At 42.8% G+C, this 120,269-nt stretch overlaps 1 protein-coding gene across 1 annotated transcript; it reads left to right on the top strand.

The window, feature by feature from the left end:
• Positions 1-9,884: 9,884 nt before the first annotated feature.
• Positions 9,885-115,470, top strand: LOC109875129 (probable G-protein coupled receptor 158). The gene is made up of 11 exons (XM_020467339.2): positions 9,885-11,367; positions 16,009-16,114; positions 55,927-56,029; positions 69,446-69,663; positions 75,917-75,985; positions 84,786-84,895; positions 86,138-86,376; positions 91,798-91,936; positions 107,927-108,032; positions 108,347-108,493; positions 111,867-115,470. Exons 1-11 carry the CDS (start codon positions 10,496-10,498, stop codon positions 113,682-113,684), a joined length of 3,927 nt encoding a protein of 1,308 aa, XP_020322928.1. The 5' UTR covers positions 9,885-10,495; the 3' UTR covers positions 113,685-115,470.
• The last annotated feature ends 4,799 nt before the right edge of the window (positions 115,471-120,269 follow it).

Genomic DNA, 120,269 nt, shown 5'->3' on the forward strand with positions numbered 1-120,269 from the left:
TCGGAACCACCGGAAAGACTAGAAAACAAAAACTAGGAGACAAAGGGCTGTGCGACAAAGGTTTAATCCTAGAAACATGGGAAGTGGGATGTATACAGAGCGTACGGGGCAACAGAAGATGAATAGCAGAGGGGCTAAGGACTTGAGGAATGGACCAACAAAACGAGGGGAACGTTTTTGAGACTCCACCCAGAGGGGCAGATAACGGGTGGACAGCCATACCCTTTGCCCGGGCCAATAGTGGGGAGCCAGGGTGGCGATCCGCCTGTCAACGATACCTGGAGGTGGTCTTAAGAAAAGTGGACCGGGCTCTCTTCCAGGTATGCCGACAGTGGCGGATGAACATCTGGGAAGAGGGTATGTTGACCTCTTCCTCTTGCTCAGGGAAGAGCTGGGTCTGGTAACCCAATGAACACTTGAAGGGCATCAGTCCAGTGGCAGGGAAGGGAGTTGTGGGCCTACTCCACCCACACAAGTTGTTGGCTCCAGGTGGTGGGGTTGGTAGAGATGAGGCAGCAAAGAGTAGTCTCCAGGTTCTGGCTCTGTCCGATTGGCTGATGGACTGGGGATGAAACCCGGAGGACAGGCTGGCCGATGGCCCAATGAAGTTGCAGAATGCCTTCCAGAACCTGGACGAGAACAGAGGATCCCAAACGGAGACCATGTCGACCGGAAGTCCATGGATCCGGAAGACGTGCTCCACCATAAGCTGGGCCATTTTCCTGGCTGAGGGTAACTTGGGAAGGGGAATGAAATGTGAGGCTTTGGAAAACCTATCCAACACAGTAAGGATGGTGGTGTTGCCATCTGACAGAGGGAAACCAGTAACAAAGTTCAGGGATATATGGGACCAGGGGCGATGAGGAACGGAGTGAAGGAGGCGAGCTGGAGCTTGCCCCAGGGTCTTGTTCTGTGTGCACACAGTTCAGGCGGCGATGAATGCGGAGACATCTGGAACCATGGTGGAACACCAAAAATGTTGGCGGATGAAATCTAGGGTCCAACGGGAGCCGGGATGACAGGTTAGTTTAGAGAAATGTGCCCATTCCAGGACCGAATCAGGACCAGGACCAAATCTGGGACGAACATCCGGTTAGTCTGGCACCACCCGGAATGCTGCGCCTTGCAGACCAGGCTCTCAATAACCCAGACTAGTGTAGCTGCTAGACAGGAGGTAGGGAGAATGGTCTCATGGTCAGATGATGTAGCAGCGGAACTATACAGGGGGAGAAGACGTCAGGCTTCACATTCTTGGACCCAGGGCGGTAGGCGATGGTAAAATTGAGTTGAGTGAATAACAGAGCCCAATGAGCCTGCCTTGAGTTGAAGCTTTTGGCGGTGTGGAGATACTCCAAATTCTTATGGTCACCCCTTCAAGCCAGTGTCTCCACTCCTCCAGCGCCAACTTGATTGCCAGAAGTTCCTTATTTCCCATGTCATAGTTTTTCTCAGCAGAATTGAGATGGGAGAGGAAAGCGCAGGGATACAGCTTTGGTCCTGGACAGAATGTTGGGACAGGACGGCCCCCACTCCAATGTCTGAGGTGTGAAATGGTGCTTTAGATTAAGAAACGCTCGGGCAGCAGCTGGGGAACACATGAACTGAACCTTGGGAGAAGTGAATGCAGAGAGGTGGGAGGCCAGGGTGCTGTAGCCCCGAATAAAGTGGCAGTAGAAATGTGCAAATGTCAGGAAAAGTTGCAGCTGCACTCTGGATGTGGGTTGGGGCCAAACCACCACCGCTCTCATCTTGTCAGGATCCATCTGAATGTTCCCTGCAGCGATGACGTGTCCAAGAAAGGAGATAGTGGAACGATGGAACTCACATTTTTCCGCTTTAACAAACAGATGGTTCTCCAGGAGGCGCTGGAAGACTTGTCGGACAAGGATTTCGTCGAGATAGACAAACACAAACCGGTTCAACATGTCACGGGGGACATCGTTGACCAGGGCCTGGAACACTGTGGGTGCGTTGGTCAGACCAAACGACATAACCAGGTACTCGTAGTGTCCGCTAGCCACGTTGAAGGCTGTCTTCCACTCATCTCCTTCCCGTATCTGAACCAGGTGGTAGGCGTTCCGAAGGACCAACTTCGAAAAGTAGTCGCCCCCTAGAGAAGCTTGAAAGCCGAGGAGTGGTAGCGGGTACTGATTTTTTACAGTGATGTCATTAAGGCCCTGGTAGTCGATACCTGGGCGCAGGATTTTGTCCTTCTCCCCAAAGAAAAATCCTACGCCAGCAGGGGAGGCAGAAGGACGCATGATTCCGGCAGCTAGAGAGTCCTCAATGTATACCTCCATGGTCTTGGTCTCCGGGCCAGTGAGGGAATAAAGCCACCCCTGAAGTGGTGTGGTCCTGCATTCCCGCAGGTGCCCATTGATCCTTATAGTCGATGCTATGAGGGAGTCGAGGTCCCTGGGTAACTCCCGGGCTTCGAGCTTGTCTTTGAATACCTCCGATAATCCATGAAGGAAGGTGACGAACAGGGACTCCGGATTCCAGGCACTTTCGGCAGCCAGCGTGTGAAAGTCTACCACGTAGTCTGCCACACTGTGGTAGTCTTGATGCAGAAGAAGTAGCCTCGGAGGCGCCTCTCTCCCGGACAAAAGGGAATCGAACATCTTCCTTACCTCTGCCAGAAAATCCTCCAGACTAAGGCAAACAGCGGATTTCTGATCCCACACCGCCGTATCCCAAGTGAACGCCCTTCCAGACATTAGCGTTTTAAGATACGCTATCTTTGATCGATCTGAAGGAAAGAAAGAGGGCTGCAAATCAAAGATGAGGGAGCACTGGGAGAGAAACGGCCGGCAGGTTCCAGAATCTCCAGCATAGCGTTCCAGAGGAGGAAACCGAGGTTCTCTGAGTGTCGTTACTGAGCACCCGGGAGGCTACCGTTGTGGCTTGCTCCAGTACTGAGCTGAACATATGGTCATGGCGTTCCAAGGTGCAGACACAGTAGGTGGATGGTTCAGTTCTCAGAATATTTATTATAACCAAGGGGCAGGCAAAAAGGGTAGGTCGAGGGCAGGCAGAGGTTCGTAGTTCAAGGCAGAGTCAAAAAGGGACAGAACGGCAGACAGGCTCAAGGTTAGGGCAGGCAGAAAGGTCGGAACCAGGAAGACTAGAAAACAAGAACTTGAGAACATGAGAAACACGATGGTAAGACTTGACAAAACAAGAGAAAACTGGCAACAGACAAACAGAAAACACAGGTATAAATACACAGGGGATAATGGAGAAAAATACTGGGGGGAGGGTGGAGACAAGCACAAGACAGGTGAAACAGATCAGGGTGTGGCACTAGTAGGTTGGAGGTAGTCCTCCGGAGGTTGTCATAATTACTGTGTAATTCTATGGAAGGGGGTGAGGACCCCGAGCCTCCTAGGTTTAGTATTGAAGACAATGTACTCAGAGGAGGACGGAAACTAGCTGTCCTCCGGCTGCACCATGGTGCTACCCTACAGAATGCTGTTGAGGCTACTGTAGACTTTGATTGAAACAGTGTGTTTTAATCAATTATTTGGTGACATTAATATATTTAGCATAGATATATAAAAATGTTAATGTTTCACTATTTTTATGAGGATGAGGATGAGGAGGAGCCTCCATTGCACAATAAGCACTTTACTCCTCATCCACTACAATAGGATAGAAAAAGCTTGTCTAAGCAACCCAATCGCTCACAATGTTTGAAAAGTATTTCTGTGTGGTATACATACACCGTTATGAGCGACTGGGTTGTAGTCAGACCTACACATTTCTGATTATTCCATGCAAAACAATTGCCCACATTTAGCTCTATCATCAAAGTTATACTGAAAGTAATTGTATGCTTTTCATGATCAGTAAACAGAAATTCATCATGTAATTTCAGATATGTAGGGTAGCCTCATGATACCTCTCAATATTGGCCACCATTAATAGAATATTTCAGTGATATAAAATAAAAGTAAACTATACCTGACATGTATGAGTGGTTTAGGTTAACTTCTTATCTTTTTTTGCTCTGCCTGTCAAACAGCAGAAGGGTGCATTTGCTGTGGTACTGTTAGCTGATAATGTTTACTTTGTAAGCTACCGGTAGAAACTTTGTACAGATGGATAAACATATGGTGAGTGGTAAGTAGACCTAATGTACTTTTTCTCCAACCAACGGAGGCCTACCTAGCGAAATTAGGTAACATGATCCCCTTTTCAACATTGTTTTTAATTATGATTGCTGCTGACAGACATGATTTAGGCTACATTGATTGATGGACCATGTCAAATTGGCTAGTTAGCTACAGTAATAACAGTTATCAATATGGCTAGTTAACAAGCAAACTTTCACGGGATAAACTAGATGACAATATCTAAATATTGTTTTATTTGCATGCCATCTATAGTGGTGATGACAGTAGTACGACTGACAACTTCACCAGGACGAGGAGTAGCCGATGTCAAGCTCTTTCCAAAAGCCTAACCTCTGATGAAGCAAGCTAAGTTATGTTGTTTGCTGAGCTAAATGTGTGCTGTTTTGCATGGAATAATTGGACATCTGTAGTTCTGACTATGCTCAGTAGGTGATGAAAACCAAATAGTTATAACATTTATTTAGGGCTGACCCCAATTTGTCGACTGGTCGATTGTTTGGTCTTTAGGCTGTTGGTCAACCGAGATCTCAGTGAACTTATCCATTGCGGAGGCCTACACTAAAAGCCAATTTATGCTTGATTCAAAAATGGGGTGTGAGGCTCCATACGTGATGCAATGGCGGAGCCTCCAGAGGCATGCAGAGGCCAAATCGAGCTCTGTACCGCATCGCCATTCGCCTCTCAAATTTTGTAACAATGCAGAGGGCTCTGTATAGCTCCGCATCTGAACTGCTCCTCAAAGCGCAAGAAGTATGAATGTCCTTATTTCTGCTGAGGCCATTCTTTCCCTGACTTCTGCTGAGGCCATATTACCTTGAATGCGGCACAGTCAATGAAGACGTTGGATTGACCATGCGCCCAGATGCACAATGCACTTCTCTCTAGAATGCACTCTCTACCACCAATTTGTGCACATTCATTGTGTGATTTGTTTGCATTTTATATTTAGTGTATATCAATTCCCCATTACATATATCATCAGTAGCACATGTACCGTTAATTCCTATAATTTCTAATCAACCATGTTTGTTACTTTGGTTACAGTAATTTATTTGAATGCATTCACTGTTATTATTCCTGTCTCCTTGTTCTCATTGTCAGAGTGGACACATTGTTTGCAGAGTGCACAACCTATTCTACACTTGTGAGAAACAGTTTAGGTTTGTTTAATTTCATTTACGAGTTTAGTCATTGTCTTTTGTTTGGAGCGCTCCTGTAAATGTTGAGTACGGATGCGCACACAATGAAGTAGGCCTATAGGCTACCTGGCCTGTGCACAAACGCATATAAATGTACCCATTTCGGGATTGGCTTAACGCAGGACCACTAATGACATGGAGCTTCTCAAAGTAATGGTTTCTTCACCTCAAACAGCAAGCAAACAAAGTCTGTTTTCACATCCATTGAGAATTACAATAGTTCCTCAGTGTATTTGAAAAATCTTTTCAGCTCTCTCCCTTTCAATAAACACTCAGAGTGAAAGGGAAAAATGTCATGCTCTGATCCAGTGGAAATGTCATAAAATAGGCTTCTTATCAGTGCTTGACTTGGAATGAAATAGGTTCTGGTACTCATTTTGGGTGCTGGTACTGTTTATATTTAGGTGCACGAGCCCCACAATACTTTTGAGCTAATACTCTATAAGAGGAACAGGAGCTCAAGCAGTAGAAAATCTGAGGTGCTGGCTGCCCAAGTCAAGCACTGATTATTATCCCTTGTGCAAATAGATGTTTCAAGTTCATTGCAGACAGGCAGGGGCGCAACTTTGGTTTTATTTTTTATCCAGTCTGATAAACACTCCAAACAGCCTACCTGACCGCTCAGAGGTCATCCACATGGTCCTAAACCACACCGTTCCCTCCTGTTGTATCCAATTCCAATGATAAAACTGGGAGGGGGACAAAAATGCAATTTCAAAATGTCCTCCCCGTCCCCAGTGAAAGTTGCACCCCTGCAGACAGGCCATGTGTAGCCAATGTGATTCATAGAATATTTATTTTTATCAGGATATTTTCTACCTGCAGGCTGCAATGGTAGCCTAGTGGTTAGAGCGTTGGGCCAGTAACCGAAAGGTTGATGAATTGAATCCCCAAGCTGACAAAGTAAAAATCGGTTGTTCTGCTCCTGAGAAACGCAGTTAACCCACTGTTCCCAGTGCGCTGAAGACTTGGATGTCGATTATGGCAGACTCCCGCACCTCTCTGATTCAGAGGGGTTGGGTTAAACGCGGAAGACACATTTCAGTTGAATGCAATCAGTTGTGCAACTGACTAGGTATCCCCCTTTCCCAATGTTTTTATTTGTTGGCTTTATGTAGGCTATTTTTACAAAGTTGGCAATGGAAATTACTTTTTAGGTTTTCATTTAGATTTGGATAGAATTTTGATTTACCACATGACAGTGATTTTGAGATGTTATTAAAAATAATATTAAACTGTTTCCCGAAAATGTGCATATGAACACCATAACTGGCACGCAGATCTGTAAAAATTGTAAGATTAATTGGCATTTCACATGAGAAAGGTTGCTGACTCCTAGTGTAGGCTATTACCAGCAACTTCAGGAGAGTAATGGCAGAATCTGCAAAAGCCAGCAGGAGGAGAATAGTTGGGTCAGGTTAAGGTTTTTTTCTTCTGGCTATCTAGATCTCTGGCACCCTCTTGAGGCATCAAACTGTAACCTTAAAGCATCAGACAAGATGCGCCAGCTCTAGGAAGTGCCTTGGGAAAGTATTCAGACCCCTTGACTTTTTCTGCATATTGTTAGGTTACAGCCTCATTCTAAAATTGATTCAAATGTTTTTCCCCTCATCAATCTACACACAATATCCCGTAATGACAAAGCAAAAACAGGTTTTTAGAAATGTTTGCTAATTTATTAAAAATAAAAACAGAAATAATACAAAAAGTATTCAGACCCTTTACTTAGTACTTTGTTGAAGCACCTTTGGCAGCGATTACAGCCTTGAGTCTTCTTGGGTATGATTCTACAAGCTTGACACCCCTGTATCTGAGGAGTTTCTCCCATTCTTCTCTGCAGGTTCTCTCAAGCTCTGTGAAGTTGGATGGGGAGCATTGCTGCACAGCTATTTTCAGGTCTCTTGAGAGGTGTTCGATCAGGTTTAAGTCCGGGCTCTGGCTGGGCCACTCAAGGACATTCAGAGACTTGTCCAGAAGCCAGTCCTGCGTTGTCTTGGCTGTGTGCTTAGGGTTGTTGTCCTGTTGGAAGGTGAACCTTCACCCCAGTCTGAGGTCCTGAGAGCTCTGGAGCAGGTTTTCATCAAGGATCTCTCTGTACTTTGATCCATTCATCTTTGCCTCAATCCTGAGTAGTTTCCCAGTCCCTGCTGCTGAAAAACATCCCCAAAGCATGATACTGCCACAACCATGCTTCACTGTAGGGATGGTGCCAGGTTTCTTCCAGACGTGAAGCTTGGCATTCAAGCCAAAGAGTTCAATCTTGGTTTTATGAGACCAGAGAATCTTGTTTCTCATGGTCTGAGAGTCTTTTGGTGCCTCTTGGCAAACTCCAAGTGGGCTGTCAGGTTCCTTTTACTGACGAGTGGCTTCCGTTTTGCCACTCTACCATAAAAGCCTGATTGGTGGAGTGCTGCAGAGATGGCTGTCCTTCTGGAAGGTTCTCCCTTCTCCACAGAGGAACTCTAGAGCTCTGTCATATTGACCATCGGGTTCTTGTTCACCTCCCTGACCAAAGCCCTCCTCCCCTGATTGCTCAGTTTGGCCAGGGGTCAACTCTAGGAAAGTCTTGGTGGTTCCAAACTGCTTCCATTTAAGACACAATCCTGTCTCAACTCTCTATGGACAATTGTCAACTGCGGGACTTTATATAGACAGGCCTTTCCATATCATGTTAAATCAATTGAATTTACCACATGTGGACTCCAATCAAGTTGTAGAAACATCTGAAGGATGATCAATGGAAACAGGATGCACCTGAGCTCAATTTCAAGTCTCATAGCAAATGGTCTGAATACTTACGTAAATAAGGTATTTCTGTTTTTAATATTTTATACATTTGCAAAAAAAAATGAATTTTTTTTTTGTCAATATGGGGTATCGTGTGTAGATTGCTGAGGATTCTTTAAAAAAGGCTGTTATGTAACAAAATGTGGAAAGAGTCCATTTGTCTGAATACTTTCTGAAGGCACTGTAGTTTATTTGATTAAAACACATAGGGTGTGTCTATATATGGAAAAGTACACGTTTAAAAATGTTGAGCAAAAGTTTGGTCGAAAGAACAGACGACTTTCAGTTAGCCAAGATAATATTTTTTGGGGGACAGCCCTACTTTAACAATCCCTTGAAAATGGCACGTCTTTGGTTTTAGCAGAGCTAGGGGTCTTCTTGCCTCCCAGCAGCTAAATCTAACGTATTATGACATTTGTTTGAAACATTCAATAAAATCTACTTCATGAAAAGGGGCATAGTATTTTCAATTAAAATGTTGAAAGTAGTTGATTTAATGATTGAAGACATGGATGTTTACAGGCAATCAGTTCCTACAGTGAGCACCAGAGAACTAACCTCTGGTGGGCCAGATGGATACCAGGACAACAACACAAGGTTTAATGATGACTTACACATAAAAAAAACATTGTAACAAAGTCTACTGTGTATAGTGTTAAATTTAACCCTGCCTCGTTCAAATTCTACTGCCTTAAATAAAACTTACAAAATGAATAATTGCAGAAGAGCACTGTAATCAGATGAGTAAATAATAGGTTTAATGACAGCAAATTAAAATACTTTTCTACATTGAAACCTGTCTGTCTGTGTTTTTATTTTATTTTATATCCACTGCTTAAAATTGTGTATGTGTGTGTGTGTGTATAGAGTGAAATAAATATTTGAATACATTGGTAACTAGTCTTTACGTGGCCGATATGAAATGGCTAGCTAGTTAGCGGTGGTGCGCGCTAATAGTGGTTCAGTCGGTGACATCACTCGGTCTGAAACCTAGAAGTAGTTGTTCCCCTTGCTCTGCAAGGGCCGTGGCTTTTGTGGCCGATGGATAACAATGCTTTGTGAGTGACTGTGGTTTATGTGTGCAGAGGGTCCCTGGTTCGAGCCCAGGTCGGGGCGAGGAGAGGGACGGAAGCATTTACATAATGCTCAATCCTGCTATAGTAGTTCACTAAACTACACAGTACAGTATGTTGTCCATTGAAGTTGTTGTCTCTGGCTCTTTTGATATCAGATCCAGAATGAATAATAACAAGGTTTGTGGTAGTTTGAAAGGGCTTGATCCACCTGAGGCCAGGAGTGTTTCGAATTCACATGACCGGAGAAGAAAAACACCAGCCTTGTAGTCACAGATGAAAAAGGAAGCTATCTATAATGATACTATTTTGTAATTGCCTACAAATAGGAGCCAGAGTTTTACCTGACTAGGTCATGAGATCAGGAAAATCCAGGCCCCAGAAAAGACACGTACAAATTTTGCCACACCACTTTTGAACACCACTTTTGAACACTTTTGTCATACACCTGACATGCATTTTAGTAATGATAAAATAAAGATATCACTGTGGGAGATGACTGGCCAGTTATCAAGGAAAATAGAAAAATAATAGGCTCTATTTCATCACCTACAAAATCCCAATTAAAACCCTGCACGTTTCACTTTACTTGTCATGCATAAATCGGTCAATGTCCTTTCCCATACTGACAGGCTACTTTCAGCACAGAACAGCTCCTGCAGCTCGCTCCACCCATTATTATACCACTTCACAAAGAGGATTGGCAGCAATAGCAGCCACACGCGTGTGTCTACGACACTTCAGGTGCCCTATGCGGTATTGGAAGGGATGGGACTATGAAAGCAATTTGCTCGAGCCTCCAGTATTTCCTCTGTTTTCACTCTAATTCTCCTGCCTGCTCTAGGAGGAGTGAAGTAGGCTAGGCGGCTTGTGTTTTACCTCGCCCATGGCTCTGTGTAAAAGCGACTACCAGAGCTCACCGCTGCAATAACATAGCTTTTATAATTAGCGGCTTGTAGTTGGGAAGGCATCACGTCCAACTAAAAATGTCTGGGCAGTAAGAAAATTGGTTGACTGAAAACATCTGCCTGACACTCGGTTGCAAAGCGTGAACGGCGGTTGGTGGAAGCAAGTGAAGTCGAGCATCTCTTTATCATGGACAATTAGCAAGTAGCCTAGAGGTTTTGGTAGAAGGCTATCTTTAAATGGCACCTTATGTTATAAAATAGGGAAGATACGAAGTAATAGCATAGTAGTTTAACATTAGTGTACACAATATAGTCGTTGCTCGTAAGGGGTCAGTTTTGGTTTTCAACAGAGCAAACGGATTCTTCACTGTGTCGGTAAAAGAAGTCAAAGTATGTGTTTTTTCCTTATTCAAATGCTTTTGCAAATGGGATTTGTTTTCGGATCCAATTATGGGTATGTAGAATGGTCGGATAACGACAAAGACGCAGAAATACGAGGAAAGAACCCTTCTATTTTCAGCACTCAAAATATCAACAAGGAATCGCTGCACCATCCAACGTATAACCCAGGATCCGCCACGGAGCGCACGGTGGTGGCGCACAAAATCGAGGAGGACCTGCCTAGAGTGGTGACAGCTTTCCTACACACTGGAGACTCTTCGGCTCTTGAACAAGTCAACTGTTCTCGGAGGTATGAGTTGAGTAGCCTCCGCGGTGGAACCAATGTGGCCTCTCATTATTCTCTCCATAGCGTGCTGGACACTATAGCGCACGCGACCAACTTCCTGAACATGATTTTACAAGCCAACAGGTCGCGAGAGTACAGCCTTCGGAGGGATATTCACTGGTACCACGCGCTGGTTCGGAGTATTCTAGAAGGGGACCCCAAAATTCACAAGGCAGTGGTTACATTCCATAATGATGCTCCAACACCGGGTCCTCACGTTTTCCTTCAAGCGACAAGAACTGACAGGGAAGTGGTCCTCCAGGACCTTTCCAACTCTGCTCACCACCGTCTCAAGAGCAGGAGACCGGATTCTGAGTGGTTTAACGAGTTCAGGGACCGAAAGAAAATGCACAGTCAGAGAAGGGCGTCAGGCAGAGACGCCACAGCCACTCAAAATAGCTACATTCTGGACAAAAGTCAAATCAAGTGGTCTGCGCCTTACCTGGAATGCGAGCATGGGAATTTCGTACCACACTGGTTACTCACCTTGTCTGCGGGGTTCTATGGGTTGAAGACAAATTCCGCACCCGAGTTCAGGTGAGGCTAAGGCTGTCACTCGTGACTGTTTGTTTGAAAGTAACATATTCGGTTAAAATGTGCCGCATCTATTGTTTATTGATTGAAGAAATGGTAGGTAGGACTAAATATAGTTGTTCTGGCCCTGAGTATCAGCATTGCTGAACTGACCGCGCGCTTCCCGCGCTTTGAAGCAGGTGCATGGAAAAGGGCCTTCATAAATCCTTTCAACACAAACAGTAGGATAAAGCTGCTTCCCCACAACAACGTTTTAAAGTTTAGCTAGAGCATCTTATTACGATAGTAACTTTCGACCTATCCTCTATTCTGATGCTTGTGAATAGTTTGCACAGAGCTAGCCATTATTGAAAACAGCGTTTGGTCCTGCTGTGGTAGTCGAATCTTCAGTAGTTTATAATTGAGAAAGCCAACCCAAACATAACCCATAATATTCCCTCCACTTTACAAAGAATAGGTCCAGTGAATATGAAATAAAACTTACTCAGTGAATAACTATGAAAAAATGATTAGTCCCATCCAGTGATATGCACAGCAAGAGGGCAATACATTAAATTGAGGATAGGATAGACATTGTGGGATGTTTGAGTAGCCTATAGTTGTCTTCCTGCTTGTCTGATGCTTGTGCAATCCAGAAATCAGCCCTAGTGGAAGGAACAGATGGCTTGATAGAATCTCAAAGACATTTAACATTATACTGTCTATGAACACTGCTGTCTGTCAAAAACAGCTCATGTTTTTTTTGTAATCACACTGGAAGACTACACTTCCTTTTTGTGTTTGCTGTAAAAACGTAAAACTGAAACAGTAGGCCTAATTAGTTTTACTTTGCTATCATAGCTTGCATGGTTCGAAAGACCTGGCTTTGTTGTATGTTTTTGTGCGATAGGTGTTTGAAAGTGTAGGTTAGTTAATTAGGAAACACAAAGTACTTCATATTTCAAGGCTCCAGTCCAAGTGTGTCCAAAAATAGATGTAGTCATGAATAAATTATAAAAGACATGCAGTACAATGGCAATCTGAAACCACTTTGAATTTCAAGTCCACTTTACTCCCACTTAAATTTCAGTGCTGCTGTGTCCACATAATAATTCCAGCATGGTAGTTTATCACTGAGCTTGATTTGTTTAGGCAGGACTACAGATCTTAATTTGAACCATTTCTCACAGCAGGAATCTTTCAGCAACAGGAAATGTGAATTATTATGTGTGTTATAACTAATATACATTTTTGTAGGGGCGATATATTTTTAGTTAGTCTGATATTTCTAAGTGGAAATTACAACATTTTTAGAAGTCTTTTTAAACCATGAATACACTACACGTTTGCATATCAAGTCGTGAAGGATAATTATCTGCGACAACAGAGTGATCAAATTAAGATAGTACATCTGTATGTAAGTTAGTCAGTTTTGTGCATTTCTTTAGCATAAATGCAAGATGATCTCAAAGCGGTTGCCTGAGCTGATCCCAAACAATTACCAAGCCCATATCATTAAGCCAGGGGCTCTGGTATGGAGTGCTGCAGGTACAGCAAAAGTTTAGCCTTGTCCTAATCAAGCCCCACAACTGACTCTACTAATTTACAACACCAACTAAGCATTAGTATCAGTGATTGGCAAAATTTCACCTACCTGGCCTCCCAGGGATTCCATGACCAGGGTTGCCCACACTTGCTCTAGGGTCTTGTTGAAACCTCTTCACAGATTAAAAAGGTTTTGATAGGTCTCTGCAATAGGGTAGGAACTGCCATGATGCTTGCTCACACCGATCCAGACAATTCAGATCTGGAAGGGGATAAACAAAGGCCTATGTGTTGAAAGGTATTATTTGGCATTGGACCATTGTTGATGTGTCTCCACTACAAATTTGATACATTAGCAGCCAGACAAAGACCCCTGCTGTTGCTGCTTAGCATAAAATCATAGCAATCAACTCGAGCTCAACCATAGAGGAGGCATTATCGACCTTGGAGCTGCTTTTAAAGACTTTTCGGATTTCAAGTCCAATGTACTTGATTTTTAAAGTTCAGTCCTCTCTTTTTATGGCGACGAACACAACGTGACAGCCATTTTATGAGGACATTGGTATTAAGCCATCGGCAAGATGACCTTTAATTAGCTGCGAAAGTAACTGCTTCTACTGGTTTTTAAAGAGCTGGTTACTGTTCAAAATTTCAGAATGTCCTGAGGGCACATTAAAACTCAATTGACATTCCCACAAATGGATGTGGCATAGTCGTCTAGTGATTACCAGCAGCAGCATGACTTTAAGAACAGGCCTGTGGATTTGGTTTTACAACTACAACCCCAACGTGTCGAGATCAAAGAGAATCCCACTGCACTGTCTCGTCTTTCTTCCTTTTTCTGAGAGTTTGTGGGCCAACTCTTTAGATGTACATCCAAAGCAATCTATTCACCCCAAGGATAAAAGAAACCAAGATGGATCATGTTTTTTTGTAAACCTAATCAAAATGTAAATGATGCCAGTGTGCTTTTTTGGAGGATATGCAGAATGAGAACATTGGCTTTGAGCTTGGGGTATTGGTCCATGTCCTCAGAGGCGTCTCCTCTCTTTCCTCCCAGCTGGATACAGGTTCATTTAGATCTCTTTAAAAAAAAAATCTATTTAGTAAGCCTATAACACATTGGTCGAAAGATGATTTAATATAATGGCTGTTTGGTAATGGTTTGTTTGGATTAGACTGTTAGGCTAATCGAATATGGTTAAGTACTACTTAATTCATTTTTTGGGGTATCTTTACTATTTATATTTGGACAATTTTGACTTTTACTCCACTACATTCCTATAGAAAATAATATACTTTCTACACCATCCAGTTTCCTTGACACCCAAAAATACTTGTATTTTGAATGCTTAGCAGGACAGGAAAATTGTCCAGTTCACGTACTTATCAAGAGAAAATCCATTGTCATCCCTACTGCAACTGATCTGGCAGACTCATTAAACACAAATGTTATGTTTGTAAATTATGTCTGAGTGTGGCCCTCCCTGGCTATCCATACATTTAAAAAACAAGAAAATCATGCCGCCTGGTTTGCTTAATATAAGGAATTTGAAATGAGTAACACTTTTACTTTTACATTGGATACTTAAAAAGTATATTTAAAACCAAATACTTTTAGACTTTTACTCAAGTATTATTTACTGGGTGACTTTCACTTTTATCTGGTCATTTTCTATTATGGTACAGTATCTGTTATTTTACTCAAGTATGAAAATTGGGTACTTTTTCCACCACTGGTTATGTATGGCTGTATGGTTTTGTTTCTAGCAGAGTGACTTAAAAAGAAAATCCCTCCTGCTTGGTGGTTACCCCATGAGTCCTCACATTCTCACACACATTTTTTCTCACCTTCCTTCTCTCCCTCACTCCCTCCCACATGCACACAGATTATTCCGCTTATCAACACTTCCTCTATCACAGTTACATGTTCTTTCTTTCCCGTCTTATTCTTGCGCCAGGGGAAAGATGGCATGAGCCTCAGCCTTTTTTCTTCATTGGTGTGTGTTCCAGTTCCCACCAGACAGATGGAGCTAATGGTTATCAGACTCCTCTTGAGAACAACCCCTGAGGCCTGGGCATTATAAGAGAGGGAGAAAGAGAGACAGACAGACTGGGTGAATTGGGAGATAATGTTTGATTTTGTAATAAAGAGTGGCAAGATTGCCAGACACAGAAATACAGAGATCAGGGAGATTAGTGGCAGACTGAAAAAAAAAAGTTAAGAAAGAGAGAGAAAAGGAAAGCGAAAGAGACTAACAGACAGAGACTGAATAAAGTGGGCCCAAATGGGCCCACCTCGGGCCCATTTGATAATCTTAAACTTAATGAAAGAGAACACCTGATGGCAGGCTGGGAGCTAGCCCCTCCCCGTCTATATAATCATATTTACTGTAGTCTAGAAGTCTAAACTGATCCTAGATCAGCACTCATACTGACTTTTTATGTATACGGCCTGAACAATAGCTAGCCTGATTTAACTATAGCTTACTCAATATGCATCCAGCAGTCCATCTATCCAGTTGTCCAAATGCAAACTGTGGATATGTGAAGGTGCTTTGGATGCACGCCAATGCAGTAGCCTAATTAACCATGTGCCAGTAGATAGAGAGCGTGTGTGCAATATTGTCTCCCAGAGGTAAACAACATCAAGCGCACCATCAGTCTATTGATTTACTGTAAGCCTAAAATATATTTATGTTTTGGTTACAGTAAACATGATGCTCAGAGCTGGAGTCGACATAATTCAATTGGGCTATTTAAGCTTGGCTACTTCTCTCATTAGGGAACATTTAAATAAAGATGTTTATTTTACATAACATATAAACCAGATACACAGGATACATTTTTGTTGTTGTTGCAGTTGATGTTAAATTGGACAAAATACTCTGGCATTCAATTTCCCTCAATAGTTCACCTGTAGACATTGAACCAAAGTAGAGACCCTGTTATAGATGAGGTCACAATGGATTGCAACATTTGCCTTTCTTTCTTTCGTCTTTCTTTCTTTCTTTCTTTCTTTCTTACACAAAAAGAGACGTCTGCGTGTAAGCTAACTGCTCTGTCTAACCTCTATCCACCTCCCCCTCTCTCTCTGTGTTTCTTTCTCTCCTCTTACAGGGGTGTGGTTCGGGTGGATGTCAACCTACAGGATGTGGACATTGACCAGTGCTCCAGCAGTGGCTGGTTTGCTGGAACTCACCGATGTAACGTGACCAGCATGGAAGTGAGTCTACTTCCATTCATCCATTCAACTTTCCATCCATTCTTTGCAAACAATGTACTGTATGTCACTCTGAATATAATTGGTAATGCATATAAAAATTCTGGGTACTTGTCAAGATAACAAATACACATCCTAATATCTCTACTGCTACTGGGGAAATCAATGAAGGCATGAGAACAAAAACAATTGTGCTCTCAGTATTGTTTCTCTTGGTGTGAAGTTTATGGTTGAAATGTTGCTTGTCTCCATGTAGACAGTAAATTCACTCTTGTCAGCAGCAGTGCATGTTTATTTTTTTGTAGGTTTATCTTTGTTGTTATGTAAAGAATAGCAAGATTAACAGAGCTCTGTAGCAATATTTGCATTGAATATGCAGGAAGGATGCTGCATATAAGCCTTTGCTTGTGGGCGTGTATTGTTCACTGCTTAATACAGTGTAAAACACTCTGGAAGTGAAATGAGGAGGTTTTTACTAGTGTTTTCATTACTGGCACCGGAGAGACATCATGTTTTATCACACTCAGAGTGCAGGCAATATCGACAGAACCATCCGTCTTCCAAGTTGTTGATGCTGTGTCTGTGAAGTAGGTGTGTGTGTGTGTGTGTGTGTGGTTTGGTTTGGTTTTACTATCCTTGTAGCGACCAGAAGTCCTCACAAGGATAGTTAAACAAGGAATATTTGGACGTGTGGACATTTCGACAGTCCCCACAAGGAAAATATCTTTTTTAGGCTTAGGGGTTAGGTTTAGGGCTAGGGTAAGAATTACAGTTACAGGGGGAAAATGGCGGCACACTGAGGGGACGCGTTGTGCATAGCGCTCTGAGAAATTCATATAGAATTTCTTTTTTCAACCACATTTATGCTGTTAACCTACTAAAAAAGCAAGTAGACATAACGCTATCACTTATACCAGCTCCAAAACAAGATTCCTCCTAAAAAGACAGACCTTCCTAAACCCTCAATTACCTCCCCGTCAAAGACAATGAGGCAGCGCCTGCCTGGTTCAAGATGGAGATGGATATCGTTCAAATAGAATATCTGCCCGACTCAACAAAATTGATTAAATCATGCATCAACTACACCAAGAACAACTGGCCACAAGTGAGCGGTTAACCCAGTTGGAAATCAGGCACTCTAACCATGAAATCACAATTTGTGGAGGAAACAGACAAGAAGCTAGTTGACTCCATCTTGAAGCTAGAGGAAAAGGTTGATGTCCTCCAAGGTTGATGTTCAGGTTGGAGTTTTAATGACTCCAACCTAAGTTTATGTTATCTTCTGACTTCAACTGTATATATAATGTCAATAAATGAAGAGATTAGGAGTAAAAGTCACTTTAGAGTATCGAGAATGAGGCACCCAAGGTCTCCGGTGTGGCCATTCTGGTGGGGTGTCTCATTTTCAAATATATATATATATATATAAATATATATAATATATATATATTATATAAATATATAAATATATATATATAAATAATATATATATATACACACACAGTTGAAGTCAGAAGATATACATATATATTATTCAACAGAGGTGATGGCAATACACAATTAAAAAATGTATAATTTAATTTATCTTGGGGTCACCATGCATAGCAGGGTTAGGTAAGTGGGAATGTGTTACCACTTTGCTGTAATAGCCTCGATAGGGTTTTACTCTCTCTGTTGGGGAGAGAGTAGAGAGGGGGTTGGGGAGGGGAATTGATACTAGCTCACACAGGTTGGAGAGATTTATGCTTATATACCAGTTATTGTACCTTTTCATTTGTTTTACATTTTTCTCTGCACTCAATATATTTACATCTCTCATTCTAATTTGCTTCAATCTAACCCCTAAACGTCTGCCTCTAACACTCATAATCTCATAATTTGGAATGTGAAGGGTATAAACAGACCTGTGAAATGTATCTTAAGCTACCTGAAGCAGCATAAGGTGCATGTAGCCCTTCTACAGCAGACTCATTAAACAGACGCTGAGCACAGCAAGATTAGAATAGAATGGGTTGATCAGGTGTTTGTGATCATACAAGGCTGTATTGATTCTGTGCCCTTGTGCATTGTGAATGTTTATGGGCCAAACTATGATGACCCTACATTTTATCAAGATCTATTTCTTAAATTAAATTGCCCATCGTCACAGATTATCATTGGAGGAGACTTAATTTGGTTTTGAACAATTATAGATCCTCTAAGGGGACTAACCTCATACAGGCAGCTAAGAATGTTGAAAAGGGAAATTAAAACATTTGGACTCATAGATATATGTAGACTTCTCAATCAGTCAGCCAAGGAATACTCATTTTACTCTTCTGGCCATAACTGCTATTCAAAAATTGACCTTTTCCTATTACCGGTGGGTAAGGCCTCTTGATTCCCATTTGTGAATATCTAGCCAGAATCCGTATCGGACCATTCACCGCTGGAGGTTAGGGTCATATCTCCTCAATGACACTAACTTTGTAACATTTATAAATGCACAAATGTATATATTTTTAAGTATTAATACTAATTCTGCATCCCCTGCAATTGTATGGGGGACCCTAAAAGCATATGTAAGGGGACAGATAATCTCATTTAGAGCCAGTGAGTGGAAGATATATACAGTCAAAGTAGAATTCTTGAAAAGAGATATTAAAGACCTTGAGAACAAACACAGCACAACATTTGAGGATGCAACTAAACAAAAACTGACCTCAAAACAGCTAGAATACAACACCTTAATGACGTGTAAAGCAGAACATGCGCTCACTAGACTTAAACAGAACTATTACGAACATGGAGATAAAGCAGGAAAGTTACTAGCCTGGCAAATAACAAGGAAAGAGGCTGAGAGCCATAGGTTCAATTACATTGCCTAGTAATGTTGTAGTCCAGAGTACTGATTATATTAACTTGGCATTCAAGAGCTTTTATGAGAACCTATACATGTCAGAGTTAGAGAGAGGGTGAATAGACACAGAGAGCATGGGCTCCTGAGTTCTTCTGCAAAAATATATAATTAGAGTTGGATAAATGTAGATAAACTATAATTTTTTTCCATGGACTTAAACAGGATACTAACCTCAACATCAAAACCTTCATTCCAATTAACAATTATATAAAACATATATAAGCTTAATATATATAAGGCTACCAAGCTGCTAGGAAAGAATCTGACTGAAAATAGCACTGAAGTGTGAAGTGAGAGGTGTAAAAACTCTTGAGCCTAACAATGGAAGGAGAGTTTCACAGCCCCTCCCCACCTAAATGCAGAGGCCTTTGAAGCTCCCTTCATCTGTGCAGAGAAGATATCGTCCTCAGAATCCCCAAAATACAACAGCCACTGGACAACTTTGTTTGGATGTGGTAAAGGACCATTCGCCGATACTGATATAGCTAGCTAACGACCTCCTTTTCCACGTGGAAAAGACAGAGACTTGCTAGCTACATTAGCTAGCTTGCTGGAGTTTTCAACAAGGAATCTGCCTCCTGAAAAAGCTTCTCCCAAGTGGGTGTGACACCTACTCCCGTTGCCTGCTGCACTGCTGCTTGGATTCAACCTGGCAATCTGTTCACTGTCTGCCCTGGCCTGTCTCCCCTGTCAGGTATACAGTGCCTTGCGAAAGTATTCGGCCCCCTTGAACTTTGCGACCTTTTGCCACATTTCAGGCTTCAAACATAAAGATATGTTTGAACACAATCAATTGAACACAATTGAACACAATCATGAAGTGGAACGACATTTATTGGATATTTCAAACTTTTTGAACAAATCAAAAACTAAAAAATTGGGCGTGCTAAATTATTCAGCCCCCTTAAGTTAATACTTTGTAGCGCCACCTTTTGCTGTGATTACAGCTGTAAGTCGCTTGGGGTATGTCTCTATCAGTTTTGCACATCGAGAGACTGACATTTTTTCCCATTCCTCCTTGCAAAACAGCTCGAGCTCAGTGAGGTTGGATGGAGAGCATTTGTGAACAGCAGTTTTCAGTTCTTTCCACAGATTCTCGATTGGATTCAGGTCTGGACTTTGACTTGGCCATTCTAACACCTGGATATGTTTATTTTTGAACCATTCCATTGTAGATTTTGCTTTATGTTTTGGATCATTGTCTTGTTGGAAGACAAATCTCCGTCCCAGTCTCAGGTCTTTTACAGACTCCATCAGGTTTTCTTCCAGAATGGTCCTTTATTTGGCTCCATCCATCTTCCCATCAATGTTAACCATCTTCCCTGTCCCTGCTGAAGAAAAGCAGGCCCAAACCATGATGCTGCCACCACCATGTTTGACAGTGGGGATGGTGTGTTCAGGGTGATGTGCTGTGTTGCTTTTACGCCAAACATAACGTTTTGCATTGTTGCCAAAAAGTTCAATTTTGGTTTCATCTGACCAGAGCACCTTCTTCCACATGTTTGGTGTGTCTCCCAGGTGGCTTGTGGCAAACTTTAAACAACACTTTTTATGGATATCTTTAAGAAATGGCTTTCTTCTTGCCACTCTTCCATAAAGGCCAGATTTGTGCAATATACGACTGATTGTTGTCCTATGGACAGAGTCTCCCACCTCAGCTGTAGATCTCTGCAGTTCATCCAGAGTGATCATGGGCCTCTTGGCTGCATCTCTGATCAGTCTTCTCCTTGTATGAGCTGAAAGTTTAGAGGGACGGCCAGGTCTTGGTAGATTTGCAGTGGTCTGATACTCCTTCCATTTCAATATTATCGCTTGCATAGTGCTCCTTGGGATGTTTAAAGCTTGGGAAATCTTTTTGTATCCAAATCCGGCTTTAAACTTCTTCACAACCGTATCTCGGACCTGCCTGGTGTGTTCCTTGTTCTTCATGATGCTCTCTGCGCTTTTAACGGACCTCTGAGACTATCACAGTGCAGGTGGATTTATACGGAGACTTGATTACACACAGGTGGATTGTATTTATCATCATTAGTCATTTAGGTCAACATTGGATCATTCAGAGATCCTCACTAAACTTCTGTAGAGAGTTTGCTGCACTGAAAGTAAAGGGGCTGAATCAACCAATTTTTCAGTTTTTGATTTGTTAAAAAAGTTTGAAATATCCAATAAATGTCGTTCCACTTCATGATTGTGTCCCATTTGTTGTTGATTCTTTACAAAAAAATACAGTTTTATATCTTTATGTTTGAAGCAAATGTGGCAAAAGGTCGCAAAGTTCAAGGGGGCCGAATACTTTCGCAAGGCACTGTATGTACCCCCGACACACTCCCCCTCTCTCCCGAGCTTTCCCTCACCTCCAGCACACATGCACTGTTGAGGCGAGTGATTCTGAATTTACAATGGCTAGCCCCAAGTTGCCATATTTGTTGCTTGTGCTTTATGCTATTTGCCTCATGACTCCTGTGTGCTTTGTTGACTATGACCTTGCTTGTTTACCCAACCGTGGGACAGTCTGTTTTTTCCCACACACGGGACTCTGACTCTCTTTTGGTTACAGACTCTTGGCCTTCCATTCTATTCTAACCACTTCTCACCAGCTTTGTATTCATGTTACCTGATGAAATTGTTGTACACACAGGTGTTGTTGCCATCTAATTGCACATTCAAATGTTATAAATAAACATTGCAGAGCTTCCCTGTCCTCTGCCGTGCCCTGCTTGTATTACTGTTGATTTTATCTGGAAATGTGCATGTACACCCTGGCCCATCTACTGTTGCTAGCCCCAATTCTGATTTGTGCTCTGATATCTGCTTCACTGATTTCTGCTCTTGTAAAAGCCTGGGTTTTCTGCACGATAACACTAGAAGCTTATTACCTAAAATGGATCCATTGAAAGAGTGGATTTACTGCTCCAATCCAGATGTGTTGGTCATTACTGGGATGTGGATAAGAAAGAGCGTTTTGAACACTGATGTTAATTAACCTTTCTGATTATAACCTTTTTCGGCTAGACAGATCTTCCAAAGGTGGTGGAGTGACAATCTTTACCAAGGAACACCTTCAGTGCTCGTTTGTCTCCACCAAGTCTGTCCCCTAACAATTTGATTTGTTGGTTTAACGCATTAAACTTTCAAATAACTCTTTGTGGACTGTTGCTGGCCGTTATCGGCCACCATTAGCTCCGGCCTTTACCCTAAATGCCCTAAGCTCTCTCCTGGCCCCTTACACTAAGTCTGAATTTGTCCAGCTAGGTGACATAAACTGGGACATGCTTAAACCACCTGACCAGGTCCTAAAACAATGGGACTCCCTAAATCTTTCTCCGATTATTACCAATCCCACAATGTATGACTCTAAACACCCAGAAAAGGTTACTCTCCTCGATGTAATCCTTACAAATAATCCTGATAGGTATTAGTCTGGTGTTTTCTGTAGTGACCTTAGTGATCACTATTTTACAGCCTGTGTTCAAAATGGCTGCTCAGTGAAATGACTTATCCTGACTAGTCATAGACGCTTGCTAAAAACTTTAATGAGCAACCCTTCCTTCTTGATCCTCTGTCGAAGATGCTTTGACCTTCTTTTTTAATATTTTCAGTGGTATCATTTACAAATACGTGCCCATAAAGAAAATGAGAATTCTAGGTTCAGCTCCTGGTTGACTGGGATCTGGCTGCAATTGTTGTTGACTTAGGCAAAGCTTTTGATACGGTAGACCATTCCATTCTTGTGGGCCGGCTAAGGAGTATTGGTTTCTCTGATGGGTCTTTGGCCTGGTTTGCTAACTACCTCTCAGAAAAGAGTGCAGTGTATAAAGTCAGAACATCTGCTGTCTCAGCCACTGCCTGGCACCAAAGGAGTACCCCAAGGCTCAATGTTAGGCCCCACATTTTTCTCAATTTACATCAACAACATAGTTCAAGCAGTTGGAGGCTCTCTCATCCATGTATATGCAGATGATAGTCTTATACTCAGCTGGCCCATCCCTGGATTTTGTGTTAAACACTCTACAACAAAGCTTTCTTAGTGTCCAACAAGCTTTATCTGCCCTTACCCCTTTTCTGAACACCTCCAAAACAAAGGTGATGTGTAAGAAGAATTCCCCTCTCCCCACTGGTGTGATTACTACCTCTGAGGCTTTAGAGCTTGATGCAGTCACCTCATACAAGTACTTGGGGATATGGTGAGATGACTTAATCGCTCCTCTTTCACCACAGCTGCCAAACTAACCCTGATTCAGATGACCATCCTACCCATGCTAGATTACAGAGAGGTAATTTATAGATCGGCAGGTAAGGGTGCTGTCGAGCGGCTAAATGTACCTTACCATTCGGCCATCAGAATTGCCATCAATGCTCCTTATAGGACACATCACTGCACTCTCTACACATCACTGCACTCTACTCTGTAAACTGGTCATCTCTGTATACACGTCGCAAGACCCACTGGTTGATGCTTATTTATAAAACCCTCTTAGGCCTCACTCCCCCCTATTCTGACATACCTACACTGCAGCCCTCATCCTCCACATACAAAACCCTTTCTGCCAGTCACATTCTGTTAAAGGTCCCCAAAGCACACACATCCCTGGGTCGCTCCTCTTTTCAGTTCGCTGCAGCTAGCGACTGGAACGAGCTGCAAAAAACACTCAAACTGGATCGTTTTATCTCCATCTCTTCATTCAAAGACTCAATCATGGACATTTACTGACAGTTGTGGCTGCTTCGCGTGAGTTTTATATATATATATTGTTTTTAATCCCAGCCCCCGTCCCCGCATAAGGCCTTTTGCCTTAACTGACTTGCCTAGTTAAATAAATAAATGTCTAAAGGAGTTTCGTTTTGTCAGAAATGATGCAGGGGTCTCTGCATAGAGAAAATGAGGAAAAGTCCTTGCCTAATGAGGACAGAGAACCTTGAAGAGGTAATTATATCTGATGAAATTCAGGAGGCCATTTTTTGCATTGCAGGGGAGAAACAACCTGGGCTGGATGGATTTTCCATTTAATTTTACAAGGCTTTTCTTCCCAAGTTAATTGACCCACTGTGTAATATGATCAAGCCCTCATTACTGTATTCCCTGCCCAGTGCAACTAAAATTCTTGTTAAACAAAATTCTTGTTAACCCATAGACTTGATGGGGTCTTACCAGGCCTGGTTAATGTAGATCAGACGGGCTTTGTACGAATCGTCACATAATATTAGGAGATTATTCGATATTATGTATTGTGTGGAGGGTATACAGGAGCCCGATGGCTGCCTTGGATGCAGAAAAATAATTTGATCTGGAGATTTCTTCTGGGCGTTTTAAAGTGTATGAATATAGTATCAGACTACAATATAACCGTCCTGTTCGCCAGATTCTGACTAACAACAATATTTCCTCTCAGTTTAAGCTTTCTTGTGGGATCAGGCAGAAATGCCCCCTTTCACCACTTATTTTTGCCCTGGCTATTGAACCCTTAACGGAAGCTATTAGGTAGCTATCCATGGTATTCGGGTAGGTGAACGGGAACACACTATTTCTCTCTACGCGGGCAACATCTACTTATCCAAACCAGAGCACTCATACCAAGCACTAGTAGAAACGTTAAATTAATTCAGTTCCTTTTCAGGCTACAAGATCAATCTGACGAAAAGCATAACCCATTTCCTGGAGGTCTCAGATAATTACTTATTTAGGACAGCAAATTCCCACAGAAATGACTAACACCTGTAAAGTAAATTATGTGCCGTTACTGAAAAAGGCTGGGGAAGATAGGTGGCATGATGTCACAAATGTTACTAATTGGACGTGTTAATTGTATCAAAATTAATATTTTGCCAAAAGGTGAATATCTGTTCCAAACTCTACACAAACTCAAAATACTTTTTCTGACAAATTACAGTTTTTCCTAATTGTTAGCACACGTTTGCTGAAACATCTCAGGTACTCAAAACTCTAAACAAACAGTTAGTCAATTTCCCCAAAGCCCACAGACATCTTGCAAAATGAAACACAGCAGTTAAAATCATGTACTCCCTGCTAAAAAGGAAATTCTGCATACAAGTGAGACACACACACACACACACACACATCAAATTAATCTACCCAAGTGAGAACCAAGATCACACTGTGACGTATTCAAAACACTACTATTAGAACCTATTTCAGTGTAAAGACTAATATTTTGTTGTTATACTGTGTATTGTTTGTGTGTACTCAAACAAGAAAGGAACACAAATGCAAAAATGTAAGTTTTATATTTCAACATGACTCAATTCATGTCAAACAGCATACTGCAAGCACACATACAGTAAAAATGCAATATAAATATTATAAATATATATAAATATATTTTGCATATGCTTTGGAACAAAAATAGGCCTATTTGTACTACTTTACTGTATGTTAGATCAATTGAACGGAATAGATAAAGTAACTGTCAAAACACAGTAAAATCTAAATCATAAGTCAAGACACAAATACTCCATTGCTAAAACAATATCAGTCATGCATGTTGTTTTTGTCCGGCCACAGATCTTTAGCAACATCACAGGCGATATTCTCCTTGGCCAGACAGCAGGAGAAATATCTTCTGGCATGACGCATCCACCCCTGGACTGGACTCAAAATGAAATGTCACCACAGGCCTTCTCAATTTCCTGGAGAAGGGCATTACGTTCATGGGGTTTGCGATCATACACCTTCCACCGACCGCCATGCTGAAAACAACTTTTCAAAGGGTTTGACAAATGGAGAATTGTAAACCTGGGATGGTGATAGAACCAGTTGCGGACCTGAGCAGCCCGATAGAAACTCACGTTGTCCCAAATTAGAACATACAGTACATTTGCTGCTCAGGATCACCTGGACCTCTCTGCACTGACTTAAAAAAACGGTCATGTAAGGTGTTCAGGACATTAAAGAGATGGGCAGTGTTGTATGGTCCAAGGGTGGCATGGAGGTGGAGGATCCTATTTTGGCTCATAGCTATGCATATGGTGACATTTCCCCTGCACTGGACAGGTACCTCAATTATGGTGCATCGTCTTCGCTAAATTGAATCCAGCCTCATCTATGAATATGAGGTACCTGGCCAACGCAGAGGGAACTCCATGATTATCTGACATTACAGTAAATACTGTAATTGCTGTATAGTAAAGTTCACTGGCAACATCAATGAGTCTGTAATGTTTAAAGAGTGTAATGCTACTTACTTGCACATATTCGTACCGTTTGTGCTTCACTCTTTGGGAATTCCTTTTAAATGGGACTGTAGATTTGCTTCGTCCGGAGATGGTGTTTGTTAAGGATGCGGGGCTAAAGCTCACTCTGATGTTATGGAAGATGGCAGGGTTTTTAATAATCTGCTGTTGGATTTCCCACAGTCTCAATGGCATGATTTTCGACTACCATTTTCACAATGGTAGCCTCCTGTTCATCTGTAAATAGACATGTTCTAACACCACGTGGTGGTCGTCTTTCAGTTGTACAAAAACAACATAGCATACAGTACAGTAAACACTATGGTAATATAGTATACAAGATAAACATGTTACAAAGTAATATAACTCCCAATTTCGTACAGTAAATGCATGAAACATTTACTTTGTTGCCCCTTACAGTATGTATTGGAATCTACAGTCTTTACTGTGCTTAATGTTGTACTACTGTTAAGTAGTAAAAGTAGTAGATAGATCCAATGTATGCAGTACATACCTATTCTCATTTTGGAATGGATGCTATACGGTGAAGCGGCTCAGATTGGTCTGTACTCTCTGCCCACCCACATGGTCCACCACAGCTGCCCGAATTTCATCAGAGATTACTCTCCTTGTTCATGGTCTTCCTCCACCTCCACCTCTACCTCTCAGCCAAGTTTGCTTCCATTGTTCTCCAAACACAGGAGTACTCACCTGTCCATACCAAAGGTCTGATTGCAAAGTGAACATTTATGCAAGTGTTTGTACATGTGAAGAGTGAAAGTGATCAATTGGTATTTGAGCTTAGCTTGTTGAACAGTGTTGCTTTTAATTTGCACACAATAGATTTGTGGTTGTGCCAAAGGTAGAGAATTGTGTGTTGTGTTTTGCCAAATGTTTCTTATAGAATTGCAATCTGAGTGTAAAGCAAAACGTGTGCCAGTATTATTGCAGATTTGGTGTATGGTTCTGCTAAATGAGTTACAGGTTTGGGTCATTGTGCCTCATGGACCAGTTTTAGTGTGTAAACAATTGGGAACCTGATTTTTAAATTCTTATGGAAAAAGGAAGCCCCCCAGAGTACTTTGTGCAGACCATATTAAAAGGGTGGTCTTTCTTTGCCCGATTTGAGGATTTATTACTGAGCGTCGCAAATGAAGGAAATATGGGTATTGTAGGACACCAGTTCTGATCCACTGGCTTGGAGGCAAATAGAATAAAACTCTCTTCATTCCATGTCACCAGGCAACCGTGCCTTATCACCACCCAAAGCATTTAGTAGCTCCATACATAATCCCTTTATAAAACATTACCTTATTGACAGAAGTTCGCAAGCTGACTGGAGGAAATAAATCAGTATATAAGCGAACTCCATTTCATGAAAATCCTATTTTACCAAAAGCCTTAAGAGATGGTATCACTCTCTTCTGGTTCAAGAAATATATAAGGTCATTTGGTCAATTATGTGAGGTTGGGGTGATGCTCTCTTTTCAAATATTGGCCTCAAGGTTCCAACTTCCCCAATCTCACTTTTCAAGTATTTACAGGTCAGACACTACATAGCTTTTCAACAGGGAAGAAGATCGCAACCTTTCACCTCAACTGCAGCTGACAAGCTGTGGCAGGATAGAATGGGGTGAAAGGCTTTATAGCATGCATATACTCTGGTCTACAGACCTTGATAGAAAATGAAGCCCTGAATGTATGTTCTAAATGGCAAGACGACCGTGGCCTCATTATTGAAGAAAAGACGTGGGAGACACTTTTCTTAGATGCCCAACAGTTAGTTGTCTTTTAGCACTAGGCATAGAATGATGCTGTTTAATTTGCTGCATAGGGTATACTTCACCCCAGAGAGGCTTCATAAGATTTACGCAAAATACTGAAAATACTGCCCTGTGTGAGACAGAGATGGGAACCCTCGTAAATATGTTTTTGGCATGTCCAGAACTTGATGTATATTGGGAGGTCATATCTCACGTGACCTCTTTTGAATATTTCAATAATTCCTTCCCTGGTAATTTTAGGAGATGAATCTCTATTGCCAACTAGAAGTCAAGCTAAATTAGTTAAATTAGCAATTATAGCTGCTAATAAATGTATTGCTCTTAATTAGAACACTAATTCCCGTGTGAAAGGATTACATACAATACACTGAAGAAACCTTATGTATTTATGGTGGTTTGGTGAGACTTCATAGACTTACTAGATTATGTAATTAGGGTTGACTTTGGATGTGGGGCTTTAAAACGGATCCTTTTTTATTGAATAATATATATTTTTTAAATATATCTTTAAGTTAGCTAGGTTGATTTGTGTTAAGTAATAAATTATGTATCTAAAACCTTATTCATGTGTAAATACGATCTGATGACTGTGTTTATATAAATCTATTTTGTTTATGCATTTTTTTTCACTGCAATTTTTTTATGTAGGACTATCTGTCGAGCTAGTACTGGGGGAATAGGGAAGGGAGGGATCTAGGGAAGGGATGGGAGGGAGGGAGCCCAACGTGCAGTTAGGATACTATGGACTCGGGGAGGGGGATATAGGAACTAGTTGTTCTTGTTGTATGTATATGGAACATTTTCAATAAACAGAATGTAAAGAAATAAGACAAAAATATAAGAATTAGGGTTACAAGTTAGGGTTAGGATTAGTTTTAGGGGTTATGGTGTTCTGGGGGTTAAGGTTAGTGTTAGAGTTAAGGTTACGTTAAGCGTTTAGGGAAAATAGGATTTTGAATCAGAATTAATTGTTTGATCCCCAACAAGGGTGTGTGTGTGTGATGTGTTGCAGCTCAATTCAATAGTGGGGTCGGGCTTGCTTTTCAGGCTTGCGTGGCATTGCCCTGGCTATATGATGCATTATAAATGCAGTGTAATGGATTGCAGCAAGAACACTGAATTATTGACCATGCTCTTTGTCTGTGTGCTCCCCCTCCTAGGCGTCTCCCCTCTTATGGGAGTTCCACTGAAGGAACATTCCAAGATTCCATGTATACCACCAACCTGTCAGGATGTGTTCTATTGTTCCACTTTAGAGTCTAACAGGGGGAGGGGTGTCTGTCTCATATCTAAGAGGTATAAGAAAGATCAGGAATTGTTGTTGTTTTATACACCTATTTTTACACCTATTTATTTTAGGCACTAAACTATAGTACTTCCATATATACTTCCATGTATTTTTTAAACTTGTACCGGGGTACCTTCAGACGAGTCTTGTGAGGCTTGTGTTCATCCTAGACAACAACCAAAACAACCTTTCCGTAGAGGGGTCATATTAGTGTGTAGCCCAAACTGTTTGGACGCTACAGACAGAAGATGGCAGATCTGCAGTATTGTTGGGGCCATAGAGGCTAAACCGTTCGGACGCTACAGACGTTTTTGTGAGAAGACAGATTTTCGGGATGTCTCATGGTATGAACAACACCGCAGTATCTCTGTCACCTTTCACTGCAGATGCGGAGGTGTAACATCGGTGGATGCGATGCATGTGTGCTCAGCCCCTCCTGTACTCCCTGTTACACATGACTGCGTGGCCAAGCACGGCTCCAACTCAGTCATCAAGTTTGCAGACGACACAACAGTAGTAGGCTTGATTACTAACAATGACGAGACAGCCTCCAGGGAGGAGGTGAGGGCTGTGGGAGTGTGGTACCTGGAAAGCAACCTCTCACTCAACGTCAACAAAACAAAGGAGATGATCGTGGACTTCAGGAAACAGCAGAGGGTGCACCCCCTATCTACATTGACGGGACCGCAGTGGAGAAGGTGGAAAGCTTCAAGTTCCTTGGCTTACACATCACTGACAAGCTGAAATGGACCACCCACACAGACAGTGTGGTGAAGAAGGCGCAACAGATGCTCTTAAACCTCAGTAGGCTGAAGAAATTTGTATTGTCACCTAAAACACTCACAAACTTTTACAGATGCACAATCGAAAGCATCCTGTCAGGCTGTATCACCATCTGGTACGGCAATTGGGTGATGCAGTCTGCCCAACTCATTACCGGGAGCAAACTACCCGCCCTCCAGCACACCTACAGCACCCAAGGTTACTGGAAGGCCAAAAAGATCATCAAGGCAATCAACCACCCGAGCCACTGCCTGTTCACCCAGCTATCATCCTTAAGGCGAGGTCAGTACATGTGCATCAAAGCTGGGACCGAGACTGCAAAACAGCTTCTATCTCTAGTAGAGGTCGACCGATTAAAAGGAATGGCCAATTTAATTAGGGCCGATTTCAAGTTTTCATAACAATCGGAAATTGGTATTTTTGGACACCGATTTTGCAGATTTTTTCTTTACACCTTTATTTAATACTTATTTAACTAGGCAAGTCAGTTAAGAACACATTCTTATTTTCAATGACGGCCTAGGGACGGTGGGTTAACTCCCTCGTTCAGGGGCAGAATGACAGATTTTCACCTTGTCAGCTCGGGAGACCCAATCTTGCAACCTTACAGTTAACTAGTCCTTGTGCACTCCACAAGGAGACTGACTGCCTGTTATGCGAATGCAGTAAGCCAAGGTAAGTTGCTAGCTAGCATTAAACTTATCTTATAAAAACAATCAACCATAATCACTAGTTAACTACACATGGTTGATGATATTACTAGATATTATCTAGCGTGTCATGCTCAGTCAGATATAATCTGACTGAGCATACAAGCATACACGTATCTAAGTATCTGAATGAGCGGTGGCAGGCAGAAGCAGGCGCGTAAACATTAATTCAAACAGCAGTTTTGTGCGTTTTGCCAGCAGCTCTTCGTTGTGCGTCAAGCATTGCGCAAGCCTATCAACTCCCGAGATGAGGCTCGTGTAACTGAAGTGAAATGGCTAGCTAGTTAGCGCGCGCTAATAGCATTTCAAACGTCACTCGCTCTGAGCCTGTGGTTGTTCCCCTTGCTCTGCATGGGTAAAGCTGCTTCGAGGGTGGCTGTTGTCGTTGTGTTCCTGGTACGAGCCCAGGGAGGAGCGAGGAGAGGGACAGAAGCTATACTGTTACACTGGCAATACTAAAGTGCCTATAAGAACATCCAATAGTCAAAGGTTAATGAAATACAAATGGTATAGAGGGAAATAGTCCTATAATTCCTATAATAACTACAACCTAAAACTTCTTACCTAGGAATATTGAAGACTCATGTTAAAAGGAACCACTAGCTTCCATATGTTCTCATGTTCTGAGCAAGGATCTTAAACTTTAGCTTTCTTACATGGCACTTTTACTTTCTTCTCCAACACTTTGTTTTTGCATTATTTAAACAAAATTGAACATGTTTCATTATTTATTTGAGGCTAAATTGATTTTATTGATGTATTATATGAAGTTAAAATAAGTGTTCATTCAGTATTGTTGTAATTGTCATTATTACAAACAAAAAAAATGTAATTGTCCGATTAATCGGTATCGGCTTTTTTGGTCCTCCAATAATCGGTATCGGCGCTGAAAAATCATAATCGGTCGACCTCTAATCTCTAGGCCATCAGACTGTTAAACAGCTATCACTAGCACGTTAGAGGCTGATGCCTATAGGCATAGACTATAAATCACTGGCCACTTTAAGGAATGGAACACTATTAATAACGTTTACATATCCGGCATTACTCCTCTCATTTATATAGTGTATTCTATACTATTCTACCGTATCTTAGTCACTTAATAATGTTTACGTATCTTGCATTTACTCATCTCCTATGTATATACTCTATTCTATACTATTCTACTGTATCTTAGTCTGTTCCGCTCTGACATCGCTTGTCCATATATGTATATAGTCTTATTTCATTCCTACCATAAGTAGAGATGATGAAGTCCTCCATCGGGGTCCTGAGAGACAGTAGGGCAGATTTGGTTAGGTTTATTTTATAACTTGAGATGTAGCTGAATTTGTCTATGATCTTCAAAGTGTTTGGGAGGGATTGAGATACATCGTCTAGATAAAGAAAGACATCGTCAGCTTATAATGAGCTGAGGTGATCTGTAGAATTGAGAGATATTGTCGAATTGCCTGGGCCAGGGGCTCTATAGACAAAAATAGCATAGGTGAGATGGGATCACCTTGTCTGCTACTTCCAATTATCCTGAACAGAACAGAATATCTAGAAGTTATTACTATGGCTGAGGGATTGGCATGTAGTATCTTAATCATATTAATGAAATTGGAGCCATGTCCCATATGTTCCAAAACCGATATAACCATTCTAGTCTATCAAAAGCTCTTTCTGTGTCGAGAGATAGAACTGGTATTTTATTAGAATCTCCATTAGCTGTTGCAAATGCAGCAGCTACTCTTCCTGGGATCCACACAAAATGTGAAACATGACTTAATACAGTATGTTAATAGACAAGAACAGCTCAAGGACAGAACCACATACATTTCTGATGAAGCATATAAGATATGTAAAAGACTGCAGAGGTTATCTGTGTTTAAGCATTTTTAAACAAACATGCTTTGGTCTAGATGTACTAATTTGCGTAAGTAAGTTTCGAGACGGGATGACAGAATTTAAAAAATAGTTTAATATCTGTGTTTATCAAGATAGAGGGCAATAGTGAGTGTACTGGCGGCCTTCCCTTTTTTAATAAAAGCGAAATTAGTACGGTATTTACATTCCTTCCAAATGTACCTTTGTGAATGTCTGTGTTAATCATTTCAAGTAACAGTATACCTAATTGGTTCCAAAATTTTAAATAGACCTCAGGATTTTGTATTCCTCAGTTGAGAGAAGAGGACTTCTTACATCTTTTAAAAAGGACTAAATCCAGCTTGGTGTGAATTTACAATCTGAGGTGTACAATTCTTTATAGAAACAGGAGAATCTTTGGTTGATGTGCTTCAATAAAGTACTGAGTAAAGGGTCTGAATACTTATGTAAATGTGATATTTCAGTCATTTATTTATTGCAAAAATGTCTAAAAACCTGTTTTTGCCTTGTCATTATTGGGTAATGTGTGTAGATAGATGAGGGGGAAAACAATTGAATCAATTTTAGAATATGACTGTAACGTAACAAAATGTGGAAAAAGTTAAGGGGTGTGAATACTTTCCGAATGCACTGTAAATGTATTACAAAGCATCAATAACTGTATTTCATGCTTTATAAATCACCAATGTCAATTGTGTCAAATATGATATAAACATGTGCTTAAAGCGGAAATTTCAGAGTGACAACTAATAGTACTCGATACAACTCAAACTTTCATTAAAACACACATGCAGGGTACTCAATTAAAGCTACACTCGTTGTGAATCTAGCCAACATGTCCGATTTTTAAAATGCTTTTCGGCAAAAGCATGAGAAGCTATTATCTGATAGCATGCAACCCCCGAAATACCCAAAGAGGACGTAAGCAGAATAATTAGCGTAGCCGGCGCTACACAAAACGCAGAAATAAAATATAAAACATTCATTACCTTTGACGAGCTTCTTTGTTGGCACTCCTGTATGTCCCATAAACATCACAATTGGGTCTTTTTTTCCGATTAAATCCGTCCATGTATGTCCATTTATGAAGCCCGTCTGATCAGGAAAAAACTGCTTTCCAAAACGCAACGTAATTTTTTTAAATTAAAAAAGTTGCCTAAAAAATTTGACAAAACACTTCAAACTACTTGTGTAATCCAACTTTAGGTATTAGTAAACGTTAATAATCCATCAAATTGATCAAGTCTTGAAATCATGGTCCATATTCTCCCTTTCATAACTTCCTCCGGTGTACCCGAAGACAGGAAGTGCCTATTCCTCATTTCACCAAGGATAAACTTCAACTCAATTGCCAGTACTGGCGACATCGTGTGGAAGCTATAGGCATTGTAAACTGGACGCTATCTATTTTCCCTTGCCATAGACAATACAGAGACTGGCGGAGGGATATTTTTTTTGTGAACAGTTTTCCTTGGGATTTTGCCTCCTACACACGTTCTGTTATAGTCTCAGACATGATTTAACCCGTTTTGGAAACTTCAGTGTGTTTTCTATCCACACATACTAATCATATGCATATACTATATTCCTGGCATGAGTAGCAGGACGTTGAAATTTTGTGCGATTTTTAACAAAAAGCTGCAAAAATTCGCCGCCTCTTTAACAGGTTTTAAGGGTGTAGTCTTTCTTCTTCTTCTTCTCTGTGAGGCCATTAGCTAGCTAGCTATGTCTTTGCTAATTAGCTAGCTGGAAGGTAGGACCGGTAGTTTTCTTCTCCCTTGAGGCCAGGGTGAATGTTTTCCAATAGATAGCACAGCCATAAAGTCAAGTGGCTACATCATAAATATTTATTTTATTTTATTTATTACATAAAGGCTAAGGGAGTTATCACAGCTAAAACAAATAAAGATTAAAGACAAGTTTAAACCATACATTTAAAACAATGTAAATATATAAAGTTTCAAAAAGTCCAGCAATGCAATAACATTGAACATTACACAGGGCTGTGAATAGCTTGTTCCTGAGGTGGTGGACGAATGGTTCTTGCCTCTCTGCCTGATGGAGGTATTTAATGTTGATTTCAACCTTTTTATAAGTAACAACAAAGAAAGTAAGCAGGTCTGTTAGGATATGCATTTGTCACACCATCTGGACAAGGGCATTTCTGTTCTGCACCAGAAATACTCTAAATGGGGAGATGGGGAAACTCCATTTTATTCTTACTATTATATTCCTCTCTAGTTTACAAATCTCATGACTTGACCTATGACACGTAGCTAGCTAGCTAACAATTGCTGTGAGGTCACTGAAATTATTTGCAATAACGATTGAGGTAGCTATGTAATCTAACTCAACACTTAAATGCTACAGACTAATTTAAATGTACAATAAATAAAGGTTAACTTACTCAGTTTTCTCTGTCCAGTGGCACCACAAGTCAGCATTTGATTTGCAAACTCCATCACCTGTGCGCTTACTGCACTACAGAAACACATGTATGTGGACTGAATTAAAGTGTAATTACACTTAGATTTTTCCCAGACCTCCAAAGTGGTCCCTTGGTGTAGTTTAAGCATTGCTGTGAACACAACAACAACAAAAGATTTATTGTTCTGTTAAAGTGTGGAAAAAATTACTCCCAGGTGGCACAGTGGTTAAGGGCGCTGCCACCAGAGACTCTGGGTTCGCGCCCAGGCTCTGTCGTAACCGGCTGCGACCGGAAGGTCCGTGGGGCGACGCCTAGTGTCGTCCGGGTTAGGGAGGGTTTGGCCGGTAGGAAAATCCTTGTCTCATCGCGCACCAGCGACTCCTGTGGCGGGCCGGGCACAGTGCGCACTAACCAAGGTTGTTAGGTGCACAGTGTTTCCTCCGACACATTGGTGCGGCTTGGTTGGGTTGTGTATCGGAGGACACATGACTTTCAACCTTCGTCTCTCCCGAGCCCGCACGGGAGTTGTAGCGATGAGACAAGATAGTAGCTACTAAATAATTGGATACCACGAAATTGGGGAGAAAAAGGGCTAAAATGTACATTTAAAAATGGGGGGAAACCTGGAAAAATAAGGAAAATCTGAAACCTGGAAATACAAAACGCCAAAGTTGAGAAAAAAATGGAATTAGGCCAAGTTTTTTAAAACTGATTTTAAAAGGCCCTAACAATGTTTTTTTTGATGCTGCAGCACAGCATTTTGGGGAAAGTTGAGGTCAGGTCCAATATTGCCTAGGCTGGGCCATCCTAGAAATGTTAAAGAGTAATATAAAATAATATATGCCATTTAGCAGACGATTTTATCCAAAGCAACTTACAGTTATGCGTGCATACATCAGAGTAAATTGGCACCCGCAAACCATTTCTCAAGCACAGACTTTCACTTTGTGGAGCACTGAAAAATACCCATAGCTATTCTGAATGCTCTGTGTCCTTCTCTTTGAAGTAAATTGATTAGTCACCATAGCGCTTCTCTCCAGTAGACTGGAATCCATGGTTACGGAGCTCAAGGTGATTGTAATCCCACAGCGAGTCAAGTCATAATCATGCCTGGCGATCTCTTATGAGCTCATTTGAAAGAGGGAAACAGTTATTACAGTAGGGATCAATATGGAACCGTATAAATCTGTCAGTTCTTGTAAGGGATTCTAAATCACATTAGTGTTTCACTTAGCATTGTTCAGGCGGGGCACCCTACGAAAGGGTTAGCTGTTGATTTTGGGGTTTTGTGCTCTAGCTGGAAAATAATTAAGGATGAACACGATCACGTAGGTGATATTAGTAAGCCTATGTCAAGGCCATAACCTGAGCTGGTTTAATTGTATCTGTTTTCGAAGCTCCCTGTCCTCTTCTCTTACTTGTTGTATTATCTTCTCTACTTTCCCCCATTCAGTATCTCAGTGCTTCTACCTATTCATGACTCATTGGCCCAATTCCCCCCTATTATCTCTATTATCCTCCTATCTCTATTATCTGGTTGCAAACTGCCTTTTTGGTTGAGAAGACATAATAGAACCAGATTACAGCCAATTGGTCTCTGTATAAACCAGGTAACGACATATTTGTCATGGCAAGATCAAGACATCATGGGAAAGACGTCATAAAAAACGTTAACAAAATTTCCCTTTACAGCCTGACAATGTTGCAACCAGTTTTGCCCAATGGGATATTATTATCAGACCAACATGTTTGTTGAATAGCTATAGAAATCGTATGCAGGGCTCATCAAGTACCCAAAGACTACAAAGACCTCCTCAGGCGCTACCCAAGATACCTCCCTTAAAAGAGCAATTTGCTGCTCTATCCTGACGCAGGGGAGCTGTCATGGACCGACAAATAACCAAAATAATCCCTACACACAGCGTGCAACTTTTTGGCAACTATTTGATGTGATTATCTGGTTGCAACAGAGAGCTGTTGGTTATTCTGGTTGTATGAGGCCTTCTCAACCAGACAACCAGTTTACAACCAGAAAACGATGTCATTACATGGAGCTGCTGTTGCCCTTTTCTCATTTGCCCCGAAACAGGGAGCATGCATAGGAAGTGCCTGTGTTAAGAAAACAAACACAAGCGCTCATGCATTATGGATCCTCTGTTGTAGGGAAGTATGTTACAAAAGGACTGTAAGCATATGTAATTAATGGGAGTTAAGAATGTTTTGAGTCTGTATTAGGTGTGTGTGTGTTTTCCCTGCAAATCCTCTGAAACCTGGCGATGGAGATAAACAGCTTCAAAGTGGTCGTTTTGCTTATGAGCATGAGCTGCTGTGACAGCTAAGGAGGGTAGTCTGCCTTCGACTCTCCTCCATTCCTCCCTTCCTCTATTCATCTGCAGTTTCTTCTCTCTCTCTCTCTCCATCTTCATGGAGGCACTTACAGTTTTTCTCAATTGCTAAAACACTAAAAACCCATTGGCTGAACAAAGTTCTCAGTTGCCTGGATACATTTAGCTAATTATGCAGTCTGTTTTTAATACCTTTAAACCATTTCACATGGTGAAACACAATTTGCAGATCTCACTTAGACTTTTCAGCAAAACTCTAAACACATTCTCATTCTCAAAACACATTCTGCACTCTAATGCACATGTCATTCGTACTGGTAAACACAAGTGGCAACAATCAAATACAAATAGAGAACACATGTCATTGCTTGAACACAACCACTCAAAATTGATTTAACCTGTTTCAAATGATGCGACACAATCAATATAAGCCAGTTCAGAGAGCAAACAGGTTGTTGAAGGTGGGAAGGAGAAAGTCTGAGAATGGATAGAAGAAACAATGTGAGAGGATGAGGACGAGTGCGTATGCGAGATGGGCGACGAGGAGGAAGAGGGGGAGGAGGGCAAGAAAGAGGAAGAGGAGGAGGAAGAAGAAGAGGAAGACAAAGAGTGGAAATATCTGATGAAATTCGAGCAACAGTTATAGACCATGTTCTTGTCCATGGACTACCAATGAGGGAAGCAGGACTTAGAGTGCCACCCAATTTGAGACGATTTTCTGTGTCCACCATAGTAAGGACATTCAGAGAAGAGAACAGGTACAGTATACTACTGTATTTTTGTAATTGCAAATTTACTGTAACACACTATATGCAGCTGTTTCAATAGACATTTTTTAAGTTAATCACTGTATGTATTGTACTGCATGAATATGTTTTGTAACTGCACAACTACTTTTTGTAGAATTGCAAGGCTGCCACATGCAGGTGGAAGGACAGCTATATTCACTCGGGAGCAAGAGGCCGTTATTTTTGGCATGGTCCTTCAAGATAATGCAATACGACTCAGAGAAATCCAGGAACGAGTGATACAAAACATTATTTCCACAATTGATCGTGTCCTCCATCGTAACAGGATGCGAATGAAACAAGTATACAGAGTACCTTTTGAGCGCAACTCACCAAGGGTGAAAGAACTGCGAGCTCAGTATGTGCAAGTAAGTGTACATTCAGAAACATTTACTGTAATCCAGATTGTCTACAGTACTATGTGAATGACATTACTCTTCAGTACATACAATGTATGTGAATCAGAAGCCTAATTGTACTCTACAATTATAGCACTGTCTCTGTACGACTTACAAAATCCTACATACAGTATATTTTATTTCTACACAGACAATATTTGACTTGGAGTCCTTGGACAGACCCCATGAGTTCATCTTTGTCGTTGAAGCAGGCTTCAATCTAACAAAGAGGAGAAGGAGAGGCCCAAACATGATTGGACAGCGGACCATTGTTGAAGTCCCTGGTCAACGAGGTGGCAATGTTACAATCTGTGCTGCTATCAGCAACCATGGTGTTCGACATCACCATGTTACACTCGGCCATATAACACCCAGCACCTTCTAAGATTTATTGCCAATCTAAGAGAGATTTTATTTGAGCAGCAGGGTCAAGAGCTAAATGAGAATCCCATTCCCACCTATGTGATAGTGTGGGACAATGTCAGTTTCCAACGAGCTGCTCAGGTAAGGGAATGGTTTAACATCAATGGGCAGTTTAGGAACTTGTACCTCCCTCCATACTCGCCTTTCCAGAATCCGATTGAGGAGTTTTTCTCCTCTTGGAGATGGAAAGTGTATGATAGACAACCCTACACCAGAATAAATCTGCTGCAAGCCATGGATTTAGCCTGTGGTGATATAGGTGATGAATCATGTCAGGGCTGGACATGGCACACAAGAGGCTTCTTCCCCCGTTGCCTCAGGAGGGACAATATTGCTTGTGATGTCAACGAAGTGCTCTGGCCTGACCCAGCCCAAAGACAAGAAGAAGCACATTGATCACATCCTTTGATTTTTGTCCCTTTTGGGACAAATTGGGCTGTTATTGTATACTGTAGTACAGTGCATTGTAGGCTGTATACTGTACAATGGACAAATTGTATGGCCCTGAACATTGTGCATTCCATTTATTACAGTTTTTTCCAATTGCTAACACAATAAAATGACATGCACAGCACAATTATTTAAACTGACACACAGAGAGCAAAACCTATTCTCAAGTCTCCAAAAGTCTAAACACATTCTCTGCTTTACACACATTTTGCAATTCAAAATGGCACTTTTTAAATGTACTGCACACGGTTCTATGCATAAGACACAACAATCTGACAAAAAGTCACATGTTTGCCATTTCAAAACACTGCCATTCAAAATGACACTACATGAGCTAATTGGCCAATACATGTGCCACCTGGCCAAACACCTCAATGGTTAATTGTTACCACTTCAATCAGGAAGTAAGCACTATGAAAAGACCACAGGTGAGCACCTTTTGTTTTACAACAACAATGGAAGCTGTTGCAGAGAGAGGAAGAGGGAGGGTGAGAATGAGAGGGGGGGGGGGATAGTGAGAGGTATGGGTAGAGCTGGTAGAGGAGTTCATAGCCAAAGAAGACAACATCTTTCAAATGAAATCAGAGCAACCTTAGTTGAGCATGTCATCAACCATGGGCTGACAATGCGAGAGGCTGGACAGAGAGTGCAGCCCAACTTGAGCCGTTTTACTGTCGCCTCTGTCATCCGGACATTTAGACTGGAGTACAGGTATGTAACTAAAATGTATTTCACACTATTTAGTACACCCCATGTCATAGTGTATCAGTTGGGTGACACCTGTTTACTTCATGAATGGCTGATCAAATCAAATCAAATCAAATTTTATTTGTCACATACACATGGTTAGCAGATGTTAATGCGAGTGTAGCGAAATGCTTGTGCTTCTAGTTCCGACAATGCAGTAATAACGAACAAGTAATCTAACTAACAATTCCAAAAAACTACTGTCTTATACACAGTGTAAGGGGATAAAGAATATGTACATAAGGATATATGAATGAGTGATGGTACAGAGCAGCATAGGCAAGATACAGTAGGTGATATCGAGTACAGTATATACACATGAGATGAGTATGTAAACCAAGTGGCATAGTTAAAGTGGCTAGTGATACATGTATTACATAGGATGCAGTCGATGATATAGAGTACAGTATCTACGTATGCATATGAGATGAATAATGTAGGGTAAGTAACATATAAGGTAGCATTGTTTAAAGTGGCTAGTGATATATTTACATCATTTCCCATCAATTCCCATTATTAAAGTGGCTGGAGTAGAGTCAGTGTCATTGACAGTGTGTTGGCAGTAGCCACTCAATGTTAGTGGTGGCTGTTTAACAGTCTGATGGCCTTGAGATAGAAGCTGTTTTTCAGTCTCTCGGTCCCAGCTTTGATGCACCTGTACTGACCTCGCCTTCTGGATGACAGCGGGGTGAACAGGCAGTGGCTCGGGTGGTTGATGTCCTTGATGATCTTTATGGCCTTCCTGTAGCATCGGGTGGTGTAGGTGTCCTGGAGGGCAGGTAGTTTGCCCCCGGTGATGCGTTGTGCAGACCTCACTACCCTCTGGAGAGCCTTACAGTTGAGGGCGGTGCAGTTGCCATACCAGGCGGTGATACAGCCCGCCAGGATGCTCTCGATTGTGCATCTGTAGAAGTTTGTGAGTGCTTTTGGTGACAAGCCAAATTTCTTCAGCCTCCTGAGGTTGAAGAGGCGCTGCTGCGCCTTCCTCACGATGCTGTCTGTGTGAGTGGACCAATTCAGTTTGTCTGTGATGTGTATGCCGAGGAACTTAAAACTTGCTACCCTCTCCACTACTGTTCCATCGATGTGGATGGGGGGGTGTTCCCTCTGCTGTTTCCTGAAGTCCACAATCATCTCCTTAGTTTTGTTGACGTTGAGTGTGAGGTTATTTTCCTGACACCACACTCCGAGGGCCCTCACCTCCTCCCTGTAGGCCGTCTCGTCGTTGTTGGTAATCAAGCCTACCACTGTTGTGTCGTCCGCAAACTTGATGATTGAGTTGGAGGCGTGCGTGGCCACGCAGTCGTGGGTGAACAGGGAGTACAGGAGAGGGCTCAGAACGCACCCTTGTGGGGCCCCAGTGTTGAGGATCAGCGGGGAGGAGATGTTGTTGCCTACCCTCACCACCTGGGGGCGGCCCGTCAGGAAGTCCAGTACCCAGTTGCACAGGGCGGGGTCGAGACCCAGGGTCTCGAGCTTGATGACGAGCTTGGAGGGTACTATGGTGTTGAATGCCAAGCTGTAGTCGACGAACAGCATTCTCACATAGGTATTCCTCTTGTCCAGATGGGTTAGGGCAGTGTGCAGTGTGGTTGAGATTGCATCGTCTGTGGACCTATTTGGGCGGTAAGCAAATTGGAGTGGGTCTATCGTGTCAGGTAGGGTGGAGGTGATATGGTCCTTGACTAGTCTCTCGAAGCACTTCATGATGACGGATGTGAGTGCTACGGGGCGGTAGTCGTTTAGCTCAGTTACCTTAGCTTTCTTGGGAACAGGAACAATGGTGGCCCTCTTGAAGCATGTGGGAACGGCAGACTGGTATAGGGATTGATTGAATATGTCCGTAAACACACCGGCCAGCTGGTCTGCGCATGCTCTGAGGGCGCGGCTGGGGATGCCGTCTGGGCCTGCAGCCTTGCGAGGGTTAACACGTTTAAATGTCTTACTCACTTCGGCTGCAGTGAAGGAGAGACCGCATGTTTTCGTTGCAGGCCGTGTCAGTGGCACTGTATTGTCCTCAAAGCGGGCAAAAAAGTTATTTAGTCTGCCTGGGAGCAAGACATCCTGGTCCGTGACTGGGCTGGGTTTCTTCCTGTGATTGACTGTAGACCCTGCCACATGCCTCTTGTGTCTGAGCCGTTGAATTGAGATTCTACTTTGTCTCTGTACTGGCGCTTAGCTTGTTTGATAGCCTTGCGGAGGGAATAGCTGCACTGTTTGTATTCAGTCATGTTACCAGACACCTTGCCCTGATTAAAAGCAGTGGTTCGCGCCTTCAGTTTCACACGAATGCTGCCATCAATCCACGGTTTCTGGTTAGGGAATGTTTTAATCGTTGCTATGGGAACGACATCTTCAACGCACGTTCTAATGAACTCGCACACCGAATCAGCGTATTCGTCAATGTTGTTGTCTGACGCAATACGAAACATCTCCCAGTCCACGTGATGGAAGCAGTCTTGGAGTGTGGAGTCAGCTTGGTCAGACCAGCGTTGGACAGACCTCAGCGTGGGAGCTTCTTGTTTTAGTTTCTGTCTGTAGGCAGGGATCAACAAAATGGAGTCGTGGTCAGCTTTTCCGAAAGTGGGGCGGGGCAGGGCCTTATATGCGTCGCGGAAGTTAGAGTAACAATGATCCAGGGTCTTTCCACCCCTGGTTGCGCAATCGATATGCTGATAAAATTTAGGGAGTCTTGTTTTCAGATTAGCCTTGTTAAAATCCCCAGCTACAATGAATGCAGCCTCCGGATAAATCCTTTCCAGTTTGCAGAGAGTTAAATAAAGTTCGTTCAGAGCCATCGATGTGTCTGCTTGGGGGGGGATATATACGGCTGTGATTATAATCGAAGAGAATTCTCTTGGTAGATAATGCGGTCTACATTTGATTGTGAGGAATTCTAAATCAGGTGAACAGAAGGATTTGAGTTCCTGTATGTTTCTTTCATCACACCATGTCACGTTGGTCATAAGGCATACGCCCCCGCCCCTCTTCTTACCAGAAAGATGTTTGTTTCTGTCGGCGCGATGCGTGGAGAAACCCGCTGGCTGCACCGCTTCGGATAGCGTCTCTCCAGTTAGCCATGTTTCCGTGAAGCAGAGAACGTTACAGTCTCTGATGTCCCTCTGGAATGCTACCCTTGCTCGGATTTCATCAACCTTGTTGTCAAGAGACTGGACATTGGCAAGAAGAATGCTAGGGAGTGGTGCACGGTGTGCCCGTCTCCGGAGTCTGACCAGAAGACCACTTCGTTTCCCTCTTTTTCTGAGTCGTTTTTTTGGGGTCGCTGCATGTAATCCGCTCCGTTGCACTGGTTGTAAGGCAGAACACAGGATCCGCATCGCGAAAAACATATTCTTGGTTGTACTGATGGTGAGTTGACGCTGATCTTATATTCAGTAGTTCTTCTTGGCTGTATGTAATGAAACCTAAGATGACCTGGGGTACTAGTGTAAGAAATAACACGTAAAAAAAACAAAAAACTGCATAGTTTCCTAGGAACGCGAAGCGAGGCGGCCATCTCTGTCGGCGCCGGAATACACTAACTGCGCAAATTTCCTGTAGAATTTACTCTACTGTGGGGGGAAATATCTTTAGGCTGCATTGTCCAAGCCCTTTTGTTTTTTTGTTTTTCTAAATGACTGAGAGACGCATCCATGGTAGAGGAAGGGGCCAAATGTTCACCGGGGTACAGGAAGCTAACATTGTAAACTTGGTTTTGGAAAATAATGAAATCAGATTACGAGAAATTCAAAGCCACATCATCCAAGACAACACCATATTCAACCACATTCAACGAGTCAGTTTGTCCACATTGGCCTCGCATTCTCACGCGAAACCAAATCAGAATGAAACAACTTTATAAGGTGCTGTTTGAGAGAAACTCTCAAAGAAACAAAGAGTTCAGACGAGCATATGTGGATGTAAGTACAATATTGACTGCAGTACACTACACGCAACATTGTTTCCCAGTGTACTGGATAACACCATATTGACTGCTTTTGTTCTTTGTTTTCAGGGAGTACTGGAAATGGATGCTCATGCAATCCCACATGAGTTCATCTTTATAGAGATGAAGCTGGGTTCAACCTAGCAAAGACCAGAAGAAGGGGGAGAAATGTCATTGGCCACAGAGCCATTATAGATGTTCTTGGCCAATGTGGTGGGAGCATCACAATGTGCGCTGCCATCTCCAATACGCATATGGTGTCCTCCACCGTCATGCCAACCTTGGACCATACAACACAGCCCATATCACATTTCTGGAGAGACTCCACAACATGCTCATACCACCAGAGCGTATGAATGATGCAGATCATCAAAGAACCTGGTACGTTGTAGTATGGGACAACATGAGCTTTCATCGTGCAGCCCCAGTCCAAAACTGGTTTGCTGACCACCCACCATTTCTCGTGCAATACCTCCCACCATACTCACCATTTCTGAACCACATAGAAGAGTTGTTTTCGGCATGGCGGTGGAAGGTATACGACCGGCAGCCCTTTGTGCTCATGCCTCTTGTGCAGACTATGGAAGAGGCATGTGATGAGATTGATTGTGGGTCCGATTCAGGGATGGATAACGCACTTCTTCCCTCGATGTCTGGCAAGGGAAGATATTGCCTGTGATGTGGACGAGGCGTTGTGGCCAGACCCAGCTGTGCGGCAAGATGCTGCCTCTTTTTTTTCTATATATTTTTTCAGCAATTTTCAGTTTACTGTTTGTGAGCATATTTTTGTTCAGTCCAATGTAAATATATCTGCTGTGCATATGTTGCACTGACTTGTTTGGTGATTTTTTTTTTTTAATAAACTGTTTCAAAAGCATGTGTGTGTATCTGCAAATATTTCTGTGCATCTGAAGATTTTCTACAATTTGAACTATTTTAGTATTATGGCAAAGCATACTAAAGATGAGAGTGCTTTTCATTATGCCCAACAGTGTGTAAATCTGGTAATAGCAATTGGGAAAAACTAACAGTACTGACTGCTCAATAGATTTTGACTGGTTGCAGGTTCATATCGACAAAGAACAAGAATTACAGTATCACAGAGACAAAGGACAAGTTTGTGAGATGCAGGGTACAGTACTGTAAAAATAGGGGTACAAGGGACATGGAACATGTTTTCATTCATCAAAAGACAATGATGGAAAAATATGAATATTTTTGGGGATTAAAAATGTACTTCTCCCTGAGAATTGAATGTTTTGAACAATGTGTTTTCTATTTTTCGGTGTATTGTTTACTGACTGCTTGAGAGTGTATATCATTTTGATCACTTTGTTTATAATTTTAGAGCAGTGTTTGATTTTGAACACAGGTAAAACTGTTTTGAGGCGAATGTTTCATTTTGCGAGAGGAGTCAGAGGATATGTAAATAGTGCTTGAAGATGAGGTTTTGTGTTTAATGTTTTCAGGAAATTGTGTTTTAGCTATTGAGAAAAACTGTAACACTTCAGAGAAGCCCAGAGACGGAATTATCAAGTCATTTCCTTACCCGTTAATACCCCATTCTCTTTGTTTCTCTCTCCCTTCATTTTGCATCATCATGGTGACACTTTTTGTCTTGAAAGTCTAATATCTTGAAAACTTGAATGCTGACATGAAAAATGTTTTCGGACTGTATCAACAGTGGACTAATGATTTTTTTTAAATAATCATGGTTTGCTTTGCAGTCTCAACCTTGTCTCAGCGCAACAACAGGAGAATACGCAACTTAAATATTTATGTTTCTACCTAGCTGCCTCCTTCACTTCCCTTATCATCCCTCGCTCAGGATGAGAGGAGAGTAGTGGATATTGACAAAAAATATTGTGGCAAAGAAATAAACAAAACCTTTCTCGTTGTGACGTGCGTGCCTGCAATGTACCATCACTAAAATACTCATGTTTTGTCATGTCATTGAAATGAGAACTGCTTCGGTTCCACCACAATCAAAAGAAGTGCATCACTGACCCTGTCTGTTTTTTGTTTGTTGTACTTTTCACTTTGGTGACTCATCATCTTGACTTCTTTCAAATTAAAATGTCAGATTCTACGAGTCATCCTATTATCTGCTGGAGAATAAAATAAGAATCGGCTGCCTTGCTGTGAATATTCACAAACCATAGGCTCAATGTTGCATTATTCTATCAAAGTTGTCATAAGAATTACTTCAAATCTTTCTGTCAAAATCATCTTAATGCACAATGTTATCACTCAGAATTCAAGTTGAGGTCATTTTCGATTACATAAAGCACAAAGGCTGTACTCTATACTGTTGGGGCCTTTCAGTCTGAGAACCGCACGGGTTGTGTTTTATTTATCACCACAGCAGAATGGTCCAGTGAATGCAGTTCTAAAGCTGAACAGTCTCTGGATGTGTGTGCTGGCTCCGACAGAGTAGCATAGTTCCAGGCAGGCACGCACATCCATCCCCATTTTATCTCCAACAGATAAAAAAAAACTGGCAAGCGGAGGAAAAAGCAAAGATACAAAAATAGAGTTCTGTCAGAGTCCCCTCGTATCTCATCTTTCCAGAGGGAGTTTCAAACAAAAAAAGTTGGCTGCTTTGGTATGGCAAACCTTTATTTGGGAATTAGGGAATTAGTATTTTTCCCTATTAAAGTAAACCAACAAAAAGGCCTCCATAGCCTATTCTGGCTGAAGCCACTGAAGTCTCAAGCTGCCTGTTCATCAACCGTAATGAAGATGGTACATTCACAGATGCTCATTATGAAATGCCAAATTGCATTTCCGGTTGACTGTGACAGAATTTAACAGCTCGATGATAGGAAGCCCCAGCTATAGCCGTGGCTATAAGAACCCTTATGAAACACATGGAGCTACCCTAACAGACTTGGAGAGTGAATTGAGTGAATTAACATTGCCTCATCAAAGCTTCATAGCTTTGTTGTTTATTAATTCCACTCATCCTCATACCACACATTCTCAGATGTCTTGAACACACCTTAAGGGATGTGACAAGATGGCTGCTGACAGGATGGAATGTCTCAATTAGCGAATAAGGCAAGGCTGAGCAGCGGGAATTAATAGGCTCAAGACTTAAGTTTCAAATGACTTTCGGATATTGGACCTAGGCTACTTGCTTACATGCTGGCTACACCGGGCACGCGCATGCATCTGCGTGCGCCATCACTTGCATGTTGATTTTGTCCATCCACACCAGATGCGATCAGGACACGCATGTTGAAATATCAAAATGAACTCTGAACCACTTATATTAATTTAGGGACAGGTCGAAACGCATGAAACATTCATGGCCATTTAGCTAGCTTGTCCTGGGATATAAACATTGGGTTGTTATTTTACCTGAAATGCACAAGGTCCTCTACTCCGACAATTAATCCACAGATAAAAGAGTAAACCTAGTTAGTTTCTAGTAATCTCTCCTCCTTCAACCAACTGGACTGGAGTGTGGACCTCAGCTCATCTTTCAATCACCCACGTGGGTATATGCTCCTAAAAACCAATAAGGAGATGGGAGAGGCAGGACTTTCAGCACATCAAGTGTCAAAAATAGAACCATGTTTTATTTTAGCGTCTGGCTACGCAGATGCTAGTTGACGCGCCCAAGCAGTTTGGGTGTAATTATGGAATAACATGTATGTGTACATTTATTTTGCGACGCTCACGCACGTAATGTAATGCGAGCATTGTGGTCAGCATGTTAGAAGCTAAAAACTAGTAAAAACTAAAGGGAGCATAAATGACTTTGTGTCACTGATGTTTTACGGTGTTAAACAGAATGAAACTGGGGGATTAAGAACTGTTTTCTGGCAGGACTGGGATAATGGTGTTATAATTGGTCCTTTGACATTTAGCCGGTGTACACCTCTGACAATGGGCTTTTGGGTGATGATAAATTGGCAGAGAAATGCGTGCAACTCCCAGTTACTTACCCTGCGATGAGAAGCCACTATTGATCTGCATGAGTGTTACCACTGTGCAGGCTGAAGAACGATCTGTTGCCAGCAGGAACAACTAAACAAATTTTAGAGTGTATAAAATACTTGATATTTTACCTACAAACGTCCAAGCTTATTACAGTTTAATTGATGGAAAAACATTTTTTACAACAGCAGTCTTCACTCACATTTCATTATAGCCTATTTTGTCAATTCACTTTGCAATTGGAAATTTTTACTTCCGGCAAATTGCATTCAGTTCTTCTACAATCCTATTATGCCATATTGTAAAAGCAAACGTATTCTCAATTACCTACTTGGATGAATAGGTAGTGAGTAAGAATAAAAAATACCTGATGCCTGAATTTTTGGGGAAGGTCTGTCATTGTTGAGCCTTAGATACATATTGCCTCTCTTCACTTTCCTATTCTTTGGCTGTACTCCCCTGACAACAGACATGCTGGCAGGATAAGAGGGATTCAGCCTCACGGAAACATAATTTACTCCTAATCTAATGTCTGCAGCTCTGCGGCTGCCACAGCAATATTAAAGAGGCTGTCAACAGAACACCAGCTTATCCTAATTGTCTTGGGCCTCCTGGACCTGACTGTGTGGGGCTCAGTGACCACCCACTAGTGCCCATGGTGGATAACAGAGGCTCGTCTGTCTTATAAAACACAAATGTCAACGTCTGTTTTCCTCTCTGTGTCCGCTTTATAACCTCTTCCATTGCCATTCTATTATGAAGTCATTTGCATGTGATGGGAAAGGACTATTTTCCAGATGTACAGTTCTCTCAGTGTTTGAGGAGTTTATCATTGCATGTATAGCTAAAACATCACCAAATGAGACCCTTAATTAGCCATTTTATTAAGCACAGGTTATGAGGAAGAATGGCTATGTACTCCCTTCAGGGAGTTTTCAGTTCACCACCTTCTTATCACCACATTATTGATGGGATTCTCCTCAGGCTAGAGAAAAGTCTGCTCCCAGAAAACCAACATCGAGTCCTATTTACCACACACTGTAGTGGTTTGCAGTAGGTGATCATCTAATAGTGGCTAAGTTCTTCCTGTCTCATACATCGATAGAGAGTTTCCAGACAGTCTAGAGACCAAGGCCTTTCTTCTCAGACATATTTCAGTGTGAGGCTGCAGTCTGCAGAACACCTGGGGAAAGAGTGATTGCTTTCACGGTTTAATGATCTCAGGGATATTTTCAGATTTTGGAGGAACAGCGTGTTCTCTCTCTCCTAGCGTCCTGTTTACTGCTTTCTTGCTCAAAGTTGCATTCAGAGAAGACTAACATTGGACAGAGAGACTAGCGATTCTTTCTCAGGAAGCCCACAAAACACACAAAACAATCTATTTGATCTCAAAAAACAAAAAACCTTTCAGAGAAACTCCCTCTGCGAGGTGGGGATTTTATTTTCATTATCTTGGAGCTTTACCTCCAAAAAATGTCTTACTTGGTCCTTTTCATCTCGCTTTGGGGTAACTAAAGCCACCACGAGGTTGTCCATTTCAAACTGTCATTTTAGTCTTGTACTGAACCTCAGGTTATGTGCATCACTACCACATAATGTTTTTGTCCAATTAGGATTCAATACAACGATAATGTGGAGGTATGGTTCCGATGCATTCTGAGGGCATGTCCCAGCCAACTGATACATGATCTCTTGACGAAAGATACGAATATTGAATCCTCCACTCTAAAATGTTCTAAACCTATACCTCAGCGCTTCCCAAACTCGGTCCTCGAGACCCCAAGCGGTGCACGTTTTGGTTTTCGCCCTAACACTACAGTACACAGCTGATTCAAATTACCAAAGCTTGATGATTAGTTGATTATTTGAATCAGCTGTGTAATGCTAGGGGAAAAAAACACATGTGGGTGTCTGAGTTTGGAAACCCTGCTATAGCTGAAGCTGAAATGATTGCAACATGCGACTTTCACCCTATTAATGTCTATTGTTACATGCTGCAACTCTGACTCACTTCTCACCCTGCCTTCCCTCCCCCAGGGAGTGTTTGCACAATCTATTTCAGTGCAATGATACTCATTTTTGAAGACACAAGCTCAAATACATAGTACAAATATTATGAAAATACAAAATAGTGGGGCAATAGGTCTTGAAATTACTGAAATGCTTTCTAAATATATTAACAATCAAATTATAAATGACTTTGTACTTAGTGGAAGTAAAATATTGGCACTATTTTAAAACTGTCAACAGAGGTACCATTCAAATGTGTGCAGACTCATTATAACTTCAACTTTAAGCACACAGTGATTTCGTCTATCTCTGTCCAAGATAAAGTGGTCTTCTTTCAATTCTATGAAATGTAGTATTTTTTCATGTTGAGACCTCTAAATCCGGTTGAGTATATCACAGCGAGATGAATGGCTGGACTCGCTACACTGTCATCGTTCATTTGCTGTCTCGCAAGCTGGGCTCACTCACTTAGAGGAAGAGAATCTATTTGTGCTAGGATAGGCTAGAAAATGTGACGCGTCACTTCCTATGCAAATATGGGGTCTGAAACCTGACACTTCAAATCAGCTCCTTAGAGAGTGGAAACGGAGAGTAGACAGATGGGTCTTTTTGGCATTATAAGGCATGGGAATGTACACCAAAATGTTAGTCGGAACCGGTCCAGAACTGCTCAAAGTCCCCGATATGGGGGACTTTAATGTGCATGTCTGAAATGTAGACTTTCTTGCTGCACTTTGTAAGACCTTGCCCATTAACGAGCCACCACCAGTCTATTAAAGACCAGGGTTAAATATAAGAAAGTGGCTAAGAGGATGAGGGGCATAATGCAGATTCCGAAATCTATTTAGAGCCAAAGTTAGATAGTTTTGGAGTAAAGGTCAGAGTAAGTACCTGGCTACACATTATTCAAAGGGAAATTCCAAATGGCGTAACACAAAAGGGAATCCCCCTCTAATTTGCATATTGTCTGATTAGAGCATTTGGTTGACAGCACGCCACAGGAATATAGACTCAAGTTCTTTAAAGTCATTGTAAGATCCTAGTCTGATTCCAACCATTTTGACAACGAGGTGCATACACCAAGATTAATGTTAACTTTTCTGTTCTCCCTTGAAGTATTCTCATGGTTGAATTAAGATTGAATGGTTTTCGCTTTTCTTGACTGTTTCACAATAGCGTCTGCTAGCCCTGTCACATGTACGTGGTAATATGTGAAATAACATGTTACCAAAATAGCATGGGCACAATCACATATTATCACACTCTCCATTTACAAGATGAAGGTGATATAATAAACTGTGACATATCTAAAGACTAATTTGCACATTTTCGCAACTCCAGAAGAACAATGAGAGACCTGGCACCATTTAATTCCAGCCTAGAGCCAAGTCAGTATAAAAGACTTCCCTGATTAGTGATGTATGGAGAGGTACTGTTATTCAATGTTAAAGGAAAACTGTACTCAAAAACTATATGTTGGTATTTTTTTAATTCGTCCACTGTCAGCAGTCAAGTTTTCAAGAAAGAAAAGTGTCACTTGGCACATCATCATGATGATGCAAAAAAACTTGACTGCTGACAGACAAAACATTTTGGGGCGGTATCAACAGTGGACTAATGAAAAAAATACCTAAATATCGTTTTTGAGTAGTTTTTTTCATTATGAGCCTTGAGCCACACTTTCAAACTCCCATGTCAATCTACTGTATCACACACATGGCACAACCAAGAACCACATCAACCCTTGTCACATGTGTATTGTTTAAATACACTGCAGGTGGCTAAAGAGATTAATTTGTGCTCTAGATGCACCCTGAACATGAGACACAGTGACAGATGTCATGTCACCGAGCACATATCAACACAAGCTGTTATTTCAAGTTGATATAAATGCAAGTTGATTATAAATTATTCCATTGACTTCGATAATCCCACACAATAAGCATACTTCCATGCGCTCCATGGCCCTTGGTGGGTGTTATCTTAATGAGTTTCTCCTTCAGAGCTAACGTAAGCACAAAATAAATCCATAATAAAGCTTTATTTACACACACTCCCCTGCTGGGCGGAAGATGATATTAACATGCTTGCCCGCTCTCTGCAGATGTTGGAAGTTCGTGCAGTCTGACTCTCGGAACCCCTTGGGAGACCAGTTCTTTGCCGCCTGCTCCAATAGTAGTAGCAGCTTGCCCATTAACTCGTTTCGCTTAGTTTTCAATACACCTGAAAGATGATCAATAAATTCAGGACCAGTTATTCAAATCAGTGCCCTTTTCAAATCAACCGTTCCTCATTTTCAGGATCCCATTTCTGACACCAATATGCAACGAATACAGTTGTAAACTATTATCCCAGTAAATGTACAGTATTTTTCAGATAATGTAACAACGGCGTGTTCAGGGAGTGGCCCAGGCCTTGCAAAATAAATATCAGCCCCTGCAGAGAAGCATGAGATTGAACTTCACTCAACTTTCTGGAGTTTTCCCCATTAGTTGACAGTCTCAACGTATCCCTTTACTGTGGCAATTGTGATCGAATCAATACAATATTAGCCACTTTCAATGCAACATACCGAAACAAATCAAACTATGCAAGACTTGGTATGCTAAACTATACTTGTTATGCAAGAGATTTTATTGTAGGCAGAACGCATCGGAGTAGATTCTATTGCGCTAACAGGCACGACTCAGGCCTGTACTCGACACAGACCGGTGAGCAATAACCAATCAGAGCTGCATTAGGCCTATATGCAAATAGGCCATTGCCATATATGGATCTGGACTGTTGGACTGTTTTTACAGCATGAGCGGTCGTGAGTAGATGCGCTTGTTTTGAGATGAAAGCGAGAGCTACATGTAGCGACGTGTGCACATTTGTATATTTGTTCATATCCTTTGCTAGTTAGTGAGTTATTAGCCTAGTTAGAGATAATTTGTAGTCAGCAATGAGGGACTGGTTGCTTCTTATAAGTCCATAAAACGTGTATTTCACAGCTAAAGAGCTTTTTTTTGTTTTTTCTTAAAGCGGCAGTGTTGCATTTTGAGACAGGCTTGATTAAGCTAAGTAGCCAATAGGCAGAGGGTGGCATAATTTGTCTGATTCCATGTAATAATGGTGTGGGAATAATTATGCATTTTATTTTGTAAACATTTTTAGTCACCTCCTTGTCTGAAGGACAAGCAGATAAACAGGTTAATGTCAAACCCTGCACGTATTTTTCAACTCTCATGCAATGTAGGCCTACAGTACATTGAACACCACACATTGACTGCTACTGTAGGCTGAACAATAGAACAGCTATTTCCATGTTAAAATGTTATGGGAGGCATTTTCCATTGTTTTTGATGGTCCTACATTGTGGTCAAATAGCCACAGTAGCCTACTTGACCACTGTTAAAACTAATTTAAAGATGTTATAGCGCCAGTGTTCACAGTAAACGCGTGCCAGAAGTTTCAAAAAGCTTAAACAAATTTGACAGAATATTGGTCATGACCCCACCCTGAAATCTGATTGGCCACCACAGTTGCCTCCCCCCAGAAAGAACATGTCATATTATTTTGGCCAGACAAGATCAGATACATGGGCCACATATACTTAAGACAGAGGGGAGCTGTTTTGCTTGGATGCTTTCTCCAGTGAGATTTATGAGTCTTGCTATCAGTGTGCATCTTGGTCAAAATTATCAATATATTCAGCAACGACCTATCAGATCTCAGACTTCCTGGAGGGGCCTCGCTCGGACTCTTTCTTTGGTTAAATAGATTTAGCCTCTTCCGAATTCAAGTAAAATTATGAAACACGGATAGACACGAATGAGAAATAATTGTATACGTTGGGTTATTTTTGTATTGTTCAAATTTTTGGGGAAGCCTGGTTTCCCTTGGCATCGATCAATACACACCACTTTGTTGGCTGAATGTCATTACACATGGTGTTTATAATGTCGGTTTCCATTCAAATGACGGGTACACATTGCACTGTTCGGATGTAGATTCATTTTGGAGTAGACGAACGTGCGTAGGTAACCTATTTTTAAGTGATTTGTTTGACAATCAAATGAAAACATCATGACTGGTTGTGTTCATGACACATTAAAAGGTAATTCATTTTTACAGTTAAATGAAGTCTTAACTATAAAGCCCATAAATTAGGAGGTCCCCTTAAAACATTTTAGACCCCCCGAATTTCACAGGATAATTCTCACTCTGGGTGGCACTGTGAAATGTTATGTGCCCCAACATGACCACCCCATTCAAAATGTTCTGGACACGCCACTGGAATGTAAGAAACAAAGTGTTGATCAACTTGCCAAGGGATATCTCACACTGCTTCCTCAAAACATTGGTGATAAAACATTCATTATATTTTCCCCTAAACACAGTAGAGCTTAACAGCAAGGTTTTATCTGTTTGTTTTTGCCAGGCTTTCACACTTCAAATCAGACATTACAAAACCTTCTCCTCCCAGTAGAATATGATTAGTGGTGAAGGGAGCTAGTTCTCTAGGCTCAAAGACAATTGATCTAAACCACGACAGTTTATGCTTCAAAGTAACAAGTAGGTTTGACTGCCCTTCCTTCAAGGCATACCCCAGTTTCTCTACATCACCACTGAAATACAATGTCTCAAACCCTACGTAATGGCATCACACACACACAGTATAATCCACTATTCATGAGCATTCATATCATTGCAAATCTATTTCGGACAGAGCTCAAAACTGCGCATTTCTAAGGAAAGTGTTTCCTCCCAGTCGATCCAGATGGTCCATGAGCTCATAGCCAGCCATCACTCAATCTCCAAGCTGGAATTATGCAGCAAATGTAAATTCTGCAAACAGGTTTTAATTCTTAATTTAGATATTAATTAGATTCCTGCAACTTGGCAAGGGTGTGTTATTTCCCCTGACGCTGTTCTCAGGATCATTATTGGTCCCGTTTGCTCGGGTTCTGCTCGTCAGAAGAAAATACGCTTAATTTAATAACAGGGTTGAGACGAGTTCATTTAGACAAATCGCTCCCAGTGTCTGAATAATGATGTTATGTGCAATGCAGAAATCAAGAGCTAAAATTTGCATGGGAAAATGGCATCCTGTAATATGGTTTACATGGTTTTTGGTAGTGGGCCCCCTCTGATGATAAATAAATCTGACTGAATGTGACTTGAACAATTTTCGATTAAAAACATTCTGCCAGTTGTCTTTATGGAAAGTTGATTGAACTGTATGGAATTCTACGTCAGTGTTATGGGACAATGTTGTAGAGGCATTTCGTCAGGATGCTTTAAGTTTGACCTAATACCCGGTCTTGTGTTGTCATGATTAATGTCTACATCTGCTGTAGTGTTTGTCTGTGATTATATGATTACACAATGTAAACATTAACGTATAGCTGAGGAAGGTAAACTAGGTTCTGAATTCCAAGGCTGTTAGTAAAGGCCTGTCAGTGAGTTTAATTTGAATTGAGTTGAGATTTGAATAGGAAATGAGAGTGCCTTTTCAAAGAGCACAGACCAGAATAGGAAAAAAAAGTAAGAGCTAGGGACTGTTCTGTTGTATAGACATTTTCCAACATTATATAACCAACCCAAATATTTCAGTTTTTGACGGAATTTGCGGTAACAACGCCACAGGGTATTTCATATCATTTTAGCAATACACGAAACATGTTTTTTTGTGAGTTTCAAGAAACACAAACAGAAGGCTGAGTCACATTCTCTTCATTCTTTCCTCCATCCTGTTTACCTGGCATTCATATAAACACTCTTTCATTATTTCTCTCTTGCTCTCTTTTTCTCTCTTTTATCTCTCCCTAGTGCACTCCCATTGTCGGCCATGGATTCGTGCTGGACAAGTACAAGTGCCAATGCAGGAGAGGCTTCTACCACCCAAGCAGAGTGGCACTCAACGGTTTCACAAGTAGGTTTACGGTTTCACTACCCAGCAACATGTGGCATCTGTTCCCTCCTCTCTGATTTCAATCACCTTATTTTAGCTATTGCAGCAGATGTGTGTGACGGAACAACATGGAAATCAAGGAGCACCTGTGCATTCGTTTTCATTGATATTGGTTTGGCATCTGTCACGCCCTGGTCTTAGTATTTTGTGTTTATATATTTATTTGGTCAGGCCAGGATGTGACATGGGGTTATTTTGTGTTGTGTTGTGGTATTGGGGGTTTTAGTAGGTATTGGGATTGTGGCTGAGTAGGGGTGTCTAGCATAGTCTATGGCTGCCTGAGGTTCTCAATCAGAGTCAGGTGATTCTCGTTGTCTCTGATTGGGAACCATATTTAGGTAGCCTGGGTTTCACTGTGTGTTTGTGGGTGATTGTTCCTGTCTCAGTGTGTTTGTATTCACCAGACAGGCTGTATAGGTTTTCACATTTTCCGTTTGTTGGTTTTGTATTGTTCGTATTCGTTTTCATTAAACATGTATCGAACTAACCACGCTGCATTTTGGTCCGACTCTCCTTCAACGGAAGAAAGCCGTAACAGAATCACCCACCACACACGGACCAAGCGGCGTGGTGACAGGCAGCGACAGCAGAAACAGCGAAAGGAGGAATGGACATGGGAAGACGTTTTGGATGGCAAAGGTTGTTACACTTGGAAGGAGATACTGGCTGGAAGAGATCGCCTCCCATGGGAACAGGTGGAGGCACTTAGGAGAGCAGAGGCAGCCGGAGAGAGGAGCCAACGATACGAGGGAACACGGTTGGCAAGGAAACCCGAAAGTCAGCCCCAGAAATTTCTTGGGGGGGGGGGGGGGCTCAGGGAGAGTGCGGCAGAGTCAGGGTTCAAACCTGAGCCAACTCCTCCTGTTTATCGTGAGGAGCAGCGATCACAGGACTTCTGGACGTGGGAGGACATATTGGACGGAAAAGGACCCTGGGCACAGCCTGGTGAATATCGACGCCCCAAAGAAGAACTGGAGGCGGCGAAAGCGGTGAGGCGCTGGTATGAAGAGGCAGCACGGCGACGCGGATGGAAGCCCGAGAGTCCGCCCCAAAAATTTATTGGGGGGGGGCTCAGGGAGAGTGTGGCAGAGTCAGGGTTCAGACCTGAGCCAACTCCCCCTGTTTATCGTGAGGAGCCAAGGAGGAGACCAGAACCAGAGCCGGTGTTGGAGGTGAGTGAAGCAGAGACTGTGAAGGAGTTAATGGGGAAAGTGGAGGAGAGAGTTATGAGGGAGTTGCTAGTTTGGTGCTTTAGGTATGATATTCGTCCGACGGAGCGTGTCGGGGATTTGATGGCACCTGGGTCAGTGCTCCATACTCGTCCTGAGGTGCGTGTTAGTCGGCTGCTGAAGAGTGTGCCAGCCTCACGCACTAGGCCTCCTGTGTACCTACCTAGCCTTGCACGTCCTGTGCCAGTCCTGCTCTCAGGCTCTCCAGTACACCTTCACGGTCCGGTCCATCCTGTGCCACCTTCACACACCAGTTCTCCGGTGGCAGCTCCCCGCACCAGGCTTCCTGTGCATGTCCTCTACCCAGTGCCAGCACCACGCACCAGGCCTTCAGTGCGCCTCGCTTGTTCAGCGCAGCCAGAGCCTTCCTCCTCTCCAGCGCTGCCGGAGTCTCCCGCCTGTTCAGCGCAGCCAGAGCCTTCCTCCTCTACAGCGCTGCCGGAGTCTCCCGCCTGTTTAGCGCTGCCAGAGCCTTCCTTCTCTCCAGCGCTGCCGGAGTCTCCTGCCTGTTCAACGCAGCCAGAGCTGCCAATCTGCATGGAGCAGCCAGAGCTTCCAGTCTGCATGGGGCAGCCAGAGCTGCCAGTCTGCATGGGGCAGCCAGAGCTGCCAGTCTGCATGGGGCAGCCAGAGCTGCCAGTCTGCATGGAGCAGCCAGAGCTGCCAGTCTGCATGGAGCAGCCAGAGCTGCCAGTCTGCATGGAGCAGCCAGAGCTGCCAGTCTGCATGGAGCAGCCAGAGCTGCCAGTCTGCATGGAGCAGCCAGAGCTGCCAGTCTGCATGGAGCAGCCAGAGCTGCTAATCTGCATGGAGCAGCCAGAGCTGCCAGTCTGCATGGAGCAGCCTGAGCTGTCAGTCTGCATGGAGCAGCCAGAGCTGTCAGTCTGCATGGAGCAGCCAGAGCTGTCAGTCTGCATGGAGCAGCCAGAGATGTCAGTCTGCATGGAGCAGCCAGAGATGTCAGTCTGCATGGAGCAGCCAGAGATGTCAGTCTGCATGGAGCAACCAGAGAGGTCAGTCAACCAGTCAACCAGACTCTTCCAGATCTGCCAGTCAACCAGACTCTTCCAGATCTGCCAGTCAACCAGACTCTTCCAGATCTGCCAGTCAACCAGACTCTTCCAGATCTGCCAGTCAACCAGACTCTTCCAGATCTGCCAGCCAACCAGACTCTTCCAGATCCGCCAGCCGACCAGACTCTTCCAGATCCGCCAGCCGACCAGACTCTTCCAGATCCGCCAGCCAACCAGACTCTTCCAGATCCGCCAGCCAACCAGACTCTTCCAGATCCGCCCGCCAGCCAGGATCTGCCGGAGCAAACTACCTGCCTGAGCTTCCTCTCAGTGCTGAGCTTTCCCTCAGTGCTGGGCTTTCCCTCAGTGCTGGGCTTCCCCTCAGTCCCGAGCTGCCCCTCAGTCCCGAGCTGCCCCTCAGTCCCGAGCTGCCCCTCAGTCCCGAGCTGCCCCTCAGTCCCGAGCTGCCCCTCAGTCCCGAGCTTCCCCTCAGTCCCGAGCTTCTACCTCAGTCCCGAGCTGTCCCTCAATCCAGTGGGGTCCTTGGTGAGGGTTATTAGGCCTAGGTCGGCGGCGAGGGTCGCCAATCAAAGGACGCATTACAGGGGGACTAAGACTTGGTTGGAGTGGGGTCCACGTCCCGAGCCGGAGCCGCTACCGTGGACAGACGCCCACCCGGACCCTCCCCTATGGGTTTTAGTGTGCGACCGGGAGTCCGCACCTTGGGGGGGGTTCTGTCACGCCCTGGTCTTAGTATTTTGTGTGTATATATTTATTTGGTCAGGCCAGGGTGTGACATGGGGTTATTTTGTGTTGTGGTATTGGGGGTTTTAGTAGGTATTGGGATTGTGGCTGAGTAGGGGTGTCTAGCATAGTCTATGGCTGCCTGAGGTTCTCAATCAGAGTCAGGTGATTCTCGTTGTCTCTGATTGGGAACCATATTTAGGTAGCCTGGGTTTCACTGGGTGATTGTTCCTGTCTCAGTGTGTTTGTATTCACCAGACAGGCTGTATAGGTTTTCACATTTTCCGTTTGTTGTTTTTGTATTGTTCGTATTCGTTTTCATGAAACATGTATCGAACTAACCACGCTGCATTTTGGTCCGACTCTCCTTCAACGGAAGAAAGCTGTAACAGCATCATGATTATTTTTTTCATGTAGGTTTGTTTTGTTGTTGATATTGTTCAAATCAAATTCAAATCAAATTGATTTATATAGCCCTTACATCAGCTGATATCTCAAAGGGCTGTACAGAAACCCAGCCTAAAACCCCAAACAGCAAGCAATGCAGGTGTAGAAGCACAGTGGCTAGGAAAAACTCCCTAGAAAGGCCAAAACCTAGGAAGAAACCTAGAGAGGAACCAGGCTATGAGGGGTGGCCAGTCCTCTTCTGGCTGTGCCGGTTGGAGATTATAACAGAACATGGCCAAAATACTTATTTTCCACCATAATTTGCTAATAAATTAATAAAAAATCCTACAATGTGATTTTCTGGATTTATTTTCTCATTTTGTCTGTCATAGTTAAAGTGTACCTATGATGAAAATTACAGGCCTCTCATCTTTTTAAGTGGGAGAACTTGCACAATTGGTGGCTGACTAAATACTTTTTTGCCCCACTGTATATGGCCCAGGAGGCCTGTAAACAGTAGCTATAAAAAGTGATTGAGTCGGCTGCATAGATTTCATGACTAGAAGCTCAAAAGACGAAAACATCGAGGTTTTTTTGTAAATTCAAATTTGCTATCGTAAATGTTAGCAACTCCTCCGCCTTGGCGGGATGCGCGGGGGGATAGGGTCACTAGTGTAACCAGGAGGTGAGGCCTCATTTAACATAGTACATTCATCAGGCTTAAGCCATGTTTCAGTCAGGCCAATCACATTAAGATTATGATCAGTGATTAGTTAATTGACTATAACTGACTTGGAATTGAGGGATCTAACATTAAGTAGCCCTATTTTGAGATGTGAGGTATCACAATCTCTTTCAATAATGGCAGGAATAGAGGAGGTCTTTATTCTAGTGAGATTGCTAAGGTGAACACCACTATGTTTAGTTTTGCCCAACCAAGGTCGAGGTACAGACACGTCTCAATGGGGATAGCTGAGCTTACTACACTGACTGTGCTAGTGGCAGACTCCACTAAGCTGGCAGACTGGCTAACAGCCTGCTGCCTGGCCTGCACCCTATTTCATTGTGGAGCTAAGGGAGTTAGAGCCCTGTCTATGTTTGTTAGTAAGATGAGAGCACCCCTCCAGCTAGGATGGAGTCCATCACTCCTCAACAGGCCAGGCTTGGTCCTGTTTGTGGGTGAGTCCCAGAAAGAGGGCCAATTATCTACAAATTCTAACTTTTGGGACGGGCAGAAAACAGTTTTCAACCAGCGATTGAGTTGTGAGACTCTGCTGTAGAGCTCATCACTCTCCCTAACGGGGAGGGGGCCAGAGACAATTACTCGATGCCAACACATCTTTCTCGCTGATTTACACGCTGAAGCTATGTTGCGCTTGGTGACCTCTGACTGTTTCATCCTAACATCGTTGGTGCCCACGTGGATAACAATATCCCAATACTCTCTACACTCGCCAGTTTTAGCTTTAGCCAGCACCATCTTCAGATTAGCCTTAACGTCGGTAACCCTGCCCCTGGGAAACAGTGTATGATCGCTGGATGATTCGTTTTAAGTCTAATACTACGGGTAATGGAGTCGCCAATGACTAGGGTTTTCAATTTGTCAGAGCTAATGGTGGGAGCCTTCGGCGTCTCAGACCCCGTAACAGGAGGAGTAGAGACCAGAGAAGGCTCGGCCTCAGACTCCGACTCACTGCTTAATGGGGAGAACCGGTTGAAGTTTTCTGTCGGCTGAATGAGTGACACCGGTTGAGCATTCCTACAGCATTTCCCTCCAGAAGCCATGGGAAAGTTATCCGGCTGCAGGGACCGTACGAGGGGATTTATACTACTATCTGAACTTACTGGTGGCACAGACGCTGTTTCATCCTTTCCTACACTGAAATTACCCTTGCCTAACGATTGCGTCTGAAGCTGGGCTTGCAGATCGTTCTCCTGTATATTATGAGTACAGTGACTGCAATTAGAAGGCATCATGTTAATGTTACTACTTAGCTTCGGCTGTTGGAGGTCTTGACGAACCATGTTCAGATAAAGTGTCCGGAGTGAAAAAGTTGAATGAAAAAAAGTTGAGTGAGGGAAAAACAAAAAATATTAATGGTAATTAAAAAGTTAAAACTGTAATGTTGTCAGGTAGCAAAGTAAGGTTAGCAACAAAACACACAGCAGCACGTAAACAAGTCTGCAAGTTGTGACCGGAAATGACACCACCTCACGCCACCAACTCTGTCATTGTTCATTTGCAGTTTGTAGGATACTAGTCTGCTATGTTGGTTGGAGGGATGAAAGAATGGATGGAATGGTGATGGATGGAACGATGGTAGAATTATTTTATTTTTGATTCTTCTGTACAAATACCTTGGATGACTTTGCAAGCACAGACTTAGGTTAGCACCAGGGCATATGGAGTAAAGTATTAGTATGTATACAGTCCTTTTCATAAAATTTCTTAGACAGCACCCCTGAGGATGTGACAGCCTTATTGGAATGCAATGGGAGACTTGAAAGTAGCATCGCGGGGTAAAAGTTATCTTCAAAAGCCCACAAACACGTCATTAAAAAAATATTTCAAATGCATCTCTCCGGCTTAGTTTGGATTGTAGAAGATATACTCATTTCCACTTCCACTGAATTGACCTGCCACTGTTATTCTTCACAACCCGATTTCATGTATTGTTGTTTCCCAGAAACTATCAAGACAATAAAGAAATAAAGCATTAAGTAAAAACTGGCGGGGAGAAGGTCTCATCTTCCAAGGCATGGCAAACCCCATGAATTTAGATGCTGACAAAAAGTGAAGAGATTTCCTTTAATATTTCTTTGATTAGTCAATGATTTTTCTTAATTTTACTCATATGAGTTCATATAAGAGGGTGTCTATGCATAAATATGATCAGCAACTCTCAGACAGAACTCTAAGATTCCAAAAGGGTTCTTTGGCTGTCCCTCTAGGTTTCTACCTGGAACCAAAAGTGTTCTACTTTCTACCCGTGGAAGGCTACCCGAAACGTTTGACCCAAGTTAAACAAGGCAATGCTACCAAATACTATTTGAGTGTATTGTATGTAGAGTGTATTCACTTCTGCCCCACTGGGAATGTGATGAAAGAAATCAAATCTGAAATAAATCATTCTCTCTACTATTATTCTGACATTTCACATTCTTAAAATAAAGTGGTGATCCTAACTAACCAAAGACAGGGAATTTTATTAGGATTACATTTCAGGAATTGTGAAAAACTGAGTTTAAATGTATTTGGCTAAGGTGTATGTAAACTTCCGACTACAACTGTATATGCTGATGACACTGTTGTTGTAAGTGAGCCTGAACAATGATTTGGGTTGTGTACCTATTCAAAGTAGCCTACCACCAATTTGGCTATATCAATCTTTTGTTAAATTGCACCTCACCTGGAAGTTGTGAAGCTTAAAGGGGCACTTAATAGCTTTTTTAACCTTTAACCTTTACATATGGGAAAATAGCAAACTGTCAACAAACAAAAAAATATCCCAAGAAAACTACCCCCTTTTATATTTCATCAGGGGTAGTTTTCAGACAGAAGTTTCCAGAACATCTATCAAATCAAATCAAACTGTATTTGTCACATGCACATAGACCTTACCGTGAAATGCTTACCTACAAGCCCTTAACCAACAATGCAGTTCTAGAAGAGTTAAGAAAATATTTACCAAATAAACTCAAGTTTACATTTTTTTTTAAATAACACATTAAAATAACAATAACAAAGCTATGTACAGGGGGTAACGGTACCGAGTCAATGTGCAGGGAAACAGGTTAATCGAGGTAATATGTACATGTAGGTAGGGGTGAAGTGGCTATGCATAGATAATAAACAGCGAGTAGCAGCAGTGTACAAAACAAATGGGGTGGTCAATGTAAATAGTCCGGTGTCCATTTGATTCATTGTTCAGCGCTCTTATGGCTTGGGGGTATAAGCTGTTAAGGAACCTTTGGGTCCTAGACTTGGCGCTCCAGTACCGCTTGCCGTGCAGTAGCAGAGAAAACAGTCTATGTATAACTTGTGTGACTGAAGTGTCTGAAAATTTTTTGGGCTTTCCTCTGACACCGCTTATTATATAGGTCCTGGATGGCAGGAAGCTTGGCCCCAGGGATGTACTGGGCCGTACTCACTACCCTTTGTAGCGCCTTACTATGCCGAGCAGGTGCCATACAAGTGATACAACAGGTCAGGATGCTCTCGATGGTGCAGCTGGATAACCTTTTGAGGATCTGGGGACCCATGCAAATCTTTTCAGTCTCCTGAGGGGGAAAAGGTGTTGCCATGCCCTCTTCACGACTGTCTTGGTGTGTTTGGAGCTTGATAGCTCGTTGGTGATGTGAACACCAAGGAACTTGATACTCTCGACCCACTCCACTACAGCCCCGTCGATGTTAATGCCTGTTTGGCCTACCTTTTCCTGTAGTCCACGATCATGTATCGACACACAAAATCAAATCAAATTATATTTGTCACATACACATGGTTAGCAGATGTTAATGCGAGTGTAGCGAAATGCTTGTGCTTCTAGTTCCGACAATGCAGTAATAACCAACGAGTAATCTAACCTAACAATTCCAAAACTACTACCTTATACACAGAAGTGTAAAGGGATAAACAATATGTTCATAAAGATATATGAATGAGTGATGGTACAGAACTGCATAGGCAAGATGCAGTAGATGGTATCGAGTACAGTATATACATATGAGATGAGTAATGTAGGATATGTAAACAAAGTAACATAGTTTAAAGTGGCTAGTGATACATGTATTACATAAAGATGCAGTAGATGATATAGAGTACAGTATATACATATACATATGAGATGAATAATGTAGGGTATGTAAACATTATATTAAGTAGCATTGTTTAAAGTGGCTAGTGATATATTTTTACATCAATTTCCATCCATTTCCATTATTAAAGTGGCTGGAGTTGAGTCAGTGTGTTGGCAGCAGCCACTCAATTTTAGTGGTGGCTGTTTAACAGTCTGATGGCCTTGAGATAGAAGCTGTTTTTCAGTCTCTCGGTCCCTACTTTGATGCACCTGTACTGACCTCGCCTTCTGGATGATAGCGGGGTGAACAGGCAGTGGCTCGGGTGGTTGTGTCCTTGATGATCTTTATGGCCGTCCTGTGACATCGGGTGGTGTAGGTGTCCTGGAGGACAGGTAGTTTGCCCCCGGTGATGCGTTGTGCAGACCTCACTACCCTCTGGAGAGCCTTACGGTTGTAGGCGGAGCTGTTGCCCTACTAGGCGGTGATACACCCCGACAGGATGCTCTCGATTGTGCATCTGTAGAAATTTGTGAGTGCTTTTGGTGACAAGCCAAATTTCTTCAGCCTCCTGAGGTTGAGGAGACGCTGCTGCGCCTTCTTCACGACGCTGTCTGTGTGGATGGACCAATTCAGTTTGTCCGTGATGTGTACGCTGAGGAACTTAAAACTTACTACCCTCTCCACTAATGTTCCATCGATGTTGATAGGGGGGTGCTCCCTCTGCTGTTTCCTGAAGTCCACAATCATCTCCTTTGTTTTGTTGACGTTGAGTGTGAGGTTATTTTCCTGACACCACACTCCTAGGGCCCTCACCTCCTCCCTGTAGGCCGTCTCGTCGTTGTTGGTAATCAAGCCTACCACTGTAGTGTCGTCCGCAAACTTGATGATTGAGTTGGAGGCGTGCATGGCCACGCAGTCGTGGGTGAACAGGGAGTACAGGAGAGGGCTCAGAACGCACCCATGAGGGGCCCCAGTGTTGAGGATCAACGGGGTGGAGATGTTGTTACCTACCCTCACCACCTGGGGGCGGCCTGTCAGGAAGTCCAGGACCCAGTTGCACAGGGCGGGGTGGAGACCCAGGGTCTCGAGCTTGATGACGAGTTTGGAGGGTACTATGGTGTTAGATGCTGAGCTGTAGTCGATGAACAGCATTCTCACATAGGTATTCCTCTTGTCCAGATGGGTTATGGCAGTGTGCAGTGTGGTTGCGATTGCGTCGTCTGTGGACCTATTTGGGCGGTAAGCAAATTGGAGTGGGTCTAGGGTGTCAGGTAGGGTGGAGGTGATATGGTCCTTGACTAGTCTCTCAAAGCACTTCATGATGACGGAAGTGAGTTCTACGGTGCGGTAGTCGTTTAGCTCAGTTACCTTAGCTTTCTTGGGAACAGGGACAATGGTGGCCCTCTTGAAGCATGTGGGAACAGCAGACTGGGATAAGGATTGATTGAATATGTCCATAAACATACCAGCCAGCTGGTCTGCGCATGCTCTGAGGACGCAGGCTGTGGATGCCGTCTGGTCAGCAGTGTTAAGCAAGCATTAACACATGAGAGATTGTGCGTTGCCAGGGAATTACCGCGCAAAGCACTGTCTGGAGTGTGTTAATGCACTTATAAAACGTATCCCAACATTTTATTTGAGAGAATTTCCTCTGAAAAGTAACATTTTTCTCTAAAAAAGATAGCATTTTGTTGTTGCGAGAGTGTGGTTAACCTAGCATATCCCCCACCACTGCTCTAACTGTTGCCATGTCACTACGCCACATAGAGCAAGTCACCCCATTATGCCGATGATTACAGAACAACACTATTATTGGCCTCAGTCAGCCTTAGTAGTAATGCCATAACTGCAACATACCCACTTGACTAGCCAGCTATATAGCACTAGCAGGGAAAATGTGCTGCCTCTTTCTCTCTGTTGGTTGTTATGGAAGCTGGCTAATGTTCTTGTCACTTCACTTGCTAGGTAACGTTAGATAGCAACCTAACGTTACAGCAGAGTCATAAAGAGACTCGACAGCTGGAATGAGAACAAACTCTATCTGGCTAGCTAATAATGCAATGACTGCTATACAGTTGAAGTCTGAAGTTTACATACACTTATGTTGGAGTCATTAAAGCTTGTTTTTCAACCACTCCACAAATTCATTGTTAACAAACTATAGTTTTGGCAAGTCGGTTAGGACATCTACTTTGTGCATGACACAAGTCATTTTTCCAACAACGCAGCCGTCATACGTCTCAGGAAGGAGATGCGTTCTGTCTCCTAGAGATGAACGTACTTTGGTGCGAAAAGTGAATGTAAATCCCAGAACAACAGCAAAGGACTTTGTGAAGATGCTGGAGGAAACCGTTACAAAAGTATCTATATCCACAGTAAAGTGAGTCCTATATCAACATAACCTGAAAGGCCGCTCAGCAAGGAAGAAGCCACTGATCCAGAACTGCCATAAAAAAGCCAGACTACGGTTTGCAACTGCACATGGGGACAAAGATCGTACTTTTTGGAGAAATGTCCTCTGGGTTATAACATTGTTATGTTTGGAGGAGAAAGGGGGAGGCTTGCAAGCCGAAGAACACCATCCCAACCGTGAAGCACGGCGGTGGCAGCATCATGTTGTGGTGGTGCTTTGCTGTAGGAGGGACTGGTGCTCTTCACAAAATAGATGGAGTCATGAGGAGGAAAATGATGTGGATATATTGAAGCAATATCTCAAGACATCAGTCAGGAAGTTAAAGATTGGTCGCCAATGCGTCTTCCAAATGGACAATGACCCCAACCATACTTCCAAAGTTGTGGCAAAATGGCTTAAGGACAACAAAGCCAAAGTATTGGAGTGGCCTTCACAAAGCCCTGACATCAATTCTATAGAAAATTTGTGGGCAGAACTGAAAAAGCATGTGTGAGTAAGGAGACCTACAAACCTGACTCAGTTACACCAGCTCTGTCAGGAGGAATGGGCCAAAATTCACCCAACTTATTGTGGGAAGCTTGTGGAGCTTCAACTGGCTACATGGCTAGCTAGCCACAGTAGCAGGGCAAATTGTCTGCAATTTGTGTAGTGCTTCTTTGGGCTGATCATACAATCATGATTAGTTGGCTCACTTAGCTAGCAAGCATGCTGGATCAACTGCTAGGCAGCAGCCTATTGCTATGAAGTTCCAAAAAACTAAACTAACAACATCTTAACAAACCAAAATTAGATATATTCTAAATGCAGGACCAATGAAGAAACTAGGCTAGCTAGCATGAATTTGTTTATGCAGGATCTTATGATGAGGGAAATGCATACTAGGTCCTCATTTACAAAATGTGATGCAGTCATGACATGTGCTATCAACTACTCCTACGTTCAAGTACTCCTACGTGTCTTGTTTTACCACTTGTTTTCAGCTACATTTCAGTCAGTTTTCCTCATAAATTTGGTGGTTAGTGGATAATGTATCTATGATGAACACATTTTTCTGAAAATGAACTAGTCATCAGCCATCAGCTCATGAGTCTAGCTAGAAAGCTAGCTATTGTCATCTCGAACTAGCACTTCACATAGGCTAACTGAGCTGTTTTATTAGAAAACAGTTGAGATTACTCAAATCCTGTAGCTAGCTAGCAAGTCCACCTCGGTGACAATGTTGTTGGGTGTGGAAATGTTAGATTACTCTTAATTTTAATATAACCTTCATTGAAGTTTGTGATTACTACTGGTTATGGATATGAGGCAAGAGAAATTGTCCCCCATGTTTTTTCTTTTGGACAGGGCTCGGAGTTTGGCGTATTGATATTTTGAAAACTGGCACTCATTCAGTGAGTCATTAGTCTACTTCAAACAGTTTGGAAAACAGGGCATTGTCAATGGCTTGGAACCCCATTTCACCCAATAAGATTGCAGGTTTTTCCAAACCTGTTTTATAGCGAGCTTTAAAGATGATAACAGTATGACTGATGAGGCTCTATTGTTGTCTCTGTTAGCAATTAGGCCCTTTTTAGTGAGGGATTATTTCAGCTGAATTCTCTATCAGTTCTTTGTCTCGTTTAGTTTATTATTGTCGATCCAAAGTGTGCATATCTTTAGTTGGGGACTACATTGTCATCTCAGCCTGCGCTTCGTAACTGTGTTCTTAACAGACAGTATGCCTTGGGGGATGTATTGTGTGTGTGTGTGTGTATTTGTTTGTTTGTTTGCAAATACGCTGCAGCACTTTACTTCACTAAATCGAAGCACTGTTTTACTGTGACTGGGTGTTTTGTGGGTTGTCCACTCCACATGATTGGGTGTTGTCTAAGACAGGGAACAGACCGTTTTTAGCTTGTCACGGTTTGATGGCCTGGGTTGTGGTCAGTAGGATGAAACGGTGCGGTATTACATCAACCTCCAATAAGAACACAGTTTTTTGTAACACTTAACTTAATGCCTTGCATGTAGGCTATAATGCATTATTATGCCGTTATACTGCATTGTAAGACTTGTCATGCATACAGTATTTTAAGCTTTATTATAAGAATTTACATACATGCTTATAACAAGTTATAACTAATTGTACCTGCAGGGTAGGCTTTAAGTAAAGTGTTACCCAACAGGTTTTTCTTCAGTGTCCCCCACTCAACACAACCCTGGTCTTTCTTCACACATGAATCAGAACAACAAATTGCGAGAAGATACACAACCCACTGCCCCTGTTCTCTTTAGTGATATAACCATAACCAGAGAACCTATAGAGGGCCACAGCAGTTATGACTCAGTGATGCTCTTACCCATTGAAACACCAACAGAAGGTTATAAATGGTCTTGAAGAGAGAGCATGATTACAAAACCCACTCTTTGATTAGTTTTCCACTGAAGTTGACTTCCTTTTGCTAAGGCTATCTCTTCAGCACTACACACACACACACACACACACACACTGTTGTTCTAAATGTTTTGACTTGAATGTTTCACTGTAGATCCGATTGTAGGCTTGTTATTGCCAGCTGTTTTCCATCTGTAGTACTTTTGTACTCATTGGCAGTGTACTCATTGTTTATTTCGATCCCAAACAGCTACTCTTCCTGGGGTCAGTACAAATTATACACAGAAAGAACGACATTGAGAACACACTTTTTTTTTACGTAACTCAAATACACAATGTTATTGCCTCCACAATGCTTCCACAACACATCATCCTCTACTGTATCTCCTCGATGTTCTGTCTATCTGTCCTTTCCAGGGAAAGAGAGCAATGGTCACGCTCACAGCGAGGACCCCTCAGAGGTGTCCAGTAAGTGCCTGCCGTGCCGTGAGGGCTGCCCCTACTGCCGGGGCGACACACCCTGCCTGGCTCAGGAAGACGGGGCCCTCCGGCTTTCTGTAGCCTCCTTCCAGGGCCTTTGCATGCTGCTGGACTTAGTGGCCATGGTGCTGGTCTACCACTTCCGCAGGAACAAGGTAAGGAGGGTTCATTGGGAGGAAGCATGGGTTAGGGGTCAAGCAGGGGAACTCCATCCAGAAAACTGGTATTATGTATTAAGACTGGTATTATGTTTTTCACCAAAGGTATTACTGGTATAGGTTGGTGTTTCTATTTCATACACTTGTGATTTCTGGTATAACTTTATTTAAATGTTTTATTATTTGTTATAAGCATGTATGAGCCCTTATAATGTATTTCTATGCTACAACGTACTGAAAATGGCTTTTATTGAATTAGTTAAGATCATTATTAGATGATTTCAAGACATTTTAAGTTAAAGGATACATACAATTTGTAGTAGCATCCACCTGGGGGATGCATGTTAGCCATTTTGTGCCAGAATGTTCATCACACGAAATCCTGTTGGATTTCAGTAAACTGTTACTGGATTGCCATTTTTGAATGGTAAGAAAGAGAGACCAAAATATCTACTGATTCCTACCCTCCAGGACCTGCATTGATGAACACAGCTGTTTGGAGGTTGTTACCCAAATGGCACCCTTTTCCATATATAGTGTACTACTTTTGACCAAGGCCCATATGGCTGTGGTCAAAAGTAGTGCACAATGTAGGCAATTAGGAAGCAACTCAAGTGTTGTGCCAGAACTCCTAATTTACCGTTTGTTTGACTACCAAATGACTACCAGAGTCGTGTCGTCAGAAAACTTGATGATGGAGTTGGAGTCGTGCGTGGCCACACAGTCGTTGGTAAACAGGGAGTACAGGAGGGGGCTAAGCACACACCCCTGGGGGGCCCCTGTGTTGAGGGTCAGTGTGGCGGATGTCAAATCAAATCCAATTTTATTTGTCACATGCTCAGAATACAAAAAGTGTTGTTCACCTTGCAGTGAAATGCTTACTTACAAGCCCTGAACAAATAATGCAGTTTTAAGAAAAATACCTAAATAAAAGTAACAAATAATTGAAGAGCAGCAATAAAATAACAATAGCGAGGCTATATACAGAGGGTACCGGTACAGAGCCAGTGTGCGGCGGCACCAGTTAGTCAAGGTAATTTAGGTAAAATGTACATGTAGGTAGAGTTATTAAGTGGGCTATGCATAGATAATAACAGAGAGTAGCAGCAGCATAAAGAGAGGGGGGGCAATGCAAGTAGTCTGGGTAGCCATTTGATTATCTGTTCAGGAGTCTTATGGCTTGGGGGTAGAAGCTGTTTAGAAGCCTCTTGGACCTAGACTTGGCGATCCGGTACAGCTTGCCGTGCGGTGGCAGAGAGAACATGCTATGACTAGGGTGGCTGAAGTCTTTGACAATTTTTAGGGCCTTCCTCTGACACCGCCTGGTATAGAGGTCCTGGATGGCAGGAAGCTTGGCGCCAGTGATGTACTGGGGTGTACGCACTACCCTCTGTAATCCCTTGTGGTTGGAGGCCGAGCAGTGGCCATACCAGGCAGTGATGCAACCCGTCAGGATGCTCTCGATGGTGCAGCTGTAGAACCTTTTGAGGATCTGGGGACCCATGCCATATCTTTTCAGTCTCCTGAGGGGGAATAGGTTTTGTCGTGCCGTATTCACTACTGTCTTGGTGTGCTTGGACCATGTTAGTTTATTGGTGATGTGGACACCAAGGAACTTGAAGCTCTCAACCTGCTCCACTACAGCCCCCTCGATGAGAATGGGGGCGTGCTTGGTCCTCCTTTTACTGTAGTCCACAATCATCTCGTTTGTATTGATCACGTTGAGGGAGAGGTTGTTGTCCTGGCACCACACGGCCAGGTCTCTGACCTCCTCCCTATAGGCTGTCTCGTCGTTGTCAGTGATCAAGCCTACCACTGTTGTCATCTGCAAACTTAATGATGGTGTTGGAGTCATGCCTGACCGTGCAGTCATGAGTGAACAGGGAGTACAGGACGGCACTGAGCATGCACCTCTGAGGGGCCCCCATGTTGAGGATCAGCGTGGCATATGTGTTGTTACTTACCCTTACCACCTGGGGGCTGCCCGTCAGGAAGTCCAGGATCCAGTTGCAGAGGGAGGTGTTTAGTCCCAGGGCCTATGGTGTTGAACGCTGAGCTGTAGTCAATGAATAGCATTCTCACATACATGTTCCTTTTGTCCAGGTGTGAAAGGGCAGTGTGGAGTGCAATAGAGATTGCGTCATCTGTGGATTTGTTGGGGCGGTATGCCCAACAACCTCTCCCTCAACGTGATCAATACAAACGAGATGATTGTGGACTACAGTAAAAGGAGGACCAAGCACGCCCCCATTCTCATCGACGGGGCTGTAGTGGAGCAGTGGGTCTAAGGATGTCTGGGATAATGGTGTTGATGTGAGCCATGACCAGCCTTTCAAAGCACTTCATGGCTACAGACGTAAATGTTACGGGTCGGTAGTCATTTAGTCAGGTTACCTTAGTGTTCTTGGGCACAGGGACTATGGTGGTCTGCTTGAAACATGTTGGTTTACAGACTCAGACAGGGAGAGGTTGAAAATGTCAGTGAAGACACTTGCCAGTTGGTCAGCGTATGCTCGGAGTACACATCCTGGTAATCCATCTGGCCCTGCGGCCTTGTGAATGTTAACCTGCTTAAAGGTCTTACTCACATCGGCTGCGGAGAGTGTGATCACACAGTCGTCCAGAACAGGTGATGCTCTCATTCATGTTTCAGTGGCACTTGCCTATAAGCGAGTATAGAAGTCATTTAGCTCATGTCACTGGGAAGCTCTCGGCTTTGCTTCCCTTTGTAGTCTGTAATTGTTTGCAAGCCCTGCCACATTAGACGAGCATTGGAGCCAGTGTAGTACGATTCGATCTTAGTCCTGTATTGACGTTTTGCCTGTTTGATGGTTCTTCGGAGGGCATAGCGGGATTTCTTATAAGCTTCCGGGTCAGAGTCCTGCTCCTTGAAAGTGGCAACTCTACCCTTAGCTCAGTGCGGATGTTACCTGTATTTCATGGCTTCTGGTTGGGGTAAGTACGTACAGTCACTGTGGGGACGACGTCATCGATGCACTTATTGATGAAGCCATTGACTGATGTGGTGTACTCCTCAATGCCATCAGAAGAATCCCGGAACATATTCCAGTCTGTGCTAGAAAAACAGTCCTGTAGCTTTGCATCTGTTTCGTCTGACCACTTTTTTATTGACCGAGTCAGTGGTGCTTCCTGCTTTAATTTTTGCTTGTCAGCAGGAATCAGGAGGATAGAATTATGGTCAAATTTACCAAATGGTGGGTGAGGGAGAGCTTTGTGTGCGTCTCTGTGTGTGGAGTAAAGGTGGTCTAGATTTTTTTTCTCCTCTTGCTGCACATTTAACATGCTGGTAGAAATTGGGTTAAACGGATTCAAGTTTCCCTGCATTAAAGTCCCCGGCCACTAGGAGTGCCGCCTCTGATTGAGCGTTTTCCTGTTTGCTTATGGCCGTATACAGCTCATTGAGTGCGGTCTTAGTGCCAGCATCGGTTTGTGGTGATAGATAGCTACGAAGAATATAGATGAAAACTCTCTAGGTAGATAGTGTGGTCTACAGCTTATCATGAGATACTCTATTTCAGGTGAGCCAAACCTCGTGACTTCCTTAGATATTGTGCACCTGCTGTTGTTTAACAAATATACATAGACTGCCACACCTTGTCTTACCAGAGGCTGCTGTTCTATCCTGCCGATACAGTGTATAACCCACCAGCGGTATGTTATTCATGTCGTCGTTCAGCCACGACTCGGTGAAACATAAGATATTACAGTTTTCAATGTCCCGCTGGTCGGATATATGTGCTTTGTCCACTTTATTATCCAGTGATTGTATGTTGGCCAATAGTACTAATTGCAAAGGCAGATTAGCCACTCGTCTCACCGGATGCTCACAAGGCACCCTGATCTCCTTCCGCGATACCTCTGTCACTTTCTCCTGCGAAACACATGGATGAGGGCCTGTTCGGGTGTCTGGAGTAAATCCCTCTCGTCCGACTCATTAAAGAAAAATGATTCGTCGTCCAGTTTAAGGTGAGTAATCGCTGTTCTGATGTCCAGAAGCTGTTTTTGGTCATAAGAGACTGTAGCAGCAACATTATATGTACAACATAAGTTACAAACAATGCGAAAAAGTTGGTGTAGAGCCCATAAAACGGCAGTCATCCCTTCCGGCGCCATCTTCAAACTAGTGTTGTTACCTACTCTCACCACCTGGGGTCAGCCCGTCATTAAGTCCAGGATCCAGTTACAGAGGGAGGTGTTCAGTCCCAGGGTCCTAAGCATGGTGACGAGCATGGAGGGCACTATGGTGTTGAACGCTGAGCTGTAGTTGATGAACAGCATTCTTACATAGGTATTCCTCTCTTCCAGGTAGGAGAGGGCAATGTGGAGTACAGTGGAGATTGCATCATCTGTAGATCTGTTGGGGCGGTCAAATTGGATTGTGTCTAGGGTGTCTGGGATGATGGAGTTGTGTGCCATGACCAGCCTTTCAAAGCCCTTCATGATTACAGATGTGAGTGCTACAGGGTGGTAGTCATTGTGACAGCCTTAGAGTTCTTGGGAACATTTGACGGTCTTCTGTTGTAGTAATGGATTCCATTGACATAGTGCTTTTCATCTGGTCTCAAAGCACTTTACCTTATCTGGAGTAACTCATTATTCCATCCAACACCAATTTGTAGTAACATCCACCCGGGTGATGCATGGTAGCCATTTTGTGCCAGAATGTTCATCACACGGAATCCATTTCCACTGTGGAGAGGTGATGAGTGATTGGGCCAATTTGAAACTGGGGAGGGCCCAGGGTGAGTATAGCCAGAACTCTGAGGTTAACAGCCATAATCAAGCATTAAGTGTCATGGGATTTTTAGCGACCACAGAGTCAAGAACTCTATTTCATGTCTCATCCTAAGGGCACCTTTTGCAGTACGTATTCCACAGCAGTGATGGTTATTGACACACTATAGGACAGGGTTAAACAAACCTGTATATGATATTCCAATATGGTTGTCTCTTAGAGAGTCCACACATGCCAGGCCGTTTGTTTTGTAGATCCAGCTATATGCCACGATTCGAAGCTTGGGTTGTTCCATATAAGAATCTTTCAGAAATGCAGTTCAGATGAGATGTCCCTTGAGGTGTGTGAATTTACATATTTACATAAAATACATTGCCTTCTAGGATATAATGAGTAATTAAATTAAGCCCAGAGTTGTCCCGTGGCCCTCGCTCATTTTCACTAACATGATTGGTAGCAGAGCAGTTCAACAAAGGGACTATCTTGATCATTCATATCCATTGTGTTGTGCCATTGAGTCAAATTCTTTATTTATTTTCAGCCGAGTAGATTCAGAATGAGTGAATGGATGACAATTTCTCTCATATAATATGATTGTGTAGATCATCCTAGTAACTCTACTCTCGACTTACATTTGGCTCATTCATCCCCCTCCTCTCCCCTGTAACTATTCCCCAGGTCGTTGCTGTAAATGAGAACGTGTTCTCAGTCAACTTACCTGGTAAAATAATGTTAAAATAAAATAAATAAAAATGGATATTACACTGCATGGCCAAATGTATGTGGACACCTGCTTGTCAAACATCTCTTTCAAAAAATTATGGGCATTAGTATGGAGTTAGTCCCCCCCCTGCTGCTTTAACAGCCTCCACTCTTCTGGGAAAGCTTTCCTCTAGATGTTGGAACATTGCTACAGGGACTTGTTTCCATTGAGCCACACAAGAATTAGATAGGTTGGGCACTGATGTTGGGCGATTAGGCATGGCTCACACTCATCCGTTCCAATTCATCCCAAAGGTGTTAGATGGGGTTGAGCTCAAGGCTCTGTGCAGACCAGGAAAGTTCTTCCACACCGATCTCGACAAACCACTTCTGTATGGACCTCGCTTTGTGCATGGGGGCATTGTCTCTGTTTGTGGCAACTCTGTTGCAAGTACAGGATCGTCTAGAATGTCTACGTGCTTCAGCACTCAGCGGTACCGTTCTCTGAGCTTGTGTGGCCTACCACTTCCTGGTTGAGCAGTTGTTCCTCCTAGACTTTTCCAATTCACAATAACAGCACTTATAGTTGACCGGGGCAGATTTAGCAAGGCAGAAATTTGACGAACTGACTTGTTGGAAAGGTGGCATCCTATGACAGTTCCACGTTGAAAGTCACTTAGCTCTTCAGTACGGGACATTCTACTGCCAATGTTTGTCTATGGAGATTACATGGCTGAGTGCTCTCTAGTGTTCTCTACTGTTGAGTCTCTCTCTCTCGCTCTTTTTTTGTAGAGGATCCGAGCATCTGGTCTTATCCTCCTGGAAGCCATCTTGTTTGGAGCCTTGCTTCTCTACTCTACCGTAAGTCTCCAGTTTAGACGTGTGTTTGTTTGTAACTTTGTGTGTGCGTGTGTGTGCATTTGTGTGTCTCTGACCGTCTGCATGCCTGTCCATTGTCCACAGTCCCTCTGAATTGATATATCACAGCTATATTTTAAAATGACACAAAAAAACAAGCCACAGACATCCTGGATGACAACACAGCTGGTGTGTGTGAGTAATGCTTTAAAGTGTGTCAAACAGTCCAACCTGGAGTTTTAACAGACGTGGAGCTTACAGCCAACGTTGCATGGCGTTTTTATGGAGCTACAGGGATTTCAAATTCACTCACTTCAAATACCTTCAATGGCTGCCAACAGCAAAACACAGCTGTCTAGAGAACACATTTGGAAAATTATAAAAGAAAAAGGGAAAACAAAGCCAGAGAAGTAAACCACACAGGAGGGACTATTAAAAGTTTGTTGACAAGGATGAGGTTCGGTTTTGTTGGCTAAAGTAAGCTTTAGAGATTGGGCTTTTCCTCTCAGGCTAGAGTTGTAGCAATGTCTCTGTAGCAATGTAGTATTTACATAACTTAGTAACAACGTAACTTAGTAATAACGTAACCTAGGAATAATGCAACTTAGTAATAACTCAACTTTATTATAACGTGATGTAGTAACAACGTAACGTAGGAACAATGTAACATAGTGACAACATGGTAACAACGTTATATTTTAACAATGTTACGTAGTAACCACGTTATGCACGGGGAGACCTCACCTCACCATGTTTTTTTTTTACTGAACATAATTTTTGGTGCATTCCACACAAATGGGGAGATAAACCTAAGCTTATCAACAATACTACTATGGTTTGGTTGTCATCATTATCATTGTGATATACTTTTAAACCAGGGGTGCACCACTCCAGTCCTCAAGTTTCTGCACCTCAGGCTATTCCTGGACCAAAGTGGAGTGACTCCATCCCCCCAAAATATACTTTCCCCTTTTCATCTCTTCTGCCACAGGACCCAGGAACTCCTCATTCCAATGTGCTCATGCAACCCTGGTTATCTCTCTCTATTCTTTCTCTCACTCTCTCTCACCCCCTCTCTCTCTCTTCCACAGTGATGTTCTCTCCTCCTGCTGCTGCAGTTGCCACAGCCGCAGCTTAGTGCAGCTGCTCTGCCGTGGCGCTCAATTTTTAAAGAGTCCGTCAAGTTCTAGCGCAACTTGTATTAAAAATACATCTGCTGGTTAATTTATTGGGAGGAGTTGGGGGTATGGAGAGGGGAAAGAAGAGGAAGCCACCTTAGCAGGTTGATGCTGGAAACAAACATGTAGCTCCCTTCTCTTTCGCTCGTTTGAGTGTCCCATATACTCTGCTGGGTATTGCGTGTGTGTGCTATTGCACGTGTGTGCTTGCGTATATTTGGCCCAGTTGTACGTCTTGTTTGGGACGTGATGTATTTTGACTTGTCATGGAGGAATGTGGGACTTGCTGTTCTACATGGACAGGGCTTGGTTACTACAGAAGCCTGGATACAACTAATACTAGCCGGAGGTTATCAGTACAGTGAGTTTATGAAGAACATGATCAAATGCAGTTAATGAGTATGTAACTGGTGGCTATGTTTGGGAGGGGTATACAATATGAATCCCATTGTGAGTGTTGTTGTGATGTTGCTGTTGGGCGTGCTGTATGTGTATGTGTGTGTGTTACATTTCGCTCCTCAATCAAACTCATAACATTCCCGTTTCTAGCCTCAGATTCTACTGTACATTAGGAAAATAGAAGTAACTTTGAAGGAAACCAACTTGGCAATACATGTATGATATACAGGAGTCTGTCTCCTGTGTACCAACCAGTTAATGTGTCTCAGTGACTGCAGTCATTTACTTTACCAATAGCGTCACCACTCTAAGCCCTCCACATATGGATGTGGCTTTATATACACTTTTCATGACTCGCATGCAAATGGAAAGCTTTGGAACTTTAAAAGCCAGCTTACAGCCAGGGATACATGTCGGCTGACTGCAGCAATTCCTTGATGCCCTCGATCACATTTACAGTCATGATGTATGATGAGCGAGAGCCCGTGCTGAAAAGATATTGATAGTATTTCTTCTTAATGTATAGGATATAAATGCATCTTGGACAATTAGGGTATACTCACTTACTTGCTTTTTTATTCCTGGAGGTGTCACGTTCTGACCTTTATTTCCTTTGTTTTGTATTTATTTAGTATGGTCAGGGCGTGAGTTGGGTGGGCAGTCTATGTTTGTTTTTCTATCATTTGGGTATGTTTCGGCCTAGTATGGTTCTCAATCAGAGGCAGGTGTCATTAGTTGTCTCTGATTGAGAATCATACTTAGGTAGCCTGGGTTTCACTGTGTGTTTGTGGGTGATTCTGTAATGGTTTTCTTCATCTGAAGAAGAGGTGGACCAAAGCGCAGCGTGGTGGTTATTCATATTCTTTTAATTTATAAAGAAACTACACATGAGATAACTAACAAAAACAACAAATGTGAGAAAACCTAAAACAGTCCCATCTGGTGCAAAACACAAAGACAGGAACAATCACCCACAAACACACAGTGAAACCCAGGCTACCTAGGTATGATTCTCAATCAGAGACAACTAATGACACCTGCCTCTGATTGAGAACCATACTAGGCCGAAACATAGAAATACCCAAATGATAGAAAAACAAACATAGACTGCCCACCCAACTCACGCCCTGACCATACTAAATAAATACAAAACAAAGGAAATAAAGGTCAGAACGTGACAGGAGGAACATAAACTTTAAATAGATCTCCAGTACTGCCAGTCTTGTGTTGCTTTCATTGCTTCTGGCTATGACAAGTGGATGCAATTAGGGTGTACTAGTAGTAATTGTGGATCTTTCCTACATTACGCACATGTATTTAAATCCATAGAGTGTAGGTGTACCTGTTTCGCTATCATGCGTGCGTCAATCAAAACTTTGTACAAATGTTCTGTTGACAGTGCTTGATATAGGCAAAACATTGGGTAAAGGATTAATAATGCAGGCAACTTGTTGACATAAGCATCTATGAAGTGCCTAGATGTACTGCTTATGAATGGCCTATGGATGGTTAATAATGTGTTATGAAGTCCTTATGCAGGTACCCTTCAAGAAAAGTGCAGCTAAAGCTTGTCATATCATCATGAAGGTGTCCTTATGTATTGCTTATGAATGTGGTATGTATGTGTTATGAATGTCTTATGAAGTCCTTACCTAGGTACCTTTCAGGTAAAGTTTTACCAACATTTTCTTCCAGTGAATTCTGCAGCTAAATGAGGCCTCCTCTCATATCATGGAAGTGTGATATGTGCTTTGCGGGTTGTGTGTGGCACTGTGCCATTGTTTCATCCCATATCCACGAGAACATTTCCCCTGTTTGCGAGTTAAGCAAGCTGGTTGCCGATGTTCTGCCATCTCGCCGCAGGGGACAGGTGATGTCGCTCTGCTTAATTATAGAGGATACCTGCCATCTCTCAAACAGCCACACTGCATACCTCGAATTGTGGAATATACCATAGAGACGAGATAAAACTGTATCTCTGGGAGCTATAGTTTATAGCTGTGGAAATGTGAAGGTTGTACTAAACCTGGATTAGAAATGATATTTGTTGCCTCTCAAATGCTTTGAGTGTTTTGATTTAGCCGAACTGGAGGGCCAGATGGGACTATTCCATTGGTTCCAATGTGTCAACCCCCTTGGGTTGTGCCATGGCGGAGATCTTTGTGGGCTATACTCGGCCCTGTCTCAGGATGGTAAGTTGGTGGTTGAAGATATCCCTCTAGTGGTGTGGGGGCTGTGCTTTGGCAAAGTGGGTGGGGTTATATCCTTCCTGTTTGGCCCTGTCCGGGGGTGTCCTCGGATAGGTCCACAGTGTCTCCTGACCCCTCCTGTCTCAGCCTCCAGTATTTATGCTGCAGTAGTTTATGTGTCGGGGGGCTAGGGTCAGTTTGTTATATCTGGAGTACTTCTCCTGTCCTATTCGGTGTCCTGTGTGAATCTAAGTGTGCGTTCTCTAATTCTCTACTTCTCTCTTTCTTTCTCTCTCTCGGAGGTCCTGAGCCCTAGGACCATGCCCCAGGACTACCTGACATGATGACTCCTTGCTGTCCCCAGTCCACCTGGCCGTGCTGCTGCTCCAGTTTCAACTGTTCTGCCTTATTATTATACGACCATGCTGGTCATTTATGAACATTTGAACATCTTGGCCATGTTCTGTTATAATCTCCACCCGGCACAGCCAGAAGAGGACTGGCCACCCACATAGCCCGGTTCCTCTCTAGGTTTCTTCCTAGGTTTTGGCCTTTCTAGGGAGTTTATCTAGCCACCGTGCTTCTACAACTGCATTGCTTGCTGTTTGGGGTTTTAGGCTGGGTTTCTGTACAGCACTTTGAGATATCAGCTGATGTACGAAGGGCTATATAAATACATTTGATTTGATTTGATGTTCAATCGAGCGCACCTTTAGAATTTTAATTTAAAAAATAATACTATTTGAACGCAGGTCTGATTTGTAGAGTACATACAATATGTAAACAAGGAAGGAAATGGGATTGGGGTGGCTATCACACTTATTTGCAGGGATAGGTTGTGAGTATCGTGGAAGCGTCTTAAACCTGGTGCTTGTGGAGCTGGGACAACAGCTCAACTTGAAATTCTCAAATATGTAGACTAGCTCGTGAGAAGGACGTTACTAAATTGGCTGACATACTGGTTGTGTGGTTGACATAATAGTTACAGTTGAAGTCAGAAGTTTACGTACACCTTAGCCAAATACATTTAAACTCAGTTTTTCACAATTCCTGACATTTAATCCTAGTAAAAATTCCCTGTTTTAGGTCAGTTAGTATCACCACTTTATTTTAAGAATGTGAAATGTCAGAATAATAGTAGAGAGAATGATTTATTTCAGCTTTTATTTCTTTCATCACATTCCCAGTGGGTCACAAGTTTACATACACTCAATTAGTATTTGGTAGCATTGCCTTTAAATTGTTTAACTTGGGTCAAATGTTTCGGGTAGCCTTCCACAAGCTTCCCACAATAAGTTGGGTGAATTTTGGCCCGTTACTCCTGACAGAGCTGGTGTAACTGATTCAGGTTTGTAGGCCTCCTTGCTCGCACACGCTTTTTCAGTTCTGCCCACAAATTTTCTATAGGATTAAGATCAGGGGTTTGTGATGGCCACTCCAATACCTTGACTTTGTTATCCTTAAGCCATTTTGGCACAACTTTGGAAGTATGTTTGGGGTCATTGTCCATTTGGAAGACCCATTTGCGACCAAGCTTTAACTTCCTGACTAATATCTTGAGATGTTGCTTCAATACATCCAAATAATTTTCCCGCCTCATGATGCCATCTATTTTGTGAAGTGCACCAGTATCTCCTGCAGCAAAGCACCCCAACAACATGATGCTGCCACCCCCGTGCTTCACGGTTGGGATGGTGTTCTTCGACTTGCAAGCCAAACAGTTCGATTTTTGTTTCATCAGACCAGAGGACATTTCTCCAAAACGTACAATCTTTGTCCCCATGTGCAGTTGCAAACCGTAGTCTGGCTTTTTTATGGCGCTTTTGGCGCAGTGGCTTCTTCCTTGCTGAAATCCCTTTCAGATGATCTCGATATAGGACTTGTTTTACTGTGGATATAGATCCCTTTGTACCCGTTTCCTCCAGCATCTTCACAAGGTCAATTGCTGTTGTTCTGGGATTGATTTGTACTTTTCGCACCAAAGTGCGTTCATCTCTATGAGACAGAACACGTCTCCTTCCTGAGCGGTATGTCAGCTGCGTGGTCCCTTGGTGTTTATACTTGAATACTATTGTTTGTACAGATGAACGTGGTAACTTCAGGCATTTGGAAATTGCTCCCAAGGATGAACCAGACTTGTGGAGGTCTACAATTTTTTTTCTGAGGTCTTGGATGATTTCTTTTGAATTTTCCCATGATGTTAAGCAAAGAGGCACTGAGTTTGAAGGTAGGCCTTGAAATACATCCACAGGTGCACCTCCAATTGACTCAAATTATGCCATGACATAATTTTATGGAATTTTCCAAGATGTTTAAAGGCACAGTCAACTTAGTCTATGTAAACTTCTGACCTGCTGGAATTGTGATAAGGTGAATTATAAGTGAAATAATCTGTCTGTAAACAATTGTTGGAAAAATTACTTGTGTCATGCACATAGTAGATGTCTTAACCGACTTGCCAAAACTATAGTTTGTTAACAAGAAATGTGTGGAGTGGTTGAAAAACGAGTTTTAATGACTCCAACCTAAGTGTATGTAAACTTCCAACTTCAACTGTATATTGTGTATTCAGTATAGGTTTTATAACTCAACTCCATTTTAGTTGCTTGAGATGTGACATTTGCGATTCTGCATCTGCTGGAATATATAATGAAATAAGTGAGTTACCATACAGAAACCTCACAAACAAGCATTGCCCTTTGTTCAGTTGACAATGCATGACCTCGTGCCTCCATCCCCAATCCTTGCCTCTTTCAATAATCAGCTAGAATGAACTTCACAAGGAGCTAACGGCAGGACAATATTTTCCGAGCAGATGCCTGTGACTCACCTTTTAGACGACATCCAGAAAATGAGACAACAATGTGAAGGTTGAGAGGCAGACAGTCTGGCCCCGCGGTCAGACATGTATCCGATGTTCTCCTGCTACTGGGTTTGACTATTAACAAAAGGTGAAGTTGTGTCAGCAATGCAGAAAGAGAAATGTAGTGGCTCGATGTGTAGCCTATGTTAATGTGGATCTTCATCCCTTTAGGTAATAATGCTGTACTTAGATCAGATATGTTCCCAATGTTTTCCGGCATCTGTGTGTTTGACTATGAACAAAAGCTGAAGTTGTCAGCAATGCAGAAAGAGAAATGGGAGTGCCTGATTCCTCATTGATGTGTAGTCGTTTTACCTGCCTAGGGACTAAAGTTGAAAAATAGCTGGCTGGCACAAAATCTGTCATCTTTACAAAAAAGCTGAATAATGTGCATTTCTCTGTCAAATTAACCTACAGTTATAAATTAAATTTGAGTTGTGGCCTGGGGTGGTCCAGCATGTCTATGCCGCTGCTACAGTTGAAGTCAGAAGTTTACGTACACCTTAGCCAAATACATTTAAACTCAGTTTTCACAATTCCTGACATTTAATCATGGTAAAAAATTCCCTGTCTTAGGTCAGTTAGGATCACCAGTTTATTTTAAGAATGTGAAATGTCAGAATAATAGTAGAGAGAATGATTTATTTCAACTTTTATTTCTTTCATCACATTTCCAGTGGTTCAGAAGTTTACATACACTCAATTAGTATTTGGTAGCATTGCCGCTAAACGTTTCGGGTAACCTTCCACAAGCTTTCCACAATAAGTTTGGTGTATTTTGGCCCATTCCTCCTGAAAGAGCTGGTGTAACTGGTTCAGGCTTGTAGGCCTCCTTGCTCGCACACGCTTTTTCAGGTCTGCCCACAGATTTTCTATAGGATTGAGATCAGGGTTTTGTGATGGCCACTCCAATACCTTGACTTTGTTATCCTTAAGCCATTTTGCCACAACTTTGGAAGTATGCTTGGGGTCATTGTCCATTTGGAAGACCCATTTACGACCAAGCTTTAACTTCCTGACTGATGTCTTGAGATGTTGCTTCAATATATCCACATACATTTTCTTTCCTCATGATGCCATCTATTTTGTGAAGTGCACCAGTCCCTCCTGCAGCAAAGCACCCCCACAACATGATGCTTACCCCCCCGTACTTCACGGTTGGGATGGTTTTCTTCGGCTTGCAAGGCTCCCCCTTTTCCTCCAAACATGACGATGGTTATTATGGCCAAACAGGTATATTTTTGTTCCATCAAACCAGAGGGTATTTCTCCAAAAAGTACCATCTTTGTCCCCATGTGCAGTTGCAAACCGTAGTCTGGCTTTTTTTATGGCGGTTCTGGAGCAGTGGCTTCTTCCTTGCTGAGCGGTCTTTCAGGTTATGTTGATATAGCACTCGTTTTACTGTGGATATACTTTTTTTTATACTTTTGTACCGGTTTCCTCCAGCATCTTCACAAGGTCCTTTACTGTTGTTCTGGGATTGATTTGCACTTTTTGCACCAAAGTACGTTAATCTCTATGAGACAGAACACGTCTCCTTCCTGAGCGGTATGACTGTTGCGTGGTCCCATGGTGTTTATACTTGCATACTATTGTTTGTACAGATGAACGGGGTACCTTCAGGCGTTTGGAAATTGCTCTCAAGGAGGTACAGACTTGTGGAGGTCTTGACTGATTTCCTATTGACTCAAATGATGTCAATTAGCCTATCAGAAGCTTCTAAAGCCATGACATCTTCTGGAATATTCCAAGCTTTTTAAAGGCACAGTCAATTTAGTGTATGTAAACTTCTGACCTGCTGGAATTATGATACAGTGATTTATAAGTGAAATAATCGGTCTGTTAACAATTGTTGGAAAAATTACTTGTGTCATGCACAAAGTAGATGTCCTAACCGACTTGCCAAATCTATAGTTTGCTAACAAAACATTTGTGGAGTGGTTGAAACACCAGTTTTAATGACTCCAACCTAAGTGTATGTAAACTTCCGACTTCAACTGTATGTACCACTGTAGGTATGGGTTTGAATCCAATCCACTCTAGCACACTCTCCTTGCTTTTTCACTACACTTTTTCACTAGGGAAAATACTAAAGGAGTGGGACTGCCCCACTCTTTTTTTTTTACATAAATTAAAATATAGTCAAAGTAATGTGCATCTCCACTTGTCTTTAGGTGATGATACTGTACTTCAACCCCAGCATGTTCCGCTGTATCCTCCTGAGATGGGTGCGTCTCCTGGGCTTTGCCACAGCCTACGGAACAGTGATCCTGAAGCTTTATAGGTATGTTGTAATTCATTCTATTTTTGGAGTTTGCCAAACGAACCTAAATCACAGGGGTGTATTCATAAGTACACACAACAACAATATGTTTTGCACCGTAGAAAACGTTTTGCAACTGCATAATCAGGTAGGTCCCTCTCCGTTACGACCTATCCTAGTGAATACACCCCAGATGTATCACGCAGAGAAACCAATGACATATGGCCAAATTGGATAACTTCTGCAGTATTCAGCCCAGAACATTGAGTCCTTTCTCCCCCCAATTTTCCCAATGATGCTCCTTGATGAGTTTGCCCTGTGGAGCGCTCTCTCATATCCAGGTTCTTCTCAGAATTGGTCCTGGTTTGCAGTCGTTCTATTTTGCTTCTTAGTAGTCGAAGCGAGAGGACTTAGAGGCAAAGGTAGCACTTTACATTCTCAATCACACAGAACTACTTACCGTAGCATAGAGTTTTCTCCACTCTCCTCTTCTGGAAATGAGTTGGCCCTCATGTTGGCCTTTTTACATTTCACTGAGACAGTAGAGAAACAACTCAATCTGACCATGTGTGTGTAAGAAATAGGTGTGTGTGTGTGTGTGTGTGTGTGTGTGTGTGTGTTTGGCGGGAGGGGGTACACCCTCACTTCAGTCAGTATAGTTTTGAGAGCAGTGCAGAAAAGAGAGGCCAAAGGGCAGCCTGCTACTTCACCTGACAAAATTACCAATTAAATTCCTCCTGGTGTAGAAAGCTTGAACCATGACCTCAGTGTCAGTACCCTCTAGGGGAATCCCACACACAGATCTGAGACAGGATCAATCATGGTTGTTCCCTCAGAGAACCCAAAGGTCAAAATATCTCCTCATTATATATCTATGCTAATCTAGCCCACACGTCTCAGTGAGATACTAGTGCTTGCAAGGGCTTGCAGCAGTACAGGTAGTATAGAGCAAGTAATAACCAAAACGATAGAAAGTGCAGTGGTAGAAAGAGTCATGTTTGGATGGTAGTGGTGGTAGTACAGTAGTTGCAGTTAAAGTAGTGTTAGTTGTGTCAAGTTCCATAATTTGTAAAATACATAATGATAAAGCAATAATGAAAAGGATATCTTTACCTGTTTATAACAGAGACCTGTTGGTTATAATCTATATGTTATATGTTTTTCTCAATGAGAATCATAAAACCAGAAAATGATGCCATTAGATGCCAAATTTTGCCTGTTGGGATTTGGGAACAACAAAAACCTCTCTCTTCCCTCCTCCAGGGTGCTGAAGGTGTTCCTGTCCCGTACAGCCCAAAGGACCCCATACATGACCAGCTGGCGGGTGCTGCGTCTGCTGGGGGTAATCTTGCTAGTGGTGCTGTGGTTCCTGGTGGCCTGGACCTCGGCCGTGTGTCAGACACCTGACCTGACATTGGCTCTTATCAACATGGGCCTCACCCCCAATGGGCTGCAGTTCAGCATGTGCCTGCTCGACCGCTGGGACTACATGATGGCAGTCGGTGAGTCGTGACGGAAGTGTGGACCCCTAGTCAATACCCAGTGGGTAAATTACATAATTAAAGCTAAAAACTGGCATTGTGGGGCGGCATCATTAAAGCTAAATTATGTCATTGTGGGGCGGCAGGGTAGCCTAGTGGTTAGAGCGTTGGACTAGTAACCGGAAGGTTGCAAGTTCAAACCCCCGAGCTGACATGGTACAAATCTGTCGTTCTGCCCCTGAACAGGCAGTTACGCCAATTGTCGTTTATTATCTTGGTTTTATAACAGTACCCAGTACCCTGCCCTGTACATTAGTCACTGTTACTAGACGGCTACCACCCCGTACTCTACCCTTCACCTTCCCCCCAGTCTCAGTGCTTTGGAGCAAGTTGTTATCAAGGATCTTTCTGTGCTTTGCTCCGTTCATCTTTGCCTCGATCCTGACTAGTCTTCCAGTCCCTGAAAACATCCCCACAGCATGATGCTGCCACCACCATGCTTCACCATAGGGATGGTGCCAGGTATCCTCCAGACGTGATGCTTCTCATTCAGGCCCAATAGTTCAATCTTGGTTTCATCAGACCAGAGAATCTTGTTTTTCATGGTCTGAGAGTCTTTAGGTTCCTTTTGGCAAACTCCACAAGTGGGTTGTCATGTGCCTTTTACTGAGGAGTGGCTTCCGTCTGGCCATTCTACCATAAAGGCCTGATTGGTGGAGAGCTGCAGTGATGATTGACCTTCTGGAAGGTTCTCCCATCTCCACAGAGGAACTCTAGAGCTCTGTCAGAGTGACCATCGGGTTCTTGGTCACCTCCCTGACCAAGGCCCTTCTCCCATGAATGCTCAGTTTGGCCAGGTGACCAGCTCTAGGAAGAGTCTTGGTGGTTCCAAACTTCTTCCATTTAAGAATGGAAGACTTTGCAACTGAACAATATTATAAATGCAACATATAAAGTGTTGGTCCCATGTTTCATGAGCTGAAATATAAAATCTACAAAATGTTCAATTACGCACAAAAAGCTAATTTCTCTCAAATTTTGCTTTGTTTATACAGTGCCTTGCGAAGGTATTCGGCCCCCTTGAACTTTGCAACCTTTTGCCACATTTCAGGCTTCAAACATAAAGATATAAAACTGTATTTTTTTGTGAAGAATCAACAACAAGTGGGACACAATCATGAAGTGGAACGACATTTATTGGATATTTCAAACTTTTTTAACAAATCAAAAACTGAAAAATTGGGCGTGCAAAATTATTCAGCCCCCTTAAGTTAATACTTTGTAGCGCCACCTTTTGCTGCGATTACAGCTGTAAGTCGCTTGGGGTATGTCTCTATCAGTTTTGCACATCGAGAGACTGAAATGTTTTCCCATTCCTCCTTGCAAAACAGCTCGAGCTCAGTGAGGTTGGATGGAGAGCATTTGTGAACAGCAGTTTTCAGTTCTTTCCACAGATTCTCGATTGGATTCAGGTCTGGACTTTGACTTGGCCATTCTAACACCTGGATATGTTTATTTTTGAACCATTCCATTGTAGATTTTGCTTTATGTTTTGGATCATTGTCTTGTTGGAAGACAAATCTCCGTCCCAGTCTCAGGTCTTTTGCAGACTCCATCAGGTTTTCTTCCAGAATGGTCCTGTATTTGGCTCCATCCATCTTCCCATCAATTTTAACCATCTTCCCTGTCCCTGCTGAAGAAAAGCAGGCCCAAACCATGATGCTGCCACCACCATGTTTGACAGTGGGGATGGTGTGTTCAGGGTGATGAGCTGTGTTGCTTTTACGCCAAACATAACGTTTTGCATTGTTGCCAAAAAGTTCAATTTTGGTTTCATCTGACCAGAGCACCTTCTTCCACATGTTTGGTGTGTCTCCCAGGTGGCTTGTGGCAAACTTTAAACAACACTTTTTATGGATATCTTTAAGAAATGGCTTTCTTCTTGCAACTCTTCCATAAAGGCCAGATTTGTGCAATATACGACTGATTGTTGTCCTATGGACAGAGTCTCCCACCTCAGCTGTAGATCTCTGCAGTTCATCCAGAGTGATCATGGGCCTCTGGCTGCATCTCTGATCAGTCTTCTCCTTGTATGAGCTGAAAGTTTAGAGGGACGGCCAGGTCTTGGTAGATTTGCAGTGGTCTGATACTCCTTCCATTTCAATATTATCGCTTGCACAGTGCTCCTTGGGATGTTTAAAGCTTGGGAAATCTTTTTGTATCCAAATCCGGCTTTAAACTTCTTCATAACAGTATCTCGGACCTGCCTGGTGTGTTCCTTGTTCTTCATGATGCTCTCTGCGCTTTTAACGGACCTCTGAGACTATCACAGTGCAGGTGCATTTATACGGAGACTTGATTACACACAGGTGGATTGTATTTATCATCATTAGTCATTTAGGTCAACATTGGATCATTCAGAGATCCTCACTGAACTTCTGGAGAGAGTTTGCTGCACTGAAAGTAAAGGGGCTGAATAATTTTGCACGCCCAATTTTTCAGGTTTTGATTTGTTAAAAAAGTTTGAAATATCCAGTTTTAAAAAATACAGTTTTATATCTTTATGTTTGAAGCCTGAAATGTGGCAAAAGGTCGCAAAGTTCAAGGGGGCCGAATACTTTCGCAAGGCACTGTATCTCTTTTATTGAGCATTTCTCCTTTAACAAGATAATCCATCCACCTGACAGGTGTGGCATGTCAATAATCTGATTAACAGCATGATAATAAAACAGGTGCACCTTGTGCTGGGAACAATTAAAAAGCCATTTTAAAATGTGCAGTTTTGTCACACAACAAAATGCCACAGATGTCTCAAGTGTGCTGACTGCAGGAATGTTCACCAGAGCTGTTGGCAGAGAATTAAATGTTAATTTCTCTATCATAAACTACCTCTAACATCGTTGTAGAGAATTTGGCAGTACGTCCAACCGGCCTCACAACCGCAGACCATGTATAACCACGCCAGCCCAGGACCTCCACATCGGACTTCTTCACCTGTGGGATTGGCTGAGGGGGGGTGGGGTGTTTGCTGAGGAGTATTTCTGTCCGTAATAAAGCCCTTTTCTGGGGAAAAACTCATTCTTATTGGCTGGGCCTGACTCCCCAGTGGGTGGACCTGGCTGCCAAGTTGGCGGGCCTATGGTTGCACCCCTGCACAGTCATGTGAAATTCATAGATTAGGGCCTAATTAGGGCCTGACTGATTTCCTTATACGAACTATAACACTATAAAATCTTCGAAATTGTTGCATGTTGCCTTTATATTTTTGTTCAGCATACATTTATATTCCGGACTCTGGTATTGCTCTTCTAATATTTCTTTATTTAAAAAAAAATATACACCCCCCCCAAAAATGTTTTTTTAACATCTTCAAAGTATGTGTACCTGACCAGTAAAATTGTATTTTATTTGATACTAGGCCCTACTCCTATTATCATCGCCACTGGGGCTGTTGTGGTTTGTTTCATCATTCCCAAAACCCAAACTGTAGGTGGTAACACAAATGGACTCCTCCAGTCTCCGAATAACAAGAGAAGAATTGGAGAATTGCCAAGCCCCTTCTAGAGGGGAATGTGACAGGCAGCTGAGACACCGGACCTATCATCCAAACCTTTTTAAAGAGGATGGATCCCTGAGAAGCGATGTGCTCTGCTCTGTCAGAGGTCTCTGTTGAGAGAGATATGGACAGCGATGCAGAGAGTGTTTTCACCAACGGGTTTGAGATAAGGCGTAAGAACATTGTGCAGCTTCGCAGGGGAGGCAGAGACAGCTAGATTGCCTGTAAATAGAAATGGTGAAGAGGAGAGATCGGTCTGCGGTCGGGGGTAGTGGGTCAGCCGCCCCGCTGATTGTTCTGACAGCTTCTGGAAACGCGTGGGCGATATCCACCCTTCTAAGGTGCTGTACAGGAAATTAATTTTAAAAAGAGAACATACAATTATTATTTGTATTGTTTTGTGGTTCTACAATAATGATAACAATTATTTATCAGTTAATGAAAAAAAAGTATTGATCTAATAAGAAATTGCTTATTCCTCCCACCAGCATTTACAAACAGCTCACCATGCATACTGATGACATATTAAATAGCTTATAATTAGTCATCATGATTCACAAAATATTAATAATAATACACTCTAATCACTATTTACAGATGACAATCCGCAATCCGACATGATCCCTGTTGTCTTTGGTGTTAATTATTGAATGAATGTAAATTAGGGCTGTTTTTATGGGCAGACAATAGAGAGCAATTCTGAGAATGTAGAACAAAGGAAAGATGAGAGACTCGGACTGCTTTACAGTTCTGATAACAGTTATTGGAAATGGAATAGAAATTAGCATCACCGTTATGGGCTCCCGAATAACAGTGAATCAGTCTTGAAACAGTTCTGAAAAGTGGGTCGTATTCATTTGGGCATGCAACGGAAAATGTTTTAAGCAGTTTTGAGCAGTTCTGAGAATAGTTCTAAAAACATAGAATAAAGGAGAGACGAGAGACTGTCTTACAGTTCTGAGACCAGTTCAGAGAACTTAGGATAATGCCAGTTCTAAGTACAGTTCTTAGAATGTAAAATAAACCAAGATGAGAGACTCAGACTTCCTTTCTGTTTGCTAACTACCTGCGACCTTTGGTCAATAGAGAGGATCTCTATCCAGCAGGAGATCTGTCAATGAGGCAGTGGGCTGGCAGTCAAACAGTGGGAAATCACTGTTGGCAGAAAGGGGAACTCTCAAGGGCACAGCAAAATTAGTAACTGTCAGTGGCTAGTGACTACATGATGTGCAGCCATCAACACTTGACAGGCTGAGGTCCTTGAATTTTGCCAATTCTTTCCTGCTGAATTGTGGCCTTTTCAAAACGGATGGGACATGAGGATAGGGCTGTGACGATTATGGAATTTTGGATAACGATTGATTGTCATGCAAATGGCCACGGTTATGGACATAATTGTCATTTTTGTATAACTTTTTTTCAGCTTGTAATGTATCATAATGCATATTTGAACATTTGTTAAGACATACCTAATGAATACACCACAGCTTTGATGACACCCCTGTCTCAAAAACAAGTGGGTTTCTCCTTGTGACTGTGCCATTTTGCAAAATGAAAAACTGCTATTGAGTAAACTATATCTACTTGAGTATAAAGTTGAATCCCTCCATCTCCTAAAATGTATGTATTATGACAATTCTTCTTTTTTTTTTACAGAATCATATGATAATTGTGCCAGCCCTACATGTGGAGACCCTTGAATTGTATTGCTAAATAACAAGTTACATGTATGCCATTTTGTGCAAACCAAAGCAAACAATGGTTGTCGGAAATAATGCAGATCTTACAGAATATAATTTTACATTTCCAGTCATTGTATGGTGTGTATCTCTGCTATTTGTGTGTTAGAGTTAAGGACAATGTATTGTTGACCTCTCCTTATCTAGCTGAGTTCCTGTTTCTTCTGTGGGGAGTGTACCTCTGCTATGCTGTCCGGACCGTACCGTCAGCCTTCCATGAACCACGCTACATGACTGTTGCCATATACAATGAACTCCTCATATCGGCAATATTCCACACCATTAAGTAAGTAATAAGAGAGAGAAAGAGAGAGAGTCCATACTGTGTATGCCCTTACAAATGTGTTACCCTATAGTTTATAATCATAATCAAGAAGCGATATAGGCCTCTAAGCAGGAGAATAACAGGAGCAGAACATCCCCAGTTAAAAGGCAGAATAGAGCGCTCCCTCCCATCAAGCAAATGAATAGTCAGCAGGACAGCTTGGATAAGCCACTTGAACAGAGGTGAATAAAATATGCCTGCACCAGGCAGACAGTGCATAAATCTGCCAAGGTTTAAAATAAACTCCTTATGCCCTGTAACTGTTCCTCTACTTGAATCTGCTGTTGGAGCTGACACTGGTTGGTGGCACTGGCTTGATGAGCCACCTCATCATTTGACCACCAGGAGAACTACAAGTGTGTGTGGGGAAGGGGGGTGGGGGGGAAAGAGGGTTGTGTGTGTGTGTGAGAGAGGAGGGGTCGTGTGTGTGCTGCTCACGAACAGCTGGGTCCAATTAATACCTTTTACAAATCCCAATGAAAGAGATTGGCGTACGTACAGAATGAGCATAAACAAGTCTATTGTCATGCGGAACAAACCAGCAAGGTTATGGCATACCCATCAATTTAACCCCGGGGTTGTATCTGAATAGGTTTCATAATATGTTTGCATGCCTCACCCAATAACAAACCAGCTGTGATATAATATGCCTACATTGAATATTACAACAGTGACGGTAGGGGGGGGGTGCAGGGGGAAATCGATTACTGTAAATCTGTCCCCTAAATGTAAAATTCTAAACAGCACCCTCATGAATGTCTCAGATGAACCGAACCCCAAAAAGAAACTCATCGCATAATCTCTGAGGGATCGGAGAGAGCAGCCAGGTTCCTGGAGCCCAGAGATAAGGGCTGGCAGACTAAGGGAGGAGAGGAGGAGAGGAGGAAGGGATGGGGGGAGGAGAGGAGGAGGGGATGGAGAGAGGAGAGGAGAGGAGAGGAGGGATGGAGGAGAGGAGGAGGGGATGGAGGGAGGAGAGGAGAGGAGGAGGGGATGGAGGAGGGATGGAGGGAGTCGTGATGTTGCTTTTCAACCAATGCCAAAAACACCCTTTGGGATGACTAAGACTACTGAACTCTATTTCTTGAACTGCATTGTTGGTTAAGGGCTTGTAAGTAAGCATTTCACGTTAAGGGCTACACCTGTTGTATTCGGCGCACATGACAAATACGATTTGATTCGACTAACATGATTAATGAGGTTGAATCTTATTATCGGAGGAGCAGTTGATAGAGGGATGGAGGGACGGAAGGACAGAGACTTTTGTGGCACCTTGACCGCCGTCCCTCAGCGCCATGATCCCCGTTGAATTAGTCAAGGATATGAAAGAGCCCAAATTCTTGTAATTTCACTTGCCTCATTTAAAGTTTGACGCTTAGCCCTTATCCTAACCTTAAACTTAATCCTTACCTTAGCCCTGACTCTAACCTTAATCCACAGAATCGTCTAGAATGTAATTTTATGCTGTAGCGTTAAGATTTCCCTTCAATGGAACTAAGGGGCCTAGCCCGAACCATGAAGACAGCCGCAGACCATTATTCCTTTTCCACCAAACTTTACAGTTGGCACTATGCATTGGGGCAGTTAGCGTTCTCCTGGCATCCACCAAACCCAGATTTGTCCATCGGACTGCCAGATGGTGAAGTGTGATTCGTCACTCCAGAGAATGCTTTTCCAATGCTCCAGAGTCCAATGGCGGCAAGCTTTACACCAGTCCAGCTGATGCTTGGCATTGCGCATTATGTACTTAGGCTTGTGTATGGCTGCTCGGCCATGGAAACGCATTTCATAAAGCTCCCGATGAACAGTTGTTGTGCTGAAGTTGCTTCCAGAGGCAGTTTATAACTCGGTAGTGAGTGTTGCAACCGAGGACAGACGCGCTTCAGCACTCAGCAGTCCCGTTCTGTGAGCTTGTGTGGCTTACCACTCCGCAGCTGAGCAGTTGTTGCTCCTAGACGTTTCCACTTCAGAATAACAGCACTTACAGTTGACCGAGGCAGTTCTAGCAGGGCAGAAATTTGATGAACTGAAAGGTGGCATCCTATGACGGTGCCACGTTGAAAGTCACTGAGCTCTTCAGTATGGGTCATTCTAATGCCCATGTTTGTCTATGAAGATTGCATGGCTGTGTGCTCGATTTTATACACTTGTCAGCAACTGGTGTGGCTGAAATAACCGAATCCACTAATTTGAAGGGGTGTCCAGATACTTTGGTATATATAGTGTATATGCAGAGTACGATAGAATGGAATATGGGATAAAACAACAAGGACTGTACCTAATAATGACCTAATAACCATGTATTCCATAGTAACACCAGCTTAATGACTAGCATGGCAATAGCACAGTAAGAATAATGGCATGGACTGTATATTATACAAATAGTAGGCTATTGCACAGCAGCACACAAGAGCAAGAACTGTATTTAAATGTATAGTATAGGAAATAGGAAGTAGTAAACAATATCAGTAGTAACATAATAATAACAGGAATGAGAACTACATAGAATACTGCTACTGTAGCACATACTACAAGGATAACAACAACGTCAACAGTGATAACTTTGTTTACGCATCCCATGCCCACATGTCCACCCACGTTCTGAGACTGGTAAAACACAGTACAGGCCTGGCTAATACTTATACACTTGAGGGAGCATGCAACAGACCCGATTTTGCTGGGCTGGCTAGGAGCATCTGACCAATCAATCACAGGATGCATGATCAGTGCATGGGCAGAGTGTGGGGTGCATTGGGACCAGTGATGCCAATTTAGCAAGTTTGTTGCTAGATTTAGCAACTTTTCAGACTACCCTGGCAACTTTTTTTTCAAACAGCACCTAGCATCAAACTTAGTTACTTTTAAAAATGTGTTTTGAACTTTTAGTAACTTTTGAAAGTGACTCAAATGCTAAAATGCACGCATTTTCCCTCTAAATTACACAAAAATGATTCTCTGTCACACACTCAGTCACAACACAGGTGCCTGGCTGCAAACGTGCATTGTGATTGTTGTCAGCAGCAGGCGCTCAGCAGCAATTTCAATAAATTGCAAATCATTGATGGCTGACTGTAGCAGCAGTAGTACGGGTTTGACGAGCCAAACCCAATTAATATAGTTGGTCACGAATGTTTGATCTTGCACAGAACTTACAACATCAATCAACATGTCTCAATCAAAATTGTACAGCCAGAAGTATAGAAAAGAGTGGGAGTCTGTACCTGAACAAATGTCAAAATATATTTTTTGCCGAGATGGCCAGTTCATTTGAGTAACGTTATTGTGTATTCTACGTAATGACGCAGTTTTACGTTATCGCGCAATGACATCACAATGTCATTTAGCAACTTTTAGCAACTTTTAGCAACAAATCAACTTGCCTCTAGCAACTTACCCTGAAAATTAGTTGGCAACACTGATTGGGACAGTCTGATTGGCTGAAGCCACAAGCTGGAGGTAATCAATATCTTGTGTGAGGCTAGACTATGCAGTGCCAGCCAGACATATACAACACACACGCTGTAAATTAGTCCCACAGTGCCCTCGGCAGGGGGATTCTGTAACACTTTTCTCTTTTCAATTTTTTTGTTCAGGACTAGGCTTAATCTGTGTCTGGGAATGCCACTCTGCTAGAGCAGGGTCCAGATTCTACTACTTGTCAGAGGTGCTGCAGATAAAGTTGAGCTCCTGGGTCTCAGGCAGACTAACCCACTGGTGACATCCATCTCTTTTTACTGCCCCGGTTCTCACCGCTCCGGTTCTCCCACAGTCCTCCATGGCATTCCCGTTTCCTGGAGCCCAGTTGTGGTAGCTGGTGGGCTCTTCACTGACCCTGAACCACTGCAGCTAGAGTGCAGAGCCCAGTGAGCATGTAGTTAAGTTCCTTGCTCAAGGGAATATTGACATTAGGTGGCACCTGAAATATACAGTACCAGTCAAAAGACACACCTACTCATTCAAGGGTTTTTATTTATTTGTACTATTTTCTACTTTGTAGAATAATAATGAAGACATCAAAACTATGAAATAACACGTATGGAATCATATAGTAACCAAAAAGTGTGAAACAAATCCAAATATATTTTATATTTGAGATTCTTCAAAGTAGCCACCCTTTGCCTTTGTAATGAATGTCGTTGGGAGAAGGAGAAGAGGACCAAGGTGCAGCATGGTAAGTATTCATAATACGGTTAATAAATACGAACACTTGAACAAAAACAACAAACGAACTGTTCTGCAAGGTGCAATACACAAAACAGAAGACAACTACCCACAAACACAGGTGGGAACAGGCTACCTAAGTATGGTTCTCAATCAGAGACAACGATTGACAGCTGCCTCTGATTGGGAACCATACAAGGCCAAACACATAGAAATACAACAAAACAGAACAACAAACAGAACGAAACAACAACAGAACGAAAAAGAACGAACAGAACGAAAAATATAGAATGACCACCCCATCTCACACCCTGACCAAACCAAAATAGAGACATAACATAGGAACTAAGGTCAGGATGTGACAGCCTTGATGAAAGCTTTGCACACTCTTGGCATTCTCTCAACCAGCTTCATAATGTAGTCACCTGGAATGCATTTCAATTAACAGGTGTGCCTCATTAAAAGTTCATTTGTGGAATTTCTTTCCTTCTTAATGCAATGGAACCAATCAGTTGTGTTGTGACAAGGTAGGGTTGGTATACAGAAGACAGCCCTATTTGGTAAAAGTCCATATTATGGCAAGAACAGCTCAAATAAGATAAGATAAATGACAGTCCATCATTACTTTAACACATGAAGGTCAGTCCATCCAGAACATTTTAAGAACCTAGAAAGTTTCTTCAAATGCAGTCGCAAAAACCATCAACCGCTATGATGAAATTGGCTCTCCTGAGGACCGTCACAGGAAAGGAAGACCCAGAGTTACCTCTGCTGCTGAGGAAAAGTTAAATTAGAGTTACCAGCCTCAGAAATTTCAGCCCAAATAAATGCTTCACAGAGTTCAAGTAACAGACACTTCTCAACATCAACTATTCAGAGGCGACTGCGTGAATCAAGCCCTCATGGTCACATTTCTGCAAAGAAACAACTATTAAATGGACACAGATAATAGGAAGAGACTTGCTTGGGCCAAGAAACACGAGCTATGGACATTAGACCGGTAGAAATCTATCGTTTGGTCTGATGAGTCCAAATTTGAGATTTTTGGTTCCAACCGCCGTGTCTTTGTGAGACACAGAGTAGGCGAATGGACGATATCTGCATGTGTGGTTCCCACCGTGAAGCATGGAGGAGGAGGTGTGATGGTGCTTTGCTGGTGACACTGTCAGTGATTTATTAAGAATTCAAGGCACACTTAATCAGCATGGCTACCACAGCATTCAGCAGTGAAACCCCACCCCTCTGGTTTGTGCTTAATGGGACTACCATTTGTCTTTCAACAGGACAATGACCCAAAACACACCTCCAGGCTGTGTAAGGGCTATTTGACCAAGAAGAATGGAGTGCTGCATCAGATGACCTGGCCTCCACAATCACCCGACCTCAACCCAATTGTGATGGTTTAGGATGAGTTGGACCACAGAGTGAAGGAAAAGCAGCCAACAGGTGCTGAGCATATGTGGGAACTCCTTCAAGAGTTGGGAGAATGCCAAGAATGTGCAAAGCTGTCATCAAGGCAAAGGGTGGCTACTTTGAATAATCTCAAATATATTTTGATTTGTTTCACACTTTTTTGGTTGTATTATTTCATCGTTTTAATGTCTTCACTATTAATCTACAATGTAGAAAATAGTAAAAATAAAGGAAAACCCTTGAATGAGCAGGTGTGTCCAAACTTTTGACTGATACTGTAGGTGCCAGCAACCCTCTAGTTGCCAGCTCACTCCCTCCTGATTTTTCACCCTGTCAGTACTTTGATTTTGAACCGGCCACAAGGCTATAACATATACTACTATATCAACAGAGATTTGTAGAATATTTTTTTTTTTTTTTTTTCACCTTTATTTAACCAGGTAGGCTAGTTGAGAACAAGTTCTCATTTGCAACTGCGACCTGGCCAAGATAAAGCATAGCAGTGTGAGCATACAACAAAGAGTTACACATGGAGTAAACAATTAACAAGTCAATAACACAGTAGAAAACAAAGGGGGGGTCTATATACAATGTGTGCAAAAGGCATGAGGAGGTAGGCAAATAATTACAATTTTGCAGATTAACACTGGAGTGATGAATGATCAGATGGTCATGTACAGGTAGAGATATTGGTGTGCAAAAGAGCAGAAAAGTAAATAAATAAAAACAGTATGGGGATGAGGTAGGTGAAAAGGGTGGGCTATTTACCAATAGACTATGTACAGCTGCAGCGATCGGTTAGCTGCTCAGATAGCTGATGTTTGAAGTTGGTGAGGGAGATAAAAGTCTCCAACTTCAGCAATTTTTGCAATTCGTTCCAGTCACAGGCAGCAGAGTACTGGAACGAAAGGCGGCCAAATGAGGTGTTGGCTTTAGGGATGATCAGTGAGATACACCTGCTGGAGCGCGTGCTACGGATGGGTGTTGCCATCGTGACCAGTGAGCTGAGATAAGGCGGAGCTTTACCTAGCATGGACTTGTAGATGACCTGGAGCCAGTGGGTCTGGCGACGAATATGTAGCGAGGGCCAGCCGACTAGAGCATACAAGTCGCAGTGGTGGGTGGTATAAGGTGCTTTAGTGACAAAACGGATGGCACTGTGATAGACTGCATCCAGTTTGCTGAGTAAAGTGTTGGAAGCCATTTTGTAGAAGACATCGCCGAAGTCGAGGATCGGTAGGATAGTCAGTTTTACTAGGGTAAGCTTGGCGGCGTGAGTGAAGAAGGTTTTGTTGCGGAATAGAAAGCCGACTCTCGATTTGATTTTCGATTGGAGATGTTTGATATGAGTCTGGAAGGAGAGTTTGCAGTCTAGCCAGACACCTAGGTACTTATAGACGTCCACATATTCTAGGTCGGAACCATCCAGGGTGGTGATGCTAGTCGGGCATGCGGGTGCAGGCAGCGACCGGTTGAAAAGCATGCATTTGGTTTTACTAGCGTTTAAGAGCAGTTGGAGGCCACGGAAGGAGTGTTGTATGGCATTGAAGCTTGTTTGGAGGTTAGATAGCACAGTGTCCAAAGACGGGCCGAAAGTATATAGAATGGTGTCGTCTGCGTAGAGGTGGATCAGGGAATCGCCCGCAGCAAGAGCAACATCATTGATATACACAGAGAAAAGAGTCGGCCCGAGAATTGAACCCTGTGGCACCCCCATAGAGACTGCCAGAGGACCGGACAGCATGCCCTCCGATTTGACGCACTGAACTCTGTCTGCAAAGTAATTGGTGAACCAGGCAAGGCAGTCATCCGAAAAACCGAGGCTACTGAGTCTGCCGATAAGAATATGGTGATTGACAGAGTCGAAAGCCTTGGCAAGGTCGATGAAGACGGCTGCACAGTACTGTCTTTTATCGATGGCGGTTATGATATCGTTTAGTACCTTGAGTGTGGCTGAGGTGCACCCATGACCGGCTCGGAAACCAGATTGCACAGCGGAGAAGGTACGGTGGGATTCGAGATGGTCAGTGACCTGTTTGTTGACTTGGCTTTCGAAGACCTTAGATAGGCAGGGCAGGATGGATATAGGTCTGTAACAGTTTGGGTCCAGGGTGTCTCCCCCTTTGAAGAGGGGGATGACTGCGGCAGCTTTCCAATCCTTGGGGATCTCAGACGAGATGAAAGAGAGGTTGAACAGGCTGGTAATAGGGGTTGCGACAATGGTGGCAGATAGTTTCAGAAATAGAGGGTCCAGATTGTCAAGCCCAGCTGATTTGTACGGGTCCAGGTTTTGCAGCTCTTTCAGAACATCTGCTATCTGGATTTGGGTAAAGGAGAACCTGGAGAGGCTTGGGCGAGGAGCTGCGGGGGGGGCGGAGCTGTTGGCCGAGGTTGAAGTAGCCAGGCGGAAGGCATGGCCAGCCATTGAGAAATGCTTATTGAAGTTTTCGATAATCATGGATTTATCAGTGGTGACCGTGTTACCTAGCCTCAGTGCAGTGGGCAGCTGGGAGGAGGTGCTCTTGTTCTCCATGGACTTCACAGTGTCCCAGAACTTTTTGGAGTTGGAGCTACAGGATGCAAACTTCTGCCTGAAGAAGCTGGCCTTAGCTTTCCTGACTGACTGCGTGTATTGGTTCCGGACTTCCCTGAACAGTTGCATATCACGGGGACTATTCGATGCTATTGCAGTCCGCCACAGGATGTTTTTGTGCTGGTCGAGGGCAGTCAGGTCTGGGGTGAACCAAGGGCTGTATCTGTTCTTAGTTCTGCATTTTTTGAACGAAGCATGCTTATCTAAAATGGTGAGGAAGTTACTTTTAAAGAATGACCAGGCATCCTCAACTGACGGGATGAGGTCAATGTCCTTCCAGGATACCAGGGCCAGGTCGATTAGAAAGGCCTGCTCACAGAAGTGTTTTAGGGAGCGTTTGACAGTGATGAGGGGTGGTCGTTTGACTGCGGCTCCGTAGCGGATACAGGCAATGAGGCAGTGATCGCTGAGATCCTGGTTGAAGACAGCGGAGGTGTATTTGGAGGGCCAGTTGGTCAGGATGACGTCTATGAGGGTGCCCTTGTTTACAGAGTTAGGGTTGTACCTGGTGGGTTCCTTGATGATTTGTGTGAGATTGAGGGCATCTAGCTTAGATTGTAGGACTGGCGGGGTGTTAAGCATATCCCAGTTTAGGTCACCTAACAGAACAAACTCTGAAGCTAGATGGGGGGCGATCAATTCACAAATGGTGTCCAGGGCACAGCTGGGAGCTGAGGGCGGTCGGTAGCAGGCGGCAACCGTGCGAGACTTATTTCTGGAGAGAGTAATTTTCAAAATTAGTAGTTCGAACTGTTTGGGTATGGACCTGGAAAGTATGACATTACTTTGCAGGCTAACTCCTCCCCCTTTGGCAGTTCTATCTTGACGGAAGATGTTATAGTTGGGTATGGAAATCTCTGAATTTTTGGTGGCCTTCCTGAGCCAGGATTCAGACACAGCAAGGACATCAGGGTTAGCAGAGTGTGCTAAAGCAGTGAGTAAGACAAACTTAGGGAGGAGGCTTCTGATGTTGACATGCATGAAACCAAGGCTTTTTCGATCACAGAAGTCAACAAATGAGGGTGCCTGGGGACATGCAGGGCCTGGGTTTACCTCCACATCACCCGCGGAACAGAGAAGGAGTAGTATGAGGGTGCGGCTAAAGGCTATCAAAACTGGTCGCCTAGAGCGTTGGGGACAGAGAATAAGAGGAGCAGGTTTCTGGGCATGGTAGAATATATTCAGGGCATAATGCGCAGACAGGGGTATGGTGGGGTGCGGGTACAGCGGAGGTAAGCCCAGGCACTGGGTGATGATGAGAGAGGTTGTATCTCTTGACATGCTGGTAGTAATGGGTGAGGTCACCGCATGTGTGGGAGGTGGGACAAAGGAGTTTGAAGGGGTATGAAGAGTGGAACTAGGGGCTCCATTGTGAACTAAAACAATGATAACTAACCTGAACAACAGTATACAAGGCATATTGACATTTGAGAGAGACATACAGCGAGGCATACAGTAATCACAGGTGTTGAATTGGGAAAGCTAGCTAAAACAGTAGGTGAGACAACAGCTAATCAGCTAGCACAACAACAGCAGGTAAAATGGCGTAGACTAGGCAACGGGGCCAACAGATAAAACAAACAAGCAGAATGGAGTACCGTGATTAATGGACAGCCCAGCGTGCATCAGCTATGTAGCCAAGAGATCAGTGTCCAGGGGGCAGCGGTGGATGGGGCAGGGAAGCTGGACTGGCGAGTGTTATCCAGGTAAAAAAAAACTAACAATGACTAAATAGCTTGTAGCTAGTTAGCTGGTTAGCTTCTGGAGGTTCTTGAGTGTGTTCTAAATTTTTTTTTAAATAATAGCGATTCCGTATCACATTGGGTGAGGCAGGCTTCCGGAAGGTATAAACAAATTAAAAGTCAAAAGAGATAGAAAGTAAATATGGGTCCGGTGAGCGTTTGGGACGCGGCGATTCAGGCGGTTAGCAGGCCTGTGCTAACAAGCTAACAGTTTGTAGGCCCGGGCTAGACAAGGTAGCAGTTAGCGGAACGGAGCTGGACAAGCTAGCAGTTAGCAGGCCGAATTAGCAAGCAGGGAGATAGCGAGGGCTAGAGAGTTAGCCTTTGGGGGACGTCGCGATGGGGTGAGTCTGTTTATTCCTCTTCATGCGGTGACATCGATAGACCGGTCGTGGGCCCGGGTATTGTAGCTCAGGAGTATGCTACGGTGGTAGCGCAGGCCGGGCTAACTTCAAGCTAAGTGGGTGGAAACGCTAGCCAGGGGTAATCATCCGGGGTTGCGGTTTAGCTAGATAGCTAGTTGTGAAGATCCAGCTGAAAAATCCAGCTGAAAAATGTTCCGTTTGCGGTGGGAATCCGGGGATGAATCCGGGGATGAAAAATAAATAGGTCCGTTATGCTCTGGTTAGAGTCGCGTTGTTCGAACTGGCGAGAGCTTTCCGAACTACAGGTTAGCTGATGACCGGTTAGCTGAAGACCGCTAGCATAGCTGGTGGTTAGCTGGCTAGCTTCAGTTGAGGGGTTCCGAAGTAAATATAAATACTTTAGGAAAAATAGCTACATTGGGTGAGGCGGGTAGCAGGAGAGTATTTGGAAGCTTAGGTTTAGCAAAATGTTTTTAAAGGGATAGCTATGTAAAAAACGAAAAATATGTAAAAAACGAAAAATAAACGAAATATACAGGGACACGACACGACAGGACGACTTACTGCTACGCCATCTTGGAACACGTAATGATGGATTGTGTGATTGAGATTGGTTACCGTTGTAGCAGATAAACCAAATATGTAGACCTTAGCATCAGTGATCTTTCCAACAAATACTTTTTCTCATAAACACACATTCCTCCTTCCCTATTTGAAATATCCTTCACTGTAAGTGTTATCTGACCACAATCAATTTCTTAACACTGTGCCTTTCTCCAGCCTGCTTCAGTATAGCCACTGTCCACAGTTTTAGTCAGTCTGTCCATGTCCTCCGTGTTGTCTATGGTGGCCAAGGAAATGCACTTGTCTCTGCAGTAACGCTGTGCTTTAGCTTGTTTTCGTTCAGAAAGTGATACTCTTCATGAAGGGAAAGGGAAAACTTGTTGTTAGGAGTTAACGGTCTTGCTCAAGGGCAGAACGGCAGATTTTCCCACTTTTCCGGCTCAGGGATTCAAACCAACAACCAAAAGTTACTGACCCAACGTTCTTAACCGCTAGGCTAAGCATACATCTGAGCCAGGGGTTCCATAGTGCTCAAACAGAGAATCCAACAGCCTTGTGCACTGTCTATCAGATCTGAAAAAACACATCAAATGTCAAGAAATGTTTAATGCAAAGGGTAAGTTGAAGAAGAGTGGTAAAGAAAAGAGAAGGTAGCTCTTTACACTGGAAGGTGTGGGTCTCTCCTGCTGAGGTGTGGAAGATGACAGCACCTCTGGGGTTGTTGCCATTGTTCCAGTGAGTTACCGATGAGGATCTTGTCGTCGTCGTCGAGCTTCTCAGGATTGTGGTATCCTCTGTTGGTGAGAAAAACAGCAGTCACTCTGTACACATCCAGCAGGTCATCTCTCCACCAGAGGTTGGTGTCCTTCTTAGTGAAGCTGCATATCCAGGAATATACTGGGTTTCCATTTCCGATTATTGGCATAAGAAGCTTCATATTCACCAAACTGTGATGACTGAGTGGCCACTCGTTTCAATGCCACGTTTACTATTGGGGTACTTCCTAATAACACAACTCCCATTAAAGAGCAGAGAGACTCCACTGCATAGGTAGTGGTGGAGCAAAGTTTTGAGTTTGCGTGCATCCTGGTACTTTTGTTTCCCCACACTGTTTTTTTTGCTCCATGCAAATCATGCAAATTTTTGTTTTTCCTGGTATTTGGTATTAATTAGGACCCCATTAGCTGCTGCTTTTGCAAAAAATCTTATAAGATTCCAATAAATAAAAAATCATGTTAGAATCCTATCAGATTTTGGAACCTATCCAATAGGGTTTGTTTTATTATTTTAGATTCTAATACAATTTTTTTATTGAAATGCTGAAGGATTTTTTTGACTAGGGTAAAAATTTGTTCTTTATTAGGAGATTGTATATATTATTTATTTATTTTTTAGGGACAGATGTAAGTTCAGATAGGGAGACAGATATAGAGAAGGGTACAGAAAGTGGTTTAGGGAAGACAGTCGGCCGAGCTGGGGCTCGAACCCCCGTCGAGGAGGGGGCATGGAAACACGTTGTTTCCATGTGGTTGATACCACTCCATTGACTCCATTCCAGCCATCATTATGAGCCGCCCTCCCCTCAGCAGCCTTCACTGCACCCTTGTCACTTGAGATGATGACCCTATAGTGGGAAACCACTGGCAATGTCCCCTCTAACCAGTACCTATCTTATATAAACAAAAGTTTGTGGACACCCCTTCAAATGAGTGGATTTCGATATTTTAGCCACACCCGTTGCTGGCAGGTGTATAAATTGAGCACATCGCCATGCAATCTTCATAGACAAACATTGGCAGTAGAATGGCCTTACCGAAGAGCTCAGTGACTTTCAACGTGGCACCGTCATAGGATGCCACCTTTCCAGCCGCGAAGTGGTTGTCATGTTCGTTGAATGGAGGAGACCAATATGAATGCGTGATATGAATACATGTTACTTTTAATAAAGACGGACACTAAACAAACAATACAAAATAACAAAACAACCGTGAAGCTATAATATAAAATGTGCAGACACAGGCAACTAGACATAGACAATAACCCACAAATTCCCCAAAGAATATGGCTGCCTAAATATGGTTCCCAGTCAGAGACAACGATAAACAGCTGCCTCTGATTGAGAACCAATCCAGGCAACCATAGACATACAAAACACCTAGATAGTAAACAACCCCATAAACATACAAAACCCCTAGACAGTACAAAAACACATATATCACCCATGTCACACCCTGACCTAACCAAAATAATAAAGAAAACAAAGAATACTAAGGTCAGGACATGACAGTGGTAGAAAACAAGCAGAACCGGACCGCCGAGTTCTGAAGTGCATCAGCACAAGAACGTCAGCACAATAACTATTTGTCGGGAGCTTCATGAAATGGGTTTCCATGGTCGAGCAGCAGCACACAAGCCTAAGATCACCATGCCTTGCCTGGTTCACCAATTACTTTGCAGACAGAGTTCAGTGCGTCAAATCGGAGGGCATGCTGTCTGGTCCTCTGGCAGTCTCTATGGGGGTGCCACAGGGTTCAATTCTCGGGCTGACTCTTTTCTCTGTGTATATCAATGATGTTGCTCTTGCTGCGGGCGATTCCCTGATCCACCTCTACGCAGACGACACCATTCTATATACTTTCGGCCCGTCATTGGACACTGTGCTATCTAACCTCCAAACAAGCTTCAATGCCATACAGCACTCCTTCCGTGGCCTCCAACTGCTCTTAAACGCTAGTAAAACCAAATGCATGCTTTTCAACCGGTCGCTGCCTGCACCCGCATGCCCGACTAGCATCACCACCCTGGATGGTTCCGACCTAGAATATGTGGACGTCTATAAGTACCTAGGTGTCTGGCTAGACTGCAAACTCTCCTTCCAGACTCATATCAAACATCTCCAATCGAAAATCAAATCAAGAGTCGGCTTTCTATTCCGCAACAAAGCCTCCTTCACTCACGCCGCCAAGCTTACCCTAGTAAAACTGACTATCCTACCGATCCTCGACTTCGGCGATGTCATCTACAAAATGGCTTCCAACACTCTACTCAGCAAACTGGATGCAGTTTATCACAGTGCCATCCGTTTTGTCACTAAAGCACCTTATACCACCCACTACTGCGACTTGTATGCTCTAGTCGGCTGGCCCTCGCTACATATTCGTCGCCAGACCCACTGGCTCCAGGTCATCTACAAGTCCATGCTAGGTAAAGCTCCGCCTTATCTCAGCTCACTGGTCACGATGGCAACACCCATCCGTAGCACGCGCTCCAGCAGGTGTATCTCACTGATCATCCCTAAAGCCAACACCTCATTTGGCCGCCTTTCGTTCCAGTACTCTGCTGCCTGTGACTGGAACGAATTGCAAAAATCGCTGAAGTTGGAGACTTTTATCTCCCTCACCAACTTCAAACATCAGCTATCTGAGCAGCTAACCGATCGCTGCAGCTGTACATAGTCTATTGGTAAATAGCCCACCCTTTTTCACCTACCTCATCCCCATACTGTTTTTATTTATTTACTTTTCTGCTCTTTTGCACACCAATATCTCTACCTGTACATGACCATCTGACCATCTGATTCATCACTCCAGTGTTAATCTGCAAAATTGTAATTATTTGCCTACCTCCTCATGCCTTTTGCACACATTGTATATAGACTCCCCCTTTGTTTTCTACTGTGTTATTGACTTGTTAATTGTTTACTCCATGTGTAACTCTTTGTTGTCTGCTCACACTGCTATGCTTTATCTTGGCCAGGTCGCAGTTGCAAATGAGAACTTGTTCTCAACTAGCCTACCTGGTTAAATAAAGGTGAAATAAAAAAAAATATTAAAAAAAATGCGCAATGCCAAGCGACGGCTGGAGTGGTGTAAGCCTGCCACCATTGGACTCTGGAGCAGTGGAAACGCGTTTTCTGGAATGATGAATTATGCTTCACTATCTGGCAGTTCGATGGACAGATCTGGGTTTGGCAGATGCCAGGAGAATGCTACCTGCCCCAATGCATAGAGCCAACTGTAAAGTTTGGTGGATGATAAATAATGGTTTTCATGGATATGGCTAGGCCCGTTAGTTCCAGTGAAGGGTAATCTTAATGCTACAGCATACAATGACATTCTAGACGATTCTGTGCTTCCAACTTTGTGGCAACAGTTTGGGGAAGGTCCCTGTTTCAGCATAACAATGCCCTTTAGCACAAAGCCTGGTCCATACAGAAATGGTTTGTCGAGATCGGTGTGGAAGAACTTGACTGGCCTGCACAGAGCCCTGACCTCAACCCCATTTGGTATGAATTGGAAAGCCGACTGCGAGCCAGGCCTAATTGCCCCACATCTGTGCCCGACCTGACTAATGCTCTTGTGGCTGAATGGAAGCAAGTCCCCGCAGCAACATCTAGTGGAAAGCCTTCTCAGAAGAGTGGAAGCTGTTAAACCAGCAAAGGGGGGACCATTTTTTAGAATGGGATGTTCGACGTGGAGGTGCCCACATACCTTGGTCATGTAGTGTATCTCAGTGTATCTCACGTAACCCCATCCCTCAAGGTCCAAGGGACACAACGTGAGTAAATATTTGCATCTGGTGCATCATCATCACACATTAAAGTTATGGTGCCAACTGTGACAACAATTGCTGTGAAACCTTCTGAGATTGTCCGCAAGGATGTTTACGTGTGTCAAAAAGGTGTGCTATTTAGCATTTCAGTTAAGATCAATTATAGGATTCAGATTGGGGTGGCAAAATCCTACATGATTTATCAAAAACCTATAGGATTGATTTCCAATAGGGGGAAAAAAAATTGTCCAATAAGATTCTAATAGATTTCTGACAATGACATAACATTTTATAGGATTGTGAGAATCCTATAGGATCCATTAGGATTACTTTTGATTTACAAAAGGAAAAGAGTAGGCCAATAGGACTCTGGATAGAATTTGGATAGTAGTGACACAAAATAGGATTGTGAGAATCCTATAGGATTCTATTGGGGAAAAAATCACAAATCATATAGGTTCTTTCACTAGGGTTGTGAGTTCCAACCCTGCCTTCGGGCAGAATGGAATGCACTCTGTTACACTTCAATAAAAGTGTCCTATCTGTTGCTATCTATTTGCAGGTTCACTCTGGCCCCTCTGTGGCACCCAGACTGGATGCTCATGCTGGTCTTCGCTCACACACACCTCACCGTGACTGTGACTTTGGGGCTTCTGCTTGTTCCAAAGGTAACCCTGCTCTCTCTCCTCTCCCTTTCCCCTGAATACATGAGCATTGCATTCAACAGCTTCTTACTGCAATAATAATGATCATATTGTAATTTAAGTGCACATCTGGGTATTTTTAAGTCATATTTGAGAACATTTAAACACTCGATGAGTGGGGAATAAGTCATTCATTTCTCAAGATTTAATTAGATGACAATTAGGAACAGTGGGATGATGTCAATTTTTCCTCCTGAAAATACAAGCACGCCGTGAACAAATGCACTATGACATTTTAAATAATGTCACCCTAAGTAGGTTTTTTCCCCTCTCGTTAGTTTCTGTCCACAGGGACTCAGGCGAGGGATGACATTGCCACTGAAGCCTATGAGGAGGAGCTGGACATGGGCCGGTCTGGGTCCTACCTCAACAGCAGCATCACCTCAGCCTGGAGTGAACACAGCCTGGACCCTGAGGACATACGTGTGAGCAGGGTCCCTCTGTCTTTTTTTGTTCTGTAAATAAATCAAATGTTATTTGTCACATGCGCTGTAAGGTCTACACAACAAGCGTACAGTAAAATGCTTACTTACAAGCCCTTAACCAACAATGCAGTTTTATGACAAAAAAAGTGTTGAGAACGTATTTACTCAAATAAACTGAAGTGAAAAATAAGAAAATAGAAAAATAAATAATTAAAGAGCAACAATAAAATAACAGTAGGGAGGCTGTATACAAGGGGTGCTGGTACAGAGTCAATGTGTGGGGGCACAGGTTAGTCGAGGTAATTGAGGTAATATGTACATGTAGGTAGAGGTAAAGTGACTATGCATAGATAATAAACAGAGAGTAGCAGCAGCGTAAATGAATGTAGTCCTGGTAGCCATTTGATTAGCTGTTCAGGAGTCTTACGGCTAAGGGTTAGAAGCTGTTAAGAAGCCTTTTGGACCTAGACTTGGCGCTCCATTACCACTTGCCAATCGGTAGCAGAGAGAACAGTCTATGACTAGGGTGGCTGGAGTCTTTGGCAATTTTTAGGGCCTTCCTCTGACACCGCCTGGTATAAAGGTCCTGGGTGGCAGGAAGCTTGGCCCCAGTGATATACTGAGCCGTGTGCACTATCCTCTGTAGGGCCTTGCGGTCGGAGACCGTACCAGGCGGTGATGCAACCATTCAGGATGCTCTCAATGGTGCAGCTGTGGAAATTTTTGAGGATCTAAGGACCAATGCCAAATCTTTTCAGTCTCCTGAGGGGGAATAGGCATTGTCGTTCCCTCTTCATGACTGTCTTGGTGTGTTTGGACCATGATAGCTCATTGGTGATGTGGACACTTGAAGCTCTCAACCCGCTCCACTACAGCCATTCAAGGAGAATGGGGGCGTGCTCAGTCCTCCTTTTACTTTAGTCCACGATCATTTCCTTTGTCTTGATCACGTTGAGGGAGAGGTTGTTATCCTGGCACCACACTGTCAGGTTTCTGCCCTCCTCCCAATAGGCTGTTTCATCGTTGTCAGTGATCAGGCTTACCACTGTTGTGTCTTTGGCAAACTTAATGATGGTGTTGGCGTCGTGCTTGGCCATACAGTCATGGGTGAACAGGGAGTTGCCTGTAATCCATGACTTCTGGTTGGGCGGCAGGGTAGCCTAGTGGTTAGAGTGTTGGACTAGTAACCGAAAGGTTGCAAGTTCGAATCCCTGAGCTGACAAGGTACAAATCTGTTGTTCTGCCCCTGAACAGGCAGTTAACCCACTAGGCCGTCATTGAAAATAAGAATTTGTTCTTAACTGACTTGCCTAGTAAAATAAAGGTAAAAAAAAAAATGTACGTACGATCACTGTGGGGACGACGTCATCGATGCACTTATTGATGAAACCAGTGACGGATGTGGTGTACTCCTCAATGCCATCGGAAGAATCCCGGAACATATTCCTGTCTGTGCTAGCGAAACAGTCCTGTAGCTTAGCATCTGCTTCATCTGACCACTTCCGTATTGAGTAAGTCACTGGTGCTTCCTGCTTTAGTTTTACCTTGTCAGCAGGAATCAGGAGGATAAAGTTATGGCCAGATTTGCCAAATGGAGGCTCGAGGGAGAGCTTTGTACATGTCTCTGTGTGTGGAGTAAAGGTGGTCTAGAGTTTTTTCCCTCTTGTTGCACATGTAACATGCTGGTAGAAATTAGATAAAATGGATTTAAGTTTTCTTAAAGTCCCCGGTCACTAGGAGTGACCTGGATGAGAATATTCTTGTTTGCTTATGGCCTTATTCAGCTCGTTGAGTGCGGTCTTAGTGCCAGCATCGGTTTGTGGTGGTAAATAGACAGCTACAAAAAATATAGATGAAAACTCTCTTGGTAAATTGTGTGTTCTACAGCTTATCATGAGATACTTTACCTCAGCCATGCATAACTAGAAACTTCATTTATATTAGATTTTTACACCAGCTGTTATTTACAAATAGACACAGACCGCCACCCCTTGTTTTACCGGAGGCAGCTGTTCTATCTTGTCGATGCATGGAAAACCCATCCAGCTGTATGCTATCCATGTCGTTTTTCAGCCACGACTCTGTGAAACATAATATATTATGGTTTTTAATGTCTATTGGTAGGATACTCTTGATCAGAGCTCATCCATTTTCTTATCCAATGATTGCACTTTGGCTAATAGGACTGATGGTAGAGGCGGATTACCCACTCGCCGTCGGAATCTTACAAGTCACCTTGATCTACGTCCCCGATATCTCTGTCTCTTCTTCATGCGAATGACAAGGATTTGGGTCTGAAGTAAATCCTTCACGTCCGATTCGTTAAAGAAAAAATCTTTGTCCAGTATGGTGTGCGTAATTGCTGTTCTGATATCCAGAAGCTATTTTCCGTCATAAGAGACGGTGGCAGAAACATTAGGTACAAAATAAGTTACAAATAATACGAAAAAACACACACAATAGCACAATTGGTTAGGAGCCTGTGAAATGGCAGCCATCTCCTCTGGCGCCATTCAGCTTATTTTACAGAGAAGAGATTGGTTAGATTAAGTACCCATTTGCTGTGTCTTAACAAAGGAAAATACATTTTGCCCAATCAATGAAGGCGTATCTGTCTTGCGTAGGTGTAATAGGTGGCAGGAAAGTCAGGCGCAGGAGAGTCAAATGGAGTGTAAAATGGAGTCTTTTAATAAAGTCCACGGAGTATGCTCCATAACACTCTATGTACATAAACACAAAACATGGGTACGAGGACCCGACGCGCACCTATACAACAATCACACTACACTGACAATAAAACAATCTCTGACAAAGACATGAGGGGAAACAGAGGGTTAAATACACAACAGGTAATGAATGGGATTAAAAACAGGTGTGGGAAGACAAGACAAAACCAATGGAAAATGAAAAAAGGATCAATGATGGCTAGAAGACCGGTGACGTCGAACGCCGAGCACCGCCCGAACAAGGAGAGGCAACGACTTCGGCAGAAGTCGTGACAGTATCACTCACAGCACCACATTTTAGTAATTAATTATCAAGTTTAATTTGTATAGCGCAGTTCATTAGAGTAGATGCCAAAGTTTGATAAGGTAGAGATGTTGTGTCCCTTTTGTTTTTATGTATACTTAGGTATTTGGTTTGGAGAGAGCATGTACATTAAAAACGGTATTGACCCCAACACTGACCCCTGTGGGAAGTCACTACCTTGTGGCAAAGTTCTGGTCTGTCAAGGAAATGGACCATGGTTAGTTTGTGTCTGTGATGTCAGAAAATGTCTGTAGCACAAACACTTAGAGAATTAATTTTCCTCCTTATGATTTCTCATCCACTTTTCTCTCTCTCAACACCTCTCTCTGTGTTGCTGTTTTAGGATGAGCTAAAGAAGCTCTACGTCCAACTGGAGGTCTACAAGCGCAAGAAGATGTTGGCCAACAACCCCCATCTCCAGAAGAAGCGCAGCTCCAAGAAGGGCCTGGGCCGCTCCCTCATGAGGCGCATCACTGAGATCCCAGAGACTATGCACCGGCACGGCAGCCATGGCAGTCGTGAGGATCGTGACTGTAGTGAGCATGGGAGCAACCGGAGCACCCTTCGACGGAACCCCTTTGACCCATCTCACTCTGGTCACAAGTCCAGGGAAGACTCTCTGAAAAACAAGGTCCTTGGCCTGAAGAAATCGCACAGCTACGACCACGTCTGTGACCAAGGGGAGGAAACTGCTGGCGGAGAGAGCTCGTGTGGGAACAAAATGGCTGCCGGTGAGGGTTCCTTGCTTGGATCCCTCATGAGGAGACAGGTGAAGAAGTCACCAGAGCATGCCCCAAGGGTTGAACCTTCCGAGTCCACTGAGTCAGTGCCCTTGGTCTGCAAGTCAGCCAGCGCGCACAACTTTACAGTGGATAAAAAGCCCATCCACCTGAGGACGTCCATCATGCAGAAGTCACTGAGTGTCATAACCAGTGCCAAAGAGAAGATGCCCGGGCTCACCAGCAAGACACATTGCGTGGAGGAAGCAAGCAAGAAGGGACTCAAGGGCTGCGATGGGAGGATGCTGTCTGAGGTGGACGAGGCGGAAGAGAAGGAGTGTTATCCCAAGATGATCATCAGCCAGTCGGTGGAGTACTCCAAGACGCCCATGGGCAAGATGGGCATCATGAAGCAGCAGGTGAGTGGCAGCCAGCCGTCCATCAATACAGAGCCAGGGAGAAACCTGTATGACCTTTCCGAGGTGTGCCCTTGGGATGTAGAGGACCCCCCAACCCCCTCGGAAGGAAGGTCACAGAAGCATGTGTCCATTGCTCTGGGAGAGACCACTACGGTCCACAGGGGGGGTGGTGGTGGCGCGGTTAGCACCAAGGGCAGTCGCTCCCAACAGAAGCAACAGGGAGCCGCAGGGCAATCACCTGCAGGCCGACGTCGCTCCAAAGGTAAGGGGAGTGAACCAGACGAGGCCAGAGAAACAAGGAAGCCCAGGTCTCCCAGATCTCCGCTCCCCCTCAAACCAGAGGTGTGCCCCTGGGCCTTTGAGGAGCAGCCGGTGTTGGAAGGTGATTCAGACTCCATCTCCCCAGAGAGGATCAGAAATAAGAAGAGTGTTACACCCACCGATGGGAAGCCCAAGATCCTCCACTCAGACTACTCCAAATCCACGGGGAGTCTGCTGCAGCCGCCCACCCTGATGGTGGACATCTGTCCCTGGGACTACAATGAATCCCCTGCCCCGCCCTCCCCCAGCCAGGAGAAGAACTGCTCCAGCCCCACGCCTCACTCGAAGCGGAAACGAAAAGGCTCATGCTCCTACAAAGAGAGGGGTGAGAGAGAGAAAGGAGGGAGGGACAGGGAGGAAGAGAAGCAGCACAGGTCAAAGAGCAAGGAGAGGAGGAGCTCCTCCAGCAAGCCCCCGGAAAGACGACGTGTCAGCCAATCCTCGGAGGGCGGTTCGGTCACCGTGCCCGCCTCTGGGAGACGGAAAAGCTCGACAAGAGACCCGGAGGCATCGGAGAACAAGAGAGCGGAGGCATGCCCGTGGGAAGTAGAGAACGCGCCAACCAACATGGCACAGACAAAAACTTCTCCAGCGAAAGAAAACTCTTTGAGTTCTAATTATAAACAACCCATGAGCACTGCCAAAAAGGTTGACGTTTGTCCGTGGGATTTTGAAGACAATGGGTCAGAGAAAAGTGCATGATATTTGACATAATGGACTTTATATGTTTTGTATTCACTGCACAAAAGCCCTGCAAACTGGGTTTTAAAGATAGGGGAAGTGTGGTGAAAAAAACAATGCACAATTTGCCTTGTGGTTATGTCAAAATCATATTGTGAAGAAAAACATGACACTACCATCTCTTAAAGCATTCCAAACAAAGTATTTGTTGTTTTGTTAGTTGTGCAATTATGCAACTTAAAGTCACTTTTCTGAAATGTAGAGGAATGTGTTGTCGGTACTATTTGCTGGTAGATTTTCTCAGTTTGCATTTGTGCACGTTTTTTTCACATTCTACAATAAATTAAATTGTCCTAAGAGTTCTCTTTGGCCTGTATCCTGCATCTGTGCCATTTTTGCCAAGTAATTCTTGGAGTATGAGTTCTGAATGTTGGTCATTGGGAAGTACATCATGTAATTTCCATATTAAGCACAGTGCAGGGGGTAATTATGCCTTAATTTTGGGCCTTATAGATTATACAAAGGATATGCATTTTGAGTGTTGAGCAGGAGAAATAGGTACATAGGTGAACCGTACATAGTTAACATTTAGTACATAGGTAGCAACATGATGATACATGCCCTGAAGGAAAAGTATCTCACCTGGTCTCCATTTAGTCAAACAATGTAAAAAAAAAGCAGAAGTTTATCTTTGATGTATTAATTTCTCAAAAAAACTGCTGTAGCATGTGGCAAAGCACTTCAAAAAGTGTTATTTTATGTCCATTTGTCAACTTACATCCAAAACATTTGGTAATGAAGATGTAATAATTGATGTTGCCTACTATAATTCAATGTTCAAGTTCAAAGTTAAAATACAACTTAAAACATAAAGCTTTCAAGAATGTTTCTATGTGCATTCATCTGAAAATATGATATGGAAAAAATATTGAAGCGGTATTGTAATCCCAAAGGTTCTCCCCTGTTATACAATGTTGACATTACATTTACATATGTTCATTTTAGGTGAATCATGAACAAGTTTTGTCTTGTACTTTTCCCAAACATTTTTATTTGAAGGTTTATGTATAATCACTTATGGACCAAAAGCAAAGTCAGATGGATTATACAGCATATTTGACCTTTGCTTGCTTTCCAAAATCCTATCAACCTTATAACACCTTATAGTTGTTCACCTAAAATCAAATGCTATGATATTGATTGTCAAAATAGTGTCACCATAGATTCCACACGGGTAGGTGTGTGTGTGTGTGCATTATTGCATGTGTGCGTGGGTGTGTACAGCGTGTGTGCATTATTGCATGTGTGTTTGGGTGTGTACAGTGTGTGTGTGTCTGCATCATTGCATTGCATGAAAAATGTTTGCCACTTTAGCATTATTACCGATTCCCTCTTCCTTTATTTATATGGCCTTTGTAACCTTTTAGTGGTGGTGATTTGATCTACTCCACCAGTAACTAGTAACTCTTGTTGTTGAATGTTGTCAAAGACATAAGGGTCATGTTCATTATTAAAATGGAAAACTTTCGCAATGGAAAGAAACATTTCTTATTGGACAAGTTTGATTTATTTCCTCCCTGTTTGTTTGTTTTCCTCCATTTGGTATCCTAGTGAATAAGATCTAGGTAATCAGGAACACGATGATGCTGTATGAATGCTACAGTGGCTTCTGCATGACACTAAACATATTGGCCCAGCGTTCTTCTGCTCTTCGCAAACCCTGCTCCATCAGACTGTTATGACTTGTTTGTTAAGTGAACTTGTACCACTATTGTATGCTTGCAATAAATATTCATATAAAACTCAATCTTATTTTCTGTTGTTATTTGATGGGTATTGTCGAACAGTGCTGACTAACCATGGTCTGGAGAGAATACCTACGACTTCATCACATAGAACAACACTAACCCCTGGAGGAGATAAGCATACATAACTGTAGACATAATATTTTCTGCCATACCAAATCATTTCAATCATACTTCATTTGTTTGAATTTTGGAGAACATTGATTTTGGTTAGAAAATACAAATATTATTGGCAGTGACAAGGTAAGCAAAACCAAAGGGTGGATTGCAGTTTTCTCCTTGTCCATAGACTGCTTTCAATAAGCAAAAAAGTATGTACATTTGCAACTTGGCTGGTCTATCCATTTAAGGGGCTCATACATGCTTATGACAAGTCTTAAAATGTTACTTCCTCATCCTTGAATTGTTTTTACAGACTAGAATTTCACCAGGAGCCTAATATCAGACTAATGAAGTCCCAGCAATATAATTTATGTTTGAACCAAACCGATTGCTCATTTGTAATGACCCTTAAGTTTTTAGACACTTAACCAAAGCATTAAATAAAATAAGTGATTGAATATTGAATATAATGAAAATATACTGAATATGTATTGATATTGCATATCAGAGAAGGAGAAGCTTTTGGTCAGTGCTGGGTCAAGCTGAATACACAGAGGGACTGTGAGCTGTAGTTATTTTGTGTTCTGACAAAGAACAAGAGAGGCTTTGTCTTCAAAAAAAAGTGTGTATGGAGTCCCTTGGGAAACTATTAAACCATCCAATGATGGGATTTATAAATAGATTATCTGGGCTCCCAAAATAACTGATCTCTTATAGATGGGTTTGTCGTTTAGCAACAAAACCAACTCGTGCACAACTATGAGGCAAAACTGACTGGTTGGCTTAGATTGGTGACAACATGTAAACTACATTTCGTCTCCAATATTTATTGAAACCATACAGTGCATTCTGAAAATATTCGACCCCTTCACTTTTTCCACATTGTGTTACGTTACAGCCCTATTATATAATGGATTCAAATGTTGTTTTCTTTCCCCTCATCAATATACACACAATGCCCCATAATGACAAAGCAAAAACAGGTTTAGACATTTTGCTAATTTATTAAAAGTAGCTCTTAGCCGTGGTATATTGGCCATATACCACACCCCCTCGTGCCTTATTGCTTAATTATAAACCGTATAGTTTGGGTCCTGGATCCTGATTGGTGGAATCAGTTCAGAGTGTGTATATCAGACAACATACCACAGGTGTGATGGAAAAACACTTGTTTACTGTTCTATTTATTTTGGTAACCAGTTTATAATAGCAATAAGGCACCTCTGGGGTTTCTGGTGTATGGCCAAAATACCACGGCTAAGGGCTGTACCCAGGAACATTGTTGCTTAAATATATAACAAACTTTCCAACCATAATTAAAATATGTAGCCTACAGTCTTGTTAAAGCAGAGTTTAATGACCTTGATAAGCATGAGGTTTGGTGTCACAATGTTTACAAATGCGTGTATTACGGCAGTAAAGACTGGCACTTTGGCTGGTGGCATAATTGCTATTCTTAGAACTCTAATTAGTGTTCATAGTAAGCCTACTATCTACTGGACTTAGCCACACATGTCTCTAAATGTCATGCTAAATGTGTGCTAATGCGAAGAGACACTACAGCAGCAGCATGGCACATCTGGTATTACAAATGCATTTTATTGGAATCACTATAAAAGAAAAAAATATATATATATATATATTTTACTACAGCTCATTTGGGGTAAACAATATGTTTATATTACTTACATACTGTGTCCATGTTAAAATAATATGATTGTTTGTGGATGCCTAAGGTCCCCTGAAAATTGTCATTATATGTACAGTATACATGTTTTTTTTATTTAACCTTTATTTAACTAGGCAAGTCAGTTAAGAACAAATGGTTATTTGCAATGACGGCCTACCAGAAGGCAAAAGGCCTCCTGCGGGGACTGGGGCTGGGATTAAAAAGAGAAAAGAAAAATATATGATAAAAACACACATCACTACAAGAGAGACACCATAACACTGCATAAAGAGAGACCTAAGACAACAACATAGCATGGCGGCAACACATGAAAACACAGCATGGTAGCAACACAACATGACAACAACATGGTAGTAACACAACGTGGCAGCAGGACAAAATGGTTGCAGCACAAAACATGGTACAAACATTATTGGGCACAGAAAACAGCACAAAGGGCAAGAAGGTAGAGACAACAATGCATCACGCAAAGCAGCCATTATATAAGGCATGCAGAGGATACTCACATTAGAATATGGTGGCTAACATGAAACATACAGTGCCTTCAGAAAGGGCCTTTACTTTTAAAGGACCCCTTTACTTTTCCCACATTTTGTTGTGTTACAGCCTGAATTTAAAATAAGTATTCAACCCCTTTGTTATGGCAAACCTAAATAAGTTCAGAAGTTACACATGTGCTTAACAAATCTCATAAGTTGCATGGACTCATTCCGTGTTCAATAATAGTGGTTAACATGATTTTTGAAGGACTACACCATCTCTGTACCCTACGCACACAATTACCTGTAAGGTCCCTCGAGTACATATTCAGCCACAAAGACCAGGGAGGTTTTTCGATGCCTCACAAAGAAGAAGGGCACTGATTGGTGAAAATAAAAAAATATACCTTTGAGCATGGTGAAGTTTTTATTTAGGCTTTCGATGGTGTAACTATTACACCCAGTGACTACAAAGATACAGGCATCCTTCCTGACTAAGTTGCCGGAGAGGAAGGAAACTGCTCAGGGGTTTTACCATGAGGCCAATTGTGATTAAAACAATTTGTACCTTTATTTAACTAGGCAATACAGTTAAGAACAAATTCTTATTTACAATGACGGATACCGGGGAACAGTGGGCTAACTGCCTTGTTCAGGGGCAGAACAACAGATTTTAACATTTTGGTTACTGGCCCAACACTCTAACCACTAGGCTACCTGCTAGCCCAAAGACAGTTTAAAACAGTTATATAGTTTAATGGTTGTGATATGAGAATTTAGGATGGATCAACTACAGTGTAGTTACTCCACAATACTAACCTAAATGATAGAGTGAAAAGGAAGCCTGAACAGAATTCCAAAACATGCATCCTTGTATACAAAAAAATGATGTGGCAAAGAAATTAACTTTATGTCCTGAACTTTTTGTCCAGAACTTTTTGTTCCGAATACAAAGCATAATGTTTGGGGCAAATCCAACACATCACTGTGTACCACTCTTCATATTTTCAAGCCTAGTGGAGGCTGCATTATGTTATGCTTGTCAGTTATGCTTGTCATCACCAAGGACTAGGGAGTTTTCTGGGATAAAAATAAATGGAATGGAGCTAAGCACAGGCAAATTCCTAGAGGAAAACCTGGTTCAGTCTGCTTCCAACAGACACTGGAAGCCAAATTCACCTTTCTTCAGGACAATAACCTAAAACACAAGGCCAAATCTACACTGTAATTGCTTACCAAGATGAGATATGACATACATAAATTGGCTTGGAAATCAATAGAAAGACTTGAAAATGGCTGTCTAGCAATGATCAACAACCAACTTGACAGAGCCTAAAGCTACAATATGTCACTTTTTGGGGGAGTTATAGATCTTTCATTCCCATTGAAAGAAAGTCTAAGAGGCAGTAGATCTGTTCTATGTGGGCTGATTCTATGCTTCCTGTTCTGAAGTTTTGTTTTTGCGTCTTTTACATATGGTTTTGTACACCAGCTTCAAACAGCAGAATATACAAAAATGTTGATTATAGAAAACATATTTCACTGTGGTTTACATGGTACAATGAAACAAGAGATTGCTTGTTTTATCACATAATTTCAGTTTAGTAGAACTAAGTGAATTTTAGCAACCAGGAAATGTCAGATCGATTTCTGCATAGTGCACCTTTAACATCTTTAAAAATAATAATACAAATAATGTGCAAATATTGTACAATCCAGGTGTGCAAAGCTCTTAGAGACTTACCCAGAAACACTCACAATTCTAATCACTGCCAAAGGTGATTCTAAAATGTATTGACTCAGGGTTGTGAATACTTACATAAATGAGATATTTCTGTATTTTATTTTCATAAAATGTGCAAAAATGTCTAAAAACATGTTTTCCCTTTGTCATAATGGAATATTGTTTGTAGACGGGTGAGAAAAAATACATTTTAATCCATTTTGAATTCAGACTGTAACACAGCAAAATATGGTTTAAGTCAAAGGGTATGAATACTTTCTGAACACTGTATGCTCTTAACACACAAATCATCCTTGATGAATACAGATAATTTAAATGTCTCAACAAGTATATTCTATAAAACTCTGGCATCAATATAGTAACTAAATTGTATAAATACAAGAATGTCAAAAAATATGAGCAGAACAGATTTCTACACGGACAAAGTGTCACGGTTCATGAATCCTCTCTCTCTCTCTCTCTCTCTCTCTCTCTCTCTCTCTCTCTCTCTCTCTCTCTCTCTCTCTCTCTCTCTCTCTCTCTCTCTCTCTCTCTCTCTCTCTCTCTCTCTCTCTCTCTCTCTCTCTCTCTCTCTCTCTCTCTCTCTCTCTCTCTCTCTCTCTCTCTCTCTCTCTCTCTCTCTCTCTCTCTCTCTCTCTCTCTCTCTCTCTCTCTCTCTCTCTCTCTCTCTCTCTCTCTCTCTCTCTCTCTCTCTCTCTCTCTCTCTCTCTCTCTCTCTCTCTCTCTCTCTCTCTCTCTCTCTCTCTCTCTCTCTCTCTCTCTCTCTCTCTCTCTCTCTCTCTCTCT

The sequence above is a fragment of the Oncorhynchus kisutch genome, linkage group LG30 (assembly GCF_002021735.2).
Source record: "Oncorhynchus kisutch isolate 150728-3 linkage group LG30, Okis_V2, whole genome shotgun sequence".
Lineage (NCBI taxonomy): Eukaryota > Metazoa > Chordata > Actinopteri > Salmoniformes > Salmonidae > Oncorhynchus > Oncorhynchus kisutch.

Excerpts from the sequence above, each read along its gene's own strand:
- LOC109875129 (XM_020467339.2), top strand. The coding sequence starts at position 10,496 with ATGTGTTTTTTCCTTATTCAAATGCTTTTGCAAATGGGATTTGTTTTC. Across the intron at positions 56,030-69,445 it reads GGCACTCAACGGTTTCACAA|GGAAAGAGAGCAATGGTCAC; the intron begins GTAGGTTTACGG and ends TGTCCTTTCCAG. Across the intron at positions 84,896-86,137 it reads GTGATCCTGAAGCTTTATAG|GGTGCTGAAGGTGTTCCTGT; the intron begins GTATGTTGTAAT and ends TCCCTCCTCCAG.